Consider the following 144,179-nt stretch of genomic DNA (forward strand, 5'->3'; position numbering starts at 1 on the left):
CAACCAGAAAAGTGAATCTTCAAACTCTACCTTTACTATTTTATATATTTTCTTCCCATACACATCGTACCAGAGAAAACATATGGGCTATAGTTAGAGTTAAAGGCATTTAAGTACTTTAGGTACCTTGCCAAGAGGAGCCACGAAGAACCCAGGGAGACCTTGATGTTTATATACATTGAGGCTCTTGAAAATTCAGTTGATTAACTTATCAATAGATGCAATATGCAGTAGGGGTTTTCCTGCTACAAGTTTTAGTTAGAACTGCCAGATCCCAGCAAATACAGTTTTGGCTTAATTCCATTCATACTGCTGCAACATTGAAAATCTGTTAGGATACTGTATTAATCTCTGGGTTCAGTAATAGCTTCATTTCACAGTGAAGTTCTGCAGTGGTAGCACCAGAGTGAACATCAATTCACCTGGTGAACAATTTATTCTCTCAAAAATACTATTTTTGAAGGTGGTTAAAATTCCTAAATGAATTCTCCCCCAAAAGTTTCAACTATACACACACACACACATACAAAAGCTAAATAGGAGTTAGAAGTCTGATAATGAACGCCCCCCAACACATGCTCAATCAATCATTCTGAAGCAAACTTAAAGTCTAGCTGACCAAAATTCAGATATTCTTATTTTATTTCAATAGGTCAGAAAATGCAAACCAAAAAAAAAATTTGTTTCCGGCTAGTCTCTAAATATTTCTTTTAAGTTATTCTACTGTTTTGCCACTGAACCACAAAGTTATTTGCATGTCTTTAATGAAGTTAGATTCTTTGTTGTATGCAAAAAAATTATCTGAAATCATTGCTATTTATAAAAATGAAGTCAAATTTCTAAGCATAGCCCAGAGAACCTACAAAAACTCCTACTGATTTGAGTAGGAAAAAGGTTTCACCAGAGCAGATACAGACTTACTGAACTTAGCTGCTGGAGCACACTGTGAAATGCCTAGGTGTTAGTTCCCCATATACCTGGAAAAGAGACCTCTTGAAGCTGCTCTGCTTTGTGTTTGGCCCTTCCACCATGTATTTCTCCTCCTATGAACTTAGGTGGGGGCCATTGTGAACACCACTGAAAGACTGGCTTATAAGAGGTCCCCCCGAAGTGTGCAGAGAAACATGTATAACCTTGCCAGGCTGGGATGTAACCCAAATCCTGTTCTCTCTTATTGAAACTTTAACTGGACCTGGGAGGTGAGACTTCACTGCAATACTGAGGTATGACTCCTTCTAGCATATCTGTAACAAACGCATAGAACCCAAAACTAAACTTACTGCATGAAGTCAAACACTGAAGACATGAAGTGCATTTGTTAAAGATAGCTCAAATGGTGAGTGAAAGCTTCAGCTGGGGCTTGGGCAAAGAAATTAGATTTTCTGCACTTTAAAGTTCTTTTACAGGACCTAAGCCAGAGATGCACTGAATTTCTGCAAAATGCAATGACTTTTGTAAGAGTTATGAATTCTCAACATTCTTCCTGGTCAGCCTGTGCAGACTGAAGCAAAGCCAAGAATGGAGGGCAAAAATATAGAATGGAAAAATCAACATTGCCGCTATGCTTATTTGGTGTTTGGAGAAAGAATTTGAAAAGATAATCGTATTCCTCTTAACCATGTGAATGACTCACTTTTTGACAAAGAACAGCAGTTTTGTGCCATTTTCAACAGCTGATGTCAGCTTAATCTTGAAAAGTCAGGAAGCACAAAAATAAATAGTTTCAAGCTCTCCAGTGAGTGACACGTGGCAAAGAATGGCACCTGCTCCTCCCTACTCTGTCATATTATGCAATTATATGTGAATGTGGGCCAAAACAATGTTTGCCTATGAAGTGAGAGAGAGATTGTTGACTGCTTTAGGAAAAAAAACTTTCATTGCTGACTTCTGTTGATGTCACTATTAATGAGATTGCAGGGACTTGAGGAAGGGACTTGAACACTGTGAAGGCACTTAGCATGGGATTAATAGTGAATTGCAGTGGTGGCTTTCTAAGACACGTGACACTGTCATTTCTTTTCCTCTTTGTAATGATTCAGGGTTGCCCAATATTAGGTGTTGCATAGCTCAAATATGGTTGTCTGGCCTGGTAAGGCTGTTCAGAGCACGTAGTTCAAGCCTAGATTCATTCTGCCTTACTTTGGGTACTTAGCTGAGATGGCTAAATGGCCAAAGTTATTAACTTAGGCTATGCCTACTCTGCAGGACGGCGTGATCTTCAATAAACACTCTGTCCTTCAAGGCACCCTGATCCCATCCAAGATCGCAGGCAATGATTTCCCATGGAAAGAGGCCCCTGATGTTGAGTGCGGCAGCAGCCAGAGCGTGTGGGGGTCCAAAGCTGTGGGGTCACAGCTGAGCAACTACTTCAGCCCTATGGCAAAGTCAGCCTTCGACTCTTGCTGCAGCCACTGAAAAGGGACAGATCCCTTTTTAGGACAATGCAGCCTATGTGAAATGCAGCTCTGTGGCTCCTGCACTGCCAATGTAACAAGGTAGGTGCTTTATTTCAGCCTTCTTAATCAGTGTATATCCTGACTGCTTGTGTCCTAGTGTAGGCTCTCCAAATAATGCTAAACACTTAAATTGTATAGCTGCAGAGGGCAGCCTGCATCCAGCTCCCATTTCTCTTCATTGCATAGAGAAACCAGGTCTGGCAGCCTTGAATGGCAGGTGGTCTGAATTATTCATGTCCCTGAAATTCAGATGCATGCCACACGGCCACCTAAGCCCATCTTGAGTACCTCTGAGTAAAGCCCCTAATTTAATTCTTCTGTAAAGCCCTGGACTAACAGTGGATCCCACTGTGGATCACTGCTGCTAAGGTAGACTGGTATCTAGTTCATTTTGGCTTTGGTCTCTTTATTGCTAACAAAAGAATTAATTATAACACCAGAAATTCCTATGCTGAGACACTCTCCATTACAAAATAAATGGATACCATTTAACACTGCTCTCTGGACAGATATCTGGAAGATTTTTTTTTATCTAGAAGATTTTAAAAAAGTCTGATTGTGACCAATCTGGGTCAGATTTGATTCACTTACTTAAAAATGAAAGCATCAAAGTCCCAGTCACAAGGCTCAGACTACATGAAAAGCACATTTTACACCAGAGAGGTTGTGTGGAACCTTACAAAAGTGGCCATTGCAAAGGAGGAAGAAAGTCTTGAAGGTCAATATAAAACCAGAGTTCACGGATGTGCACTGACATACAACAGGGACAGTGGGTATAATTAAAAAAAAAACAGTATCGCCTTCAATAGTTTTTTGTGTTTTCTATATCTCTTATACTCCCATTTATTGATTAAAACCAAAAAGACATTGAAGAGATGTTCTTCCTTTATGAGGAGAGAAATGCTTGTGTTTCCCACATTAAGGAATGAACAACACGGGGGCTGGGACCCAGGGCTCTGGAAAATAGTGGAGTCATAGTAGTACAAGTGAGAGGGAGGGAAACACAGAAAGAAAAGAAATGAATAGGAATGCGGGAACAGAGAGAATAATGAATCTCCCCTCTATCCTCATCCTCAGGATCCCATCATCCAAAATATTGGATTTACCCTACTGAAGGATTTCTGTTCTCACCCATAAGAGAGGTTTCAAACTGTGCATATCGTTATAATATCAGAGTCAACAAGGGCAAGAGCTGATTATATTAACAAATTATCCTCCCAGCAGCTCATAGGCTAGGACTTAGAGCAAACAGGCTTTGCTCCCCAGGTCCAAGTGCAGAGTCCTCTCCTACTGTAAGCCTTGACTTCCCCTCTATCATATGGATTGAGTTGCACAGCAGTTTTGTGAGACAGACTTATTTATCCCATGGAGACCATGACCACTGGCCAGAATGGCTTCTTGTATTACACTACACTGCATATATAATGCCTCTCACATACCCTTCCCACATTATCTTATTCTGATGTTGGCTTTAACCTAAACCCTGGATATTATGCCATGCCTGCTGTTGGTCATTTTGTCACTGGAAATAGGGACCAGGGTGGGGAGACAAAATGCAAGCACATCAGTTTCTTGAACATGACCTTGAAAACTTTCTCAGTAGTGCAGCATGAAACTTTGTGCTAGAAGGTGAGATGGAAGTCAGCTATAGCTGTGAAGATTAAAAGGAAGGGACTTATCTTTTCTATCAGCTGTTGGACTCCCAAAATCTTATAGCTAGAAAGGGGTATAAATAACTGATTACCAGCTTGCCTACCTCTTTGTGCTGATTTATTTTCTGGATATAACAGTTATTTCACACAGGGTGAATACGTGCAGATTGTGGAAGGTTATAATATTTCATCGACAAATCCACGAATAAGTTGTTGCATTCCCCAGTGTATTGCCTCACCCTGCATCCCATCCTGATTGCATGTGCTTCAGGTTTACAACAAATCTGGGAACAAAAAAGTGGAGTTTAAACTTGTCTTGCTCCTTTTTCCCATAGTTACTACATTTAAACCAGTCATCACTGTCAGCTTGAGAGTCCTGCTGAAAAGAGGAGAGTGAGTGGGTAAGGAGTACAGATCTAATTACACTGATCAGATGCATAAATTCATGCTCTCTGCTTCTAGATACAAGTCTCATTTATTTAATCAACTCTTATTCTATTATCCCAAAGTGGGCTCTGTGTGCTTATGATTTATTGCATAATAATAGGCAATAAGTAATTAATTTAGAAAGTCATATATTTTTAGTGTATTCTTTATCATTTACATTCTACTGATTGTACATGAGATCCTAAACAAAACTCCCAGTGCAAATGTAGTTTCCAGCCACCTCAGACATGCTTTTCTTCCTTTGGTACTGCCTGTCCATGTTACACCTCGGTTTAGCTACCTCAGTGCCTGTATCCTGAACATTTGGGAGGAGGACTCTGTGGCAATACCACGCAAACTTTCTAAACCTTCAGACAGAGCTTTAGTATTCAGCAGACTGCAGTGTAAGAGGCCTAGATGAGGTCGTTTTGTTTCTTTAAATAAATATTTTCTTTAAATGAATCATAATATAATAGCTCGACAAACTCTCCTCTAGACAATGCTCCCAGAGAGTCATTGCTCGAATTTGCATCATGTTGAAATTGATGTTCACCCTTCTCTTCCGGAAGAACTTCATGCTACAGAGATTTCTCTTCTGTCTCGCTCCACTATACCATACCCCTCTTCCAGAAATGCATGGCTGCTTCTTTAGCAGGGTTCGTTCAGGAAATGAACACAGGGAAGTGGTCTTGCTGTGAGAGGAGAAGGGTCAACACAAGGGTCTGGCTATGTTTCCTAACACCTCACAATCAGTGTGAAGAAGCCCACTCCTGAAGAGGAGGGCAGCCCTGGCCACACACCTCAGTCCCTCGGACAGGCAGTGACCCAACCTAGGGGCTGATCAGACAGACCTGGTGGAAGATGAGGTAATGTGAAATGAAGAAGTTGTAGTGTAGCGTTGCCAGACGGCATTGCTCCTTCCTCCCCTTTCTGGTGTGCCTCTGCTCACTCCCTTTTGTGTCAGCCTTTGCCTTTTTCCCTCCACCCTTCCATTATGCTCAGTTTTACAGTCCCCTATGGCCCACCTGCACATGCCCTCTGGCCAGCTGAATTTAACACCCATAGTTATCCTCTACAAAACTCTTCCCAGGCATAAACTCAGCACTCTGACAACTTCCTCAAGCCAAACTACTATTTCTTTAGTAATAGGAATACAACTTCTTAAGCCAGGACCAGATGCACACGGTATTTAAAACTTTACTGTCCACCTTCTCATCATGCCTGAGGGAGACCTCAGTCTCCAGACAGCTCCATTTATACTCATGTTAAACATTTTTTCCAGCACTGAACAGCCTGTGGTCATACCATTGCACTTAGCTCCAAGACCAATTGTCTACTGGCAATAGTCCTTGCTTTCACTGACCCCCAAACTGCCTGGGAATTGTTTGGAAGAGCATCAGTTATCTTGGGCTAAAACCACACTGGGGACAGTTTTAACTGCTTAACATAACAGACAATCAAATTCTAGTCCACAGACACTCCCTGACACTGTTTGGCAGTATAGGCACCTTAGGGAGCTCTATTAGCAACCAGCTGATGGAAGAACTGAAGCCCATTCCTTACAGATCCATGGAGAAGATGAGTGGCCAGTGTGTGTCTCATTTCCATCTGTTGGGAATTCTTGAAGAGGGAATTCTTCCTTTTGGGGTGAAATTTTTCCTGCCTTCCTATCTCTCTCCTCCAAAAGACTGTCTGTGTGGACAGACTTTAATAAGCTGGGCTTTAATAAGCTGGATTTGAAAATTGATCCACCATGTCCGTTCATCTGAACAGTGGGAACAATTATCTTTTCCCTTGCATGCCTGCTACTTAGCAATTCTTTTCCATGTTCCCGTGAGGTGTTCATGCATGCATGAATGAAGAAAGAAGGGTGGCACTTGCAAGGAAGCTGGCTGCACGCTCACACAGTGAAAGTGTTTCCTGCTAGTGTTCCCATAGACAAATGCCATGTCAGAATTACGCAGTGAATATGAAAAGATGCATATTTACTAATACCATGACCTCACTGCCTTGCCAGAAGGTTGCTTAAAAAAACATACACTGCTCCCTCCCACCACACACTCGTGGGGGGCCTCATGGCTGTTACTGACCTGTAAAAAACTGTTTCTATTAACATGGCACGTAGATGACAGTTTGTCACACCATCCTACGGTCAGGCAGCAGTAAATTCTGCAGAGCTGAAGCTTCAGGACACTTGATTGTCCAAGGCATTGTTCATATTCTTAAGTGAATTTAATGCTCATAAAAAGTGTGGGGGAGGAGAACAGCATCTTGCATTTATCTTCTGAAAATCAGCATCAGGGTAAGCTCCCCATCTAGGCAGACCTGTCAATTCCCATCAGCCCTGATGTAGAAAGAACCACCTCTGAGCTAAGATGCTTGGTTACGACTCTGGGTCTTACTGAGGCTGTCATCTTCAGGGCCAGCTACTTCATGGAGTTTGTAATGTGGATCTCCATCCATGCGGAGCTGATCATTTCACAAAAGTCAGAAAACAAGCATCGTCTTCCACCAGTTTTGAATATTTCTTACAGAAACTGGCTTTGAACTGCTTATCCAGGGACAAAAGGTTTAGTCTATACATATCTATAGTTTTCAATGGGGAGAAAAATATGGTTGATTCTGCTTCAATCTGACCTCCACCTTCTCTTTTTCAAATAGCTCATGGTATGGAGATAGAAAAATACTGTCCTTGTCAAAGGCTGCGCTCGTGCAAAAACAGCCAGAATTTTCCAGTGTTGAATTTTCCAGAGGAGTACACTTGCTCCACACCGTCCTCTGTAACCAAATTGCTAATGGACCCGCTGCTTACCCAGTCACTGTTGTTACAGAGCTCAGCACTGAAAGCTGGGGAGGTGTTTATGGCTCCGAAGGCTCATAAAGGAGAACTGTAAAATTATTCCTGATGACTGTGCAGTAGGGAATTGAGAATGTAACTAGTTGTAATAGCACTGTCCAGACACTTTATACTTCCAAGTTAAAGAGCAAACTGTCTAATTGCAGCAATACTCATGTCCAAGATAAAGTATAATATCCCTTACAGAGGGTTTTCCAGTGTCTCGTGTATTCAGCAAGAAGCAATTTACATGTGCTAATAATTTGTTGTGTTGCCTTTTTTAAGCTGAATGGTATGGTTGTAGCAACTTTAGTTCTACATGATGATTATTTACTTCTTTACTGTCCCACTTCTGCTTTTTTTGGGGGGGGGGTGGTGGAAGCAGATCTTATGCTTGTTGAATTATGTATAACTTTTAACTTTTCTGAATGGGATAGACAATGAATTGAGCTTGAGACAAGCACTGCTGAATGCGACTTCCCTGACTGAGGGTTTTGAGGTCAGTTGAAATAATCATAGTGGTCATTTCTCTTTTAAAATGCAGAAGTCTAATTCTCTCCATTCAACAATGCTGCTGCCTTAGACTATGTATGTTTTCTGGAAGAAAGACAAATGCAGTGGTAGGGTGCAAGGGAAAACCATTCCCAGTGCATAACACTTCTAGAGATTGGAGACCATTAATTAAAAATCATGCAGAACTGATTAACACTTCACACCAGTGCAGCTGCTGCAATGTGTAAAATAATGATGGTATTTTTCAAACATTTCTGGAGAAAAAATCAATTACATTTCAGGAGTAAGGGCGTTTTGCTCATAAACAATTCCTTGTAATTAAGAAATCGTCCAATTGCTATGAGGAAGAGAAAAAAAAGTTGTTCTCTCCATATCATGTCCGTTAAATAGTCCTTCAAACTGATAGAAGAGGTGATTCTGTACAGTATATTGCACCTCTTTGGTCCATTAATAAACCAGACGGTCATTAGGAGTATGAGAGTACTTCTGTTAGGAAAGGTGTGAACAGGGCTGCTTATCATTTTCATCAAGTCTGTCCTTTTTTTTTCTTTTGTCTTATCCAGTGGTTTTGTGGTTGCCTCTGAGCTCTTCCACTTTGATGTTGCATTAATGCTGCCAAGGTCATGCTGACAATGAATTCAGTGGCTGGAGAAGATATGTATCAGCATGACACTTCCACTGAAGCAAAACTTTGTAGAATAACTAATGAACTGTAGTGTATTGTTTATGTATGCATTACATATATTACAGGCATTTATATCTAATGATTAAAAAAGTCGCTCCCACTGCATGCACATGATGTCTGGAACAGAGCTCAGGGTTTTCATCTTCAAAATTCAGTCAGTTGAAGGAGGAACTATTTGCCTAGAGCATGGAGGTGACACATGAAAAACTCCCGAAAAGGCCCATTCACACAGAGTTAGCCATCAAATGAGGAACTTTGAGGAAAGGAGTTTCGAAGTTTTCAGAGACATTTTAAGAGAGGTAAAGACTCTAGAGTAACTCCCTCAGATTTCCTAAGCAACTTAGTCAAAACCTCTGAGCCCCAAATTTCAGCCATATGACAATATCTCAAGAGCTCCCCTCAGCATGACTTGGTCTTGGATCAAAGTTTCTCATTCATCAACAGTATGCCTCAAAATTTTCAATGCAGGAGAGTCATGTATTTTCATGGCTTCTGGTTTTGAAAAAGTTTGTTTTTTTCTCGCATCACAGAAGGATGTTAGGATGTGGTAAATTAAACAACTTCTGTTTCTAGTCCTCTTTTCCCTGATAAAGCCTGAAATATTAAGATATAGACTGCTGCCACTGCTCATTGAATCAGGAATTATTGCTATATTTCCCCCATTCATTTGAAGTTGTATATAAAGGATCAGTCAAATCCAGCTGTTACTTAATCACTTGCAATTAAAAATAAAATCTGTGAGATGGTGATTGATACAATAGCTGATACAAAGGGTATGTGCACTAAAGCCTTCCTGCCTGCCTTTCTTATCTCACTCTTTGTGACGGTCCTCCTAATCCAGCAAAGAATAACATAAAGTAACACAGGGTGAAACAGATCTCTGGTAACTGAGCCCTTTCTCCTTCCATTTCAGGCACCATGCCACAAATACCATTTTATAACCTCATTGAAATCTGTGCCTGCGTTATGATACCTCAGTCAGATGTCAAGCGCTGTCTCATAGAACCACCACAGCTCCCTCCCTCTCTGGTAAACACCAAGTTTACAGTTCCTAAGGGTACAAAAACAGTTTCCCAATAGATTAAGAAATTACAGGAGTATCATGCATAAACTACTCAAGAGCTGATAAAAAAATGCAATGAATTTATTTCTCCTCAAAATAAAAATGGCAGATTTTTGTGTGAAAGCAAAGAGGAACTGCAGAAAGAAATAAATGCACTCATGAGGCCAGTGATGGCCAGATACCCAGGGCAGGAGAAAATGGGAGGGGCTGCGCTGGAGGAAGGAGTAACTTTGGAGGATAAGAAGGAGAAAGAAGGAGTACCTTTGCCTATCTGAATAAGAAGATGAAATCAATGTTCATCTGCTCCTCTGAGAAATGACAGGACTGCTGTGTTGGATCTGCTGCCTATCTGGGATAGCCTCAGCCAGCCTGGGCCTGAAAGGGCTCTTCCATGTGACTACTACCGAGCATCTGACACCAGGTTTGCAGTCAAAATGCATGCAAACCCCAATTATTGTAGGTAGATGATGGAAAATTTAGACTCTCTCCTTCATTCAAATTTCAGATTAAATAGATTTTATTTGTTTGTAGCTCTGATTAGCCAGATGTGTCAAAAGTCTTCTGAGGTTTCTGATAATTAAAGTCTACCTCTGCACTGAGAACAACCTTGACATGTTCACAAACACAGAGTTACAGTGGAGCCTTTCACACAGCTTCCACCTTGCAACCGTGAATAAATCTTTAGTGAATTTGGTTGATGAGTGGCTATTTGGCTGGTCTAATAACTTGATTTATGTGTTTAGCATCTCTGCAAGTTGCTGACAGTTCTGTATGCACCGATACAAGAACAACATCATGTCCTGAGCACTGCCTGATTCACCACCTAAAGCAGTTCTAGAGAGTTAACTGCAAATAATGATATCTGGGAGATTTTGACGGAGATGAATTTGTTTTGATGAAAGTACTTATTTACTCTGTTTTGTGTTGCTTTTTTCATTGGCTGAGGGAGACATCCCAACAGACAGGCCCTGGTCACCCAGAAATTTCCAAAACTCAGCCAGCCCTTCACACTGGCTTAAGCTCCAATGTATTACTGAACACTTCGATATTTGAAACGTTTAGAAAGGCTGCTTTTTAATTAGGCCTTACATTAGTACATTCAGTAAAAGATGGAGGAAGAAAACCTTCAAAAAGGCAAAATGCGAGATGTGTGGCCACGTGGCCTTTTCGTCCCTTCTGGCAGGGGAATGTGTTGCTGCACACAGCTCCTCCTGCAGAGACTTGCAGTTCCTTCGGCAATGTTTGGGAAGTTGCCATAAGAAGGCAGAGGCATTGCGGGCTCACCCTCCCCTTCCTCTACCCCCTAGAAACTTTCCAAGAGCCAGGCTTTGCTCAAGGGACTGAAGGACTTTGGTGAAGGCTTTGCTATGAGGGTTGGTGTGGCAAACACCCCAGTGGAGCGACACTCAGGCTGGGAACGCGTGATAGGAAATGCCACAGGAAATCCTTTGGAAGAGAGGACAGAGGGACAAAAGTGTTGCTCAGTGGGCTCTGAGAGAGTCCTGCCTCCTCAGGATCTTAATAAAGCTCAATTGCTACGGAGCAGCAGCTTGCAGCCAGATCAGGAAAGCTCCCTGAGGACCTGAGACAGGCAAGAGACCTTCAGAGAGCTGTTATTTGCAGAGCTAAGCTCTGCAAAAGGATAGGGTGAGAGGGATGTCTAAAGTGGTGTGATGTGAGACGCTCAGTAGTGAATAAGAAGGATGCTAAATGGCTTATTTACAACATCATTTCCTCTTGACTTGCAGATGCTATCAATATTTGTGCATGTATGATATGCTTCTCTAGTTCCCTTCAATTATGGCCACTTTCTATGCCTTAATAAACAGATTTCCTACAATTACAGGGTGCTCGCAGTGGGGACAGTCTGCCTGTGCAGGGTACTGTTCTGTGAGTGGGGGCTGGGACTTGCTTAGTCATTTGTGAAGAAAAGTCCTAGGTATACTGAACTTGGCCCTTTTTGCTGCTATTAATTACCTGGCAGAAAGGTTACAATTGTCCTGGCGTATCTACCCTAATCAGGTTTGTTCCTGGACTCCCTACTGAGTTCTGATAACGGAGCATTCAAAAAAGCATCAAGTCACTAATTCATTCTGCTGTGGAGCTGCTCCAATCCTGTCCCTCTGCTCTTAGACCAGCAGCAGTAAAACTCAAGATTTGTTACAGGGATAATAAGAACTTTAGCAAGCAATCTTATTAAGTCCTTTAAGGAAAGATAGGGTGGCAGAACAAGATTTTATGGCCCAATTAACCTCAGTGTAATAGTATCAGTTGACAAAATAGAAGGTAAATGCTCAAAGTTCCTCACATAAGGATATTGTTCAATCCTCTGGCATGAATACCCACATTTTAGAGATGACCAGAACTGTGATGTAGGCACCTATCTTACTATCTCTGCAGTTTAGATACCAATTTATGAAGCATTTTCTCGCAAACTAATAGTGGCAGAAAGGGTATAATTCTGAAACTAGCCCTTAGTCTAGGAAAAATTAAACTTTTGGCTATAAATAGCAACAACACTCACATAACCTAAATGCTCATTTTACTTTAAACTAGTTTAATTTAAGCAATAGAAGTTACACCTACTTTTAATGGGCAGCAGCTATTCATTAAATTTATAATGACATTTAGATACCCTGGTGATAGACATCTCAGAAATATCATATACATAGAGACAGCAATTCATTATTAGCGTTACTGAAATGGCTTAGAAGTGGAATTAACTTGAAAAGCGACACTTGTATCAGCGCCATCTGCAGATTGAAAACCCAGGCTGTTTTCTAAGGAATATAACTACACTGCAAAGTGATATTAGCCAGAGTCCATCTTACAGAAAGTCTGAAAAATTTTCCTTGCAAAGATGTACACAGTCTTAGGATTTTTCCACTAAACAATTCCCACTGAAAACTAAACTGATTTCCCTTAGAGTTAACATATACATGTATATTATTTCCATAAAGCAAGTAATGAGTGGATTTGAGTTTATGCATGCAACAGTACATGCACTTTAGAAGCGCTGTTCATTTCTAATGGGCCCCGTCTGTGTCCTTCTGATGCCAATGGGAATATTTTCATCAGCTTCAGCAAACAGAAGATTTGACCTGTACATTAGGGACTAATACAGAAAATAATTACAAAACTCTCATAACAGAATGAGAATAAGAAGCCTTATTCTTTTATTATTATGAATTCTTCATTCAGTCTCTTGGTTCATTAATTGCACAGTAGTAACATCTACTCCAGTCTCTTAGCTTGGACCTTTTCCTTATGTCTAGTGCATTCCTCCTCTCTAAAACCAGTACTGCTGGGACCTATCTGTACTGTCTGGATCATCTGTAAACATAAGGTACACCATTTACAGTCTGGGGAACTCAGCGTGGCATCAGAGATCAAAATGTTATTCCTGCTTGCATGTCACCAACATTAATAAGGTAGCCCAGGCCAATCAAGGTTGTTGTGTGAGAACCACAGCATTTCAGGTGACACCTTTACATATCTTTTGACTTTAGTGGGGCTGCCAGCTGTTATCCTTTACATTTCATTAAACAAGCCTGTTGATGATACACACAGAAAGACTAGAACATGGCTGGGTTACTAGGAGAGTACACTTCAAGCAACACACAGGGATGAACGACAGCTAGCTTGGTTCAAAGAAGATAAAAACAACTCATTCACTTCAGCAGATATAACTCTGATGACACAGCCTTTGTCTGCATTATCTAATAGCATGGGTCAGTAGGAAATCTGTAGGATGAGAGTCTGAGAACCTGACACCTGCACAGTACTTATCTCATGGTTTTACTTTACCTTTCATTTCTGACTAGCTCTAGTCCTGACCTGCAGGCTGAATACCTGCTTGTGGCTGGGATGCATTAGTATTGCTCCTAGAGAGCATTTTCTGGTTTAGTTTCATCTGAAAGGAGCCCAATTCATGTGTTCAAAAACTGTTTCATGATGGCAACCAATGCACAATAAGTGGGAATAGGGAGATTTGTTTGAAAAGCACACCCCTGCTCCAAAATAAAGCACTAATGTAGATAAAACCAAATGAAGCAGATCTGTTATGTATAGAAGAGCCAGCTTCACACTGGAGCTGCTCAGAGTAGTACTGTATTTGAATAGCTCTGATGAATTAGAAGCAATACACCCTCACACGGTTCCCCCTGTGCATCTCTCATTTTCCTCTGTTGAATAAGTTCCAGTGTGGCAGGAAACTCATTAGCAAATTCTTTGCTGAAAGCAATGCTTATGTAAGTTGAAGACAAGCACGTTGTCATAAGAATGTTTTGATTAATTTGCTGTTCATTAACTGTACACCTTAGTGATTGTATAGTAAATTTTCTTTTGAAGAGAACCACAACAATTATGCACAGCTGTATTTTTTGAGAATGCAGTGTTCTGAGAACATTTAATTACCGCTAACAAATGTTCAGTATTTGTTTACTTCAGGTCCCCATCTAAACTTTGCAGTGCACACTTGCAGGAGAACTGGCAATCTGAAGTCCCAGAGGGCTTCTTCCAAGAAAATTATCATTGTGGAGCCATAAAAAGGCCTCCTGCTTTTAAAAATGGCCGGGGATGTATGCTGTGTCACATGTGAATCAGAGCTAGAAAATATATTTCAATTCTTCCACAGAGAACTTATGAGAATTACTTTTTCCAGAAGACCAACTGGGATACTTACTGTGATGCACCTTAACCCAGATCACACTTGCCCAGTACCCAGTATCATTGCAAATCCAAAACTTTGACTCTATTTCCTGAAATGACATACACCTTTTGGTTACTTTTGTCAGAATTTCTAGCTGTTTTGGCAGCTAAACTATAGGCATCTGTGCTTTTTCCAGGCTAATGGATGGTTTTTAATGAGAGGAAAGAAACAGCAACTGAGTAGCTTTACATTTTTCACCAGAAAAAAAAGAGTTTAAATGAGGAATTTCTTTCTGTACTGCATCTATGCTCTCCTCCATTTTGAAGGTATCATGTGATGAAGATATCGTCAGTGTTTTGACTACATATACTAGCTACAGATCCTGTATCATTCATAGTAAAAATAGCTAACGTAATCTCCTACTAAATATTCACTGCAGTGTTGCCATGCACTGTCACAAGAGGACCACTTTCATTCACTTGCTGTTTCTAAGGGGAAAATGAAAGAGTCCCTGTGCATTGTGTGAATTTCTAGGTTTCTAAAGAGCTTTATGATACTTGGGACAAGAGCACTTCTATAGATATAAAATGGGCATGTTCTTATTTTCTCTACAATTTGCCACCTGCTTAATTTTTCAATAGACTTGCACAGAATATGATTTTCCTGTTGCCTGATTTCAGCTAAGCCCAGTCTGCTCAAAAAACAGTTCACCAGTTTCACTCAACTGCTGAGCAAAGATTGACCAGAGTGACTTATCGGTTAATAATTGATTAAAAGAAAATGGCTCTTCCACCCAGAGATCTCCTCATTCTGCCACTCTGTAGCATCAGATAAGTGGGAGGTGAAGTGGTCTGCTATCACTGCTTCTATATCCGTTGCTGCTTTAGCAAATAGGGCAGCGAGTACTGTCCAACAAAAAGGCATCTGAAACACAACACGCTATTAACAGCTCTTTCTCATTAGGGAGAACAAAAGAGCCATATTTCAGGGTAACAACACAACATCTGCCAAAAATCTGCATAGAGCAGTTATAAACACAATGAGTACTTTGTGTGCACGTGTAGGTAATGGCAAACTTGAACCAAATAACTTGAGTGATAGGTACCTTTCTGAACAACTTGCTGGTTTTCATCCCAAGGCACAATGGCGTGCACAAATCAGGCAGCCTGATAGCATTACCCTGTGGAAATGTGTCCCCAGAGTCCAATGTTCCCTCTTTCTTCTTTAGCACTACCAAAATGACTCCTGTAAAAACCACAGCTTGTTACAGAGATAACAGGATCTTGAGGAGTCCTGTCCTTAAATCTTCACCAATTATGGAGGAAGAAATTTAAAAGCATGATGCAAGGAGAAAGCCAAAAGGAAACTCTTGTTGTTGCCTTGCTGTTAAATTCCATATTAAATATTTGTTTCAGGTCTTTCTCTATAGAGAGATAGGACTTGAATACCTTCAGCTTTGAAAAATTGTTATTAATATTAGCATTAGGTTATACAGTTGGAGAGGCAAAGGAGCTTAGGCAGTTGCCCGCCAGCCCTCCGTTCCAGGGTCCTGGGGAGGGACTCGTGCTGCCTTACACGAGGCTGGAGATAGTGCAGCGTTTCCGAAAGAGATACATGAAAAGTAGTATTCTAGGGGAAAGCCACTAACGTCAGCAAAACAGAAAAGCCCTGAAAAAAGTGTCTTAAAATTCTCCCTGCTCCAGATTTTCAGGTCAAAATCTTTTCTCATGCAGGTAAGCACTGAGGCCCGCAGGGGGATGAAAGTTGCCTTTCAGGCGTCAGAGTGGTACCAGATAATCTTCTGATGCTCTGTGCTGCACTATACACTGATTAACGCTGTGCTGGTGCCACAATAACTCATTCCTAAACCTTGCTCCAAGTTTCTTTCATGAACTGAGCAGGAAATAGCTGTTTCATTCAAAACACAGATGGGGCAGCTGTTTCCCCTTTCAGCATCTGCAGCTATCTGAGATGTAGAGATCTGCATTTAATTCCTGTTTTTGCCATAATGGAGTTAAATTCAGAGCATGAGAAGGCCTTGCGTACTGGCTTCTAAGCTGTTTTGCGGGCTGCAAAAAAAGTTTCTCCTCTCTACTGTAAAAGCCATGCAGTTTTGCTTGGAAAAGTGGGACAGACTTTCTGTGACTAGTGGTTGGAGATGCTTATCTGAGAGAGGAGACACCTGAGTGCCAGTGACTGGGTGGGGGTTTATATCGAGTAATTTCCAATAAAAGATCATCATAGCTAATCTGAGACCTGTACATTTTCAAAACTGCTGAGGAATGCAGTCAGATTAGAAAAATTGCCAAAATGGTTTCATATTTACAGCAAGTGAAGCCACTTTTTCTCAGTGCAGTCATGTTCATGCTGCACTCCACATCAGCTAATGTGGCTTCTTTGGCTTCTGTGGTACCCGCTGGAGCAGCAGAAATAGCTCAGGTTTATCTATATGGCACTGAACTGCATGGCACTGACATGTCTGTTATTTCTGCATAAGCACAGCTTGCTCTGAAGAGATTGGTTTCCCACCTGAGCAATCTCACTGACACTAATAAAATCCTCCCTGCTGACTTCCCAGGCTCCTACAATCAAAAGCAGATGTGCTCTTATCTTCAGCAGGAGTGGGACCTGTATTTTTCTTCTGAGCAAATATGATAGGAATAGGCTGGAGTCATTTTATATTTGACTCTGCACTCTACAGTCATACAAGTAACTCCATCACCTTAAAAAGGTAAAATAATTTCCAGAAGATGGTACAGTTTTCCAGATCTCAAGGATGATTAGGAATTTCATAATTTTGAAAACAGCTTGATGAACTTTCAAATCAGGCTTTTCATGCCTTGTATATTAGAGCCAGAGCTAGTTTAGTATGTCATGGAAAAACAAGATGGACTTTAACAAAAAAGCCTGGGCAGCCCTTCTGGTTTTCCCATTACAATTCTTTATTCTATATAAAAGAGTCTGACCTCTTTTTTTCTTTTATATTGATCTTTTGTTCTCACTTTATTGCACAGCTGAAAGATCTGGCACTGCTTAGTTTCTAAGGTATTTATTTTCACCAAACTACTGTAAGAAAGCAAATTCATGAGTGGGAAATTGAAGTACTGGAGCTCTGTAGAGCTCCAAGGGTCATTCAGGGAGTCGGCTGAGAGAGAACTGAGCCCAGACCTCCTAAGTCTAACAGCAGGATCTCAGCTATTCAATCATCCTTCCTTTCAATAGTGCTACTGTACCTGTCTGGAGATCACTCTCACATGATAAATCTTTTTAATCATCAAAATAATTTTATTCAGTGTATGTTAATTCATAAAAAGAAAAATGGAATATTTTTACTGAATTATGTTCATCCTGTATCAAGTATGTAGGAATACCTGAACTGTACCTCCTTATTCAATAAAATAGCTATGTATTCATATGAATGAATGCAAATAAGAACCATTGATCCCTTTGACCCCTTTAATTCATTAGCCAGGCAGATTAGTTTTTTAGATAAAGTCGAAGGGAAAAAATATACCCAAGGTGAATTTTGAAACAACTGTGTCAAACTGAAACTGATCCTGGAGTGATCCTTATCTGCAAACTATGGGATATTTGTTCCATTGAACGTCAGAAGGATAAAATCAGTCTAAAGTCTCATGTTAGCGTTTGGCAGACACTTAAGAGTATTACACCTGAGAACAGGCTTTACTTTATTGACCATAAAAGTAAACAATGTGTCATTCTACTACTTAGGCAGCAAAATACTTTTAGATGTTAGATTTCAAAGTTTTCCAGTCTATAAGTATGCAATTTTTAATTGCCTCAAGAAAGGCTAGTACTTTACTTAAAACCTCTCCTCGTAAAACCACAGACCTCGTAAAACCCAGCCTTTGCATCAATAAATATTCTGGCCATGCAAGTGCATGTAATGTAAGATGCAACATTTGCAAAGTTCTGTTTTCAGAAATGACTCCAGCAGTTCTGGCTTTCCCTGAAAACTCATGGAGGTGCTCCAATTAGTTTTGGTGGCAACAATCTACCTTTGCTTCCAGAATCAGGAGCTGACCAAAAGCCAGGGACATTAGGTTCTTAAAATCCAAATAGAATTTTTCAAAGTGCTTTATCTGGTTGGGACCACCCAGGGCCCAAGGGCCTTACAACACCCCGCCTAAAGGCTGGATGTATAGTAGATGGTGGAGCACTTTAAAGCATTTCACTTCAGAATATATATAACTCCTTTTACAATGCAAAGGAGACTTAAGAAGAGGGAAATGACAGAATTTAATAAGCGAAGCAAAGAGCTTTTCAAGCGAGTCTGTAAAAATTGTCAAGGAGAGTTGCAACACAAGGTGAGCCAAGTACCTGATTCCAAGGCAAAGGGAAACTCCTTTTTCCACAAAGCTTTTACAACCCTCAGCATTTATCCTGTTTCAGAGGCCTGAAATAGGCCTCTTACACCAAGATTGGTGCTATAGTGCTTATTTTACAGCACAGCCAGGTGCTGGAAAACCCTTTTATTTGCAGGACCTGACCGGAGTACAATGCAAAAGAAAGAGATGTCCTCTCCATACCGAATAGCTTGTATGAACTATTCACTGGGATGTGGGTGCCTGGATTATGCCCATCTGCTCTTCCCATAAGGATGTGAATGTACAGTGCCTGCTGGGTGGGAGAGAGCTCTCACTTCCAGGTTATCACATATTCTCATGGGGTGGGGTTGGAAGAAGGGGTACTTGCAATTTTCCCTGATGCAGCTGCTCATTTTATACAGAATGTTTAAATATTAATTGGCCAGAAGGTGAGCATAACTCTTCAGCTACTAATCAAGATGCTCATTTGGGCAAGAGGACACCTATGTTTCAGTTCTGCCTTCCATTAATACCTGAACAGTAGCAGAGCTGAGACAGGAAAGCAGGTCTCTTTTCCCCTTTTCTTCCCTCTCACTCAGACTGTTTTCCAACCATTGGAGTTTATGGTCCTTCTCTCCAGTGTAAGGAACATGCAGCTACACAACATAGGGTCAAACAGCTGCAACAAAAGGACCCAAGAAGGCCTCAGCCTGTGTCACCCCACTGCCTGCATTCACCTGTACAACTGAATACATGGGCAGGAGAAAGTGTTAACCTGCTCTTACTACTTTTGGTGATCCAGGAAGAGTGCAGGGAGGAGTAAAAATCCTGATGTAAGATAAGTGCTTCACTAGAGTCTGGAGGATTGGAATTCTTCTAGGAATTGTTCTCACACCTGCTCTACTTGGCCCTCACTGATGAATGTAGGATGTGAGGGAGATACAAATAAGGAACAGGAGTCGTAATGCTGTGCTAACAGATTGCCTGAGCCCAAGATGAGCAGCACTGGGGTGAGCACTAAGCACGCAGCAGGGGTCTGAGGCTCTGCCATGCAGCAGGATGTCTGATGGCCTCTGGGTCAGTGAAGAAGCTCAGTGTGTCTTGGCTTGACAGTTGCCTTATGGTCCCCCCTAGACAGCAAGAAAGATACTTCTTTCCTTTCTTTGGGTATTTAGCCCTAAATTGCATGTGAAAATGGGAAGATACCCTCTGAAAATTTTACCCATGCTCTTTGTAACCTTATTTTCAAATGCAATTCATATTCATAGGTGCAAATGACTTCCAGGCCCTTTGATTCCTTGGTTACACAGAAGAGATGAAAGATAAGAGATTCCTGTAGATAATGAGAATTTCCAGCTATCTCATCTATAGCATAACTAGCTGTCATCCCGCGAGCCCTGGCAATGGGGCTATGAGCAGGCAGAACCAGTGTGGCGAGAGCTCTAGTGTCCTTCGCCGGATGTACAGCTCATGCAAGAAGATGGTCTACAAAACAGACAGTTTAATTCAGCCCTGTATTAAGCAACTGTACTGGAGCTGAATCTAACTCTTGTAAATTAGGCTGGTTAGGTCACTTCATTCAATTAGCCTGCCAATGGGGGATTATTTTGCATTCATATTTCCTACTGCTTTGTCTAGCCTGGTTTCAAAAGCAGAGAGCTATTTCTATCTATTATGTAAATAATGAACTTTATGTCATGTATCATAGAAGATTGATTAAGTCTTTCCTCCATTTCAAATTATCCAAGTGTACTAAGTGTGAAATAGTGGCTTAGAAGAGACATTTGGAAACACTGGGACAGATCTGCACACCATCACCCTCCATATGAATATGTGCTTCAGGATTTCAAAACTCCATGGAGAAAACAGGATTCATCCAAGTCAGACTCTTGCTCTGCAGGCAACATCTGCACTGATACATTTGAAATACATTTGTGTTTTTCTAAGCTTTGTCTGCATACAAGTGAGGAAACACAGAATTTGTGGTAAATGGGGTGCATGAACCTCTTTTGGAGGCATAGTTTATCACAGGTGCCAAAATCTTTAATATCCATCCTACAGGTCTTTAATGTGTAAATGCCAGGAAACTACAAACAATAGTGACTAACGTAGAAGCGATTCCCACTTATCTCTATTTATGAATTTCAGTGCTTTCATTAGATTAAAATGCTTTGTTCTGTAGGAGCAGGGCGCTCCTCACAGATTCACCCTTTTTTTAACACGCTTGGGAACAAGAAATCAGCCAGCCCATTTACAGATGGGGTAGTCACAAATCTGACAAGAAGTGCAGACTGCAATGCGTTGAATGCGGTTTCAAACCATTAGCACATCTGTATAGCAGTAGCTGTAAGTTACTAATAGGAGACGTCCTGGCACTACTCCTCATCATGAGCTTTGCTACGGTGCCATTCGTGCCTCCCTGACTGAGGTTCCCTGTTCTCCCAGCCTCCCCTACTTCTCCTAGCACACGTAAGAGCTGCTGAAGGGTTCCTCTAAAGACAGCTTGCTCACCTAACTTGGCCGCCCTGGTCCCTGCCACACAGAGGTGCCATGGAAGCTGCCAAGCCTGCTTTGCTCGACCCGTGGATCTCCCTGAGTTGGGGATCATCCAGCAGCCAGTTATGCTGGCATTTGGGCTGCTTCACATGGATGATGTCGGGCCAAGCTGGGGGAGTGCTAGCGCAACAGTGTTTGGGACTCCTTCCAGCCCTGAGAGATTTCTTGGGCATGGTGACCTGCTACTGGCAACAAGGTGCCTCACTGAGGCAAGGCTGTAGGAGCTGGTTAAACAAGGGCATTTTCAGGTAAAAACCTACCTCCTCCCCCACCCTCCACCTAATGAAAAGTTTTAGTGGAAAAACTAGGGAGTAATTGATTTTCTTTTCCATTTTTGTAACAAGCACCAAAACTGACACATTTTAAGTTTTTGTGTTGACTTTTTTGCCTTCGTAAAATAAAAATATTTGGAGTCTCCTTCCAAAACCAGAATATTCTGAGCCATGCACAAAAGTTTGCTTACAAAAAGGACTTGTCTCCAAAAGGAGATGAATAAAGAGAAGAGGAAAGCTGATAATGAAGACTGAAGCAGAGTTACATCTACCCTGACTTGCGCTCCCTGACAGCTGACAAAACTGCATGAGCAATGATTTAACGCATGTTCTTATAAATGCCACGCACTTAAAGGCATTAGAAAGATTTCAGCATTATCAAGAAAAATTACGAAAACAATTGTGTCAGATTCCCTATCACAGGTCCAAATACTTTTATTTGCCCGTGTAAACACTTACCAGTGACCACTTAACCACTTTGTCTCTTTTTTAAGACAACTGAATTTATGAAAAACTGGAATGCTACTAAGGGAAGGAATGAGAAATTTTACCTGTTAAGGATAACACCTGCTAACAAAAATAGAAACCTATATTTAGGTTCTGTTACTTCATGCCTGGTTAATCTGGAAAGCATGTCCGGGAGAGCAACTGGTGTTAACCAGTCTGATAGTGTGATGCCCACAGCAATACGAACTTGTTAATCTTAAGTTTAAAATAGATCTTGCACAGTAATTCAAGTTAACTATGTCTGATCCAACCAGTTTTATCTCAGACTGTTTATTTCATTTCGTCCCCTCTCTTTCAATGCTGGGAAGAGTTGACCCTAATTTGATATAATGTCTTGATGATTGTGTAGTCTGAATTACACTGTAGGGGCAGGGAACTTTTATAGTCTCTCCATACTAATACTTTGATCTCAGTGAGATTAAATGGGACATCCGACATCTAAAAAGTTGAAGACACTTTGTGCTCAGTTATATATATATGTTTTGATGGCCCTTGCATTTTAGATCATAAATTAGTTATGGCCCAGATCAAAAATTGGTTTATTCCACTTACAGGGGTTAGGAAAAAGTTCACACTCTCACAGCTTCCAGCTACAGTCCACACCACAAAAGACAACTGAACCTGATGATGATAATCTTTTCTGCCTGCAGGATAAAGCCTTCATGAAGTGATAGTGAATATCTGCAGCTTCCATTGCTTTAATGGGATTTGTGTGTACTTAAGGCTTTGGAAAGTCATACTGTGTGCATAGATGCCTAGATTTAGACTTAGGAGCCTGATATAAATCTCTAAATTTGAGTGTATATCTGCCAATCTGACAAAACAAATACCATTCTTTTGCCAGACTTCCTTGCTCTTAGGTGAAAGAAATTTTTCATTTGAAAAATGGAGCTGCAAAGTGCTATAGTTTAACTTGGTTTTAGCATTTGTTAACAACTTTGGTTCAAAGCACAGAAAATTACATTGGGCATTCATTTATCTTACATTATTAATAAACTTTCTGAACCTCAGAGACCTTCAAAGATTTTTTTATCATAACATCAGGACTCAGAAACCCAACTCTTTTCCTCTCTGAGAAGTTTCAAACACCAAAATAAATTGGGTTTTTAGCTTGTTGGAATTCATGCAGAAAATGTAGCTCATCTTGAAGCAGCCATAAGATATTTCCTTATTATATAAACATGTTTGGACCCCTTTCTTCTTTAAATAAACTTTTTTAAAATTAAGCTTCATAGACTTTAGAGGTTGTTGGGTTGTGTTTTTTTTTTTTTTTTTTTTTGGCGGGGGGGAGGGCGGCGGCATAAGATAGCCTCTCAGCAGAAACCCCACTTACCAGGATACCAGGATGGAAGGAAGTGTACATTGCTTGGTCCTTCCGGTCCCTGCCACCAGTAGCCAAGCCTACCCCTCCCCAGCACGGGATGCAGATTGCCATATTAATAGGTGGTGTGGCAGTATGGGCTGCCTCTTGTGCATAAGCAGCAACAAGCAGACCAGTCTGAATCTGTCTCCCAAAAGGATGTTTTTCATGGTCCACACAGACATAATATGCATACTTTGTGGCCATTTAACAGGGGAAAGACGAACAACTTCCCAGGAGCTATGGGCCTAGGTACATTACAACCGTATTAGTTAACAAGAAAAGCCTTTTCTTGAGATTTAAAGACCTCCATAAAACAACCAAGACTGTCTGCAACCCCCTGTCAGACTGAAGCAGCTCTTTTCTACCCTCTACACTCAGGGTAAGTGCAATCAGCCCGTTTGAACTCAGGTTTCCTGCTACCCTGGGAATCCCTTCTGGTGGGATCTATGGGGTCACACCTTCCACATACCGAGCCCAGGTGCCTTTTAATTGCCAGCCTGTAGGAGCATGCTGTTGCTGTGTGCTTGTGCTATATTGGCTTTTAAATATGTGGAGAGAGGAGATCATGAATCATCCTTACCGGTGATCTCCCCTTGAAGAAGTTATTAGCATTAAGAAAGCTTCCGCCAACTTTGTCACCCACAGAATCCAGCCTGCCCACTATGCCATCCTGTGAAATCAAAGCCTCCTCCCACTCCCTTGAATTGTATCTGCTTTGTACGTTAGCTTTAGGAGCAGATGATCTTGAAGATTTATGGATAGCAAAAGGGAAGAATGAGAGCCCTGGATAAGAAACTAGAAAAGTTTTTCGTGCTACTGTTTCTACATCAAAATGTCATTATAAACCAGACATACACAGGTACATTGTTGCTCTGAGTTAGCCATGCCCTGGCACTCAGGGAACAAATGCGATTTGTAATATTTAATAATGCTTCTTTGGGTAACTTGAAACACTAATTACAATGATTAATCCAGCTCTATAAACTTGTCTTCTCAATGGAAAATACATTATACAGTGAAAAAGATTGCTACAAGACTCTAGAAAAGTGTCTGGAAAGGTTGGCTGCAGTTCACATATTTTTCCCAAAGGTAAAGGCTCTAAGTATGCCAAAATCTTATCAGTGCCCATACAAAACATTCCTAATTTTTCCACTCATCTGTACCTTGGGATATGTCATAGAGAAGAGGGGAAGAGTCAGCCCCAAAGACTTGTACTCTTAAAATAAGCAGAATGGTACAATTTTGAATGGAAAAACAGAATGAGACTGCTCTAAAATGTGTGTGGCACCCCTAAGGGAAACATTAGGGTAGAGGAGCATCGGGGCCATAGGACAACTGCAGGACATGAATGGAGCTGTGCTAGTCTCAGTGGCAGCACTGTCCTGTCTGTCCTTCAGTCTGCAGAATGATTTTAGGAATAGTTACTGGAGCTCAAGCTATGCCAGATTGGGAGTAGCTAGTCTCCTCATATATGGTTGGAGGAAGTCACCCACATGCTGGTGGAGGAAGAACATTAATCTTCCCAGGCCTCCCTCAGGTCTATCATGGGCTCTGTCAGACTGCATAGTGTTGCTGGTGTTAAGTTCGTACATTTTGCCATTTCTCAGTTGTTTTCTACAATTCTTTGTAGCTTTGTGGGAGATTTTCATCTGCACGTTCCGGATGTGGGTTTGCATTTTGTGTTCCAGGCTGTTTTGAGGAAATAGCTTTTATGTGCCTGTTACATTTTCCATGCTCTTTTCATGGTAAAGCGCCACGTTCTTTCCTACCCCTTTCCACGTTGTGGGGAGAGTAGGCATGTGATGAGAAGTGGTGGGACAGTCATATCAAAATAGTTATCCTGAAAATGAGCACCTGATGCAGCCAGCAAGACATTACAGAAAAATTGTTCTGGCCTCTATTATTCTCATTCACAATGAATCTGGGATAGGTGCATTGCAGACAAGCTGGCATCAGGGAGCCAACACAGGCTTGTGAATATGTGGGACTTCCATGCTCCAGATGAAGAGCCCTGTTGCAGCTGATGGTGGATGTTAAAGAAAGCCTGTCCAAAAATCCTGCTTGTGGGACTGTGGGAGACAGCAGGCTTTCCTGGAGTATGCTTACATTTCTTTCACAAAGAGACAAGGGACTAGAAACATGGACCTAAGGTCTACCTTGTGTTGAGATTAGATGAGCTAGAAAAAAAAATATGGGTGAGTGAGTTCATGCACAGTCACTGCCATGACAGGACAGTGGTCATATTATGTATTCATCACACATTTTTCCTGTCTAGTTGAGTGCAAAACCTGATCAAATGGTATGCCCACAACATGTACTTTTACATTTCATTGCTTTGCTTAAGTTATACCAATTTAAATACAGGCTGAACTTACCCTGAATTATATTGCTTCCATTTGGTATCATTGCTTCGTCCTCATCAAACTTCTAGTCCTTAAATGAGGTATGGGGAGAAAGCAAACCCCATCAAAATCTTTTCATAGCAGATATTAAGTACTCTCACTCACTGATGAGAAATGATGCAGCTGGTTGGACTGTGCAGCCTTTGGATTTCTCCTGGCTCCTACAACACTGATATCACAAGAGGGCCTGTGAGAATAATCTTGCAGCCCAGGTATACCTCAATAAAGAAGTAACAAAGATCTCTCTGTGAGTTTGGAGCAAAGATCTCTCTGTGAGTTTGGAAAGAGGGTTCTGAGGCTAAAGTTGTAAACTGATAACAAGTTGGACACGCTGCACAGTTGTGCTGTGAAAGCCTAATGTTTAGCTTCTGTTTGCTTTAACTTGCTAACATTTTCCATTCTCTAGGTGTTGTAAATGTCACTTCTTTCCACAATCACATGAGGATAGGCCCTGATCTTTGCTCAGAAAAGGGTCCAGCTCTTATATCAAACCTCCTCATCGTATTTTTACTGCAAACCTTGGACAGTTTTGATAAGTGTTTATGTTATGAACTGTTGGAAGGAAGGCTTCTAATCTTGAACTCTGTAGTAGGCAGGTAGAATGGATCGAATTTTCAAATAAAACAAAAGAAATGCTTTTTAATGTATCACTTACAAGCTTCCAAGAAGCCACTATGCTTATCAGATGCTGAAATCATTTCCAGGAGACACTTAGGAGTAGCTGTCAGTTCTCTTCAAAAGTGATACGCCTTAGAGGATTAATAAAGAGATTCCTTACTAAATTTCTTTTTTCTGATCTTGAACTCATCTACAAAGTAAATTATTTACACTTTTAAAGAACATTAAACATTTTTTTTCTAGATCAGAGAGATGGAAAATACTGTTACCCAGCCTGTCTTCCCAAAGTAATATTCTATTTTCTTGATAAAATCACACATTTTTTTAATCTGTGGGAAAGAAGGGAAATATGAAAAGCGCAAAAAAAAAAAGCATAAGCAAAAAAATAAGAATACATCAATCTATGTAAAAAGGGCTTATATCATTTGGGAGATAAATAGCATATAGAAGAACTATTCTGCCTTTGATATGCAAGTTTACCAGCCATTGATCGTCTTTGAAAGCCGAGCATGGCATTACGGCTGAAATACACTTGCTGGGATTTTGCACAGAAAAAGTAAATAGAGTTAAATGCCTGATTCTGTAAACTTCTGATCATAATGATCACTGATCACAGATTTCTATCAATACCAAGAACTCACACTGCTCTGTAGCAGCATGAGGTGACTGAGATCTTTATTATAGATGCACTTACGTCGTTTTTGCTGAGCTAGTTTTGAGTTCAGCAGAGTTGAAAGATGAACCTGTTCACCTTATAATATTGTTTGCTTTAGTTATTGTTTTTCCATATTACAGTTTGAGACTCTCATCATGTAATTTTATTGCTTTGAAGTTGCATAGGTTGACCTATAACTGCAATAAAAGAATTTGGAACGAGATAACACAAGTTTTTCCATTATTTACAAAAGGTTGAGGCTACCTGTTATGCATTTCCATACTCCATAGCTTTGCTAGAATGAATTCTTTTTCAAGCAACAGGTATGTTTTGGTAAACCCTTAAGCACACAGACTGGACAGGATAGGACTGTGCTGTGAGTACAAACCAGAAAAACCTCCAGTTTAAAATTTTATCTGAATCTTTCTGAAAAACCTTGCACTTCTTATTTACAAATTAACAATATTTTTTTACTGTGAATAACTGTTCTAAGACAGAGTTCGTGTCTCTCTTGATTCATACTCTTCTTAAGGAGCATTAACTTTAGTAAAGGAGGTGTATCGAAAGGAGAGGGAAGCATTTTGCTCCCACTCAGTTCATGGGAAATTTGACCCCACATACCATTTAGTCTGGATACCACCACATCTAACGCACACCTAAACTGCACCCCAAGTTTTTAGGTACACAGTCACCTATTCCTCCCAGTAAAATAATGTCTGATGAATGAGTCTGGACGGCAAAGCAAGTGTGCTACAGTGTATGCCCCTCAGTCCTGGTCCCCCGCTCACCTGGACCGCGGTGCCTGTGGACATGCCCTGCAGTTTCGTTTCAGCTGTCAGCTCAAGTTTCTTTCCCCAGAAAATCAGTGCTTGGCAAGCGAGGACTGTGGGAACTGGGACCAGTGACACCCACACAGCTCTCTCTCCACTGCGGAGCTAATTCTCAACCAAAGCATGCATAAATGGCCTGTAAGCTAGAAACAGTCTGGTTCTCCAAGACAGAGAAAGTGTCCAAAATACTCAAAGAGAGCTTAAAATCCTCCAAAGAGACAGTCAATCCTCCTAAATCAGGCTCCTGGAGTTTCCTGGTAAGCCATCTCACAAGATGGATCCCTGAAAGTTTCAGTAACCAACCACCAAAACTATTACCAGCACTAACTTAGCAGTTATACTACTTCCTTGATTATTAAAATGAGTGTTGCATTTGCTTGGAATTACACACAAATACACACTATCTGAATAGTAAAAAAATAATAATAAAAACTCAATCTGGCATAGAGCAATGAAAGTCATTCTAGATCTTACTGAAACCCACTGGAAATCAAGAGAAGGACAAACACTGATAAACATTGGGTCAGATTCTCAGAGAAAGCACTCTTACCCAGTGAGCTACAACCCACCTCCACTACATCCACACAATGCAAAGAGAGTTTAAGGCAAGAGCTGTAGATTTCCTACTGACAGTGGTCGCTTTGGCCATAACTGTAAGTTTACAGGGCCTCACACCACGCCAAAGTGAAGGCATTATGCAATCGTGGCAGAGGGATGCTAGAAGCTGCTTTCTCCTGGCATGAGAGTGGTCATTCCTCAGACTCTGCTAAGTCCCATAATTAGGCAGATATTTGCCTACAAACTACAAGAAAAAACACAGTTAAACATTATCTTGAAAGGGATGAGGCTAGACACATGAATGTCATTTGCTGCATGGTTTCACTTTCATTTTGAAGGATTTTTTTTGTTGTTGTTCCTGAGTTGTTCTATAGTATTGTAGTGCCACCATTTTCTGGTGGCACTTATATGTCAGCCCTTTGTCCACTTGTAGCCCTAAAATGGTGCTGGATTCCTTCAAACTAGGAACCCATTCCCCCACATCGGGGGCTGCAGGCTCCTGCGCTCCCCTTTCCTTGGGAACGGCTGGGGGGGGCAGTGGTGCCAGGCCAGCTCCACACGGTCTGTGCTGGACGCTTCAGGCCGCCCTCAAAGGAGGGGAGCTACTGTCTTGAGTAAGGGATGCTCTGATGGCTCCAGGGATCTTACAGGACAGGAAGACATGGCAAATGATATATTATGCGTGCCTTGGGCCATCTAATTCTGAGGAACCTGTTACTGAGCATTGCCTTGTCATCAGCACACTGCTCCTTGGAAAGCTACAGCTGGAACTGTAGGAATATAAAATAAGTAAGAAAGGAAGGGATTGGGCTCTGGCTTCACCAGTCATAAGGTGGAGGCCTGGTATGTATTAATGTAATCTGAATTTATAAATGTCTCACCATTTTGCAGTTTATAGAAAATTGATTAAAATACATTTCTCATCCTTAAAATTATTTTGGACAATTCTGTCTAATGAATGAAACATATTTCTATGTAACACTGTCACTGAAAAACAGTGAAGGCTCATGTTAATCACTGTTTACATAACATATTTGCTGTGTAAATAGTGGTTTATCATAAAGACTGTAAGCCAAGGACAGTTTAAGATAGAGTGTGCACTTAATGTTGCATTTCCTTTTTCATTTTTGAAACAAAAGAATACTAAATGAAATGTAGATGAACAAAAGTAAGCAATAAATTATTCTGTAGTATTATCAAAACCTGCTATCTGGAACCTCTAAATATTTTTCAAACAGCTCAGGCACCTTCATCTGTGGCCAGCCATACTTGCTGGCAGTTTCACACATCCAGAGTCCAGTGCCGCTTGGCAACTTCTGCCAAAGCCCAAACCAGGGACTGTTTTGTTTTTTCTGTCTGGTTTATGTGTCAGGCATAAGTTTGGGCGTACCTGGGTCTGTGTACCTGGGTCAAGCAGCTGCTTGGAAAAGGGTCTTCCCAAGGTTTTGGTTTCCCAGGATCACTTTATAAGCCACCAGCTTTTACCCTGCCATCTGGTCTGCATATCTTTGTCACCATTAAGACTGACATTAGCAGGATCCCATATAAATACAGGTGTTCGTCCTTGTGCAGGGTTAGTATCATCAGTATCCTTTTTCTCTTATTAAAGATTGCAATATTAACTTTAAAACTTCTAATATTTATGTGGTGAGGCTCCAGATGAAGGATAAGTCTGTTTTTTATATTGACTCAAGAGATACTGAAGCCTACAAATTTCGATAAAGTCTTATCCACCCTTTAGTTATGATGTTTCTCAGATATGTGTTTTAGTGAAAAAGTATAAGAAAGATTCTCTCTATATCATAGAATCATGTAAAGATTATAATAAAAATCTAGGGATTTGTTTCAAGATGCTTATTATTTATGTAATGGTCTTCCATAGGGAGACAGGACTGTAGTGAGCAATAATAGACCAGGATTAGAATTTCGTTCTAGCTCTTTCGAGCATGATTGTGCTGTTAATCATCACCAAGTGTCAGATGGTAAAGAAGCTCTTGGTAGAGGAAGTCCAGCCACACCTCCAAGCCACACGTATTGGCCTTTCAGAAGAAAGGTGACACAAAGGTTCCTGCCTTTGACTTATCTTTTAATGGTGGACTGAGAAAAACTGAGTAAGCCACTACTGCTGTCACTGTAGAGTATCTGAGTTTCTCTCATAGAACTTTTTTTTTTGAAAGTTGTTACATTAGGATGTCTATTGTACACTCTGTTCATCAAAACTCAAGTTTGAGGTGCTTCACATCATGCAGAAAGCTTTTTTTCTTTTTTTCTTCAGGCATACTTTCTGGCTGAGCATCACTTATCTTGGTATTTCTTGCTTTTTTGACATATATTTAGATTGGATTGCTATTATAAATAGTATATTTGATTTTCTTGGGTCTTGAGAACTCTTGGGATATTACATCCAAATGCTGTTCAGACTGTGAAGACAGAAGCCTGGTAGTTAAAATTAGGAAGTTTCAGAAAACTCACATATATGAAATTATTGATGAAAAACATTTGAAGACCACTAATAAACAACAAGTGTATTCAAAGAAAATCATGATCACTTAAATTCTGGGTCAAGTTCCCAGCTGAGTTCAGTGTAGCTGTTCTGACTTCTGCCAGATATGGATCTGATTTGTTTTTTGTAAGAAGAACCAACTTGCCATAGCTAAAATGAATGATGAGGCTTATGCTCATTAATCACTGTGTATATATGCACATCAACATACATATAATTTCTAAAAAGACAAAGAATTTTGTCCTTGTATAAAGCCATTTAGAGTCAGTGGGAAAATCTGCATGGATTTCATTGGGTTATGGATCACATCCTGTATGTATCTGCATTTTTAGATCTTTTCCAGTGCTTTCTCTCTTTCAATGGAAATTAATAGCTTCTTGTAATTGAAATGACCAGTTTCCTATTTAGTTTTGCATAAGAAGCAGAGTCCAGTGGGATTAAATATGAATGGTGGCTTGGTAATTCATTAATCATGAAAAGATGGTGTGCAGTTAGTTATATAAGTGATTATTTTTGCATGGAAATGTCTGCTACTTTTATGTCAATATGCAAAGCCACTTAATGTGCAGCAGCAAGAACACATAAACCCATTCACCTCGACATACTGTTTCACAAGGAATGTATAAAGACACGTAAATGATCTGTAGACAATACTGACTTTGTAAATGTTATAACAAGAGGTCAGCACGTCCAAGTGTCATACTTGCACATAATTATACATGTTCTTAGTGGGGAAAAACAACATATTTTGAAAGTTCCTGTGAGATTTTTTTTTTCAAATCCTCCTGGCCACATATGACCTATGTGAAATATTTTATTCTGAGAACTTCTGAAAATGTAAACATTAAAGCTCCTTTTCATTTAAAAGTCTCAGCAGCGAGATGAGTCAGGTTGGGCTGGCCCCAGACCATACTGAATTCTGTCTCATTCAGAGAGAGACTTCTGGGTCAGGGATAAGTAAGAAGCACAAGATTCAATGCGCCATTTGAAAATGGTACACAGCAAGGAGCAAATCGACATAAGTTGCAAGTCAGAGGACTGTTGAAAGGGGTTCAGTACTCAATTTCCGTTTGCGCATGCTGCTGGAAGCTGAAATTCTGCACTGTGCTGAGAAATTCAATATCCTTGGCAAGTATAAGAAGTTGCCTCATTGGCAGACTTCTTCTATGTAAAAATGATGGAAATGCCAGTTCCATCTTTGTCTCCTTCCCATGTCCTTTCATCACTAGCACCCCAATGTCTTTTCCTGGTACAAAGGTTAATCCCCAGAACGTTTTATCGTATTTCTCCTTGTCAAGGCCAGGCCCTGCCATGTACTTGCTCCAGGTACAGAAAGCCTTGTGGATGCTCTGCGCTCTTATTGTTACTTTATAGAAATGCAATAGTTTTAGATTTTTATTTTCAAGACTAGGTGCTGGCAGACTACAGAAAGTTCAGGATATGGCTACCACTGAAATCTACTACTCTGAGCAAACCGTACCAGAAAAACAGTCCCTAGGTGGGAAATTGACCCAGCCATTCTTTTTTTTTTTTCACATGGAAAAATAAAAAGCCTGATTGCAAGGAAATATTTAAAATTACTTCAGTCAGTACTTCAAACAGTTTGAACTGAAGAAACTAATGATCAGATTCTCGTGTCTTTCATCCTAGGTGCTGTTTGGTTCATCAGCTCACAAAACACAGACCAACACAGTCTGTCTTTTGAAGAACTTACAGCCAAACAGCAGCAACATAACAAGTGAAAGCTGCATATAACAGGTGGAGAAACAGGAGAATGGAAAGATGGAGGGAATCAAGTATAAGGTCTCATGATTACTTAATCGCTATGCCCACATCTTGTTCCATAATGCATACAAGATTTCAGCCACCCAAGCTACTGAAATCCCTCTCAGGACATGTCAGTCTTTAACTAAGCATCCACCTCTCATCCTGCTGGGTTATCCATCCCCCTTGGCATTTTGCTCTCTCCTGTTCCACGTTATCCCATTGCTTTCTTTCCTCACACTATATGTCAGTCTTAGCATATTGTTGTCCTACTGTTGCTCACGTCAATCACTTACACATGGAGATTCCCAGGTTTGCCAGCTGTTCTCATCCCCATCCTTACTATACTGCCTACTGAATTTGGCAATGTCCTGTAAACTGATCACTCATCAGCTTTGCCATCAAACCATGCTAGCTCAGTGTAACATGTGAGGAATATGTTGCAGGAAGGAGCAAGGCAGATTCGGTGCTTCAGAGTACCCAGGTAACCCTAATGACTAAAACGAATCATCCCAAGGGAGGGTCTAATCAGCATTGCTGGTATAATACCATGTTCTCATGTGACAGAAGGAGGACCTTTGGAGGGCTGCTCCATCCCAGCCACCAGTCCACTGCTATAGGAGGTCTAGTCTCCAAAGCTCGTCCTACAAAAAAAAACTCTTGTCCGGTCAAAAGTGACTGTGGCAGTATCCTTCACAGCTCAGCACTGGGAAAAAAGAGCTTGCTAGTGCGGTCTTCCATAACCACCTCTTGGGATGGAAGTACCTGCCACCAGGGCCATATCTTTAAATTCACCACGCCAGGTCCCATGATATCGCAATGAGTCTTTTAAAGGGTTGTAGCACTTCAAAGATTAATTCTTTGTGGGGCTATCCGCAGGCTGTGCTTGGAAGCAGAGCAGTCAGCAGTGGTGTACCAAGGCTGAGTCCTTGCACCCACCGCCCACGGTGTGTCTTGTCACTTTTCTGCCCGGGAACATCCCTCAGCGCTGTTAGCTGGGCTCTGACGCCCAGGCCCCTTTCCCAGACGGAAATCCACGGGCTAAGCCGGGGACCGTGCTCGTCCCGACCCCTCCCCGCGCCCCACGGGCACAGACGGCGGTGGGGCCCCGCAGCCGCCCCGGGGCCCCGCTCTGCCGCCGGGTGGGCGTCCGGCGGGGCTGGGCCCCGGGGCGGACGGGGCGGCGGTGCCGGGGCGGCCGCGCGGGAGGGCAGCGCCGGGGGAGGGGCCGCCGCGGCCGGGCCCATAAATAGCCCTCGGCGGGCGGCGGCGGGAGGAGCCGCAGCTGCCGCCGCCGCCGCCGGAGCCGCCGGAGTCGCGGGCAGAGCCAGCACCGCGGACAGCGCCCGCCGCGCCCCTCCGCGCCCCTCCGCGCCCCTCCGCGCCGCGCCGCTCCGCGCCCCACCATGACGGCGGAGACCCACCTGCAGGGCGTGGAGATCTCGGCCGCCCAGTTTTTCGAGATCTGGCACCACTACGACTCCGACGGTGACTACCTGTGGCCCGGGCGGGGGCGGGGGGCAGGCGCGGGGGCGCTCGGGGGGCTCCCGCCGCCCCCCGCAGCCCCGGCGCCGCGGCCGCGCCGCCGTGTCCCGCTCCGCGCCCCGCGGGGCCCGGGCGCAGCCCTGCGGCCGGGGGAGGCAGGGGCTGGGGCCGAGCGGGCTGAGAAGAAGCCGGGAGCACACGGGCGAGATGTCGCTTCCAGCGGCGGGAAGAGCGGAGAAAGTTGGAGGGATCGGTGACAGCAACCGTAACTCTTTCTGTTGTAGGCAATGGGTACATGGATGGGAAGGAGCTACAGAACTTCATCCAGGAGCTGCAGCAGGCGCGGAAGAAGGCAGGCTTGGTAGGTTAATGTTTCACCCTGCTTTTCTGTCTTCACCGGGAAAGAAGAGTTTTCTTGAGCAAACTCCAGTGCCCCGGGTCCTTCTGTTCCCTCTGGCCGTCACACTGTCAATGCACTAACTGATCCAGCAAAGGGAAGTGGGATGATTAGAAACGAGCAGATTTCAAATGAAATAAATCAGCCACTTTGGAAATGCGAGGCCAGGGTCCACCTCCTGGAGAGCAGGTCCCTTTTACATCTCACCAGGCTGCAAGCTGGTGCTTTTGTAGTGCTTAAAAGGAATAGTCAAGAAATGCATACACCTTTTCATTTTGCCATGGATGGGACCTTGTCCTATTGCAATTAACTTCACCTGATCCAGATATGTACTAATATTAAACAAAAAAGAAAAAGAAAAAAAAACTCTCCAAGTTAGTTGGACTCTATTTTAACTCCGTGGTTAATGGGCAGTGCAGGAGGAAATGCATTTCTGCCCCTTGGTGGTCAATAAATAGATCTGCACATGACTGCTAACCACTTTTTGCCCTTCACCAGTTACACATCAGGAATATCAGTACCCAATTCTGGTAGTTAAAATTGTTCAGAGGGACAGCAAAGTTTTTGAAAATGTTGTCAAAGCAAATTTGTGCATGAGTTATTAAAGCATTAATTATAACTTTGCTACAAACTACACCCACTTGGGAAAGAAACAGAGAGAGAGAGAGAGAAATGAATGATTCTCTGTAAAGATTTGAATTATAACAGAAGCAATACATTTTTAATAAATAAAATATGTTTAAAATGACTAGCTTATAAAATAGGCCACAGCATCAAGCTAAAATACATTGCATAATGAATCTATTTAAACAATCTATGCTAAAATGCTTACTCCTGAAGTAACAGAAAATAAAATTATACTAACTAGATGACATGTGTGGGTGGGTGAAATGAATTATTACTTTGTATAAGAATACCTCCAAATTGAGCAAAAGCTTTTCAATAATTAACTTTGCTTTTAAAGTTGCTGTATATCTGAAAAGTAAATACCAGAAAATGTGCATCTTCATTTACTTTGTGGAAAATGATACCTTGCTATTGGTTGTACAAATTAGCCTTGCAGCTGAAACAGCTGTCTGTCTCCCAGCAGTGCTTCTAATGTTACTGAAGTCTTGGTACCAGTTAATTCTTCATATAGCCATCAGGGTGGGCATACATTTGCATAAGTATAAGTTGGAACTAAAATTTCAGAAGGCCTCAAAAACAGAAAATTATGCAAGGATTGCAGTTTCTAAATGAAAATAAAGTCTACTTTCTCTTTGCATAGGAAAGAGTAAACATAATTTCAAATGCTTTACCTTTTAAGTATTTTAACAGAACAAATCTCTCTCCTATATTAGAGTGCAGGGATCTTAAGCACATCCATTAGAAAGAAGATATTAAAGCTCGTGCATATTTAGTATGAATGGCATTCTTGGTAACAATGTTGATATAATATTTGGAAGATAAAAAATGAGTTAGAAGCTCTAGATCAGGAAAAAGCATTCACCATCTTAAAATCAGATTCTTTTCTCTTTCAAAGCAAGTGTGCTTTGAAAATCTCCTCTTAAAAAAGAGACACATAAAAGCCTTGCAGAATTATTCATATCTGCCACCTGCTTCATCATTTATGCTTTTTCTATGACCTCTGCCTGCAATCACACTATATTTTGAAAATGCTCAGGTGTCTAATTGAGTTTTTCCTTTGCCATTTCTCTGATTCAAGCCTATTTTTGGAAGGTTCAGCTGAAAAGACCAATCTACGGTAGCAGCACCAAAATCAGTACTTCATCTATCGGCTCTGCCTTTGGTTGATGATACCTTGATCCCTGAAGTCTTTTTCTAGATTATAGATATATGCCATCTTAGGTTTCAAATCTAAGCTGATTTTTGGATTTGAAGGCTCACTTGCCAAACAAGCATCTCATTAGATCGTGTCTCATCTCACAGGATACTAATTCAGTAGCTTTAAATTTCTTTTCTTTTGCCAGAAGGGACACAATGAGAAACTAGTGTATGCTATATGCAATTTCCTTGGCTGTCCTTCTTTTAACACCCCAAAGCTTCTTTGTCGTCATTAACTTCTGCGTTTCAGGTCACTCTCCTGCTCACTATTTTTGAAATATTCAATTATGCATTTTTCGCAGCTGGATTTTACATCAGTCATGCCATATGCATTAAAGAATCACATTGATTCTGTCATTGAATAGGATGATTTAGCATTTCCCAATATTCTTCCCAATTACAGAACTGTTCTAATTATGTTCTAATTCTAATCCTTTTATTAATCCACTTAGAAAGTCTCTACTTTTACAGTTGCTTTTTGTCAGAAGGAGCAGTAGCATGCAACCTGATTCATGCCCGCACCATGACGGGAACTGTCTTCATTCCAGAGGGCAGATTTATACCTGGAGGTTTTAGGGCTTGAACTTTTCTTCGGTAACACTGTGTTTTTACTTTACACATTATGTGAAATACTAAATTGTTCTGCTATATTTTCAGGCATATTGAAAGAAATACCACTTTGTAAAGATGAAAACTGTATAAATATATAATCTTAGCTTCTATTTATTGTGCCCCGTCTTTCACGCAGTATGTTCTCTATTTAGGCCTGCCAATTGCTAAGAGAAACTGTGAGGTATAGTGGCTAACACAGGGGTTCATAGAAACTCAGTGGGTGGATCTTGGATGAGCTATTCCACATCTGTTTCTTACTTTCTCTGCGTGTAGATAATGACAATATTTTTCCATCTCACAGAAATATGGGATTTAATAGGTATTTATGAATGCAATCATGTAAGTGTTTCTGTACTGCCATCTATCCTTAGATTTTCAAATCATTCCAAAAAAGCTACTTTTTCCACAGTTCCACTCAGTTGGATGAATATCTCTTAATTTTTAAGAGGGGAGACTGAGGTGTGAAGGGTTAGTTTCTTAGTTTAATTCATGGAGCACTGCATCTATAACAAGATTAGCACTATGCTTGGTTAAATTTAGGCAGAATTACTGACTGAATTCATTTATTTGAATAATATGACTTAAATAACTCATCAATCAGCTCAAGAACAGCTGAAGTGAACATCAGAAAAAAAAATTCTTTCTAAAGGATGTATTAGAGGATTAGAGGAGTTCTGTTTTGTTTAGCCCGTAGGAAGCTGTGCTGCCTTTAATGTTTGGGCACAGTCTGGCATTCTGGAGGTGCTACTTGAAAGATCAGTAAAATATTTAACCAGGACTAATTAAAACCCATGCATCCAAATTCTTCATTTTAACTACTAAGCACACTTGTCCCCACTTTGGCATCATTAGATGAAAGGTGACATTGAAGTGTATTTTATTAATAATCACATCTTAATTAAAGCCATCACAAATTACTAACCTGCCATGTATGACTTTGGCAGAAATAGGATACTAGGCCATGATTGTATCAGCTACAAGGAACTGACATTTTAGTAAGTTTTGGTAGATCGAATTTGGGACAAACTGCAATAGACTTCATACGGCTGAAATTCCTTATGTCTCCAGTGAGAGAATCACTTAGGGCCTATATAACCAGATCTATTATAGCAACTAAAATTTCCAAAGACTGTTGTATCTTCATGTATAACCATGGAATTATTAATTATTTTAATATAGCTGTAGCCCTGCTTCTTGCTGCATGGCTAGCAAGGGCCAAGCACTAGCTCAGACCTATAAGGAATACAAAGAACAACAGAAAGGATTCAGCAGTATTGAAGGTTGATGGCAGCTTATATCAAAGCAAAGCACATCAAGTCAAAGTGTCAGATCAAATATTCAAATATTCACCCTAGGAGTGACATCTTTGCCATAGCCTAAAGTGAAGGCAGCCTTTGAGAACAAACGTAGAGTTGGAGTCATAATTTATACAAAGAACAATTATGCTGACATTACTTTGTCGGATATAAGGTACTGCTCCGAGTCTTCTCCTTCCCAAGCCTGCCTCTTTCTCTGTTACAACAGTGAGATCCTGACTCTCTTTTTATGATCACTAAATATTGAAAAATATGATATCCTCATGGGTTCTTTTAGGGTTAAAATAGCACCCATTGTTCAGGTAAAATCAGTTCAAAGATGTGGAAAGCCTATTTTGGTGTTCAGATGTGTTATACTAAAATGTACCTTATTTTGAAGGATTTTGCACTGCCTTCAAGTTATTCATTTACAAAAAAAAAAAAAAAGGAGAGAGAAAATTGACTAATAATTACCTATGAACTTCACTGTCATTCTTAAACAAAAGAGCTGCTATACGCATCTTCCAGCACATCTGTCTATAATTTTCTCATTCTGTAAACTAAAATAGGAGTTGAAAGTGTTTAGATGCCAATCATTCACATGATTCCTTGGGAAGTAAAATTTATGACAATGAGATTATTCATCATAAAAAATTACTCAATTTCATTTAAACTGGAGGAATCTAGCTGCAGTAAGTGTAAGTAAGTACTAAGTTAACTGTAGTATATGTTATTATTTGGAAATAAATAGAATAGAATAATAATAATTAATAGAATGTTCAAGTACTTTGCATGTGTTTCTCTACATCTTAAAAATAATGATGCTCTTGTTGTAACTTCATAGGATTTAACACCTGAAATGAAAGCTTTTGTGGACCAATATGGGAAGACTACTGATGGAAAAATAGGAATAGTTGAGGTAAGACAGTCACTTTATAACAAAGTACTGACATGTTTACTTGTAGAAAATACATTTAGTGCAGAACAATATGAGCATAACATGTAAATACTTTTGATTTTCAGTAATATGGAAAATTTCTTCTTCTGTCCCAGGATCTTTAGTATTTTTCCACTAATGAAACATTTTCATTAGCAAAAAGAACAGTATTCTTTAGCACTTTTCAGACATTTCACTGCAATTCATTTAACTTTGCAGGCTTTATTCAGTGCAAATAAACAACAGCAATTTAGTTTTCCTGCAAAGTAGCTAACAGCTAAATTTCAGAAATTTAAAGTGTGAAGGGTATATGTGAATTATATCTACATATGTTTTTAAACTAGTGCTTTGTTACAACTCCTGTAGTGACAGTAACACAAAGGAATGCAATGGGGCAGTCCTTGTGCATAGTCTATTCTAAAAAAATTCATACTTAGTAAAATAGCATGGAGCATAGTGATCATGTTAAGTTTAAACAAAGCTTTAACAGTAGTTGTGATGCACTTTGTGAAAGCTCTGGATTTCTTATGAATTCCTTTCCTGAACTTTAGGCAGAAAAATCCGCTGTTCCTTTCTTGGCTTTCCAAAAACGGCAAAGATGCAGCCAGCCAACCTCTTTCACACTTGCCGGGCTCTCAACAATTTTACAACGCAGGAAGCGGGCAACCACTGTCTTTTCTGTTGCTTTCACTTTTTGGTGCTGCATATCAAAAAGGAGAGTTCTTAGGTTACAGTTTGAGAAACCACTATTTCAAGCATAAATCTACAAGTCATTTATGTCACATTGAGTGCAGTGAGACTGCGCTCATTTATCATTAAATGCTATTATGTATTTTTTCTGGAAATAAGAAATTTGACCTAGAGAGCTAATTAAGAAACAGCTGAAAGCAAGCCAGGTCTTCAAAATTTCTACAGTGACCAACTTTGTGTAGGTAGCTATTTTTAAAGCAGAGGAATGAACAGAATCTATAAAAGTTAGTAGGAAGCATCAGTGCTGATGTAATAGATCATTCCAGGGTATCTTTTCTCCCCTTTCCTGTGTCTGAATACTACATACTTGTTTAAATGCATCTCAGATTAAGACTGAACTCCCACGAAAGTATGAACAGCTTGTTTCACTTGCAGTTTCTTGCAACAATTGATTAAAAAATGCATCTTTTGACAATACTTAGCATCCATCAAATAATTCTGCATGTAAAAATAAATAGTGTTTACTTGGACTAACATGTTTATTTGTGCACTAACAAATGTTTATTCATTTGGTATTGAATAATCCTATTTAATTTAATATTTTTGAATGTGTGTAATAGCAGGCATTGTATGCCAGAAGAATGTGCAGCCAGTGCCTGAAAAAGTGATTGTTTGCTTAGAAAAGATAACTGAGAGTTTTACCTTTCAAATTCTATTTCTGTTTCTGCTATTGACTTAATAGGTAAAGGTGAGCAAATCCATCAGGGTCCAATACTGTAAGGTGATTACCACGTCCAGTGAATTGCTAAACATGCTAAACATCCAGGGAAGCCATTGACTGTTGAGAATGCTCAGTTCACTGACTGAAGGGTTCTTCTCTCTTAATATAGCAGTTTTCTAAACCAATAGCTATATTTTATTTCACTCACATCAGCATGAAGCTTGATTTGGAAAGTGCTGATGGGACTCAGACAAAATAGGTTGTACATGCAGTGAAGTATGACATTAAAGTTGATATCTGGACTTGATTCTCTTCCCTTATAAATAAAATGTTCAGTAGTTCCAGATTGCTCCTGTCCCATTTACATTGTACATCAACAAGTTTTTCTGAAAAAGTGTATGAATGTGGTTTGAAAAACTTGTGTAAAGACATCCAGAGTCCCAGCCATTGTAATGAATACCACAGCACCTGAAGGAAAATGTCCTGGTGAATAATAAGCTTCCAGGAAAGGTCTATTGACTGAGAGGAGGAGGAGGCCTGGGTGGCTTCACAGAGGAAGAAGTAGATTTTCAACTTGGTGCGCAGATAAAGAGTATAGTCTGTCTTAGGGAACACACTGCAGATAATACACTAGCTTTTATCCAGTGCCCTCCAGCTATATGTAGCGTCTGACCTGTTCATTCACTTTTTCTTTTGTAAGAGACCTTTCCTGCCCCTTTTGCACTCATTCAGATCAATGCTTTCACTAAAATGTAGGTGTGGAAGCCCAAGGTTTTGAAACCCCCGGGGGTGGTATTTCCACATTCAAATCATTTGAAAGCTTACTATTAAAAGTAACTACTTACTCGCCTACAAATATTCTTTTTACTTCCATTCTCTATTCTGAGATTTTTAAGAAGTGTTATATTATAATTCATATAATGAAAGATATTTTAAATAGTATTAAGTATCAGTAAAATTTACTTAGAGAATGATTTCTAGAAAATCGTTCTGATCTTGTTTTAAGTATTGAAAGCATTTTTCCTGTTAGGTAGCCTATAAAAATTTATCTCCTGCCTCTCACAAGCTTGCAGCTGAGTGGAGAGAAGTGAAGCCAGTCTCAGTCTTTGGGATTATTCTCTGTTACTCATGACGCAGAAATGGGCGACATGCTCTCCATAAAAGTAGCAGAGCTCAGAGAAATCTTCACTAAACTGCTATCGCTCCTTGAGAGTCTGCTGCTGCAAATGAGAACTTGGAGCAATTCACACTTACGCAAACGCAGTCTTGGATTCCCCTTACATTTATCCTCAAAAAGAAGTCTTTTTTAGAAATAGCAACAGGTTTCTACCTTTACTCTTAGTAGTGGTTTACCTAGGACCTGGAAGTCAAGCTGGTTTCCCTGTGTTTTCCCCATCCCTCAGTAATACAGTCTTTCAATGAAAAAGCAATCTAATACTATTTGATGCAAGAGCTAGAACTGAACTTCTGTTTGGTTATATTGTCTCTATTATCCTAAAGCACGTGAAAGAAAACAGGAAAGATTTATTTTTGTCAGAAGTCTGAGCTAATACCTTGGATATTGAGCTACAACATCTTTGAAAAGTAAATGCCTGTGCATTTCTCTGTGTGAGAGTTGCAAAGGGCAGGAGAGACAGTTTAAAATAAGGTAATTTTCTTCCAGAGGTAATGCATTCTGCACCTCAGGTCTAGTTTGGTACTGCTAGTGAGTTGTTACTGGTTCTTGGAATCAGTTTTCCCATTTATCAGCCTTGCAAAACTCACCAAAGTTAGCTATAGCTAACAGTACACCACAACAGAAATTTTGCAGTAGTTGTGTGTTTCTAAGGAGTGCTTCAAGTGACGGTGAAGCTGGGATTCATTCACGAGGGTCTCATTCTGATTCCATTGTAATCATAGGAAGATTCCTGCCAATTTGGGCATCAAGTATGTGTTGAAAGTTGTGGACTTGCATCAGACTTATCCTACATTTAGGCAGGGATTTTCTAAAACCAAACCATAGTTTTATTATTTCCTTTTATTCAAAATATCCTTCCCCAAAGCAAATGGGTATTTCCTATGTCAGATATGTTCCCGCATATAGGAACAAAATGTTGTAAGATGTTGTAAGGAGCCCAGAGAAGACCAAGGGAGTCCAAAATCCCAAACAGAGTGATCTAAGGAGCCTTTTCACATGGTCCTCAGGGCTTTCTAGGTTTTCTGACCAATGGTATAAACGCATGGGCCTGTAACCTGATATTAAAGCAGCCATAGTCTCAGACTTGTACTGAGAAGGTACTGGCCCAGTGTGCAATTCACACAGAAAAGTATCTAGAAAAAAAGATTAGCCTGAAAAAAGTAATCTGTGGCTCGCAAGGGGACATTACTACAGCATTGTATAAATTTACTTCTGGCAAGAAGAAACAGGATTACTTTTCCTATTTTCTGGTTGGGGCAAGTACTGGCCTACCTGGTATTCTTTCCCACTGATTATGACTTTTTTAATGATTCCCATAAACTCTTTCTTACTGTTGTAATCAGTCCCCCCTGCCAACCCCTGATTATTATAAATCTGTCCTCCATTCAATTTCTGTTCTTGAGTAGGAAGAACTGATTTACCCCTAAAACCAAAGCCCCTGTCACAGCAGAGAAAAAGGCAATTTTTCCATAAATCAGTGCTAAACTACACACATTTAGCTACTACATACATATGGACAGGTACTTATCCACACGTGTATACTCTGTTTCTATCTATAATGAAGCAGAATTTGGAAAGCTGCTGACAAAAACGTTTTGTTTAAGTTGATTAGATTTGATATTCAGCCATTTAGCAAAAGCACTCCAAATGCGTTCTGATGTGCTTGATAGTCAATAATCAACTGCTCCATTTCTGTAGGAAGAGTGTCTGATATGTGTTTTCAATTGCACTAAGAGTTAGTGAATATAACTGATTTCTTGCACAGATAATTCAGAATTTCAGAAATTAGAGATCTGTTTCCATCTCCTTGCTGTGCCTGCAGACCAAGAGCGAGCTGAAGGCACTGCTGGAATCCAATAAAAAAGCCCAAGCAATTAGGGCAATTGCGCTGAAATAGGCAGATAGAGGGATTTTAGGGTGTGAATTGAATGCACAGAATCAGAAATTTGAATCAAAATTTTAAGATGAGGCTCCAAGAAGCCTGCAGATGTAATTTTTCATAAAATAATGCTGCTCAGAAATCCTTGTTTCTCCATTCTCTCCTCCTAGTAAGCACAGCTGGTCTATTCTTCAAGTAAAAAGTTTTCTTCAATCAAAACACATTTCATACACTTTGAGCACAAAAAAGATATTGGGCTTCTGTTAAAAACAAATGATGATTTTACATTAAATTATATGGCATACCCTCCATCTTGTACTTTTTTCAGTGGCTGAAATTGAGTTATAGTAAATGAACATTTTCAATAACCAGTACAATAATGTCTGATTTTTAAAAAAGGCTTTTGTATGAGCACAGACATTGGAAGAACCACCCCCGACTTTGCAGGGCTAAAATCCCTTTTGATTTCTTTCTGGTATTTATATAGCTCATCTTGAACACATCTCTGAGCCTGACAAATGATCACCAGTTGCCATCCCCTTATCCTCCCTGCTTTCATTTTCTCCTCGCTTTTTTTTTTAACATTTGTTTTTCTGCTTTCCTTATATGTGTGTGTTCTTCACATCAGTGTTCCCTTTTCCTTTTACTCAGTAAAAGGAAGTGTTCTCTTCTTAGTTTTACTCAGTACCTGTCAGTAGTCTTTTTTTCCTTGCTTTCTTAATTCATGGTCCTTCTCACTCACTCTCTAAACATCCCTCTTTTTTTGCTTTTCTCTTCACAGTCATAACAAAGTTTTCACCACAGATCCTAACTCTGCACGAGTGAATTTTTCCCCCTCTCTTTCCCTAGTTACCCCTTTGCTGAACAGCTTTTTCCTTTCTTTCTCCCTGACCTTCAGTTCTGTTTGACCTTGATGAATATGGCAAAGCTTCAAGCCAGTAGCTTTTCAAAGGCATCTTCCAAACATTTCAACCTAAGAGATGAAGTTTCTTATAGGGCCTTCTTATAGGTTGGAGTGAAAAATACTGGCAGCTAGGAAAGCAAAGGAGAGATGGCCCGAGACATGGAGTGCTCAACACGCTCACCTCAAGCTGGGGAACACAGATGTCTGCTAAGTGTAGGAAGCATACCTCCACTTCTGCATGGGTCACACCACCAACCAAAGCGACAGTGCTCAGCACATGGGGAAAGAGAGCTGTTGGCAAGGTCCTGGCTTTGTAGAAATCCTCTACTAGCAGCACATATGAAACTGAGACTGAAGTGACAGCTCTAGGGACAGCTTAATTGCATGGGAGCTTCCCAATACCTTCAGTGGGATTAAAGGAGTCCAAATTATTGGTGTTATGAAACTGAGAGTAAGAGCATGCAGTTATTCTTACTTATACACATACTTACTCATACAATCTCTCTTACCTGGAGAGCAATGTAACATCATTCTCATTTGCGGGCTCCACATATCCACCAAAGATATAGTTACACAAATGGGTAACAAAACTTGAATTTTAATTCTTCTTAGCTCAATAAGGCAGTCTGATCACAAAGAATTTCATATGCTTTTAAAGGCTCAGCCGGCCTAATGAGGAATCAAATTTTAATCTTTCTTAAAATCTATTACAGCTTGCTCAGATATTACCGACAGAAGAAAATTTCCTGTTGTTCTTTAGGTGCCAGCAGCTAAAGTCAAGTGAAGATTTCATGCAGGTACAGTATGAGAATTTTCCCTTTGTAAAGTCATTCAAGACTAGCTTTACATGAATATATAATTACATCTTTCATGTTCTGATTGCAGACATGGAGAAAATATGACAGTGACCACAGTGGTTTCATTGATTCTGAGGAACTAAAGGTAAACTGATATCTGCGGGTATGCATGAAGTGTGAATAAGCATTGGATTACAGCCTGTGCTGCTGTTTCTTCAGATACCCGCCATTGCATGTTTTTGCATTTCAAACATTACTGGAATGCAATATGATTAGCTGATTTTTTTATCACTGGTAAATTACTTTAAGTGAAACTCAACTCTGATTAATGTTTCTAAAAAGGTTGTTTAATTCAGATCAGTGTTTGCCTCAAGTGCCTCAAGGCAGCAGATACTTGAGCTTAGAAGTAAGATGATTTCAACCCTGGGAACATAGATAGGTCTCATAGATAGGTCTGGGCTGTTCTTTTGGTATTTTGGGGAGAGGGCTGTTTTTGTTTTTTTCCAAGGGCATTGCTATCATTAATCACTATGCTGCAGGACAAATTATACTCTCTCAAATAGCTTGTAACACTGCTGTTTCTACTGTAATACTGTTAGGTCAACACAACTGGAATTGCGTTGCCTGTGCTTGGTTAGCTTAGTGGGAATTTGGTATCAACTTCATTATTCACAAAGAAGAGCACAATCAAGATTATTCCGTTAACCATCTTACCCTTACAGACTTAACAAAGCTTTAAAACTAGACTGAATTCCTTCCATAATCATAAAACTAACAAAGTTGTAGAAGCTGACTATACCTGGGGAAGCAGACTTTTTTCCCACAGTTTAATTACACATGGTTAGTTAATGTAGCTTTAAACTTGGAGGATCCAAAACAACTCATAGCAAGAGAAAGACCTCGCAGGGTTCATCCATCTAATTTGGACTATATTGCTCATATGTGGTGTTCTAAAGAAGGGCTACTTAAGCATTAACCAAAGCACCTGGAGGTCAAGCTGTTTGAAATCCTTGCAGCTATTTCTTTTTTTTGGAAAGGGGAATTCACATCATAAAATTCTCAAATTTTTTCCTTTTTCCCTTCCTTTTTGAGTACGGTATCTGTATGATGTTTGGTGAGGATCCTGCCTCAAGGTAATCCTCAGACAGAATTGGTGGATTAAAAGTTTGTATGATCAGGGAGAAGTTATGGGTCATGCACGTAATACTGAGAACTTCCCAGTTGTTAGACAGGCTCTTAAGGACTGTTGCCAGCTATTGTAATTTGAAGTAGACACTGAAAGGCAGGGCTGATGGAGGATCAGCTGGAGAATTAAGAAATTTTACTTAGATCCCTGATGATCTCATATATCCTGGGCTGAGAGAGCTTGTCTGTAGCAGAGAAATAGTGTCATTTTAAAACTCTGAAAATAATCAGTTTTATTTTTAAGACTGATCAATATTTCTTGAAAAGTCCAAACATTTTAAGTACATGCTCTGTAAGGAGTACACTCACTTATAACTTTCTAAGAGAAATTTAGTTAGATATTGGGAAAACTTTAATAATAATAATAATACCAGTGGAGGAGGAGGAGATAGACTCTCCATCACTGTCTATATTTAGGAGTGGTCAGAAAATATCTCAGATTAGACTATAACTCAGGAAGCTTAGATATAGACAGTCTTGGCCTGAGACATGGTGTACTGGACAGCTTTTCAAAGTCCTTTCCACTCCTATTTTCTACCAAAAGCACAAAAGATTAAACACCTCTCTGTGACATCTATTTGTAATCCTTCTATGATGCTCTTTGTATACAAACTAATAAGAAGGCCTTTCAGTACAGAAGGGGTCAGACCGGGAGAACTATCCTGGCTGTCACTAATATGAGCATTAACACAGTAGCATTCAAGTTAAGGATGTCATCTGTATAGAAATAGATTTTCTTAGGAGCTACCACCTGTTCTATCTTGAAATGAGGCCCAAATTTCCAAAGAGACAATGATGCTAATGAAACGAATGAGAGGAGTTATTAGGTACTTCACTGAGCTTTGATAAACCTACAGAAATTTCAGGTCTTGTAGTGCCTTGGTTAAATAAGTAGATATTTTATTTTTTATTGTCACAAAACTAGGACAGCAATTTAAACCAGTGAATGGGAGAAACAGTCTTATTCTTAAAGGAGAAATGGCTGGTGATGAAAGTCATGGGATACCATGTCAAATTCTCGTTAAAAAAATTTAATGATTGGCTGCACGTATCTGAACTATAAGGCGAGAAGGAGCAACATAGGTTCACATTTTCACTACTAGCATCAGGTACTGCCATAGGCAAGGAGAAAACTTGATTAATCATTGATCTTTTCTGTAAAATTGTTCCTAAGTTGCACGAAGAGATTAGGCATCCAAGTTTTCCAAGTAGCTTCAAGGTTAATTAATGTAATTTACTGATAGAGCTGATTAGGAAACAGTATACTTGGAGGACAATCTATTTTTCCAAACCCACATACAGCAAATGGCATATAATGCATAAAGTTTTACGAGTCACTTTTTCCGAATTAGACTGTGCAGTATACTTGAATTGGTCAAAAGAAACTGTTGTATTCTTACCTGTAAATTACTACTCACTTTCATATTTATTTTGTACTTCATTAGTCGTATTAAAGTGGGAGTAAAACAGTATTTCCCATCACTTTAAAGTTAGCAAGTCAAGCATTTTATGCTGTAGGCAAAAAATTCACCTGTTACTCATCTATTTATTTTAACAGAGCTTCTTGAAAGATTTATTACAGAAAGCAAATAAGCAGATTGAAGACTCAAAGCTAACAGAATACACAGAAATAATGGTAAGATTATTTACAGGCATTTCATTTTGGATTAATCCAAACTGTGTTTCTCCCTAGCCCCTTATAGGCTCCGAACGACATAAAGACCCCCACCAGGCCCTAATCATGCACAGGCACATCGCAAGCACTTCTGCAGCTGCAGAACTTTGATCTGAGAATGAAAGTTTGCAGTGCTGCTAAAAAAATTTTGCTAAAAAAATTTTGAATCTTCTCGGGTTTTATGTAGTATTAGACCATACCATAGTACTGTGCAAAGAATTTCCCCCGATACGCTTACTTGTGCTGTTAGACGTAAAAGTGAGGTCTTTGCAGTTCATAGAAGAAAAATTGTACCTGTCATAAGATTAATTACATTATTATGTTTCGATCTAATTAATCTGGGGTTATTTTTTATGTTTTGTCTTCCTAGAGTGCTGTAGGGTCTCTCTCTTGTCTCAAATGCCACAGTGTTTTCTTACTGCATTTACAACATCTCCCTCTTTCCTGTTTCCCCCTTGTAAGGAGGAGAAATGAGTATTTTAGGTAAACACCAGAACAAAACTGTCACTGCCCAGGAGTTATATCCGCCCCTCCTTAGGGCACTCCTCTCGGCCCAGCACTGCTGGACTCCGCCATGGAGACCAGGCTTGCCTTCTGCGTGGACGTTTCAAGGAGAAAAAGATTCCGAATTCTCGTCCTCAGGAAATATATCCAGTGTATAACACTGGATCTTTGTTTTAGCAACTAAGTTTTGCCCTGAAATACTTTGAATTATCAAAACCAAGTTAGGTAAACACAGCAGACCCCAAACTGGCCCAAAAGTTGATGAGAAAGGTTAATCAAAACATTTCCTGACTGCTAATTTGTTGCACCAATATAAACCATTTAACTAGAACTGTCCTTGCTTATTGACTGGTGAAAATATTACAATCCTTTTTATTTAGGAAGCTTTCTGACCTTCATCTTAAAGTGCGCTCTGAGTACTGCATCTGCAGGAAGACATAATGACAAAGAATTAAGAGCAATAAGAAACTTATAAAGCCAACTCTGCTGTAATCACCTCAGAAATTAGAAAAGAAATCTAATAGAAAACACAAGGTAGTGGCCAGCTGCAAGCTGGCACAGCCAGCCAGTAACAACCCACCAAAAAATGTTAATATTAGAGCTGCCTTTGCTTACCTCCTCCCAATGTAAATCTCTTTTCACCTGAAAAGCACACAAGGGAGATACAAAGAAAGAAAGAAAGGGTTAAAAGGAAGCAGAGTCTTATACAAAAATGAATGTTCATAGAATTTTTTTTCTAGTCTTCCTTGCCGTCTATTGTGTATTAGCAAAGTGAAATTGGGTCTTTTTCACAGCTTTAATTCCATATTTAAAAAGATACGTGCTTATCTCAGTACAGGAGTCTGGTTTTCCTCCTATCTAAAAATTACATCTAAAATTAGTATGATTAAAAGTGATGGGATAGTGTGTGGGTGTTTTCAGTACAATATCTAGCAATGTTTTGTACAGTTTGCTGTGCTGTGATTATTTTATACAGCAAAGGCAAAATAATATATGAAACTAAAAAAATGGAGCTATACAGACATAAAAGTGGGAGAAGTGCCAGGCAGGTGTAATATCTCCAGTGACTTCTAATAATGCGTATTAGCTGTTTATGCCTCTTAAGCAGCAGGAGCTCATCCTTGCAACTGTTTAATACAATAGGATGATTACAAATTATTAGAACTAGTATTCAGTCATTTTGTCAAATTATATTATTGTATTTATTCCTGTCATTTAATTATAATTATCTGAAGGCATTTACTTTCTCATTTTTATACTATCAACAAAATTTACTGATTTTCTACAGTATCTGTTCACTCTTTTCTTGAAATATATCACAGAAACAGAATCTGATCTTTCCTTATACATTTAGACCTGGCAGCTAACTGAATAAAAATGTTTTTATTATTTTCCGTCTAAAGAAGTGAATGCCTTAAATTCTATTGAGCTTTACCTGGATGCTGTTTTATCTCTAAGGATAAAGAACAATGATGCTATTATCAGATCATGAAATCAAGAGTAAAATGGTATCATGTCAACACTCCTCCCACCTATAAAAAATAACAGGCATGTTTCGGGTAGGGGATATTCATCACTGTAGACAGTTTAGAACCTCACAATAGGGTAATCAGAATTGCTCGTCTAGTTTCTGATGAGGCTTTTGCAGTAGAATTAATTACTATAAATTACTTCAGTATTTTACATAAATGCATGGCATATCACATGGCAAATGCGACAGATTAAAAACTGGGGGCCATCATTTCAGAATTATGTAAAGGCAAAATTTCACTGAATTTAAGTTTCCCAAAGAAGTGTTTTCTTTGTTAATGTGGATTAATTGTGATTAGTAATGTAAAAATATATATTCTTTCAGCTCAGAATGTTCGATGCAAACAATGACGGAAAGCTGGAGCTTACTGAACTGGCCAGGTATGTCTTCTGTCTCTTTTTACAATAAATATCATTTACCAATTGCTGTTACAGAAACCGTTAAATATTTTGACCTTTGTTTTTTCTCTCCAAAGGCTACTCCCAGTACAGGAAAATTTTCTTATTAAATTTCAGGTATGAAGCTTCACATTCTTAAGATTAAACTGCTAGCATCATGCACAATTGATGTCATTAATGGATTTTTTTTTCCTTTTGCTATTTAGGGTGTCAAAATGTGTGCAAAAGAATTCAATAAAGCCTTTGAGATGTATGATCAAGTAAGTCATCAGAAAACCTTTGCATTAATTTAGCAGTTTGATGGCACTCATTTTCTGAACTTGTGGAAAATTAGCCATAAGCTCTGGAATGAAAAGCAAATGTTTAAAAGTCTTATTAACACTTTTTTTCAGGATGGCAATGGTTATATAGATGAAAATGAACTTGATGCTCTCCTGAAGGATCTGTGTGAAAAGAACAAAAAGGTAAGCCTAGAGGGATTTTTTTCCCCTTAGAGATTAGATTTAATTTGGATTTTAAGGGCACTTTAATCCACCCAATTAAGATAAATATAGAGCTTCTAAGTCATTATTCCTGAAGTCCAGTGCAAATAAAAATCTTGGCAAAAGTCATAGCAGCGTAAATCCTTACCTAAAGGAGCTGTGATTACATAGTAACGCTGTCAAAAGCTTGCGTCTGAGACATTAGCTATCAACAACCTAACATATGCCTATAAAATAGATAATGTTCAAATATACAAACAGTGATTTCAACGTGTTACTGTTGGACAGGCTGGGAATGCCCTTTTTCTACCTGTCTTCTGCCATTGCCAGCAAACTTGCTCACGCTGGTAACTAAACTGGATTATAAAGCATTATCTGTTCTTTAAATAGGAATTAGACATTAACAACCTTGCGACATACAAGAAAAGCATCATGGCCTTGTCTGATGGAGGAAAGCTTTACCGAGCAGAATTGGCTCTTATTCTCTGTGCTGAGGAAAATTAGACCTCTTCTATCATGTCCACTTAACTAGTGATGTACTCTATCTACACAATAACTGTGCACTATAAGGGAGTAGGCTGTATTTTTAAATTGCATATAGAAAATTAGCCAGGATGTGTGGCACATTCCTTTCAGTTTGTTTCTATACTGTTTGTAATGTACAGTTTTTGTAACTATAAGATTGATAAAGAGAATGTCTGTATTTGGGCCAGTCTGTATATTCAATAAGAAACTAAAACATGTTGGAGTTGGGTTTTTTTTCTTTTTTTTTTGCTTTCATGAAAACAGCTGGAAAAAAACTAAACCTGCCAACACTGTTGTGGTCATCATATCCTTTGACACCTGCAACGTTTTTTCTTCTTGATCTCTATAATGAGAAAATCTAAAGATCTCTCTACAAGTTACAACTAAATACAGGTTTTTAAATGCAGAAATGTGAGGAAGAAAAGAACTAGTTTTGCAGTAGGACAGAAGAGTTGGAATGACTATTCTCCAAAATTTACCAAGGCACCGAGAAATATTTTCAGTTGTCAAATCACCCACTTACAGGTCTGTGCTCTCTGCAGTTTTCAATCACTCTTCCCATTACAAACTCATCACATATAGACAAAATATTTATAAGCATTGGAAATCCGGGATAGACTCTCCATACAGTAGTTGACAAAAATATAGTGTTTTCAATCTAGCTGTTTAACTTTACTGAATTTAAACACAGGCATTTCAGAAACAAAAGCCTTTAATCTGTCTTGGAATCCTGGCTAAATGGCAGGTAGTATAGTTAATACACAGATTAGCACATGATATTGTAAGTGTACCTTTCATGACTATTGCTGTGTCAGAGAATATGACAATCCATTTTCTAAACTATTTTCACATTTTGCAGGTGATAATTATTCTAGTAAATTGCTGTTTTTACATCATATTCTGTGTAATCTATGATTAAATTTAATATCCTAAGACTGTTGGTGTCTAGTTTGTCTATCTCCCACATTCTTTTTCTGTACCATGTAGATGACAAAACAACTGTTTGAAAAAAATGTGCCTCCTTGGATCTTACATTGAATGTCCAATCTATAATAGTGTAACAATTTAATAGCAAAGGAGAAAAAAGATCTACTACAGATTTTGTATCATATTTAGTTTACATGGTGGGCTTTGCCTTTTATTATGCTAGAGAGGTATTTTTTAAATGGGAATTACAGTATGGAAACAGCTGTTTTCTTCCATCTATATTTTTTTGGCCTGGCTCTGTTTTTATTTTACGCCAGCTTTATGCCAGCACAATTCTATAAATGTCCAGGTACGCTGGTGTAAGAAGGAAATCAAGCTGTGTCTTGGAGTTGATAAACCTAAGCTGCCTCCATAGAAAACTGTATTTCAGAAGCAGTTCCTGGTTGGTAGATTAGCTACATACAACTTCTTGAATGCGTCACCCTATCTAATTTAACAAGCAGAAAGAAGCAAGTGCATTTTATTTGAAACAAAAGGTCTCACACAGTGAGACTCAGATCCTCCAAGGTCATTCTGTCACTTAACTCCCACTGACGTTAATCCTCTAACTCAGGCCACGCTCCGGCAACTAAACGCCCTTTGAGCAGTGGGGCCTGGTGGGAAAGTTAAGGAGTGGATGGTGGCAGGATGGGGGCATTGACGGCGGGAAAAGCCACAAAAAATTGAAGAAAGATTAAGCTAGGTCATTTTCACTGCTTTACTCCCACTCCATGCACAGTGATTTAACTTCTCACCTGCTTGTTCTCCTCTTTTCTCTATGCAATGTGAAATATAATTGTGTATGTCAAGTGAAGGAACGGTGAATAGATTATCTGCCTATCAGTACAATAAATGATTGATATTGTTCATACTGTGCACTTGAAACCCTGGATTTTTGCCTTATTTTAACATTTAAAAAGTGTAAAGGTAAAAAAAAATGTTCTGTAATAGATATGTAAAGTGACTGTTTGCTAAAATCATTACAGTGAAAGATGAAGTGTTTAAAGTGTTTTGACAAAGAGTCATCACAAAAACTGGAATCTGTCTTCCTGAACACACTTTTGTTCACACTTCTACTATTGCCGTTACTGCTCAGCTGTCCCCTGGTCCTGAACAGAATACATAAAGCAGTTGTCAATCATGTCCATGTGGAATGTTTCATATAGTCGTTTCTCCTAAGTATAATTTGGATTAAAAGACAGCAATTTAACAAGACAGTTCTAGCAAAGCTGTGTGTTACATCAGTGCAATGCAAAGTAGAGCAAATACGGTTAAGTCAAAACTGTTGTAGAAACATCAGGATTTACAATCCCTAAAACACTCCTGGACAGAGCTCTTCATGCCAGGGTCACACTAGAATGAGGTTTAGGGCAATGATACAGCTGATGGTAGGGAAGACTGCAAGCTCCTTTCTTGTGGTAGACATTTCGTTACCAAAAAAAAAAAAAAATTAAAGAAAAGTAGCAGCATGCAAAAACCTTTATTATGTGCAGTAATGCAGCTATGCTGTACTCCTGCTAAACAGAGAAGCTGACTTACAGGTAGTTACATGGGATCTACTTTACTCAAGTTGTTAACTATCTTATTGTCTAAAAATATGTATTTTACTAAAACATAACAGGCATCGTGACTGCCTGCTTCAAGCTTTGCCTATAACACAGACCATTAGCGTAGCTCAGGGGTCCCACCACACCCGAGGCCACTAACAACGCACAACTGATATCTGTGATGTGAACCACTGGCCGCAGTGGAGAATACCTGATTTCTGATACTGATTTTTTCACTGATGATTTAATTGGGATTGAGCACAGGGCTTGAAGCAAATGCTTTGGCATTGTGGCACTGAGGCCCTCACTGTTCTAGTCTGAACATTTCATGCACAGCATCAGGGTGCTATTTACAAATCCATCAGTGATGCACCTTTAAAAGGATTTCTAGATAGCATATTCCATACTGGGCAAATATCAGATACAAATCAGTTGGCTGAAAGCTAGCACTGCTTCTTCAGAAGATGAACTTCATCTCACAAAATATGCATACACTGCTGCTGAAATTGCATTTAAACTATGATTGTTTATGTCATTAGGCAACGTTAGCTTTTTCTGATTAATTTCTATTTAGCATCACGTGCATTTACACTAAGCCCTCATCATAATAATTTCATTACTGACGCATACTGAAATCCACACCTACCTGCTACAAGGAGGCTCAGAATCTGTGTTTAGGCACCTAAATATACACGGCCTGATTTTCTGAAGTGCTGAGCACCTCCAGATCCCTCTGAAATCCACCGAAGTTCTTCTGCATCAATTAAAAGCAGGCCAATGCATTAAAATCCCCTTTGATGGTTCACAGAAGAGCTTCAGTCCCTGAAAGGTCTATTGTGAATTAACGTAAGTTCCCCTTAAGTTGGCCTGTATCTCTCTGGTGAGTACGGCAATGAAGGAAAAACAAAGATCCTACCTTTGTTTTTTTTTTTGTTTGTTTGTTTGTTTGGTTTTTTTTTTTTAATGTTTAGGTAAAGAAGCAGTATTTATTTTAAAAAGCTCTCAGAATTCTTAAAGTATTTTTGCATAGGAACTCATTGCAATTTGCCATGGAAGGGATACATTTCTGAATTGAGATCCTAAAAGTTTACTTTCAAAACAGAGGTCATGTACGGGCAGGGTGATATTAGAGTGGTGGTTGAGCCAAAGAAATTGTGGGTCCATATATTTAAAGTCAGGTAATGGATTTTTGACATTTACTATGTCTGCAGATATGGCATCTAAACACCATGGTGCCTACTACAGAGATAACTGGTAAAACTAATTTTAGCAGTGCTAGGCCTATCTCCCTTCTCTCCCGTCCTTTCTCCTCCATCTCATCCTTCCCCTAGCAAAAATATCTCTGCTTTCAGTATCTCAAAAATACATTAGACAACATGTAGGATAAAAAAAAGCATGTCGGATAAAGGAAAAAAGTATTGTTACCATCATTTTACACTTAGGGAACAGGGATATTCCCATAAGACTATGTGGCACCTGGCAGTACATCCTAGCCCCCAGACCCAAAGCCAGGTATATACCTGATCCTAACTTAATGCTGAAACTAGGCCTGGAAATGTGCCTCTTTTCTTGAACTTCTCCATCCCTGCCCCACCCAGGACCTATTTTTTGTGAGCTAAAAGAGAGCCATGATGTGCTCCAGCCAGTTTCCCCAGTTCAGATGGCCAAGTCCAGAGGGAGTGCTGCAAAGCTTACCTGCCCTGCAGTGCAGGTGCAATAGAAATAACTTGCTTCAGGTCACAGAAAGTTTAAGGCAACGTTGGAGACTGAACCCAGGTCTCCTTAATGTCAGTCCTGTCCTTCAACTACATGAAGAGGCTTCCTATAGTAAAAGCTGCACATACCTATGGATGCACGAAGACAGTGGAAAACTACTTATTTTTACTGGTATCCCAACTCCAGACAATTCCCTAACGAACAAAGCAGAGAAGTACTTGGTCATACCATGACTCACGAGAATATCTTTAAAGTGTTTGTTTGTTGTTTTGAAACACTTTTTAAAGTGACAAAAGCTTATACACAAGTGTGTCCCATACGGAGAGAAAAATTAAGTATCTATGGAGGATGATGAACAAATTACTTTTCAGGGGAAGACATGGATTTGATCTCCACAGTAGACCAACCAAAACCAGGATGCTTTAAAAAGAGTTTTATAGCATGTTTAAGAGACACTTTAAAGGCTGCTATGATCAACTGATTTGCTTTATTATCTGGCATGGAGGATATTCAACCACCTATGGGACCCACACACTCAGGAGACAGAGAGCATATCTATACATTCAGATGTACACAAATTACATTGGTGCTTGGCAAGAAAAAGCTGGCACATGGAAGCGATGTTATTATTCCACCAAACCTATGCTAATACAGTCCATCCTTTCAGCAGAACATTTGCCTTAACACAATGCTGAAGTAAGCTATCAAGTGATTTCAAAGTCAGATGCTGGCATATGTTAGTACGGCTTGAAGTGCAAGTAGAAGGACTAGACAACTGCCATCACTTGAAGGAAGACACCCTTGAACCGCTTTTATATTCCAATTCTTAAATCGCTGTGTATCAGCCTGAAAGCACATACAAGCATAGACATAGGGCTGCATGCATGGATGGAAGAGGTTTGCAATAAAACAGAATTTTAAAAAATGGCATGGATTTCAGGCTGTAAAGGCCAGATTTCTTTGGAGAATTCCATGCATTGTTTGAAGAGGGGAACAACAGGCAATCCCCACAAATCTGGAAAATCTAATAATTCCAAAAGAGGGACAACAATAAACATGCCTTTTTTAAATGGCCTGCTTGTAACTAAGTTGACACATTTTATTTGGGATGAATGAACTTACTACTTTCAGAAGTAATGTGATCTTAGAGCTTCTTTAGTACCAATCTGTGAATGCTAGTGGAACCTAGGTTTCTACAGACCTCTGCCAATGAACTTTCAATGCTTTCAGTCCCAAATTACAAGTGTCCTTTACTAGTTTAAGTAAGCCTTTTTTATGCAGACACTGCCCTAGTCACACACACATTAACAGTAAATGATGTTTTAGTTTCTCATTTTCAAGAACATTAACTTAATCTATGATAAAGAAAGAGCTACTCAAGAAGGCAAGATTCATCCCTAGATACCATTTTTAAAGTTCAGTAAAAGATAATTAACAGACTGAAAATGTCAACAAAAGCTGAGACTGAGATGGTTATATATCTCAAAACTTTGTATGTGAAAAATATTACATTAGAACTTACATTCTATCTCACTATATACTATTGACAACTTGAAAGTCATTTGCAAATTTAAGGCTTCCTGAAATATCAGGAATGCAAATATCAGGACTTACTTTCTTAGTTTTTTTTAGATTAACAATTATGTTCAGGTACAACGTTCTTGAAATGTTACTGAGATTACAATATTAATAATTACTTGCATATACTTGAACGACGGAAAAAAAATCTCTGAAATATTAAAAAGGAAACTAACCATAGATGACAGCATGGCTACGTAAGACATTATCCAAAGAAGAGTAAAATTTTAATAAACCTGTCATTCACTTTTGGTAACAGATATTTTAGAAAAAAATACACATGCTATATTCAAAATATTACAATTTCAGAATACTTTACTGAAATCAGCATCTAAAACATTTTGAAGGCTATTCCTTAATAGGTTATTTCTAAACATTCATGAATTCATTAGATCGTTTCCGAAAAACATCACCAGGAATACAGTGAGATAGGTACTTTATGAGCCCTTTGTTTTCCTGATCATTGCTTCCATCACCTCCCACTGCTCTTTGGTAACCTAGTAAAAGACAAGAGCATTTGATTGGAATCCCATATAATAATTACATATCCAAGTATTTGTCTGAATGCCAAAGAGTAGGCAAGAAATTTACTACCTTCCTCAAGTCATTGAATTCTCCTGCCATAGAAACAAATTCTCCACCATCCATTCTAATAACCTAGAGAAAACATAAGCAGTGTATTCAACAGCAGTTTTTCTTAGACATCTGTTTAATTCAGCCATTATTTTAAGAAGTTGTTTTTTAAAGCTACTACCTACTATAAAATACAGTGTTACTTATGATTGTAAAGAATTTCAAATTGATAGTTTGTTTTGTTTAATTTCTTAAATGCCTTATTATAACTAAGACTTTAAAGAATGGTAGCAAAACTCAGACCCTCATAAAGGCTGATTGTATAAACAAGGACAATTAAAACTTACTGCTCCATTAACCCAGCTTGCATAGTCACTGCAGAAATAGGCAGCAAGATTTGCAATTTCTTCTACAGTTCCCAGACGGCCACAGGGAATCCTCTCTATTAACTGCTTCTCAAATGTGCCTGTTGGGTCAATACGGCTAAAAGCACCCTGAAAATTAAGAGAAATATTTGAAAAAAAATTGTTGTATCAGAAATTAAAATCAGACAAAGACTAGATTCCTTAGTATGGAATACCCGATAGGGAAGCTAGTATTTGGGGATAAACTGTATTACATCATCTTTGTTAGCAGAAGGAAGAAAGAAGAAAGCAGGAGACAGAAACGCAATTTATCTATGTTACACTGCTATGTGTTCACTGAGGTTGATAAACTGGAACATTTGCTTGCACCATCTATGAAAAGAAATGGGATTCTAATAATCTTTGTTTCCCAAATACCTGACAAATGCTTGATGAGCATTTGAGGAAATAAGCAAGGCTCAAAATTGCTGCACAGACAGGAGAGAGGAATGGGGAAAGCGACAGGAATAAATTATACATGACAGAATAAGGAAAACTGAAAAGCAAAAAACCTCAAGTTTCAGCTAAATTGCAACAATGACTAGAACTACACTAAGATAGTGAATTTTAGCTTAGAATGTCATGGAAAATAGAAGAGGTTTTTGTTGTTCCTCCTGGCTCTTCCACAAAGAAACAACTTGATTTGGCAAAATCAAAAATGTGTTAGGAATATTTATGTTAAGTTACTGCAGTTACGACAGCTAAGCACACTAATTTATGGCTCTACACATGCCATTTAAGTATTCTATAACAATATTTTTTAACATGCCAGTTTACAAGCTTAACAGCACTGCACTGGTACGCTTCTTTCTTTTCCTATCATGCCTTACGACAGTGCTTTCCAAAGACAGGGGTACACACCTTACAGCAGAATGCCTCCTATTTGTGGTATCCTGCTTTAAATAATGCAGGTCTTGAGCTGTACAGTTTCAGAGAAACTTTAACTCAGATCAGTATAGCAAAAGTAGTAACACCTGCTTGCTTTACTGAGCATACACATTATCTCAAATGTGATATACTCCATTAATTTACATCTGAAACAATTATGGGAGACAGCAATACTGACATTTAAAGCAGATTAACTGTCCAAAAATTATGAGAATTTGTAATTCAAAGTGACCTTGCCACATGACACAGTGGAAGCTAAAAGTCTGCACAGATTCAAACAAGAATAGGACAAAAAATGGCAGGGAAATCCACTGAGATAACTGTATTACAAAAAAATACCAATTGTATCAAACTCTCTATGCCATAGATTGTTGAGGCCGGAAAAATAAAGAGGAAGTATCATTACCTGTTTTTTCTTAATTATACTCTTGTCTAACAATTCCCTGGATATAAGGCCTGCAGGACTTTTGGTCTGATCTTGGAAGGTTGTTTTAATGCTCTTACAACCATGCTGATAGTCACTTATCTTTCCTTTCAGTTAAAAAAAAAAAACAACAAAAAAAAAAAACAAAAAAAAGAAGCCTCAGTTGTCCAATGCAGCATCTAAGACTGATGAAAGAACAAATAAAAATAGTAAAAAAAAAGTAGCACCCCCAGAAACAACTACAGCAAAACTAAGTAACTGTGAAACCTTTTCAGAGGTAATATCATCATTAGCTGTCACTGCTCCTAATATGTTCAATATTTGAACTCAGAGTGAAACAGTTCCTCCTCTCTCTTCTTGCAGCACTGCTTACTTTTTTCTTCCTATACCAACTGGTCTGGATGACCTCCTTCAAATCCTTTAGTCCTTTTCATTCATACCAAAGCTTCACATTTCTTCACTGCCTTATTTTTTCCTCTTTCTAGTTTTGTGATTTTCAACAAAACTCATGAGGCTCTGTCCTCCTATACCTCTAAGGGGCTCTGAAATTTTGGAGTTGATGAAATGTTTATAAACTAGGAGCTCAGACAGAAATAGGCAGTTGTACTCCACCAAGTGTAAGAACTCACTTCACAAACTATAATAGCTGGGTGTTTTTAAGCAACAGTATGATAAAGACAGACATGAGTTTCATTTGTATTAGTGCGGCAGAAGGGACAGTGGCAGGTTTCAAAAGTTTGAGAAATTCTACTTTATAGCATTTTACAAATAAAGTATTGAGAAGTTAAGTAATGTGTTCAATATGACAGCATAGTTTTGGACTTCCAAGGAAACCATATTTGAATTTAAAGGTTATAGAAAAGGTTAGATCATCTTAAAAGCAACTCTGTACTACACAAAGGATATCCAAGGTTGTGTTTCACTCCATACTATGTACCTTTGTTTTTATTGGACCTGGTTGAATCACATTGAATCTCATGCCATATTTACCCCATTCAGCAGCAAGAGACCTAAAAATTCATTAATAAAATGCATCAACATTATAAACACAGTATTTTATAATGCTATTCAGCAAAGAATTATAATCAAAACTGAATCAAATACTAAAATTTGAGCCCTAAGCCACATATTTTCACTTAAGATTTTTTCGGTATTCTTGACAAAAATGTTTCAGAAAAAAAAAGTCATATTCACAAACAGAGGAATTCTGATTTAATATGTGTATCATAGATAAAGCAAATTGAAGGAGTGATTCTTTCCCCCCACAAAGCACAGAGATAATTTCGGCATCCAAACTCCTTGCAAACAACTGTTAGGCCCACATCGTTCTTTTGTACTTTAAATCACCTCACAAGTATGACATTTTCAGCACAGTTCCCAAAAACGCTCTACACTTTGGGACAAGTGGACAGTTTTGCTTCATGGCAACATTTTCTTTGAACAAGCACTACTTAGATACATCGTCTGTCACAGAGAATTAATACGCTGGGTCATAAAGTCCTTGAAAAGTACACACTTAAGTCACACTCAGCTCTATAAAGCAGAAATCATGACTCACTTTTTCCTTTATTTTTTTCTAGATAAGGAATTCTAGTTACTAAAAGGCTGCAGAACCATTCAATTGCTTCTGCTGAAGTGCAGAGGGGGGCCAATTTGTTATCACGGACTGCAACATAGTTAATAATGATAGAAGTCTTTCCATTTGCTGACTAACATGGATATCTGTTACATGCTATTGTTATGAATTAAGAACAACTGCAGACCTTAATTTAAGACAGTGAAAGGAAACGCTTCTTTATGAAACTAGCTAGGTGAACCAATAATAGACTCTACTGAAATACAAACACACCTTTTCCTAAGACAAAAGCAAGTGGAAGGCACTATGAACCTTGAATAGTTCTCCTGATTACTGTTTGCAAGTGCTGGTTTGCGCCTATGAGAGCCAGCAGAGAAGAAGGGGGAAAAAAAAAAGGCAAAAAACAATTACTCTGTAATTGAAATTCTATAGCTTGCTACTGCCAAAAGAAATAGTTCCACTGATTTGTCCTTATTCTTCCCCACAACAACTTTGCAGTTTAACTTCCTCTCTTGCACTGGCTCTCTGACAGTCATCTGACTTTTTGACAATTTCTCTAACTCATTAACCAGAAGGAAAAATTTCATTTTTTTCATAGTGTTTGTTTTCAGTGAATTAGCAAGTTTAATAGGCTCACTGCAGTCTGATAAGTGCCATGGCCCATGCAAGGGAAGTGGCAGAAGCAGGCAACTGGGAACAAGCTGTTCCCCAACTGATTGTTGCCCCGGAAGATACAAGTTACATAATTGAACAATTAGCAGAGAGTTGGCTAAAGGGGATGGGAGTGGGAAACACCACACTCACCCCCCCAAATAACAATTTATTTTCCAACTTCTGTTGCACTTAGGAATTCAAAACTTTCCACAGTCTTTGTAAATGAAAAGACTTGTATCAAAGAAACGCTACTCTGTCATTACTTTCCTCTTCTTAGGATAGCAAATGGTCAGACCCAACATTTTTGGCTAATTTTTCCATTCAAAAGCACTAGCAGTGTTAAAAAGTAACTGAAGATGGCCCAGATGAAACACCTAAGTAACAGAATTCCTAATAATTATATGTGTGTCTACCCAAACATACACTCACAGATTCACTCTTTTGCCCTGAAAAAAATCATCACAATAATGATATTTAATACTCCCTTCTTCAAGGAGCTGTCAGCATACTACCTTCTTGTCAGGATACTGAAGGCAGGAAGGTTCTCTTATGATATAATGGAACTAGAACTATACTAGCTTACCAGTTACCAGATCTGAAGGATGTGAAGAACAGACTGTGTCCTTGCTGTTACTCACTTGCTCATTGCTTCTACACCAGCTTTGGCAGAGGCACTTGGCATCACAAATCCGGAACCACACTCTGCATAAATTGTTGTGATAGCCAGGAATGCTGCTCCTGGAAGTGGCAAAAACATTACAAGAAGAAAAAAACAAAATACAAAAAACCCCCACAAAGTTCAAACTGAATTCATAGTGAAAAAACAACTTCAGTAGTACAGAAGTTTGCAGCTCAAGTGTCAGGGATACCACTCTGGGTTTCAAAAAGACTTTTTAAACATCTACTCTTGGAAGCTTGTCTCTTAAGCATTTTCCTTCCTGTTCCTCCTTTTCCATGAATGAAAACAGGTTTTGGTTAGGCTCCAAAGTACAACCTGAACCCACAGATTTCACTGACAATGAACACACATGGGCAAATTTCAGTCTACATAGAAGGAAGGCCTAAGACCTTACAGTGTCTTTTTAGAAGCTGCCCCAGGCAACTAGTTACTAACCGGTTATATTTTGTCGCCAATTCCATCAACTCCTGGCTAAAAAGACAAAAAAATAGCAGTATGAAAAGTTAAGTTTGGCATAATCTTAAAATTACACAGCTTTGGTTTGAAGTTAAATCTTGAAGTTTACTACACTGCAGAAAAAATATGTCCTGGAAATTCTCAGCTTTTTCTGCAGTAGAACATATGACAACGTTAATTTGCATAATGTTTCATAGATTTTTCTTATTTTTTTCCCACTATTATCATAACAAAGTCCTCTATAAAGACACCATTTTTTCTAATAAATTATATTTTACCATAGATTTAACTAAAACAGAATGAATGAACAGAACAGAATGAAAAATGTAACTCTTTCTTCTTTTATAGAAGCTTGCAAATTCTGATCAATTATTAGCATGAACTTACTGTAACTAGGAAATTGGGAAGAAGAGAGGACAGTTCACTACTTACTTGCGCCACAGAAACTAAAATAACTGTTCCATTTACTGTATTTTAAAAATAATTTAATTGGAATAATTACCTAAGGGACATCACTAAAACTATATGCTTTACCAATAGTACACATGTGACAATGAAGTCACATGAGACTCAGTTAAAGATTTATAGTTAAGTTACACGGGAGAACCTAAAGAGGATCATAAACAAGCGCTAACAGATATCCCCGCAGACATCATGAAACAATGGACACTATTTAAAGAAAAGGAGCCTCCAGCAGGAGACTTTGAAAGGAAAAAAATAACTTACAAAAACCACAAACTAAATTTGAAGTTATCTAGATTTGATTGTTAACTACAAATATTTTGCAGATTAGAAGGGATAATTTTTAAAATGCTGATTATTTAAAGAGAAGTGAACCCAATATAGAAACCAGAATGACCAGCACATTTACAGTTTTAAGACACATTTCAGGTCATGTACAATTTTGATTTCTAAAGTCTATATTCATTCAAAGGACACTAACTGATTAACTTCTCTCACTTTCAAAAACTTTAATGCATAAAGAAATAACATAAAGCACTAGCAGATTACAGTTCATAACTGGTGATACAACCCCCTTTAAGTATCTCAGTATAAACTGGGACCATGCTGTAGCTAGGTATATGCAGTAAGACAAGTTCTTGCCACTAAGATTCTAGTCTGAAAGCAGAGGATTTATGCTACTTACTAAAACAGGTTTAATGTAGGTCACACTGCGGACATAAGTATGTGCCAGTGCTTTAGTGACTGTCAAATGTATAGCATCCTGATAGATTATTTTAAAATATTTGTATTGGGTAGCATCTATAAGAAGAGTGACACTTTCCATCATTTCTGAAACTAAGGTCCTTCTGCCCAAGGGAAAAGCACAAGCAAGAGAAAATGAAGGTGGAGAATGAGAGGACAAACAGGTAACATCTGATTTACTTGCAAAACAAGTCTTAGAGAAAGCCTTAAATACAAAGCCTTGCATACAGAATCTCCTAGAAAGAAGACATATAGGTAACAGCAAGAGAAATTCATGTGTTTTGGAAGCTTAGAAGAGAAAGGAAGACAGGTAATATGAAGGTAAATGACTCGGACAGGATTTTGCAGAATTTGAAGCTAGAAGCAAGAATAGTTTTCATTCAGCAGAGAAAGACATCTTAAAGCTGGATTTGAACTTACTATAGGAGACAACACATGCATCTGGAAGGCCATAAAGCAAACTATTGCAATAGTTTGCTATAATGATACACTGAGATAGAGTTGAGGATGAGAATTTTAACATGGGGATACTAGCACTAGAATGTTGAAAATGATATTTTTACATGCTGCTAATGTATTTAAGAAATACCCTGTCAATTGATCAAAACTGTTACAGACTTAGACACCTATATACAACATTATATTGTTCTCATTAATATTGTACAAACCCAAGTATGAAACATGGAGTATTTTGGGGGGGGGAATTTTGGAGACATTCAACTAGTTCAGCAGTTAACAAAATACAATGCAAATACAAAAGGATTATTTTAACACAGTGGCTGGACCTAGAAAACAAGCATCAGAAGTGGGGAAGAATTCAGTTGTTAAGAGAAATACAAAAGGGTAAATTTCCACACTGTGCTGGACCTAGAAAACAAGCATGAAAAATGGGGCCATGTGGAAAACCAGAATGTATCTCACTGGTTTAAATGACAGAGAGAGCAGTCAGGTCAAAAAATGAGAAAGCTCAATATTTTTCAATTTATAATTAGAAGACAAAGCAGAATAAAAGTAGTTCTTTGTATGTAATCTGTGACATAACATAACAAGGCATACGCTATCCCTCCCCTAAAGAGAATAACCTGGGTATGTGGTAAGTATACGTGTGTGTGCATGCATGTGATGTCCCTTAGGTAACTATTCCAATTAAATTATTTTTAAATACATATACATATTGTGGTGTGTGGGTGGGTGGGTATATGATCCTTTAGTCAGACAGAACATCAAAGAACTACCATATTTTTTAAGGCAAAGCCAAAATATTGGATCAAACTCTTAGATAGTCCAAAATTAAAATTTATATTCAGGAAGAGTGCTCAAAATATAAATAAAACCTAATACTGATTTCAATTTCAAATTTCTTCTTCAATTTACTTCAAAGATAATATTCTACAGTGCTTTTAGTCAAAACCACAGCTGTGTTTTTGGGGGGTTTTGGGTTTTTTTAAAGTTTAGTATGGAAATTCAAAGTGATTTCCTGAGTTAGTGTTCATTTAAATCAATGCTAGATGTTCAGTTGCTTAATGAAAGCAACACAGACATAGAACAGAAAACAGAACAGAAATAATAGCATACGCTTTAAACAAACTCTTATTCTTTAAATTTTACAGCTGTTTTACAAGTAGTACAAACTCTGCAATCAAATTCTCACATTTGACCTCATGGCCTCTGGGTCCAATTTTAAGGGCAGAATCTACAATAAAATAATTGCCAACCAGTATTACTGCACTACAGGCAAGTATGATTTCATTCAAAAAGAAGTTTCTTTCTAGAAAAGATTAAGTGTTAAAAACTGTTTCTTTTCAGAGTCTCAAAACTATCATACACAACAGTAAGGAAAACTAGTAATAAGATAATGTTACAATGCTTAGCTACTGTTTATCTTAAATTTAAGATACCTTTTTGTACTTTAATGAGTTCCTTTCCAATTTCCAGAGTTACGAAGGCAGTACCGTTAAGCACAATATCAACTATTGTTTTCCATGCATTAGCAGAAAGTCGTTCAGAAGGGGAAACAAAGTTTCCAGCTGCATTGTTTATCACAACCTGAAATACATGAATAAAAATTTAAAAGTTACACTAAAATTAATTCTTTAGCCTAGTATTCAGTATTAGTACTTACTAACACTAATACTTACTAATTACTCTAGTACTTAAGAACTCTAGTACCTAAGTATTTTCCACACCATCTCACTAGCATCCTAACAGGAAAGTTACTCCCAAGTTCTGAGGTTACATACCATATTTCAGCCAACAGATGCACAAGAATAAAAGTGTAAAGATGTTCAGCTAACTCAATGACAAAAGTCTGTTTAGCAGATTACTGCCTGACAAGAAGTCTAATCAGTAATCACAAAGAGAATATTGTGATTTAATGAACTGTATGCAATTAGTACAAAACTCTTCTGAATATATGTATACCTGCCATTGCTGCCTTTCCACAAACAGTAGTTAGAGAAGGTACTTTCAATACATCCCCTGCTTAGCCCTCCAGGTGAGCAAGTTATATGTACTCCTTTAGGGGGACTAAGTATCACAAAATCAGTTTTTGACCAAAAATAATGCGGCCAGATCTTGTGTATTTATTAATAATATGAGGTGCTGAAGCAATAAAATGGTGTATTACTACTTATGAAATGCCACTTAGATTCATGCACCTTTACACACAAATCAAAACCTTTGTCCTGAGGAACTTCTGGGCTAAATTAGGATATTTCAACTTTCAATAACAAAAGGGAGCACCAAACATATTGCAGGAATACAATCACAAATAAGATACAATGGGCATAAATTCTACATACAGGTAGTAAATACAATTTAATGACCTCCCTATATTTTGAAGGACACTAGATATTTCAAAGAAAGAAAACCCATGAACTTCAACATACCGAAGTGGTTACTTAAATCACTACATAAATAAATACAGCAGTTATAAAGATACAATAATAAACCTAGTGAATTAAGGATGGCATGAAATAATCTTTTAGGGATGTAGATAAATATGACTACGAAAGAAACCATATGAAAAAAGAATCACTGCTTTCCAACTAGGAATCTTAAGGATGGAAGAACAAAGACAGAAGGAATATGACAAAGGCATTAACTTCAAATTCTGAGATCTCACCGTAGAGGCCCACTGGCAGTGATACCCAGGCTTGCAATATTCATAAGCATGTCATGTGTGTCACTAAAGAGAAACTAGATAGAAAAACTGAATATTCATTCACTCCGCAGTCTCTCAAATACACAAAACATGTGAAATTAAAGAGACAGGAAGTGCCTGTAAAGAACAAGACATGGGCAGCATTTATTAAAAAAACTGCTAGTGTACTGAAAATGTAACAGAGAGAGAGAATTCTCTTCCCACTCTCTGCACACTTAAAACCTAGGGATGACAACGTGCTTTGGCAAAAAAAACACGATAACTCACAGTCAACGTAATATCCAGAATAACCGTCTATATACCAAGACAGTGAGCAAGTTTTACAGCACTGCTATAGTACATAGCTATGAGAGATACTTTCTCCACTTCAGACTCACCACATGTAAAATTTCAGAAAGTTCTCCTTCATGTCTATAGGAAGTTACATGGTGAATGCAAATCATCTACAGTATACAGTTACCAAACTGTTTTAAATATCATTGCATATATTTTACATCAATGTTAATATCTTCATAATACTTTTTAATCAGCTAGCAGAACCTAAATTGCTCCTATCACTACCAAATCAGGATTCAGTTCCTATCATTGCTTAGATTCCAATATACCACCCTTCTTGAGGCACAGGCTGTTAAGAGCTCTATATTTTGTGCCAAACTATTAAAAGATGTTTAGCTCTTGACTGAAGATTTTTTTTCTTGATTTTAAGGGGACTCAGTTTTCAAACTGGAACCTTCTTTTTATTTTTTTCATAAACTAAGGACAAAAGATGATGCTTATGATTACTTCTGTTTCTAGTTTGAGAGACATTCTGTTAATAAGCAACAGGTGTAATTAGGCACCAACACAGGTAAGTCACCTTTTTAGGAAGATTTTAGGGCAATATTCTGTTCATTTAATTTGAAGAATCCCATCATAACTGTTCCAGTTGTGACCATTCACTCGAATCCTGCTCAGGCTTTGGGCCTAACACACAACTCATACTGTATGTTGGCATACATGCCAGCACGCCTGATGCATGCTGGGAACAGTGCCATTAGGCTAAAGCAAGAGAAACACGTATACCAGATACTCAAGGGCAAAGAAGAATGAGGTCTGCTATCCTTGCAGTTTTATAAGTAACTGCTTGTTAACACCTGATAAGACCAAAACTCTTTGGAATTAAGTAAATTCTTGCCTAGTAAACAAAATGACCAATAGGGACAGTATAGATCAAACTTCGGAGCTGGAAGGTACAAATACACCAGCTCACCCAAAAAGCCTTTGAAGTGGATCCACTAGCAGCTGGATTGCTAAGGCTCTCATGTTTCCCAGTGCAATTCAGAGGACGTGCACATCATGATGGAGAAGGGAGGAACACTTTCACCACCAGTTAGGTAACTATTTTGCTCATAAGCATGCAAATTAGCAATTCTTGAAATAGCAAAATAGTGAATTAGTGAACTAGAGAACTAAGTAACTAGAAAACTAACAATTCAGGCTAGTCTGCAGAGAAAGGATTAATGCCTTGTTTGCTTTTTTACCTAATGAGCTTGTAAAAATAAAGTTTGTTTCACACAGTACAATGTCCTGTAAACTTGAGAGATCACAACAAAATGTGACACCCATTGCTTACAGAAAAACTGTTAGTCCTTAAAATAGGCACAACAATGTTCTGCCTATTTGGCCACTATGTATTTTACTAACTACAGGAACAGAGTAGACAGTACAACTGCCAAAGTCAGCTTTATCTTGAAGTATTGCCACTTTTTGTCTAGTGTGTCTTTAGATACCATTGCTTTTTTACCATATTAATTTTCTCCACACCTAGCATGCAGAGTATTTTCAATAATGAAGACCGAAGTTCCTCCCTTTAACTAGAACACTTACGTCAGGATGTCCTGCCACTTGGATTAATTCGGCAACGGCATTCTTAACAGAAACTGGATCTCTCACATCGCACTGGATTGCATAAACCTATATAATAATGGAAAGACAGCTGTAAGACTTCAAAGACACATTCATAAGTTAAACAAGTCACAGAATCATATACATGCATAAAGCTTGTACAACCTTTTAATTACAATAACTAACATATCCACAATTCTGCAAAGTTTACCTTATTCCCTGTTTTAGAAGAAATTTCTTCTGCTGCTCCTTTCAAAACATCAAGCTTCCTAGAAACAAGTACGTAATATGTCACTGGATTTCAATTAAATAAATTTACAGTTCTAATCAATAAAATCTGAAATATGACTTTCTGAACAAATATGAGCTAAAACTTCACGTCTTATGTGTATGTGCATGCACATATTACTGAGGTTAGTGAAATCTTACTTTTAAAATAAAATTTATACATAATTACTAATTTTCTGAAAGAAAATTATTTAAATCTGAGTCTTCTCTCTTGGTTACTACTACTGAAAAGCAACTCAAAAGTGACAAGAGTATTTTATGCTAGTCAAATGCAGTAAGCTAGCAAAAATATTTATATCTAAATATGTATTCATAACAAACTTAATTTTAGCTACTCCTCTACCAGTATTTTAGAAAGGAGATATATATTGAGACTTAAGACTAAATATCTAAATCACTAATTGGAAAAATAGCATCATGTTTTTATTTCAATTAAAAGTTAGACTGTTTTTCTTTAGTGTGATGTTACTTAACAGAATTTTAGAAAGATCATCTTAATTTAGGGAAAACTATAGCTGTCTTTAACGTCTTAAGAGTTAAAAGGAATGGCTTCAATTATTTCTTGCAGTTAAAATCTACTATATAGGGATCACCTGCAAAAATAAATTCAAAATGATTAATAACATTCATTTCAATTTTGTGTCCTCTCTTACACTTTTGTGGAATTTACATCTTAACTTTTTGGGTTGTTTGTTTTACTGCCCCTTTTCACAGAAGATTTTTCTGAGTTTGTTTCTTCCTACTGCTGGCTATATAGCAGGCCTAACAGCAATAAGGATTTTAGAGTTAGATATTTGTAGATATATCAGCAATTTTTGGTATTTATAATATAACATTGTAATTTAAAGTTTACTAAAATACATAGAAGAAATTATTTTTTATTCTTCTTCATAAGCTTTAATTTTCTTCTTCAAGGCTGGACAGATAGATCAGTTCAGCATTTGGTGCTAAATTAAAGCTCTAAAATGTGTTCATTAGTATTTACCGGCTTGCTATAACACACTTGGCACCTAAACTGGAGAGAGCTGTTGTCATCCCTTTGCCAAGCCCAGTACCTCCACCAGTTATAAAAGCCACTTTCCCTTGAAAGGTATTCGGTGGCAACATCACTTTTTGAAGAGGTGAAAAGAACGTAGCTTGTGGTGCACTGCTGTCTTGATAAACCACATTTGGTCCGCAGATGAAAAACTGAAAGAACAAAAGGAGGAAAGTTTTCATTTGTACATACAAATTCTCATTTCTACATACAAGACACTATACCTCCACTGTCATAAGAAAATCTAATTGTGAGTAACAACTATAACTATTTTTATCTGTACAAGGTTAGGCATTAGCATTACATTGTCCCAGTAAAAATATTATTTACAGAAAAATAGCTCTTAGTGGACTAGTCCCAGCAAAAAAAGAAACATGATTAGTGCTTTAAGAAAAAAAAAGGGAAAGAAAAAAATGAAGAATTTCAATATTATAACTAGTGATCTATGTAATAAGAAAATACTCCAACGATGCAAAGAGTCTGTGATATCATCAAGAAAGTCTGCTGCAAAAGTAGTCAAGAGAGTATTACTGGTATCCTAAAACAGTAGACTAACTCAACTCCGAAACTAACTACTGAATTAATCGCTTTGGGGTAGCAGCATTGTAGTAATAACTCAGAAATTCCAAAATTATTCAGAGTACAGCAGTTACATCAACCTGAAGCTGTGAAAACACTTATAAGGATGAAAAAAAATACTGCTTTTATTTGTGAAGTACACAAAATTATAAGAATACAGGCTATAAATACATTTATTTTCTTAATATTCATTTATACTTGATTCTCAATATGTCTCCTCAAAAATACAAATTCTAGTATATTTTACAAAAGACTGCTTGGCTACTTTTGTATAGCATTGCTAATAACCGCATACAAGTACTCAGTGCTGTTTCCTGTTGATATCAAGAAGAAAAGTTATTTCAAAGCAGCACAAATATCACAAGTTTTTGCTGTTTACTAAATCCTGTTTTCAACACTGAAATTGACAGATTGGTTTTAGTAGTAGCTGAATAATTACAAATGCTGCACTTTACAATGTATATGGATGTAGGTTTTGTATTGCTGAAAGCCAACCTGAGAAACCACATGCAAATCTCTGCATGTGATAATACACATGCATGTGAGTAACACAGGCAAAAAATGACCAAGCAGTTGTGGAGTTACACTTCCCATGCAACAATTTATGTTTCAATGAAATGATGAAACAAAAACTAAGAATAAAGAAGAGTTGCGGGAACTCTCTAGAATAAAATTAAGACACTGAAGCTTAAACTAAAGCTAAATTTACCAAGAAAACAAGGCAATCCAGCCAGAACTGCAGCACTTATAGTAAACAAGTGTTTCAGGCATTCTTGCTGGAACTCGAACTCTCAGCTATTTGCAATGACTTCTCATTAAAAAAATAAAAAGAAAGAAAGAAAGAAAGAAAAAAGCACAGAAAACATAAGTGGCTTTAAGACACACAAGCAGCTCAGACGCAGAGTCCAAAGAACACCACGTTTTTCTGACATGACAAAATCCTACTGATCAGACCTGCCACCACACGCCTGTCCCGCTCCGGGGCCGCAGCCCGCAGCAACGCCGGGACCGAGCCATGGCGCAACCCTGCCGCTAGGGTCAGGGGCGGCACCGCACTGCGGCCACCGGGCCGGCGCCGTGATACGCGCGCAGGCCCCCGGCCGCCCCCCGGCACGGCTCGACGGCGGGACCCCGGCTCTCGGCGCGGCCCGCAACGACAGCGGGCAGTCGCGGTGCCCTCCGAAGGTACAACAGCGCCGGGCGGCCCCGGCGGGAGGAGGGCCCGAAGCAGCGCCGAGGCGCCAGCCCGCCCCCGGCTCCGCGACGGGCAGGAGCGCCTTACCCGCCGGCAGCCAGAGAAGCAGGCCGCGGCGCCGGCTCGCGCGCCTGCCTGCCCCAGCCTCGCCACCGCCGCCGCCATGTTCCCCTGCCCAGGGGCCCCCGCGCCGCGGAGCGCCCGGCGGGGCTGGGGCGGGGCGGGGCGGGGCGGTGGGGGTGCGCGCTGTCCTTAACGGCCGACTCCCGCCGCTGCTGCCTGAAGAGCTGACGCAAGGCAGGTCAGACCCGGGCCGCCTCACCGGGCTTCTTGCCCCCGGGACCGCTGCCCGCAGGCAGCAGCGAGACGCTGGCGAAAATAAATAAAAACAGGCGGGTTTTGTCAAGAAAGTCGATTGCCTTTGGGCTATACTAAAATAAACTGGCGCGCCCCCTGTATGGCTGCTGTGCACGGGGTAGGCTGATTCTTTTCGCATCTCAGTAAGAAATACTGCCTGCCCCTATCTCCAAGTACAATAGGATGTTTAATTGGAATAGTCAAGGACAGGAACGGAGCAAAAGATTGGCAGTTAAATCCTACATCCCTTGCGAGGCTGGGAGCCCTGAGGGGGTGCGGCATGGGGCAGGCTGCTCAGGGCACCACTCTGCACGCATCTGGCCTTGGTGAGGCTCCCCAGCACTTCCACCTTCAGTGCTCTTACAGGGTTTTCTTAGAAGAAGACAATTCTGTTCATCGCTCCTACTGCCAAGCAAAAGGATGTTCAGGTGAGAACGTGATGCTTCAGTTTTAAAGACAAGGGTGTGCAGGTGGCATCGCGGCCGGTGCCAAGTGGGAGCTGCCTACGGGCTCCTCTGTCGTCGTAATCCTGCTAACTCCATCCTGCAGCCATAGGGCATGTGCACAGGCTGAGGCCGACGCAGTGTTACCTGGTCAGCAGCTCCTCCACGTACAATAGTCAGATCCTGTTAAGATCACTGCAACTAGCAAGGCTTCTCTCACTTCTTGGCGAGTGTTTTAGGGGATAAGGGTGTTTATTTAAGAAAAGCTGTGGCAAAACAACCTGACAGTTGGGAGTCTCAGATCTGATTGATAACACCCTTCCTGACTTGGGGGGAGATTAAGTTAAGCATATGCACAAATCACTCCCTGACAGTAGCAGAAAACAGGATCTTTGACTTTGCTGTGAAACAAGGTTTAGTGGAAAGATCTATATTCCCCTTTGTCTCATTTCTAGTTAAACACCGTCAATGGAATTCAGAAAAGACCTGAGCAGTTTATGAACATTAAACCATGGTACAGGGCATTGTTTTGAGATAACAAGACAGTTATCTCTGTTGAGAATGTAAACTGGCCAATTGCAAAGGTAATGAATGAATGATTTCCACCCTTTTGTGAAGCTTAGTTAAGTTAGACAAAAAGCATCTATAGATTCTAGAAAGCTGCAAATTTTGAGTAGAAAGGACCACATAGCCAAATCTACGCAGTATGAGAGACGATACAAAACTCAATATGAGAGACGATAAACCTATCAGTGCATCTACACTATCAACTTTTGAATTAAAGGGAAATTGAATACATAATGCTATGGAGGCTCAGAAGCATCAGAATTAAAATCATAAGGCTTAGTCATCAGCATGCTATATATAAAATGATCAAACTCAACATTCAGCATATAGAGAAAAAATGTTGATATTGTTTGTTGGTAAATTCTACAGCACTTAACAAAATAATTATTAGTCTTACATGCCATAGAGCAGCCAATGCAGCAATAGTACCAAAATACTAAGTAGTAGTTGCCACAATATCATTACAGTAATTTTTCGAATGTCTGGTAGGTGTTAAATAGTCATTATAAGTTTTAGATAGGAATATTTCAACAAAATCAGTTCAAAACACACTGAGTCTCAGGAGATATGTAATCACTGAACAAGAGGGGGAGAATAAAGGAAGGGAGTGAATGTTGTTCAAGAGATGTTGTTAAATAAATCCTACACAATTTATAAAGCTTCACTGTAATGAAGCTATCAAGTAAGGGGAAACCAGTTACAAAAGCAAATATTTTATGTGTAGAAACACAAAAACATGCCTAACATCTACCTCTGAAAGAATCATTGTATTGTCATGGTAAAAGTGAACAAGAAAATATGACCAAAAAAATTTCAGAAAGCACTTTTCAGTAACTTTCACTGCTGAGGTGCAATTCCTATATCAGACCTGTTATTTTCTGATAATGAGGAGAAAATTGTCTCAAAGACTACGAAGCAAACAAATTTTAAAAAAATGCAATATAACCTTGATGTCTCAAATAACAGTAGTAATGTTGGCCTAGCTGTCATGATAAAAAAAGTAAGTGAAGGAAGATTGCCTGCATTTTAAAAGGAAATGAAATTTGTCTGAATAAGCTATTGCTCTGCTTTACCAGTCTTACTTCAGTTTAGATGATACTCATCTGTGAATTTAGGAAGAGTTTAAGAATGGATTAACTGAACTATTAAAGCATCAAATCTCTGGCTTAAAGTAGGTCAGGAGGTTTAGAGAGGAGAAGAGGTCTGCATTTAAAAACATCTTGTAGGATAACCTGAGAAATTATAAGCCTGTAAACCTAACATCTGTAGGGGATAACAGTAATTAAACCTAGTAACACCTAGAGAAGCATGATCTGAAAATGTCTAACTAGCAGTAGTCTTCTCTAAAGGTAATAATGTCTCAATAATCTCTTACAGAAACGTCTAAGAGCTAATGAACATATGAGAATTCACAGACATAATTTTGACTTCTGAGGCTTTGACCAAGTGTCATAACAGGGCTCAGCAGACACCTGAGTCTTCACTGTAAACTTGCATCCCTACACTGCATCTGTCGCTCAAACTACATAAAGAAATACATAGCACTTGATTATAAAATTTTAAAACAGTTCAAGAGACCTTTGACACAAAAGGCTACTAAGAAAAAATCTGGTCAAGTACAGAATATCACAAACAAGGAGAAAGCAGGCATCTATAGGATACGAAGATAAGGCAGATATACATTTCTGTTATGGGCAAAATATTAATGACAGGTTACCTCAATATTCTGTTTAGATACTGTTTTGTAGCATTTACAAAGCTGTGGTACTATTCCACTGGTTGTATGCAAGTTAACCCTATAAGCCCTATGAATATCTGAAATGCCTCATTCTGCAATGGTAGTTTCTGAGCAAACAAAGTTTGGGACTCTGCTGAATTGTTTATTTATGATCTGAAAAAAGAGAACCTACAAATATTAGAGGACACAGTTACTTAGGTCCATCAGGATAAGAGAGACTGCAAGAAACTCAAAAAGCCTAGAAGGTAAACAAATGGGAAAACACAATAGCAGAAAGTAAAATAAAAATTGATAAATGCAGGGAAATGGAAATCATAAACATTATCATACAGTTTACAGGATTCATACACTTTCTTATGATCTGTCAATATGAAGTTGTGACCAGAAAAGTCAAGTGCACAGAATAAATAAGACACAGAATAATGATAATGAATAATAATATAGAGAATATGTAAGTACAGTTATCTAAAGCTGAGAAATAGCCGCATTTAGGATACACTATACATTTCTGGTCACCCTAGCTCAAAACAGAAATTGCAGAATTATGAGGGACTAAAAAACCAAGCAAAGAAGAAAACTCACATGAAATAGATTAAGGAGACTGGGACCATTTATCTTAGGTGAAGCGTGGGAGGGAAAATATAAAAAGGTACATAAGTGAGCATTTAATGACAAAGAGTACTTCAAGTCATTACACATGGAGATTAAACATTAAAATTCTACAGAAATAACATTCTTGACTGACATTTATATTTCCATGTGTTTTAAGGAAAACTTTTCCTATTAGAAATAATTTATCTTGAATTCCCCTATTCCATTTCAACTTATTTTCTGAGTTATGAATTGGCTGTGAACATACCCCGAAAGTGTCTGTTGTTTTGCAAGGATAAAGGGCAGTTACCGACATTCGTTGGTTCAGATGCAAACTGATCACCTAAAAGGAAGAAATTTCCTCTTCAACTTCCACCTAAACACAGCTGTGGACATTTGGGAATTTGGCACTCTGTTCCTTCTGAGCTGCACAACAGCAGGCGGAAACTGCCCAACCAAAACTTATGTTTGCAACCACCGATCGCACGTGTGTGACTGTTTCTGCACACATGCTCGCTCTCTCTGTGCAGGAACACTACCGGCCAACAGAAGCAGCAGATTTTCTGCACAAGTAACGTGCTGAATGGAGTTCAAAACTCTGTGAGCCTTTTCTCTTTTAATTCCAGTAAGTTTAATAAGTAAGCTTGTTCCTTTTACTTATGTAAAAGTTGCCGAGATTTTAGTTAAGAGCTAAATTTCTGTAACACTTCCTCTTCCATACCTAATGCATTTTGTCAGGAAATATTCATGGTTTGAAGCATTAGGGACTACAAGTAAGACAAAGGGAGACAACTGCCAGGGTCCGAGGGCACTAATAGACTTTAATGGCCCTAATCGGCTTCACCTGTCTCCCCCGCCCAAGGCCCAGGACCGCGTTGCGGCTCGGCCCGGGGCGTCAGGCCCTGCCGGGCAACGGTGAGGGCCGGCGGCTCCTGGTGGGGCTGGGCCGGGCCTCGCCGTCCCACAGCCCCGCGAGGGAGCAGGTCAGCCAGGGGCCGGGCCGGGCCGGCGGCCGGGCAGCCGCCAGCCGGCGGCGGCGCTGCAGAGGTAGAAGTCGGCCCCGCGCTCAGCACGGACCGCGCACGCGCGCCGGGACGCGGCTACCGCAGCCCCTCGCGCCGCGCAACGGGCGGGCCGACGCAGGGCGGGCCGACGCAGGGCGGGCCGGCGCAGGCCAGGCTCGCGGGGAGGCGGCGCGTCCCAGCGGCATCGGCGGCGCCAAGCCAGGGCCCTTCTCCTCCCTGCCCTGCTGCTGGGGCGCGGCGCGAGCTCCCGCCGCAGCGCGCGCCCCCCTCCCCCCGCCGCCGCAGCGCGCCCCCCAGCGCCGCTCTCCAGGATGTGGAAGCTGGTGCCCGCCGCAGGAGCAGGTGAGAGGGCCGATGGCGCCGCGGGCCCCCGGCCTTTCCCGCGCCCAGCCTGCGCATGAGCGGAGCCCCGTGCCCGGGCCCCGCCCTCTCCTCGCCGGGGGCTGGGGGGATCGGCGTGCACCCCGCCCGGGCGGCGGCCGGCGCTTAGGAGCCGCATGTTGGCCCGGGGCCATGTTGCGTGCTGATGTTCCGGAGCCGCAGAGGTTCATCGGGGGGTACCTGCCCTCTGAACCGCGTTAGCGAGTTGTGCGCCCCTAGACCTTGTGTTCTGGAGTAGTTATGTCATCGTCTTTTTTTCTGCATGTAAAAATTAACCTTGAAGGAGTAATAAAAAGTTAAGAAATAAAGTTCTGGACATACTGCAAACTTCTGAATGGTCCCTAAGACCTTTCGGATGTTTTGCAGGGGGTGTGTGTGTGAACTGATTATTTTTCTGTCCTTTTGCTTACTTTCAGGAGAGCCATATCGACTTTTAGTTGGTACAGAATATGTTGTCGGGCGCAAAAACTGTGCAATTTTAATTCAGGATGATCAGTCAATCAGTCGAAGCCATGCGGTTCTGACAGTGAGTCATCCTGAAACAAGCCTTGTAAGTAGCCAGCATCTTACTGCGTTATCAATGCACTGTGTGTGTGGATGACTCCGTCTACGTGACTATACAGTTTGCTTTTCATTTCAGTTTCACTGACGTTTTACGGCTGGAAGAGAACCACTGATCACCTGTTCTTTCTTAATCTTGAATTCTTCTCTAACTTGCTTGTCTGTGTTGAGAAATTTAGTGCCATCATTCCACTAATTCAGGTTCCCATTTGGGCACTCCTTCTATCCCAGAGTGAAGATCCATTAGGAATTTGTATTAAAATAATCATAGCAGAAAAATTACACAATTAAATTTCCCTGTGTAGACAAGCTTTAGGTTTCGGTTCTGGAAAATGTTTCAGTTGTCTTCTTCCAGGCATGGCTCTTGAGGTCATGTTTCACTCCCCATCGTTAATTCCATATTTGCTTACAGGATTGTGGAAATACATATGTCCCAAGCAGATGTAGCAAGCAGCACCTTACTATCACTTACATGTTGTAATTTCTGCTGACATTTTGAAGCCAGTCAGTGGGAGTTTCATTTTTGTAAATGTACATAAAATTTGAAGGAAAAATATATAAAATGTATTTGTCCTTGTTAATACAGGCAGTGGATAACTACATAGCAAAATTTCCAAAGAGCAAGCTGACCATTCTCACTGGCTTATGAACTGTTTGGAAAACATGACAGTGTCTAACCTGTTCTCAAAGCGTGCTGGTATTGCCATACTCTGCAGCTTGCAGAAAACTAGCATAATAAATAATAGCAAAATAAGGGGAACCCCTCAGTAGGCCCCATAGTTACCAAGTGACTTGGGCACATATGCCAGGGCTGAACAGTAGGTAAAAGCATCAAAAATAGGTCTCAGAGCCTTGCTAAATCATGGTAGCAAAGGCTCTGGGCTAGCCTTGCACAGCCTCCAAATATACTGCATGTAAGAAGTGCTAAAGCTCTGAAGCTAGAAATGTATGCATTTTTCTCCTCCCTTTGCAGTGGAGAAAAAAAAGATGTATAGCCAGCATCATTGTCCAAAATCTTTATTTACGGTAATATCTAGTGGGCTTTTTCTTAAGTATCGAGTGCTTTATTCTGTCATAACAGAAACCTGTTTCCGATTAACTAACAAGGCTTATTTATGCTTATTTTCAGAGCCAGTCTCTCTCAGTCCCTCTATTAACAATAAAGGATACCTCCAAGTATGGTACCTTTGTTAATGGATCAAAACTGAATGGCACTTCAAGGACTTTAGAGTCTGGTGACAGAGTCAATTTTGGAGTCTTTGAAAGCAAGTTTAGGTAAGAACTAGTTACATTGATACTAAAACACCAGTGTGAAAATTACAGCTTTCAATAGGAGTATTTTAGCACATCATGTAAATTTACGAGAAGATAATAAAAAATTCGAATTATGTGTTTTTAGAAAGCAAAGGAGATAGAGAAGTATTATTTATTTATGTTCTGCACCTGCTTCTGACATTAAAATTGTTTTATAGTAAAACAGTGGCTTTTGGGAAGATGTTGAACTGTGTACGTTGAGTGCCTTCAGACTATCTTAAGCAAAGAACAAAGTTTTAGTTAAGGAAAAATAATCCTAAAACAAACTGTTCTGAAGAAGAGAGGGAAGTGTAGGGGAGGGAGGGAGTCTTGCTGAGCTCTTGTCATCTGTTGATAATGTAACTAGATAAGAACTGAGATAGTTAGAGAATGCTTTATACAGCACTAGCCATTGAATGCTGTTACTATAACATATGCCTGCCTCCTCTTTAGTGAACACAATTTACTATTAGTTTTCAAACTTAATGTGCTAGCCAGTGCTATCCCTGCAAATATATAGCAACACTCCTTGAAGTAAAGTGGCAGGTAAGTAGCACATTTACTAAAGACCGCTAAAATCAGTATTAAAGCAACCAGAAGTTGGATTTTTTTCTGAAAATTTGACTATTATGTTACTTCTACTGCTATTATTTAATGGTAAGGCAGCATTCTTCACCACTTCTTACAATAACTTACTTTGGACATTTAGATAAACATACCTGAAATGTACACATGTCACAAAATCAAATGCATTGCGACTTTTGTACCTGAAAGATGATTTAAATCTTTTTCTGCTTTGCCAACTAAGGCAAATCAAGTCATGGGACTTGGTATGCTGTAATTCCATGTGGAAGATCTGCAAATGTAAATAGGCATATGGTCAAGAGTAAGGGCCATCAAAAGTTGCTTGAATTCACACTCTATGAAACTTCTGGTTTTTAGGTATTAATTCATTTACTTTACAAACTCTTCTGTTAAGTGTACTTTTTGCCCTTGGAAGCACACCCTTAGAAAAAATCCTCAGAAGTAGGGTTTCTTCCAATATTCCCTTCATCTCAAACCCTGCAGCTTTAATTCCAAGAAATGTCTGTCCTCTTTCTTGGGACCAAAGAATTTGGGTAGCCTCAGAAACATTTCAGACATCAAATCAAAATGCAGTTTAATTTTTCTGAATAAAAAACAGTATTTCCTTTCCTCAGGTAACTTTAAATCACAGTCCTTGATCTACGTAAGACGTATGGGGTTGTTGTGGGACAAACATAGTTAACAGTCAGCTCTGTTCACTGCAATGCTTCACTAAAACTAGGAAGACAATTCTCTTATACTTGTTCTTTGCAGAGTAGAATATGAATCTTTAGTTGTCTGCTCCTCATGTTTAGACATCGCTGGAAAAACTGCTTTGAATGAAGCCATCCAGCAGCTTGGAGGCCTTGTAATGAATGAATGGACCACTGAGTGTACTCACCTTGTAATGGTGTCAGTAAAAGTTACTGTGAAGGTATGTTGAGCTTTTGAATATTGACTGAGTTGGTTTGCAGTTTTCCCACAGATGAGAACGATTAAATTCTAGACCTGCTCAAGAATGTGTCAAAGATTCATTTGACTTTAGTTAGACAAAATTTTCCTTTAAAAAGCAATAAAGACTACTCTTTATTTTCCAAGTTTAGAAAGAGATGTATGTTGATGAGAGGTTGGAGGGAAGAGAAAATGAATAAAGCTGTTTAAATAACGGAGAGAGTAGGAAGAGGATGGAGAAAGATAAACATACATCTCTATGTTTCAAAGCGAAAATGTCATTTTTTAAATGAACTAAAAACTGAAAAGGAGTTTTGTTTGAAGACTTAGTAAGAGAAATAAGAGAAACTTACATTCTCAAAACCTTGCCTTTTTCCCCCCAATGTTGCTGTATTATTTGTAGAAAAGCCAGTCTATCAATAAAAAAAAATGTTGTTTCCTCCTCTTTTTCTTTTTTTTAATTGGCCAGTCTCGCCAATTCTATTATATTCTGCTAAGTTTCTCCACAGTTCAGTTCCAGAGCCTCTAAGTATGAAAACTGAGGGCTTTGTCAGAAGGGGTGAATCTTTTCCCACTGTGCTTCTGCTGCCTCTCCTGTGCTAGCCATACCTTTCATGCATCTACATAGTAATTGGGATGAGAGAACTCATCTAGACGAAGAAGTAACCTTGCAATGTAAAAGAACACATTTCTTGATCAAGTTGTATGCACGTTAGTGCCAGCCCAATGAGGGGACTGAGAATAAGCCCTGGGGTGGTAAAAGAATGAAATCACCTTTTTTTGGTGAGAACCCACGTGACTCTGCTTATTTGACTATGGAGCTTCACTTCACACCCAAATTAATAGAATCACTCCAAATAGCATTGTTGTACGTCTCTAAAAGAAAATCGCCTAATTAGGTAGTATTTACTTAATTTTTAGTCTGTATTTTCATAACCATTCTAATTATTTTCTGAGTGTAAGGTTTGATGCTCACTGGGTTGTCATTTCTACCAGTGTTTTTTTGTTTTTCAACAAAGGACAGATTTCTTACTAGTCTTCTCATTTCTCCATGTCTTCCTTTTCTCTTTGTTTTTTATGTTATGTTACAAACAGGTTAAAGGAGGCACACTTTATTTTGGGAGGAAAGTCTAGCCTTTCAAATTTCCAGTTCACTTGCTATACTCAGTATAATTACGTGCAAATTGGATATTAATGCTTATTTAGCCACTGTTTGATTTCTAAATACTCTTTCTCATAAGCTGTTATGTAGAACTTTTCTGTGCCCTCCCTGCCAAAGAACATATTGGCATTGTTTTGTGGTTTGGAGCTTTAGCTCTCTTTTTGAAGACTGTTGATTTTAATCAGTTGGCTTATTCATTTTCATAACTTTGGTCAACGCAGCAATTAAAAAATAGATTGTTAAAAGCAAAATTACCATGTTTCTTGACAGCAAAGTCAAAGTTGTATTCATTTGTGCAACATTTTCCACATTTGAGAACTTATAAAGCTAATGTCAGTTGAAGCATATTCTAGATGAGTCTTTCAGTGCATTAAATATATTTTTCGTCTTTTCAGACTATATGTGCTTTGATTTGTTGTCGACCAATTATAAAACCAGAGTTTTTTGTTGAATTAATCAAAGCTATTCAGTCCAGACAACAGTTGCCAGCTCCTGAAAAGTAAGTATTAAATTTTCAGTGTCACAGAATTAAATTTATGGGAATTAAATTATCAAATAATTATATGTTTATCTGTTCAAATTTGACAAAGTATATGAACTGCAATAATTTTAGTTGCAGAAGAATGCTTAATATGAAACACATTTTAATATTCTGGCAATCTTGCTTTCATCTCTAGAATTTGTTTATAAATGTGTGTGTGTGTAAATATATATATATATATATATATAAAAGTAGGCGCTTGGTACTTATTATATGTGTAGACATGTTACTAGCTCTGCATAGGAATTTGTTTTCAGAGGTTGCTACAGCAATCTATGTGGTAGTATCTTTGAAACAACCTTTAAACTCTTTTGAGTGTTGATACATTGAAAACAAGAAAATTAGATTTTTATAAAACAAATACTTATTTAAAACTTATTTCAATATGAAAACGTATTTTCCCAGTACGCTGTTAGTTTCTAATTTCTGAGTTTATTGTAAGCTTTGGTCAAGACAGAGTTAGCCTGACCATTAAATTCCTTGAAACAGCGAATTTTTTATTTTCTAGCAAGAGCTGAAGTGAGACTAATGTGCGTTGGACTTCATTATGTGAATATAAAATACTGTTTTCAGGGTTAAATTAAGTTGAAAAGGTAATTCTTGCATTGGAATAAATAAATATTGCAAAATAGCCCTTCTGGTCACTTTCTTCATGTAGACAAGTGTAAAATAATCCCATTGTTTTATGAGAGAATTTCACCTGAGCCTGTAATGCAGCCATTTTTACCATGAAGAGGGAGACTGTCTACTTTTTTTCTTCCTTTTGTTATTTTTTTGTATGAACACATGATTTATGCGGGTAAGAAATTCTCATCGTGTGTTCTTTTAAAAAAGTAAATTCCATAGGTACTTGTTCTTTAATCATTTCTATTCCTTTCAAGCTTTTAAAAACATTAAAAAAATAGACAATTAGAAAGTAGAAAGCGTACTTGGCATTTGGAAAATAACAAGTGTTGAGCCCTTATGTTAGTTAGTGGGAAGAATAATTTGTGAAGTAAAATTATTTTAAATGCATTAAAGCCATTAGGATTTTTCTGGACGAATTGTTTTAATATGGTGGATACTGGATACCAGACCTTTGAGGTGGCTGAAATGAGTGGTGAGGAAGATCAGAAATAACTTTGTTGCTTTTTTATTTATATATATATGTGTATATGTATGCACATACATACGCTCTTGTATACTTACAAATCTATGTATATGCATATGCATGTCGTGACATAGAGATTTAATTAATTTTACATAATGGGTCTGATAGTAGCCATTGGTAGAATAGCTTAAAGGAGGGAGAAAAAAAGGGCAGCTAAACAAACTTCAGTGATGCACATGTGGTAATGGGAGCAGTGCTGCAGAGGATTCATATTAACCTGTAATTGTTAGATGGTAAATATATTTCACAGAACATAACAGTGCCTTGTGAGAACAATACAGATGCCAGTCTGGAGTGATTGGTAGCAAATGTTCTTTAGTTTCTAGATTCTGTTTTACAATTGCAGAGGTTTATGTAGTATATCAAACTGGTCACCTCAAGAGTTTCTCATCTTTAAAGCTCATTTGGTTTTCCACTTCAGAAAAAAGGGAGAAATTTAGTAAACTATTATTTTTCCTGCTACTTAAACTTCTGCATTGTTTTTGAAAGCATGTGAGAAGACTAACCAGAAGCTACTTAGAATCCTGTCTGGAACGCTGGACATCAGCTATAATGGCAGGTTATTTATTTATTTTAATACAGATACTACAAGCCAATGAAAGCCAGCCATTGGTTGTGTCATCTGAGATTAGCTTGTTTTAGTGATACCTACCTGTAAGGCTGCTGTTACTGTGTGGTAACACTGCTTAGGCTCTTAAAACCAGGATGGACATTGTCCATTCCTTCAGTATTAAATTCTTAAGAGCAGACAGTATAATTCAGCTGTTAAGTGCTCCCTAAAATAGAATTTGATGGATATGTTTCCCTTTTTTTAACATTTTTGTTAACTGTTAAGACCCTCAGAGGAATTGAGCTCACTAAATGTGATTGACACTAGTAGTATATCCAATATTTAGCTTTCAAAGAGATGATAGTTATGCATCTGGCAAAATGAGACAGCTGGTGTAATAAACAGATCTATATTTAAAATAATTACAGTATTTCAAATGGATGATCTTTTAAGATGTAATTTGTGGGAAGATACTTAAAATTTACTTAGCAGCTGTTTGCATTTGATTTCCAAAAATGCTTTTCAGTTTCACAGGGAATCTCTACACTGAAGCTAGAGCTGACCCAAGCTGGTACATCCACATGACACTACACAACTTGTGCCAGTACTGTTGTGGGTCTGAACTAAGAAAGACATATTGGTGTGGTAATGCCAAGTGATACTGTCAATTAAACCCTGATTAGCACTATGGAACTGAGCCCAAATTATCTTAGTGTTAAGATAATCCTAAAGTGCCAAAACATTAAAGCTTTTCGGCCTATACCAAGACTTCACAGGATTGTAAATCTGCAATTAATATAGTGAATGTGGCTTCTTATTTGAGACTTTTTATTGTGAAATACTTCACCCCAATCCTCCAGCACTTGCTGGAACCTAAAAGTTCACTAATGGCTAAGTGCAGCCCTATATGTAATGACAGGTTTTATTGCAGCAGTTCAGTGTATATGGTGCCGGGCTTTGAAAAGGTAGGAGGGTGACTTGAGCCCTTAACAGAAACTCATCATGAATCAAGATCTTTTAAATGAAAGATTGTAGACTGTAGAGGGGCTTTTCTGGATAGTGGTGTTGCTGTATTCAAAGCTTTTGGGAGAAAGTAGAAGGAGAGTTTCAGAATCACAGGATGGAAAGGGAGTATGTTCCCTTTGAGCTTAAATCAGGACTGGATGAGCATTTCAAAGGAGAATAAGGAACGGTTTTGTTGAGGGGGAGAAGGAAAAAACAAAGGCAAGATGATCATTTGAAAGTTGCTGCCAAAATTCAGAAGGATAGGTTTGAAATGTATTTCTAGGGAAAAGATAGTTGAGTTTTGAAGTAATGCAAACTACTATTTGTCCGTTTGTACTCATCCTTTTGGTTTTTAAAAATGACCCTGTCCCCCATATTTACTATAGGTTAATAACTGCCTCTGCAGGGCTCAGTATCTGTAGTCTTGTGCCCTAGTAGTGGCAGTACAGAGCAGAAACAGAGTTTGTAATCAAAGGCTGAATCTGAATACTGTTTATCTGTTTTCTATTTGACTGATCTTTACCTCTATCATGATTGTGATGATAATACTGCCAGAAATAACGTTGAGAAGTGGAAGAAGTCTTAGTGGAAGAAGTCAAATCACACTGATCAGTAACAGTTCTTGCTGGGAGATTCTCCCTAGGTTGTCTTTAACATTTTTGTTTACTGATAGAGGACCACCTCTATGTAAGACAGCATAAAAACGGAACCAGTAATACAAATCACTATGGCATAGCTTCTAGGATCAAAATTCTTGAATTTCTGTTGTTGCTAAGCAACATGAAAAAACCCAAAATCATAGACTGGCTTTTGTAAAAATGACAAAAGTATATTACCTTCATATAGATCCATTCATATGGCTTACTTGACTATGATGGCAAACTAAATAGTATTTTTTTCCAAGGTTCATCTATAGCAAAATTCATACTTCAGGACAAAGGAGTCCTATGTTATGGGCAGTATCTTAGCTTCCCTTTTTTCTTAAGGAAGCAATTAAGAGACTTACCTAAAAAGACCATATTTTCTTTCTGGCCTCTGATGCTTCAAGCAATGGATTAAAGACTTCTAGTTAATACAGTAAGATATGTTGTCAGTAGTGTATGAGATGCTCTTGAAGCTGTGTAACAAAAATTTTCAGTTACTTTTTTGTTACTAGCAGAAACTTTTCAATTGTAAGAGAGATTTTTCTTGTCTGCAAATATTTTGCAGTGCCAAGGCAATAGGAAAGTTATCTCTGTTCTCCTATTAAGACTTTTTAAAAACCTTCTATTTGTTAAAAGTTACTTGTAGATTAGATAGGGGTTTGCCAGTTGCAATTTCTAAGTTCTTTAACAATGACAGATAGAGACTTCTAATGACTAAATATTCCTTATTGCATTGTGTGTTTTAGAAAACAAACACCACCCCCTAAAAAAAATTCTTTTCTTTTCTGTCTAATGAAACTTATTCCCTTCTATATAATTACTTGGTTGGCTTGCAAAGAGGAAGGATCAATTGAAGACTGTTTCAATTGTAAATAGAATGCTTTCTTTTTTTCAGTTTGGGGGGTATTAGGCAATTCATTTGGTGAATATGCTGGCTTTTAATAGGCTGTCACATTTTGACTTGGGAAACAAACTTACTTTAATTTACTTTCTTCTGTCTGTCTGAGGGGGATGAAGAGGTATTCTTTGGAAATTATTGTTTATGTGTTATGTTTATATAAATTTATTTATATATGTATTTAAATAAATTTATATAAACATAACACAATTATTATATATAATATATATTATATATATTTATTATATAAATTTATATATTATGTTAAATGTTTATATAAGGAGTATCGTATACTCAAATTTGGTAACATAGTTATGTGGGCTTCAGGAATGTTGACTTTGGAGTGCACTGATATTCCTTACTAAAATCTGAGTTGCTTTATTCCTTAAAATTAGTGTAGTTTATAATATCTGTTTCAGTATCAGATGAAGTAATGGAAAAATATTTTTGTAACTGGACTTGAGCAGGTTGCTGAATCTCACCAAATACTCATTTTTCAAATCCTGAAGTTCATGAGGGTTACCAATTTCAGTTGTATATGTAAAGCTTTAGGAGTCGATTGAGAAAAACACAAAATAACAAAGATTATTTAAAGCTAACTCTAATATTTTAGTGCATTTTAGCCAATTATAATTGAATTGAGTATTTGAATGCAGTATAAGATTTATGTGCCTGTGCATGTGTTCAGCTTTAAGAATGCGTAATCTCTGTTTCTGAGGGGCATATTGGTGTGCTTATGGATGGTGGAACTACCTATATAATAAATCCATTTTTTTTCCAGAAACTTAAATATTTCAGCATTTCAGGGATTATGTTGCATGTTTAGAAACAGATAATCTTTGGATGATTGATTAAAAAAATTAAAAACATTTGTGCATGTATGAATATAACTTTCTGCGTTGTTGACCCCTAAATCTGGTTTGTGTGTTCAGCATCTCTTCTTTCTGCATGATAGTGTGAGAAGGACATAAAATGAGCAGTCAGAATAAAGATATGTAGATCTGCATTCATTCAGAGTACATGCATGAGCTGCTGTTTAGGCACAGAAGAGGTGTGGCTCAGTTAAAAATCTACCCACGCTCTCGCTCCTTTTTAGGATATGCCTTTACCTTGTCCCGTCCAAACTGCTGTGGTAGTGAATATGTGGCTCAAGGATCCTGTAAATAGTATCCTGAGCGAGCAGTAAAATGTCTGTCATACTCCACAGGTGTTTTTTGAGGTCAATATGCTGTCATTAACTGGAGTTGAGATCACCGTATCATTTTGCAGATAACCAGAGTTAGTCCAAAGTTATCACAGGAGAGTGTGTGAGATGTTCATTTCTGGTTTCGTGTGAATTACATGGCCAAAACTAAAGATTCAGGGTACAGTTTCACTCTTGCCTAATCTTTTCCCTAGCTGTACTCCTGGCCATTTTCTTTGTAATTGGATAAAAACAATTATGAAGCTGCAGAGTGAATCAGTTCAGTTCTCTGCTCTACCAGAAAAAGTGAATTTGTTTTCTGCCAGAGTAACAGGCTGTCATCTAGTTTGGTGGTGCACAGGGTTTTTTTGTTTTGTTTTGTTTTTGATCTGAAGGAGGGATGGCAGTCTCCGCCTGAAGGACAGAGGAAGCAAGATGACTGTTTTTGTTTGGCGTTTAGTATTAGCCAGAGTAAGTGCAGAATGAGACTGCAGTCTCATTTATCAATATCGTTAGTTGATAATGTACCGTGGTTGCTTAAAGTAGATAAGCTGGATACATTCCTGAAAGTGTTGTGCTTTTTAGCTACTGAAGTAGAAAATCTTGGTCTTAACTTAGATACTGAGAAATGAGAGGCTCTATTTCCTTTTCCAGTCTCTTAAAAAATATTTGTATAAATAGTTTTAATGGAAACAAAGAAATTATTTTACCTTTAACGCTTTCCTCTGAAATAGAAAGGAGTATTAGTCAGTATTGATGTGTAAATCTGAATTTCATAACTAATTTTCTGTTCCTGCAGCTTTTATCCCCCGGTTGATGAGCCTTCCATTGGCACTGAAAAACTGGATCTATCTGAGCATCATGAAAGGAAAAAGATATTCAGTGGAAAAACTTTCCTGTTTCTAACTGCCAAGCAGGTAATTGGGCTTTGCATTCCAGAAATATTGCAGGGGCAGTTTAGCACAGTTTCTGTTCTCTGTGGATTCATACTCATTCAGGGCTCATCAGGATATAAAGGTTTCCATATATTCACCTTTTTAGAAGAAAGTGACCCCAGTAAGACGAAGTATAGTGGGAGAAACTGAACAAACTTTTGTTAGTGCATCAGTGATGAGCATTATGCTGATAGTGTAGCATACTTCTGAGCTCACTACATTTTAATATGTTTTGTTTGTTGGTTTGTTTTTTTTTAATTGCATTCTCTTTAGCACAAGAAACTGAGTCCAGCAGTTATTCTTGGAGGAGGAGAAGCAAAATTGATGACAGAGGGAAGAAAAGAAACTTCTTTACTGGTTGCTCCTGAAGTTTGTGTTGTTGATGTTGGGCTGACAAACTCTCAGATCCCAGGATCTGAGTCTATGAGAAACTGGACTGATTCCATTCTGACTGTTCTGCAGAGGTGAAGCATTGCTCTGTCTTACTGTGATAGGGTAATTGCAGAATTTTTGTCGTGATTTAGTCATGATGTTTGCATTCTTAAAGTGTAGGATACTTAGAAAGAAGGCATGTTATTTGTTGCTTTAAGTACTTAAATAATGTAGTAACTATAATTTCTTGCAACAGGAAAGAAAGGATTTGACTGCTCTATGAGGGTTTTTCTTTTTTAAAGAGGATCCAATTCTACAAAAACTAATTGTAATGAATCTTTGTTAAAACAACAATTTTTGAAATTAGCAAGTTCTTTTTTAATTCTACTATTTAAAAGAAGTTAAAAATGAATATATTCTAAAAATTGCAGTTAGATCATGTGTGTTGACTTTGAATAAACATACATATTTATTTCACAGAAAACATGCGAAATGTCACCTTGCAGTCATGTCACTCATTTCCCTTTAAGTATATGCATATAATGTTTTTGAAAGGCAGCTTCTATTTAATAAAAATTGGATTTTTTTTAAGAGAACAGGCTATATATTCATGGCATCATAAAAATGCTACCGTCTATAATAATAAATAGTGAAAGAAAAAAAAACCCAGCTCTGTAAACCTAGTAAGTAGACGCTGTCTAGTTCCTCTGAATTTCCTATAACATATGGGGAAAAAACCACTGTGCTTATGCTGTTCTCATGGTGGTAGTGCAGAGGCATGTCTGTACTGAAATCTGTCTTGTCAGAAGTACTTGAATCTTTCACGTCACTTTTCTATTCACATATATTTTTGAATTAATGGAACACCACAGATGGTTGAATGCCCAGTTCTAAGATCAAGCAGAGAAAGATGCATCTGCCAGATTACTGAGACTAGGCAGTAGCCGTAGCAGCAAGAAACATGGTAGTTCATACTTGTGGGACATGGGTATGTCAGTGGATAAATATGCTGTCTTACTGTATTGTGGAAAATTGTAGTGTAGACTGATGTTTTTGCATAGAGAGAGAGTGGAACGTTTTGTACCGTATCATATTTGTGCCCATTTGTTACTTCATCTTTTAATCTGTACTGAGAAGCATTTGTTCTAGTGGTTTGTCTTAATATTATTTGTGTGTTAATAGCAAGGATCTAAGGGCTATTCCTGAGGCAGAAATTGGATTGGCAGTTATCTTCATGTCTACAGAAAGATACTGCAACCCTCGAAAGCAGCCTGGTGACAAAGGTAATTGGAGGAAGAATACTAAAAACTTAACAACATTGAAGAGGCAAGATTTCTGTGACTGTGCAATCCTCTTTTTCTTGTTTTGGGGGGGGAGGTTTTTTTACAAGACCACTAAAATAGAATGACACTGTATGAAAAATGTGTGCAAGTCTGAAATATAACTGAAAAGGTAACTCTTCTTTAATGGTCTTGAAATAAACTACATTGAAAACTATTTGACCTGTAGATGTAAACAAAACAGTAGAAGATCTAAAATTATCTTAAAAAGCAGACATATAGTACAACAAGGAAAGGATTATTTTGTGTGTGTGTTTTGTGAATTTTCTGAAGTTCACATTTTTAGTGGCCACAGGATCAATATCTGTGTAGTAGTACGTGAATCCTGTGCTATTCTAACTTCTATGAAATGACTGGGGTCATAAGGAAGTAAAAGATGAATGCTGGAAACTAAGAGAATAAGAAATGAATGAATTTGTAAAGGTGTGCCTTATTTGCATTAGGAGAATTCCTCTCCTGCCTCCACCCCCCTGCAAAAACAAACATAACCTTAAAATAACAATTCAGACCACTGAAACAGCATTTCCACATTTGCCGAAGTCATAGGTCGGGGGCAGACATTTCAAGCTTTGTTTTGAAGCGTATCTTGTATTTGCTAATTAATATAATAGGAATAAAAATGTGTGAGAGACAAAGTTTTTGTTTCGCTGTTCCCCTTGTCATGTTTCTTCCAAAATTGTTAGTATGTGTTCTGTTTCTATAAAATTGTGAACAGAAAATAATTTAAGATTATATACATAACTGTTGACAAAGTGTTGCATCAGGTACCAAGTCCTTAAAAAGCTTTAAAAAACTTAAATCAAATTAAGAACTTAAACTTGGAAACTTTAAGAAAAAAACAAAATAGCAAAATTTTTGCTTTTCTTATAAGAACATTATTTATTCAAAAATGTATTTCGAAGAGAGAAAGACGTACATGCAGAACTGGTAAAGCCCACAGAAATGTGTTGGTTGACTAGAATTTTTGTTTGAATACCTTTGATCTGGGCCACTGTCCATCCAGTTAATTTGAAGAACAATATAAAAGAAATTGATTCTCAAAGTAAACTTAAAGATATTGACCTGGCAGACATCCGAATAAATTAGAAATGCTGATTGTTGTTTCCTGTTAGATGATTCAATTGGATAAAAATTAAATTGATTGTTTCAATTGCATAAAAAGGTCGTATAGCAGGCTTCTAAGTTAAGTATGCTTACAGTTTATTTTCTAAAAGAAAACAAATTATAGAGTTTGGAGGTTATCAAGAACCTCTGTGTATGTGTGTTAAAAATCAAAGGGGCTGTAAACAAGACCTCTTCCTTTGATCTTGTCTCACAACAATGAATAGCAAAATGTGCAAGATGTAGTAGCTCAAGAAGGAGACCTGAGAGGGTCTATAGTTTATTCAGTGTACAGTGTTAACAAACAAGAATGAATTTTAGAATGTATAAATAATGGATTATAAAAATAATGAAATCGTCATAGAAACCCTCAGAATTGGGTATAGGAAAAATGTATGTGGCTGAAATGGGTGGCAATTAAAAATACATATCTAGAAGCATGGTGAGACATGTGAAAATAGTGAAGGATAGTGTCCTTTGACTTAAAGAAGCCATAATTACATGAAGGCAAGGAGGAGTGCAAACACGGTATAAAAGAAGCTGTATAGGCTCTTCTTCCTGTTCTACAGAGCAATAATGCGACTGACCAAACAGCAGCAAACAATGTTTTAAGGCAGTCTCTCACTATGGTGATTATAAGCAACTTGGCTGTAGAGGACATCTTATTCTAAATCAGATTTTTTTTCTTTAAGTATGAAATAGTGATACTATACTATTAGGAATAATCCCAGTTATAACTGCCACATGTTAGAGGTCATCATGAGACACTAAATGCAAACTGATAATGGATCTTGTGCTCTGTTTTGCATAAAGTATGTATTTTTCTTTTTCTTTCTCTTTTTTTTTTGTAATTAAGTCTATACTAATAAATTCCACTTTAAATTCCACTGATCCTTCATTTTTAGATCAGTAAAATGCCATAGTTAATTTAGTGCAATTTTTAACTAAAAATGAATCCCAGAATCCTGTCATTTAGAACTGTTTCTTTTTGTTTGTTTGTTTTTTTTTAATGACTGAATCTGGATGATTTCATGATTAAAACAGAGAAATAAATTGCCTGAAGACCATTTTACTAAAATTTCACCTGGTCAGTTACCAATGATGGTAATGTGATCATGCATGCAAAGAAAAACAGAATGGATAATAACCTTTTAATTTTTTGTTGTGTTGATCTTGCAGCTGCAACTAAAACTACTCCTGCATCAGCTGTTCTAGGCCCAGCCATTTCTCAGAGTTTGGCCGTGGCTGAAACCATAATGCCAGCTACTATGGATAATAGCACAGTATATGTAGCTGATACAGAGCTAGAAGAGCACACGTGGTAAGCATGAATGGAAATAGTTTCTAAGCTAATGCTTGCAAATAAAGTGAACTTGTGTGGCAGAGGAACTGTATGATTGCCATGGACAATGATGTACAGTGTCTGAAGTGACAGTTACTAAATTGCTGTCACTTGTCTGCAATGAGCTAGTTTCTGCTTTCAAGTAGAATAGATAGATTTCAAGTAGGTAACAGAAAATATCGGACAGGTCTTTTGATTCTTTCGACTACAAAAGCAGATACTGCATATCTGACTCTCAAACCTGTATTCAAAATTTTAAAGCCATTTAATGATTATTACAGTATTTTATCATAGCGTATTTTACAGTTTATGTTGTTAGCACACTTACATTGTTTATAAATATGTTCAAAGTACAGGTACAGCTTTAAGAAAATGATATTCTGCTGTATAAATCTCTGGTAGCTTCTCGTGTGCTCACTTAAATTTTTTTTTCTCTCTCTCTAATACAGTATGGAGATAGTGAAAACTCCTCAGATGGACAGAAAAAGGAAAATGGCTTTCGAGGATATAACCACTGTAAAGGAAAACCCTAGTACAAGTGGCAATGTAAATACAGGAACATTGATGTCTAGAATGAACAGAACATCTGGCTTTAGCCAAAAAAGTCATCCTCTCTCACCATGTAAATTTTCAGAAGTGGGTAAACCTAAAGAGAGTGCTTCACGTCAGCAGTGTAACTCGATTACAAATTACTTCCAGGTAGCTAGAGGGAAAAGGTATGTGGAGATGCTCTTGCTGTTACTTCTCTCACTATTGTGTTGGTGCTGTTTCTGGAAACTCATTTCAGCTCAAGAGTGTACATTTTATTCAAAACATAGACTTTTGTAAAAATATAACTATTGTAGAAATAAAAGCTTGTGCTGTACTTTATTTACTTTTTGAAAGATAATTTTTAGGTCAGTATCCTAAAATGGAGAGCTTTGTCTCAAGGTTATTTATGTTTGAATTTCACAATACAATCAGTAAAACCTTAGGAAGCTATTATGTTGCTGATAAACTTAATCATATTTAAAGATGCTTTTTTAATTCCTTTCTTTTGTAATTCCTTTCTGGCTAAGGGAAAGAACTGAAGAAGAAGGAGAAACATCTGTACCTAAATTAGCAAAATTGGAGGAAAGGTTGTCACCTCTTTCTAAGCATACTCAACCCACAGCTTCATCAGCAGAGAGCAGCGAAGCAGAACAGTGTCAAAAGGAAAACAACATGCTGGACCAAAAACCAAATTTTGCATTAGAAGACACAGGTATAAAGCTTTTGAGGGAAAGTGGCAAACCAGCAAGTGATAAAATTGACAATAATGAAAAGCATGCACCAAAGAAGAGAAAGGAGTTGGATGATTTATCTGAAGATACAGAGGCACTAGAAATTGTGTTTGGAAGCAGAGACCTAGACTGGGAAGATGAAATGGGAGGTCATGGCCAGAAATCCCAAGGCAATATACTAAAAAAAAGATGTTTGGAAGCCAAAGGAAGTAGAATTGAAGAAGTAAATGTAATGCAAAGAGAGGAGAGTAAATTACTGGTAAGTCATTTGCTCAGGCATGCCTGACCTTGGAAGTTACAACTTCATTGGAAGGATGCAAATGGATTTTTATGAAGACAAGGCTTTCTGCATACAGAAAGCTACTTTATAAAGCTTTTTTTTTTTTTTTTTTGCTTAAACCTCTCAAATCATTCTAATGTAGAAATGGATGTAACATAGATATTACCTGTGAACACTGCAGTGTTGCACCTATCTAAGTATGTTTTTTTCATTCTTCAGGACATGGTTTCTTTGTGAACTGAAAGCTGCTTGTATTCTTTTTTTTTTTTTTTTTATTTTCCTATCTTTTTGCTGAAAATAGTATAAGAGAACAGCAGAATATCTCCCTGGTCCAACAATTTAAAATATTTTTTCACCATTATATTTTTACTTACATAACCTTTCCTACATTTACTTGAGGATTCTTCTGTTGGATGCTATAGGAGTGTCCGACATCTTTCCAGTCAGAGCACCTCTGGAGGCGTCACATTAATGATTTGAATCCCTTAGGCAAGAATTTTAACAATCTTTTATGTCCGTAAAAATGAGTACCACTAAACTGTGTATACGAACAGTCTGGTAAGCTTTTGTGAAAGAATGTGTTTTTAATATTAAGCAAACAAACTAAAAAGATGGAAGGCTTCCTGTCAGGTCAGTATAGGTGCAAATCATCGGAGTATGAAACACAGTTGTACTTACTACTTGAGAAGAAGGTTTTCTTTTCTTGGACTGTTTGTATTTATTTCAGTGTCTAGAAATCGCTTATAGTAGTGAAGAACTACTGTTTTTGAAATAACTGTAGCCTTTATTTGAGTATGGCAGTTCATCTTAGCAAAACTAATAAAGTGGAGTTAAACTGATACTTTATATGTCTTGATCCAGTATACATGTATCTTACGAGTTTTGGTTTTCTCCTTTAGAAATAGGTTTCACTGACAAAGGAATTCTGTCTTAGTAAAACACTATTCTGAGAGTGTTTTTTAAATTATTTTTTACTTTAACATTCTTTCACATGCTCTCTCTGTATATTAGGCTTTGGGCTGATGCTCTAGATGGACTACACTTCTATGCACAACAGTAAATTGACTGACTGACTTTGCTAACTAACGAAGTATCTGTTTGAGAGAGTTGTTCTGAAGTTTTGTAAACATATTACTTGAAAAAGCCAAGAGCCTGGCAGCAAGATTTGACTCATATTAGCATGCTGTGCACTGAATACAGAAGTTCCAAGATTTTACGCTTTTGATTTGCACAGCTTTAACATAGCTTCAATATTATGATTTCACATTCATTCATCAGTATGCAAATAGTAAAATTTAATTTAAAGAGCTTAAAACAAATCAGAGAAAGAGAGACTAAAGAGGAAAAGAACTGTTGCATATTTTTTTCCAGTCATGGAGAGCTTTCTTGGTATTTTTAGCTTTCTTGAAATTTTTTTTTGCTTGCGTGAGTGTTTGTTCTTAAGAATAAGGTGGGGTTCTAGGAGAAACCAAGAAAACAAGGGATGCTGAATTAACAAGTAGCCACATTATTTAAAAAAACAAAAAAAGCCCCCAAACAGTTTGCAGAAGGCAGCAATGTTGAGAGCCCTAGCAAAGCAGCCTATTAAGAACAAAGAGGAGAATAAGAAAGGAGCAGCTTTAATTTCTGTTTATTTAAAACAAACAAACAAACGCTTACTGCCCAGACAGATTATTGCATAGTGTAGGCAGTGTTTACATGCTGCAGTATTTACGTGCTGTTTAATAAAGGAGTATTTTTTTTCTTTGATTTGCTTTGGATAACTTGCCATACATACAGTAAGGACTCTGTTAAAGTTGCCATATTGTTTCATGTAAACATTTGAAATTTCTAAAAGTTTGAATGTATGATTGAGTCACTGGAGTTTGCTCACCGGGGAGCAGGTGAGCATCAGCAACTGTCTGGGTGGCCTTCGCTCAGACCAGCTTAGTGCTCTTGTGTCGATACTTTAGTGGGGTTTGCTTCTGGCTACGTGTGAATTTTGAACGGTTAGTTGCATCAGTTGAGCTATAAAGGGAGCTTGCTGACCTGCAGTTGTGTTGTGTGCCTGAGCACAGAGGCAATTGGTTGTGTGGGCACTGGATACTGTGGTGTAGGTCTTTGGAACAGTCTTCAGAAATGAACACTAACGAACTTTATAACAATGTTAGTTTTTAATGTTGGTCACAGGTTAAGTTTTATCTTATAATTGTAGAGAATCTCTTTGATTCTTCCTCTTTACAGTATCAGAGAGGAAATACTATCTAAAGGACCTGACCATACTGAGGGTCTGAAATGGCTGCCAGGATCGTGTCATGGGTTTTGTTAGGGTCTAAGAAAGTTTTCTTGGTGTAACTTATTGTCAGGATTATAAAGGAAAACAAATCTGTACATTTAACTAATTTTTTTTTGAGATTAACTATGCATACTTAAAGATTTTTTTTCTTTTTGAGAAAGTCTTCTAATAGCATTGTTGATCCTGTAGCATATTTAAACCAGTTAGGTTAATAACCAGTTCAGACCTATTTTGTCAGATAAATTATATTTCCAGTGGCATAGGCAAGGAGATTTCTTGACAAAGCTCCATAGGAATAATTATATAACCCATTTTCTTCAAGTATAGGTGTACCTTGCTTAGCTAGCATGACAGAGAATGTGGGTAGATGATTCAAAATCTACGGAGTGCGTAAAGCTGATCTGATTGTTTCAGCCAGTGAAAGTAATGTAGGAAATGTAAACTTGGTTTTAAACTGTGGGAGGAAAGGCACTTGCAGAATGCTTTCCTGTCCTAGTAAAGAAATGTCCTTTTGGGCATATGTGCATTTAACATATGAAACTGAAAATGCTACTATTTATATTTGGAAGCTTTTATAGCACTTTCGGAACAGGAAAGGACTTCAAAAGTTGTAGACATGGACAAAGCTTTTGCTGCCTGTGTAAGGTAAAAACATGTGAGCAAATAACTGTGTCTTTTAGTAGGAAAAAAAAAAGCTAAGATGTGCCTAAACCCATATAATTTTAAAAATACAGTGCGGTCAGTTTTGTTACTGTCTAAATATTTATATTTATTTGAAAATGCCTAATCCATTGGAAGGAGTAGGAAGCAGTCTTATGTAATTATGACAATTGTACTTAATTCCATATATATATTTTTTTCTTTTTAACAATATTTTGTCATACAGAAAGAAGATGAACTTGGATCAGTTCCAATTTCAGAAAAGAAAACTGAGTTCAAGCAAGAGTTGCCAGTCTTGGTAAGAAACTGATCAGTTGTAACTTTAAACAGCTTTGAGAAGTGTTAACAAAACACATTAAATTTTGCTTTTAAAAGCATAATATTTGGGGATGCTATTTCAGGGTAAAGGAGGATCTAAAGATCACATTCCTTGAAATAAACCTTTGTAAATTTGAATAGTACAGTCTAACTTCTTAGCTGTCTAAGACGCAGAGAACTGTAGTTCATCTACACATCCATGTGATGATATTCATTATGGAGAGTTAAGATGACTGAAACTCCAGAAACCTAATGTAATCTTATTATCCGTTCAGTGTAGTTAATACTGGTACTGGTATTTTTGTTAGGTAACTACTTAAAGACCAGACAAGAATGGGATCTTCTTGTCTGCTCTATAGAGATCACAACTAGAATGGAAGAGATGGACCGCTGGGAAAATGTATATAACATACACTCATTAACAGTAAATAGCTGGCTAACTGTATGTTACAGGTGAGATGACTAAGAGAGGATGGAGGAGGAAAGGAGGGAAGCATAGCTGGGAATGACAGGTGAGGTGAAACAAAACTGAAATGGAAAGGTTTTGAAAGGAGAAGAGACTGGCCAGTCAACAAGGGGCAGGATAAACTCTGTTCGTGTGTGTAAAGAGAACAACCCAGGAAGGGGAAATGCTGTGCAGGTATTCCGAAGTGCAGTCAGCTCGGATTAAGGGACCATTAGTTTGCACTTTACTGTTACCTAGCTGTACTGCTTCTGTGCTGGAACTGTTTTAAGTAAAAGATAGTTTAACTGCAGTTGTGTTGCAGTACTTGTCCTCTACCACCCCACATAGATCTAGCCTCAGACAGCAAAATGGTTGTACATACTGGCTGACCTGCAAGCATTCCCATGCCACATGCAACTGCTCCATTGATCAGATCCAGCTTAATAGGCAAAAAGTTGTTTAGATGGTACTAAATTTTACATATATTACAAGGCTATACTTCAGTATACTGTTGTATATTATAACACTATACTATAATTTATAGTCTAAATGATAAATCTTTAGTCTAGATGATAAATCTCTAGTCTAGAATTGAGCTGAAGATGTTCAACCTTGTCTTCCTTAGAGTCAAATGGAGTTTCCAGTTAAGTAAGCAATCCTGATGTAACTAGTCCAAAGTAGGAGGCAGAGTGAGGGGAAAGAAGAGAGAAGTAACTCTTGGATAACAGCTTAATTGCATATAAAGGTGTGGCTTTTTTACATGGAGTTTTATGTTGATGCAAAATCCTACTTAAATGAGGAACCTTGACAGTGTGATTATTACTGTGGTTTTTAATAATCTAGTTTTTTCAACCAGTGTATAGAGGAGAGAAATAAATTCACTGAGCTCCCAGCACTAATGGTAGTATAAAAGGAGGCCTAGAAGTACATCCATCTTCTGCACTTCTAGCATTGTTGCTGCTTCCCCATGCCCTTCTGTAATTCTCATTTTTTACCTCAGCTATGCTCACTGTCATTTCTCTCTTCTAAAGTTTATACTGTTAGAATTTAAACTTTTTTTTTCTTCCCACACAAGAACCATAACAAACTTCAAGATGACTCCAGTAACCTTCCTAGCAGGCTTCTCTTGACTGAGTTTAGATCACTGGTTGTCAGCCATCCAAGACCAAACAGTCAGCTGTTTGCAAATACAGGTTACGGGGGACAGAAAAATTTCAAGGTGTTCAAAAAGGTTCGTGCATATTTGAAATGGTCACAAGGTGGCACTGTTTTAAATATTTTAAAGTACTATCTTAATATTGTAGAAATTAATTATGAAAAGTTTTAAAACTTTGATAGTAAGTATAGAAAAAAGCAATTTAAATAGCATGTTATATTATGAGCCAATATTTTGCTAACTGAGTAGAAGAGTACTGGGCTGACAAAAGCTTACCTCATGTTAGATTATTCGGATGCTTGTGCTCTCTTATTCCAAGTTTGTCATTTGAGATAAGTCCTTAAGTGGTGCATGCCATAATCTAAGCTAGAATCATAGCTTCAGGTTGTGCCCCCAAAAGCTCACTGTTTTATTTTGCAGAAGACCTACATGGAGCATATGATGAATCAGTGTCTTGCATTTTATCTGATGCAGGACTATCTAATTTATCTAATTTTATCTAACACTATATTTTTAAATATTACTAAAAATGGCACCTGATGAAAGCAAGATTATTGCTTGCTTGGCTCTTGGAGCTAACTTTAAGAAAATCCTTTGGTGGTCAGTGTAAAAAATATCACTTAAGCTCATATTAAAAAAATAATATAGTATGGTATAAGATTACTAAAAATGTATTTCAATAAAAAAATTCAGAGAATGTTAGTCAAATAGTGCAACTTTCTAGCAGTATGCTGTCACTTTCCAGTGACACTTTAAACTTCTGAATAAACCTTAATAATAATTTCTTTCCCACCTTTTTGTTACTTATGAGGTTACTCTTCCATCTGGAGGTAAAATAGAATCTATTAGTAAATATCAATTTCTAATGTTTTTGAACTTCATTTAATATACTACTGTATTTATTTAGCAAATGTAATTTGTCAGGTTTTTTTTTTAAGGAGGCAGTTAATAGCTTTCTGTAGATACTTTTTTTTTTTTTTTTTACTTCAGTCTTATTTAAATACCATGTCTGATGAATTTTATTCAAAGAAAGAAATACTTCCTTTCATGATATCTTAGTAGACTTTCTGAATTTATTAAAACAGACCTTTTACTTGCAATGTGCTTGCCTTGCATTGTAATTGTAAGCATTTATTGCCAAACAGGTAGCTTATCCAGGGGCAGGACAACTTCCATACATTATTGGAGGATCAGATTTGATTGCTCACCATGCTAAAAAGAATTCAGAGTTGGAAGACTGGTTAAAGCAAGAAATGGAGGTAAGGAATTCTTTCTGAAAGATGAACAAAACAAAACTTGACTCCTGTCAAGTGGTTGCACCAACCTGTGGTCATTTCTGAAATATGCTTGAAAAAACAAAAAACATACTTCTGGTGAAAACTCACAGCTTTTCAACTAATAGATTAGTTTGTATAACAGTGGCCAAATTTGAGTAGTGAAATATATTATGCATCATGAATATGCAGTAAATGGAGTAGATGGAAATAAGTTATTTCTAGAGGAAAAACTGTGTTAGTACTGGACTATATTGCTGTTCGGTATTGTTCATTAGCCTCATCATTAATGTCAAATATTGAATATTCTTATTTTGTCAGGAACAGAATCGACATGCAAGAGAAGAATCACTTGCTGATGATCTCTTCAGGTAAGAGTTTTGTTTGTAGTTAGAAGAAGTGCATGTTTTACATCACTTCTTTGAACAAATTCTAGTTTTGTAATAGAATACTGTGACTGTTATTTTCAAAATTCCTTGTATTCCCATGTCTTGAATATACTCCACCTGACTTTTATTTTCTGTTTTTTATGCCTTAAATTTCCAGTTTCATTCAGGCTTGTTACAGTTTCTAAAGAGAATGTTCTCAAACAAAATGTTGCTATGTCCTGTCTCATATGCACGAGCTTGATTGTTCACATAAGCTGGACAAGACTCCAGGGCCAGGTTTTCTGCCATCAGTATTTGCCAGAGCTTGATGAAGTGGTTTGATGTTACAGCTAAGTTAGTTTCCTGAACTTCTAATCTGAACTCCCGGCAAAAAGTTTTGGGGCCTGACACTTCCTTCATGCTGGCCATGGCACTTGTCTGTCCCTCTACTGAGTCACTTGAGGGAGCTAAAGCAACAGCAAAATAGTTCTATGAAAACATTATTGGCAAGACTGCTTTCTTTTCTGTTAAGGTCTCTGACTGAGCTAATGACTCCCATTTCTAGAATTTAAAACAAAGCTTTAAAAAATCTTAAATCCCTCAATATAGCCCCTATGTGACCCTGATCTTAGAGTCCTTCCTAAACTGCTTTCAAAGCCATTCACAATAAAAGAGATCCTGTCTGTTTTCTGTGTTCCCGGAATGCCTTATTATCTTTCCAGTCTTCAGACTTAGGAAAGGTGGCGTTTTTACATTCATCATGCTATGTTTAGCAGTTTGGTTTTCTCCTGACAGAGTATTAGAGTAAGTCATCAATCCTGTCGTAGTCAGTACTTATGTCACAGGAGTGAGAATGTGGTGGGTTTTTTTTTGTTTTTTTTGGTTTTTTCTGGTAGATCCAAGTTCCCCTTGAGATACTGCTGTTTGCCATAATTCTTTACATTATTCATCTCTAAAATATAGTCTGTTTCACCAGTTTTCTTTCAGTGATCCACACTTCAGTTGTATACCACTTTCCCTAATCTCTCTTTCACCCTGAATAATCTTACTCAGTTGATTTCTTGTCCAGTTACTTTGAACTGTAATCCTGTTTTAATGATTTACCACCACTCTCTAATTAAGAGAATATTCTAAGCTAAGTTTGCCCCTTTATCAAGCTTTTACCTCTGAAGTACAGCATTTAAATATATGACAGTTAGAAAACATTTATAAAAACATTGTGCAGCTTGATTGTAGTGCAAGGCTAGGATTTTAACTAGTTCAAAATATTTTGATTAGTTCTAGTCTTTCAAAACACAGCAGTGGAAACTCAAGTAAATCACACACATTCATGCTTAGAAAAGCTTTTTACCTCAACTCCAATTTGTTCAGGATGGTTATACATACAGAAGTTTCCACAGCCAAAAACATTAAAACACGCAGATAATATTCAGCAGATTGTAACCAAATTTTGTCCTTAATCCTGAGTGATGTCACTTGGCATAATGCTAGCTTAACGGTCACAATTTCCCATGAAAACTGCATTTGAAGATGAACCCAAAAACACTTGTGCAGCACTCAGAGGTAAAGATGAGCTGGGAAGAAAAGCTGTACCCTCAGTTGCTGCCTCAGTACATGCTAGGATAGAGGAGGATGGGAAGGCATATCATGCTTTCTTTTAAGACTATAGAGCAAATGGGTTCTGCTCAGTAATGGCCCTTTGTATTCATCATTCCCTGTTCATAGCAAGCTTTTTTGTTTCTCTGTGCATTCGGTCACAGTAATGGAATCTTTGTGCTCCTCTTCCCCTTTCAGGCCATAGACAACGTACAGTTTCCTTTCTCACATAATGTTGTTTGATTTCTTTCTGTCTGGAACACATCATCCAGGATTCATTTCACAAGGAGAATGGTTGATGGGGGTGTGATGGGGGCTTACAGAGAATGATGTTCAGGACTGCCAGTGTCTGCTTCTCCAGAGACAGTTGCAGACCAGGTTGAAGCCGTGGGTGCACTGATGGCAGGGTTCCATGTACCATGCCCTTCTCCCTTCTGTTTATCTGATTTTATTATTACTATTATTTCCTCTCCTCTCTCCACAGAAGTACAATTTGGTGTCTAGGACATTTTTTTAAATGTTAGAACTGACTTGTTAGAAAGCTTTAGCAATAAAGTCAAATAAATGCTATCAGACTGAGTATAAGGATGTTGTTTTGGTTAGGAAGAGATTTAACTTTCCTTAGTTCTTATATGCGAAGAAACAAGCCACCAGTGTGTGACTTTCCAGCATGTTAGTCAAACACATAGGAATTCCAAAATGCATATTTCAGTAGAAAAATGTGTATGGTGAAGAAGGATGCATTTGTCAAAATCACTATCAAAGAGACATGATACAATATATATCAACGTCTGTAAGAACCAGTCAGAAAATTGTAGTGCACTAATAGCTTGTAGTTAATGATAGAGCATTGCTTTCAAAGGATACATATTTCAGTTCTACCAGAAGCGTAAGAGTTGCATAGCAACAGCAGTGACTTCTAATACCTTTCTACTTAAGTAGTGATGGTGATTTGGCTCACAAGTTACAACATTTTCCCATCTAAGCAGAAAAAGGTTTGATGAATGAGATCAGAATTTGTGGAAGTAAAACTACCTGATCATTCAGTTGTGTGTGTAACGTATTCATGTGTGAATACAAAGCACATCAGCTTCTCAAAGAAGTGACACAGGATTTGGAGGAAGGGGGCAGGGGAGAGTGGAGTGATGCACAAATATATAGAGAGAAGGCCAAGGGATAGCAGTGTAGATTCAGATTCTAAACGTGCTGCAGTAAATCAGATAAACATGCAGTATCCAGAAAGTATATATAAATAACTAAAAAGCAATTGGAAACTATGTTAAAGGAGAAAGAAGGGCAAGGAAATGCTTTATAGTAAAAGGAGTAGAAGGCAGCAGAAGCATTTTCTGCATGAGTCATGGCCAAATGTTGTACACCACTGTGAGTAATTCCTTTGCTGCCCCCCCACCCCCTCTTTTTTTTCCTCTCGTTTCTTAAATGAGGAACTTGTATTGAGACATTGCAAGCTTTGAGAAGTTTGTTCATGCATCAAGTAGATTTTAAGTAACTAGGAAGTTGATGGCACAGGTTCTAGCTTCTGCATTCTTCAGTCAAAGGGCAGCTACTGCAGTTAATCAAAGGCATGCAATCCAGGAAAGAATTGAACACCATCCAATCCTTTTTTGTGAATACATAATAAAACTACTTATATCACATTCTTAACTTTGAATATCATGGGAGGTTTGCTTATTTATGACAAATTTTCTTTTTCTTACAGATACGATCCTAATGTGAAAAGGAGAAGATAATTTGTGACCTGAATTTACAGTACTTCTCTAGCAAAATGTGCTTTCTGCTCCTTATAAATGTTTGCTGATTGCAGTGTGTGACATATGCATATACATGACCATTTGAACTACATATTATTGTAAGACTTGTTTTTAAGTCTTCCTTTTATTAAAGGAAAAAAAACCAGTTTCTTTCACTGTTTGGTACTATGGATTAGGCATGTTTTCAAGACTTTAAAATTTTTGCTTCAAAGTAATGAAAACTTCAGTAAAATACCATAGGTATTTAAGATGTTGTTTCAGACGGTTTCTTTCTAGTATTTACTTTAATTCTGTTATTTTGGGGGGGAGGAGAAACTAGCATCAGGCTTTTTTTTCTTAATTTTTAATTAATTTTTTTTTAAGTTCTTGTTAAATAGATTTTTCTTCTTTTTTTCATATTGTCACTGTATTGTTCCGACATGGGGATTTTTGAAGACTTACACAAAACTTTAATAAACTTGTGTCTGAGTAGACAGAAAACATTTAATGAGCTTAAACTTCTTCCCATTTTTGAAGTTGGTGACATTAAGTTACTAGCTAGCCACCAATTTTGTGTGATTACAGATATTGAAACAAATGCTTTAATTTTAAAAACTCGGTCACTTTTGTCCCATTATCACTCTTTAAATTTCCAGTATTTGTTTCAACAGTCTACAGTTAAATCAAACATTCTTGTAAACTTAGAAAAAAGATACTGTGCCTCTTTAAAATTTTGCAGCAGTAACAAACAGCTTAATTTTAGTTTCCTGGGAAGAGAGAGGTAAGTGCAGTTTCTTTGAACGTTTTCTTTCATGTGCAAGTAGAAAAGAGCACTGTTTGAAAATAATTGTTTAAGAATAAAAGATATACAAGGGAAGCCCAGAAGCTACAAGATGACAACCATAAGATTTTTGTATTATTTACCTACTTGATACCTGTAGTATTGAGTGAGAAACAGATACCCTTATACATTCCTCAGAAGTGAGAGTTCTGATATGGCAGTGTCTTATATACTGTCACTAGTTTTCATTTGTAATGGGCCTCAAATTAGAAGGGAGGAAGTTTGATGGAAGGATTTGATAGTTTCCAGGAGCCAAATTAAAAGAGCAGAATAAAACAGTAGTTAAGGGACTCTGACATTTGTCTACCGCTAACTCATAAGCATAAAGTGTCTTTCTTTCCACCTGAGGGGCATGCCCACCACTGCCAGGTGACAACTCCTGGCTTTACAGACAAAACTGCAGACTCTTGTACTGTTCTGCCTTCCTCACTAATCAAAAAACCTTTATTTGCAGTTCAGTGAGTCTTAAACTGAAAATAAGCATGTGTCAGGTTAAGAGCCATGAACCAATCCCCTCTTTGACTGATACTGGCAACAATTATTATTTATTTTCGATAAGGAAGTAGAGAATTTAGCTTTCTTAAAATTAACCCTCTGTTCCTCTGTCAGTAGGAAATGGCTATGCAAATACTCTTGCTAGAGACTTGTCCCTGTTTTGGGTTTTTTTGTTTGTTTGTTTTGTTTAGGTTTTTTTAGGCTTAGAAGAGGTCCCTCCCTTCTCCCTTTAAACTGGCTCTTTGAGGTAAGCAAGAAAAGTTTCCCGTGAAAAGGAAGTAAGGATTCACTCTACCTAACTTAAACTCTAGGACGGGGAATGGCAGGGAAGCCAAATGATTCTGTTCACCATTGGAAATAATGTCTGTTATCCAGTGTTGAAGACTTAGGCAAAGAAAGGCTCACAGAAGCCTACTTCTGAAAAGGAGAAAAGGAAGTTAAGTGAGCTTCTTTAGCATGATTTCAGAAGGATTGTCTTTAAGAATAGGGAGCCCATGGAGAAACACTTAAATGCAGCTGACCTGTGATCATGGCAGCATTCTCTGTGGTTCCTAATGTAGAGCAAATACTATTGTTTCTGCAAAAGCCGATCTTGGAGTTGAAGGCGGGGGGAGGTGTCTCTTGTTTAAGCTCAGCTTAAATCAATTTGTTTAAATATTTGCAGCTTTAAATCAATTTGTTTAAATAGCCATTTGTTTAAAACTACTTCCAGGCCAGAGTCTTAATGAGCTGTTGCACTCTGATTTGGAATTTTGAATGTTTTGATCCTCTTTCTCTCATATACCTGTATTTTTTGCAATCACCATATAAAGATCTGTCCCTCAAACCAGTGCCATCATTTCTATCAATAGTGAAAGCTGCCCCTTTTTTGGTTAGGAGAGGTTCATTCTAATGACCCGAGAGCTTGAAATTTGAAGGGTTCACCTGAAGTGCAGTGAAAAGAGCATTCCAGGCTTTCTGCTCCCTGTACGAAGCCATCACATACAGACAAAGATGGACAGCAGCTCCGTCACATCGTGTCTCAAGATGCAGGATGGTAGGATTGCCTTCCCTATGTGCAGCAGTAACCTTGTTGATGTGAGGGAGTTTGAGTACTTATTACCAAAGCCATGGCTACCATCTCTGGCCAGGGCTCACAACATGCAAGCAAGATGAGCTGAGCTCTTTCAAGCCATCAGGTCATGGATCAGAACTGAAGAACAACATTCTCAGATCCATATATGCCTGGACAGCAGATAGCCTGATGTCAGCCTTGCTGTCATGTCTCAAACACAAAATAGTCCTCTTAGCCAGTCTTGGCCTCAGGTCTTTCTTAGCATATCCTTGATCACTTGTCCAGAATGATCCACAAAGCATGAGATGGTACCTCTGAGTTCACCAATAGCCACAAAGGTGTTTTGGTATTCACTTCTAACTTTTAGCACAGATTCTTGGAATCCTGTCTCTAATTTTGGACCTTCTCATATTTGGTATAGGTTAAGTGATTCACTCTACCTTCAGTTCACAGGAGTTCTCAGCTTCAGCTGAGCATCAGCATAGATGGGTCTCAGGGCAAGGGTACTTGTTCAAGATTTGACCCTTTGAGCTTGTTTTCTTGAGCTGTTGATGAATTTGCTGGAGGAGATGTACAGACTGCTGTTTATTGCACCCTCAGGTGAGTTTTTCTACTGTCACAGGAGAATCTGTTTTCCTACTGAAGAACCACTGTTTTAACTGGACAGCCTTTTGTAGACTGCTGATGATGGTCTTTTTGAGGGTATCATTAAACTCAAGCAAATAGCTTGGATAGCAGACTATCAATGGCCAAGATCCTTCATGAAGGTCACATTTACAGTTGTGAAAAGCAAAGAGAACTTGCCATTTCACCTTAGAAACTCCCAACAGATATCTTAGAGTGTATGGTCCTAGTGCAAGGAAGTAGTTCTTTCTTTGCTATGCTGTGTGCATTCTGTTAGAGTTTCAGCAGCCTTGGTGGTATCTCTGAGACTGCTCATGTCACACCATTTCTGACTCTTCAAATCCAGGTCCCCCGTCTATGGAGCTTGCAGCTTTAATAATTTTTCTTTTTAGTTATTTAGTGTTTTAGTACTGATGGAATCACCTATCATGTGACTGGGTGAGCAGCCACAGACAAGCACTTGGAGGTTTCCTCAAAACTCTTGAGATGCATTCTCTGTATCAGCAGTTTTACCATAATCTTCAGCTTCCTTTGAAGTTGTTCATAGGCACCTATGTGAGCTGAAGGGGGAGGGCCTGTGGGCATTTTTACAGTACTGCTAAGAAAAAAAAAAAAAACTTCATTTAGATGAAGGTACATCCAGTATATGTTCTTGCTTTAGATCCAACCTGAGGCTGCCTCCCAGATAGTGATTTGGTTTGTAATGCAGTTGTCTGTTGTCTGGCTGATGAGAAGCCTGCAGACTTGGTGACCCTGAGCCTTTTTTGCACACTTGCTATTTCAACATGACTTGCATCAAAAGACAAGCTTAAACATCTAAACCTACCCCTTACTATGACTTGAATTATTCCTTCTGTTCCACATTATAATCCACAATTCAAATAATATCCTATTCATAATACTGAAACTTTGTTCTTCAATTTAGCATTGTTTTATGATTTTCAGCTCCAGACATTAGAAGAAAGATGCTTATGAGCTTACTTGTTTGCACCTTCTGTTTGTTGATGTTTCCTGTTTGCAGAATCCCAGCACAGTCTAGCTTTTCAAATGTATTAAAATTAGTATTTTAATTTTCTCTTATATGGAGTCATTTTGTGGATTTCTTAGTGATTAAGATTTTTAGTAAGCATAGGTAGTTTAAAGCTTTCAGTATTAATGCTGCTTATAACATTTTATAGAGATTTTTGTAATGATCTACCTTTGCATTTCTCAGTTATGTGGAGATAAATGCCTTTATCATTTAAGATAAACATGAGAGAGGACAGCATTATTGTGGTGCAGACAAAACTTTCCTCTGGAGCCAGCAGAACAGTTTACTTGTGCTATCAGTTTTGACTACTAGGTCATTTGGGGAAGTACTCCTTTTCTTGTTTTTATACTGTAATGAGAAAAAAAAAAAAAAAAAAACCAAAACACTTCCATTGTGGTGGCTGTTGTGTCCTTGGAGAGATTTTTCACTAGCATGCTTTGCATTTCCTCTCTTTTGTTTCACTGCATGACAGTGCATATGCAGAGTAGCTTATTTTGATAATTATTCCTGAATGCTAGAAATTAATTTTGCATGTTGGACTTTAAACTTTTGCTGTGTGCTTCATTTTCATGTGTGTGGCTTGTGCCCTATGATTTCAACATTCATTTTTTTTGGAGAATTTGCATGGAGTTGATTTTCTTTAGAAGATGTATTTAAAAAAAAAATAGTAACAGACATAATATCTAAGTTTTTTCCTCATCTACTTCAAACCATGATCTGCAGGCCTCCACACCTGCTCATTACCTAAAAATACAGTGGAACAGAAACTTATCTTTAGATCTTATTTCTTGCATTTGTTTGCATAACAAAAAGATCGAGGGTTGGGGGTGCGGGGAGGAACTGCCTTTTTATAGCATGTGTTGTCTTTGCTCACAGTGCTCACAGGAAGGAGATGTACACAATACATAAACTAAATATACTTTTTATTAGCAAGGCTTTTAAAATACAGTCTTGCATTCAGCAGCTTAGCTGAACACAGACAAAGCAGCATAATTGGAATTACTTCATGCACCACTTAGAGGAGGGGTGCAGCATCTGCGCAGGAACAACACACTTTCAGTTTAACTTGCAACAGTTTCAGCTGACTTCCCTTCTTTCCCACATCACTTCCAGAAGCCACTACCTCTTTTTGGAAAGACTAACAAGATACTTTCCTTCTCATTGTTGAAGTTTTTCTGCTTCTGTCCACTCGGAGTTGTATCCTTACTCCCCATCTTCTCTCAGAATGAACTGTCGAGGGTCGGGCTGGCCTCTCCTGTGTCATCGTGCTAATTCCCATACTCTGAAAATGAGCTGCTTATCAGCCTCAGCTTCCTCTTTTTCATCGACCTCCTCCAACACTCTAAACCCATTTCACTAACCTCCGCTCCGGAGTCTGCCCCAGAGGCTCTATTCCATATTTACCATCAGCCCATAACTGACACGTTAGCTGAAGTGCTAATTACAGGCTTAACCCCAAACCTCCACCCCCTGCTCCAGCTCTACTATGATCCATCCATTTTTTTCAGATGATTTCTCAGTCCTCATGATTACCATGTCTTTTTCTTAGTATTTTCCCTCCCCCACACAACTAGCCCTTCTCTTGGTCTATTCTATTTCATGAATCTATCCCGTGTCACCTGTAGCCACATCTCTGTGTTGGAGTCACACATTTACTAATTCTCACTGCATTGTAGTTGCTCTCCTTGGAACCTAAGGCAAAGATGGCAAAACCTGAACTCTGTCTTCCCTGCCACTGCTCGTCTTTTACACTTTTTTATGACCACCATCACTGCAGGGCAGTGCAGTAAGTCTGATTTGTGTAGCATTTTCATATTCCCCCCCAACTAACAACTTTGGCACCTGCTTTAGTAATTCACATATATCATTCTGCTCCTGCTTTGGCTATCAAAATCCATCTCCAGCATTAGCTACAGCACTAGATCCATTCAAACACTTAGCAAGTTTTTCATTTTCCTTCACTATAGCTCTCCGATTCCCTCTTTGTCACCATCCTCAGTCTCCCCCACCCCTCTGCCTTAGAGTGTTTCTCCAAATTGTAATAATTGACTTCTAAGTGAAACTGCTTTAGTTTTATTCCTGTTGCCTTTCGTCTCAGTAGTCAGTTTTCACACAAGAAAATAAAACAAGCTTAGCATGCAAGCCTTGGTCAAGTTTATCATCTAATCAAAGCTGAGGTTTTGCTCACAAGTTGCTTGTAGCTCAGAAGGAAGATACAGTTCAGCTGATAGTAGCTGTTCTCTAAAAGTTATGTTTACATCGCTCTCATCTATAGAAGGGTATATGACCCATAAAAACTTCCGCAGAAGCAGAAATACTGAGGCAAGAAACATGAAAGTTGTGTTTACACAGTATCTCAGAATATCTTGCATCCCTACGTATAAGCCTGTAGCTCCTTTAAAACTGGAATTCCACAACCTGAATACTAGATCTGCAGAAAAATGGACAAAAACCAGTGCTGACTTTCCAAATTTTCCAGGTAGGTAGAAGATAGCAGGATCAGTTCTTGAACAGTAATACCTCAGTGTTCACACAGAAGCTAGTCCTGGATCCGAACTCACAAAAAATAAACTATTCCCCTCTCTTCAATGTACTCAATGTATCCTCCAGAACTATAACAGTTCTATTCAATATCCTTGTCTCTAGCTTTAGATTTATGTACAATTATTTTTCTTTATATACCTAGTTAAAAAAAGAATCTAAAGATACCAATATTACCAACTATTTTGGGAATAGATAAAAAAAACTTTTATTTAATTTTTTTAGGCTGGCATATAAATCTGTAAAGGATGTCTAGGAACATGAAGCTGAATTTTAGCTTCCTGAAAGCAGTGTAGGTTGATACCTACCCATCATCAGTGATCTCAGAATATAGAGATGGAGGGGAAAAATGCAAATTATATGAACTTAGTCTCCAGAACTAGTTGTTTCAAAAGGATAGGAGAGCTAAGAATATGAAGTATATATTTTCCTTGTTTTGCTGATTACTAATGATCTTTGGGTTATAAGAGTTGGACTTAGTATGGCCTGTATTAAGTACAAAATTATCATTGCTAGAAAATCATCTAGCATGTGAACAAGCTTAATATAAAGGTTAATACACTGAAAAGCCCCAGAGCAGAAATGTTGCATAATGCCTGCACACACAAAGCCATTGTTAAGAAAGTGCTTGGCCTTGCTACATTTATGAAATTATACCAAAACACTTGCTTTTTGCCACAGTCCTTAATTTTGTGCCTTACACCAAATTCATCCTTGGCCTACTTCCTGGAGTAATTCAGTCTTCAAAAATTAGCTAGACTCAAACCCCTTAAATGTACCATATTCCCCAAAAGACAGTGTTGTCTTATTCAGAAAAAGATCTGTTTATAATTCAATATCCTAACTTCAACTTTGTATCCCTAGTATCACCAAAGCCTTCCTTTCTCTGTCAAAGGACATTTCAGTACGAAGTGTTTCTGCTAAATAATATCAGGTATTATAGCTATTTAAAGCAAAACATATGCTTTCTTCCAGGTTGTGGGAGGGGGGAAAAAAAAGAAAACCCTCATACCAGTTGAAGTACTGTGCTGCAATCTTGCTCTCACCTTAAAAAATAATCCAAAATGATAACAGAACATCTTACTTGTAAGGCTCTAAGGTATTATTTAAAATGTAAGAGTATAAATCTTTTAGCATTTTTGTTCCATAACTTTTTCAAAATAATGTTATTACTGTATAGAAGATAATAATATAATCCAATAATCAGCAGCCTTTAAGGCATACCTGTGCTTCCTCTTGCACAGTGCAGCAATCGTTCTGAGCTAGCACTGTTACAACGCAGATTCCACTGTCACGTGAATAAACCAATCTGGTTTCTCAAAAGTGGAAAATACGTATTGTACCAAACCAACAAAGTCTCATCTCTCAGCACGCCACCTTACTAAGCCAGTTATACTGCTTCTGTAGCAAATGCAATTACTAGTAATTCATGGGCCCGTGTTGCACTTCAATGTAACTTCATTCAATACCTTATAAAAAAAATGGCAACACATTAGACTGACAAATCCAGGAAAGAGAAAGAATCTAAAGTTACAGTACGTGGATCTTGACAAAGAGAAGACACCAAACTCAGCCTAGAAACACTGTCTGGATTCATTTCAGCACTTACAGGTCTGCGGGCAGTATTTTTCAGACTCTTCTCTGCTTTCCTCCCAGCACTCTTCACTGGTCATCACCTGTTTGAGATCAGTGAGGACTGACAAGAAGTTGGTAAATCCTGCACCTTTTGTCTCTCAAAAGCAGTTTACCCAAAAGCAAGCTTTCATGAAGTATATTCCTTTTCTTTCCTTCAACTGGCTTAACAGCCCTTCATGCAAACCAAGCCTGCCTAAAAGTTTGATTCTTAACTTAATTTCCTCCAGCTTTGGACAAACACTCCAGGTTTCTGAGTCTAGCCTTCTTTGAGCTGCTAGAGAAAGAAGCTACAGGCTACAAGATTAGTGTTTTTAATTATGCAGCCATCACCCTGTAAAATTCATTGTTAAATTAAAAAAAAAAACCCCTAAGCAGGTCAGAAGTAAAATATAGTATGCTCCATCAACTCCCTAAGTGTTGAAGACTAGGGACCTAAGACTGCAGGGTGCACTTCAGCATCCCTTACTCAAAGTACAGGCACCATTTTGGTGCTAACTTTTTCCATATATTCTCTAGTAAGCCCAGGTTTCCAGCTCAGGACAATGCATTTCCTAAGAGACAAAACAAGTTATTGTTCTCAACTTGTTATTGTCACAAATTTCTTTGTAGATTTAGCCTATGATGCATTACCTGCAGAAAGGATTTCTGCATTTACTCAACAGGGTAAAATCTTAGCCACTGTTTTGTTCAAGATGTTTTAAGGAGAAGTCAATCATCTACTGGAAACCAAAATAAGCTCCGCACTGTTTATCATGCACAGTTAGGTGCCTTCTTTAAAAAGCGCCTATTGTTAAGTAATCCCACACTGGACAGATTGTTAGGGAGATCTATTGACAACAAAGCACAGTCACAATCCAACACAGCTGGAGACTAATTAAAATAATCTTAGCAATAATTTAGTTAGGAGAGAGATTCAACATTAAGAACAAGAACCAAAACCAACTATAAAAGACATTTTTCCACTACTCTATTATAAAATACACACTATGGTTAACATACTATTACAGCTTCTAGAAATCCAAATGAAATTCCTTTAAAATTATATTCTTCCTGCCTGTGTATCAGTAATACAGCTTAAGTAGCAAGCATTATTTTTGAATGTAAAATACTTTACAACTGATTTATAGCGAGATCTTTCTCGCTGAAAGATGGGCTGAAGGAAGCAGTTTCCCTTCTAAGAACGAATATAACCTAAAGGAAATTCAAAATGGTATTTTTTTGAAACCTGAGAAATAAACTATTTCCAAAAACAATTCAATGACAGCATCTAATACATAATAAATGCAATAACTATTATATAATGCTTTAGGTAAAGCTATCCTAAAGAAACTGAATTACAATATTAATTTATAAAAATTTTTTGCTCTCAACATACCTAAGATGACAGAAAAAGAAAAAAACCCTCAGAAAGTAAAGAAGGTGAGAAACCCACAAGTCAGAAAATCCAGCTGCAATTTTAGAGCTAGCAATTCCTGGAATAAAAAGGACAATTTTTCAGTACAATTTCACTTAAAAAAATTATTTTTTGTACTAGCAGCTTAACAAACACTGGGAAAATTGCTCTGTCCAATTAACTGATCTCTTAACTGATCTCACATCAGAATTTTATCCCACAAACATACTGGCAAGAATGGTAAAAGGAAAAAAAAAAAAAAACGAAAACAGTTAAACCTCAAGGTGCAGTAATGTCGCAGTAAAAGAACCACTATAACAAACAGGACAAAAAAATCTCTGCTACAAATTTGTCATCACAATGAATATATGGTGTGTAAGTAGTTGCAGCAGCTGGGGATGGAGGTTTGGTTGTTTTCAGCTTTTTTTTTTAATTTTTTTGAAAGTAAGTGTTTAAGTAAATTTCTTCCTTTGTTTTGCTGGCTTTTAAAAGTCTGATGTGACATATGAAAATGCTGTAACACTGCAATGGCATGTTGTGTTCAGACATTTATACTGACACAAAAATGAAGCAGTTTAATCTCAGTGCAGATGTATTCCCAATATAGGAACTGCAATGACATTTTATGATCATATGTGACACCAATTCTCAGTTAAAATAATTATGTATCACAGGTTTAAGTTAGATTTATGTCTACACTGTTTCTGCTAAAAAAGACAAATTATTTTCTTCATAACTGAATTAAGATGGTATAAGTCTAGAGTTCAGCATAATTAAGACCACCTCAAATACAACTATAAAAAAAATTAAGATCTTAACTATTATTGACAATGCATGGTTGAATTCAAACAATGTAGGCAATGCAGAAATTAATACAGAAATTGCCTTATTTATGTTTATCTTTATTCAATTAAGTTGGCTCTAAGCTAAAATTTGTTAGAAGTAACTGTATCATTTCATACTTGACAAAGAAATGGAGGCTTTGGACTTCCACTGAAAATTATGTCATTTTACCCCTTAGCTTTTTGCCTCACTTCTATGTCCTAAGTCTGAGTAACTTACTGATATGCATAAAGGCCTGTAAGTAGGCACAGATAAAAGACATTTATAGCATAAAGCTATCTCTACAAATTATGAAAGTTAGACAGCTGGGATACCAGCATGCACTAGCAGTTTCACAAAGTCTAAGCCTAATTTCCTTTTTATAATCTGCTCAAGTTCTAATACGGAGATTTTAATCATGCAGATACAATACCTTAATCTAACATGACATTCTTCAACACACACACACACACACACACAAAAAGCCAAACAAAGAATTTAATTGGATAACATCTATTCCATCACACTGCACTTGAATTAAAATGTCTGGTAATGAATTAGTGAAAAACAAGCACTTTTCCAGAAAGAGTTCTAAAAGATAATCTAACCATTTTCTAACTAGCTGTGTACCTCACTCCAGGGAATAATCCTAGAGTGTGTTTAGATAAATAAACTATGCTCAAATCCAGCAGACGAATTCCAGATCTTACCTTATGGAGCAGAAATGTGAAACTTAATCTCAAATTCAGAGGTAGGTACAAGTTAAGTTTTGGTCTTATTACAAGCCATAAAAGATTTCAGAGGAACTATGTTTTTTTTAAGCTAGTTGTGAAATTCAATCCTCTTTCATAATGTTTCAAAAACCACAGACTAAACTAGTTTTAATGTTATATGCTGCTCTAGAAAAAAAAGGAGAAATAACCAATGCTTGGTTAAATGGAGGATGAGAATATCTATCATTCATCAGTCAAGTGATCTCCTTCAGTATTCCTGAACTACAAGCTGAGAAAACTGCATCTATGTTTTTTCTGTACTTGTCCTTCCAACATTTTTTTCAGTAGAACATTAGATATTCAGTATATTGACACTGTAATAAGAGCACTTACACCAGCACTTTATTGTTTATGTTAATCGGTATTCTCAGAATGTACATGTCACTGTAGGGGAACATATAGTCTCTCTGCACTTACCCAACTCTAGGCTTACCAGTGAAAAAAAACATTAACGGATTGTCCAATCATGCATTAAAGGCGAATGCTCATTCTTTTATTCCAGTTCTCAAGTAGGATAATATATAAGTGTTGAGCAATCTGCCTCTGCTTACAGAAATCTTCCTTATAGTAAAGACCATTTTACTAAGGGCTCAAAGTATTACTGTATTACTATGGCAAATAAATAAAATTCTTGTTTCAAACAGAAGGTTCCAAACTTGCTTTGGGACCAAGAATCATTTTATACTAAGAGAGCTTTCTGTTTTTACAAGTTAGCTGAATTTCAGAATATTTTGTGGAATTTGACACTAAAATGTAAAGCCACTCTGGCAGGCTTGTTTTTCCCAGAGGAATTCTGCTCTTTTAGCTGAGCAAGAGATGACAGGCAGGTCAACAGAAGTTAGTCTCATTTTCTGTTTATCTGGAAGCTATTCCAGTTGAGCAGAGATCAGTTGTAATAGCAGACCAATTGTTGTATTCTGAGAAGATGAAGCATTGTAGTAACAGCATCCTTTACCAAGCAATACAAGTGCAGGTTACTTGTATACAACAAAAATGTGACTGCTAATGACTTTCGTTGTGCGGTTTGTTAGACTACTTCTGTAATTCCATACGTGACAACTTCTAATGTCTCCTTTATGGTACCCCATCACCTCCTCCATCCCTGCTTTCAATCAATTCATGTTTCTTCTTTTGTCTTATTGCCAAACATCGTGTAATGCCCAATGCGCCTCCTTTTAAAAATCGTACAAAATTGTCTCCAACCAGAGGACCTAAAGCAAAGAGGTTAGCTTCTTTAGTGCACTCATAAGTATATGGATCAATCTCAATGGGATTCCCCTTGCATGAGATTGGCTGATTTGAGTGATGCCCTATGCCATGTCCTTGGTCCTTCAGAAAGAAAAGATTTGGGTGAGAACCTATCAGAACTAAGGCTACAGAAAACTTCAAAATTTTCTTCAGTCCAGAGGCACTCTGAAGAACACATTTCATTTCAGGCTTGAAGGAAAGTACATTGTGTTCAGGGAAACTAGTGTAAGCAGAGTGTAGATTAGAATCTACAGTATGCGACTGAGTACACATCATGTGATAGACTTTGTGGTATTCAGGATAAAGTGTTTTAGGTAACTGTTTGAAAATTAGACTTGTATCAGTAACTCTTCTACGAAACACATGGATTACTGGGATGTTGTTGTTGTAGGCACACAGTACTGCATCAGCTGCTGTAAGTCCAGCACCCACGATTAATACAGGGTCTGCTTTCCCACGTAATTTGCCTTTGCTTATAGCAGCTCCAAAGTCAGACATGGAATGAAGCACAAAAGGAAAGTCTTCTCCCTCAACTTGCAGTCGGCCAGGAGAATCAAAGGTTCCAGTTGCAAGAGCCACATTCTCAGCAAAGAGGCAGAATGGCACGTGAGAACCATCTGTTGCTCTCTGATAACCTCTGACTTCCCAGTTTCTCTTAATCAGTGATTTCTGTCCACCTTCCATTCCCATTTGTAAATGCTGTGTTGAAATATTTTCATTTAGTTGACCTTCATCTTCATCATCTGTTCCTCGATAAAGCCTGGACACGGATGTTATGTAAACATGGTCTCTGAAATTCTTTTGGAGGCCCATGACTTTAACGTAGTGTTTATAATAACAAGCTATTTCCTCTGGCATTACTCGGTCACTCTTTATATTTCTAAAACAAAATTGAAAGGTTCCAGTTAATATTTAGACTGTACTGCTAGTTGGAACATCGTACTTGACAAACTGTATGACCATCAAATTTCAGAGGGTTGATTCTGCTCACTGTAACTAACATGGAGTTCAGCATCTTCAAACCCATTCAAGTTGTTTTATTTGCTCTCCTGATTCCTGAGATACAAGACAAGATTTACAATGCTACGACAGAAAAACTTTGAAGTGCTAAAGTAACAAGCAAAAGAAGCATAAAAATATTCTACGGTTCCACAACAGGATAACAGTCCTTTGTGGAAGGGTTTTACAAAGCCAGTTTAACCTCATTACAGTCAACGATACAATACTAGCAAAAACTCTACTCAGTGAGAATACCCTTACTTAGGATCAAGTAAGAGCTACTATGCTGTTTAATTAAGTGCCGACTTTGAAACTCTACGTGTGCTATAATACTTGCCAAGTACAATAAAGAATACGTTACTCAGACATCCTTCGTGTACAGCTAAATTCAGTAGGTATCAAATTAAGTAGTTCCCTATCACAGAACTAAGTCCCACAGGAATTAAAAAAGTAAATATTATACAGGATCTTAAACTGAATATAGAAATAGGCTTTTGATGCTTGAATAGCTAATTTAAAAAAATATTCTTTCACTGGGATCCTGATATTACATCTATGTCTTTCTCATTATGCTTGTTGCTTTATCATTTATTTAAAAAAATAAAGCTGAAAACAAAGTTATTTTCAGCAATTGCATTAATTTTGCTACTGCTTCTTTTAAAGCGAGTCCTAGGAGGAAGCCAAAAGAAACATTAGTACTGAACATCAGGGTAGCCACTGAGTTATGTTTGAAAGCGTATTTACAAGAGGTCGGGCTACTCATAGATTAACAAGATAATAGTATATGTAATTGTAAGTGTTCAAGTTCTTACTCTGAAAGCCCTGTGAGACATGTATTGAGGAAGAGGATCATGACCTCTTATAAGGAAACTTATGAAACTGTATTTTACATGACTACAAGTTTTCAAGTACAAGCAGTACTTTTAAATATGCTTCTTTAACTGTAGTAACACAGGTCAGCATTTTTGTCTTTAGTATTGTTGAAATTTAAAATATAAACAAATTAGCTTCAGATAAGAAGAAGCTTGTAGGATTGAAGTTAACAAGGAGGCAAGATTACTGTGCTTACCTAAGAAAGCGATTAAAGAACAAAGGTACAGTTTCTTTACTGCAAGTGTTGTCCTAAAACAAGCAACAGTCTGCTCTTAAAGATATACCCCCAAATTTAATTCTATTCCTTCAATCCTTACGACAGATAGCAGCAGCAGACTTTCCTTTAATTTTGCTAGACCAAAGTTAGGAATATTCAGATTTTAGAAGAAGCTTACCTAGAGTGCCCAAGTTTGTACGCTATCACATAGGCCTTTGTAAACTAACTGTATACCTGAAGTTTGAGCGAGTTCGTACAAGAGAGTAATTTTATGATTTCTAATTTTACAGTCTCTGAGTTTGTGCAAGATAGTAATTTTTCTCCTCCAAAATCTGTTCCGGGAACTTACTACTAGAAAATAACCTTGGGAAACACTGAATTATTCTCTTAAAATTAAAATCCTTATATAAAATCATTTTTAGATGCTGCAGCATTTGTCTATAAAGCAAATGCTGAAATATACTGACCTCCTGAATTATATTTAAAAAAAAAAGCTAGCATGCATAGCAACTTAAGTAAATGCCCAAGTTGAAAGAGGAACTTACTGTAGTTCTGCAGATTTTAAACTCCTCCCTCAATCTTTCCTCAACTCTGATCAAAATTGTTTATAGCAATAGCACTTCTTTGTGCTCTTCTTTGTGCTCTTCAACACAGTTCTTTGTGCAACTTCGACAGCTGCCTGGAAGCATGGTATAGCTTTGCATATGCTTTTGATGCATTCAAAACACATTATTCTGGCTAACCATTGCCCATTTTTTTACACCAGAGAACACGGGGGAGACACATTTCCAGTGTCATCAGGCAATTTATTAAACAAAGCAAGAGGCATTCCTGTAAACAGTGAGGCTGTTTTCCAGTTCTTAAAATAATGATATCTGGACTCTCATAGTAACTTCATCTTTTTCAAATATGCTAAGTGATAGTTTTACCTGCGCTTGTTGGCTGCCCACTCTTTAAAGGCGAGTCCAGGCAATTCCATCCAGTCTCCAAAACTGATTGTTAACATAGAGCCTTCCATAGACTGTGGTGAAAAACAAGATGTGTAACCAGATAAACTTCAAATGGATATATTTATGTAAAACATGGAGAAGTTGTTCTCATTGTACTCATTTAGAGCAATAAAATACTAGGATATAACAATATGTGAACGTTATATGAAGTGCTGAGGAAATAAGCTTTCATCTTATAGTTAGATACTACTTTAATAACTACATGAGCTAATAAAGTTATTGGAGAAAAGCAGAACGTGAAGAGAGAACAAGAGAAAAGGAAAATAAAAGCAAGTTCCTGAAAACTCCAAACAGATGTAAGAAAAGGGTGAAACCAATGGGATATGAACACTATGATTCAGGACAGCTGAACAGCACCTGGAAATAATGCAAAGATAGAAGAAAAAGTCACATAAAATACACTTCACTATAACTCGTTAAATTTAAACTAACGGAGAAAAAAAACCACACAAGACAGCAGTTATGTTCACAAATCCCAATATTAAGGGCAATTTTTCCCCTTCCTTTTTTGTACCTCTAACCTATTTGTGCTTTGCTAAGCTGAACAGTTGGAACTGCAACAGCCATTAGGATCTAAACAACCAACCTTAGATAGCAAGAAACCCCCAAAACTACAAAATTATAAAGCTATCCTGTAAGTGACATGAAGAATTTACTCACATGCCAAGCCCCACCAGGCGGTCCTTTACCAAGCACTATATGGGGAATATAATGATGTTGTTCTAGCTTCCAGTGCAAAATCGGTGGGTAGTCATATCCAAAGTCAGCATCAGGATGAAGTAATGTATCAAAAAGCACTGCAACTGGATTTGAAGAGCGTCCTTCAAGGCCTTCAGACAAGTACTCTAGATCCTAAAGCATGAAAGAAAGTTCTTCATGTTCATGCAGCTTTTACTACATGGTATCATTCTGATGTATAGAAGTTGAACTTCAACAGAAAGCAGAGAACTAGTTTAAGCTGAAATTTAAATACAGATAAATATTTAACACAGAGATGTACTCAAAACGTTTTTTTAGAAGTAACTCATGATTCAGTATTTCTACAACAATGCAATGACAAGTACTTGAACAGAACATAAAAGCCATGAGGCCAAGTTTTGCTGACAAAAGATAGTTTAGCCTCCCAAATTGGGAAAAAAGCTCAGGGGGCACAGGAGAGAGGAAGAACATGAAGTGTCTGTAACCAAAAACTAAGGCAACTAACTCTCCTGCCAAAAAAAAAGCCTTAAGGTCAACATCCTATGCAAACAGCATGCTATTAAAACAAACAAACAAAAACACACAGCCAAATGACTCTTACTTTTCCACTACAAATACACATGCATGCTTCCAGTTCTACTTATAGTTCACACAGACAATACAGTTAACAGTAGTAGCATTATCAGTAATCAATCAGGAGCAGAGTGGGGCGAGTAGAAAATAGCGACATGGCAAACCAATGGAGAAGTGGGGAGAAAAAAAACGCAGGGGAGAAAAAGTGGAGGAGATTTAACTGTTCAAATAGGACAGAAAAATCAGACATACACAGGGATAATGAACAGCACGAGAGCCACTGTGACCACAACACTAATAGCGAAGGATGTATACCGTTCAGAAAAGAAAAATGGGTTCATCTCTAATGTTACTGAAAATGGAGTCCTAGGAAGAACTGTATTATTTAGGAATATTTTCAACTTCAAGTATGCGTACTTCAAGTATGTTAGTAGCATGTGTTCCTCGGTCCTTAATGATAGCGCCCAGGCATTCCAGCATGTGAAAGTCAAAATCCCTTTATCAGCTACTCACTGGAAGACCAAGTGCTGCTTTAGACAGTTTTAGCAAGTAATAGGGACATGACAAAGGGCAGACTGTAAAAAAAAGCCTTTGTCAAGTGATGGTGAGTCGATTCCATTCAAATTAACAGAAGAACAAAAATTACTTGTTAATGCATTAGAAATATGACTAGATAAGTGCACTAGTTCTCCATGATGCAACACGCATAATTTGGGGGATAAATAGTCCCTAAAATGCATTGCTTTTCACCTGAAATATATAAATTTGTTAACAGCTATTGAGGAAGGTATAAACTGGCCTTTATTTTACAGGTAAGAAAAATGAAGTCAAGTGATAAAGCCCACTGCTTGAGGCCACGCAGTTACTGAGTATTATTGTGGTCTTAATTCTTCGTGGGTTAAGAAAGCTAAGCCCTTTTTTGTGCGTGGCACTACTTTTATGTAAATTGCAAACGCATTTTAAACAAGATCATAAAAGAAAGCCTACTGTTTTATAACCTATTGTGTTGAAGGAAGAGATCTGGATAAGAGGGCAACAAAAGCTTACTTGATCAACAATAGAAAGATGTCGAGCTTCTTCTAATTTAGCATGCAAAATGGGGTTCGGATGCATAGCTTCAGGAGACAAATATGGCCTGTATCCAGACAGCAGGTAAGACAGACAAATTCCTGAAGGTCCATTTCCTGTTAAAGAAGGGAGTCAATAAAAATGTAAGTAAGCTAAAGTTTATATGTCACCAAATAAGCAGCAACAAAATTATACATTAGTAGTATAGTGTGGTACTGTCCTCATTCAAAGAAGCTTACAGTCTTTGCAGTAAAATAAAGTCTACCACTAGGAAGTTCCTCCAAACAAACTCAGTAGAATCTTTTTCAGGTAACAAGAAATTAGTTAAAAAGTACAGCTACAAGCACAATATTTAAACCACCCTTTTAAATCGTTATTTTTTGTTTACACTACCAGTGAAATGCAACACATGGAAACAAAGTCATATGTATGACTGTTCATGACATTTATGCCTGTTTACATCACGGAACAAAATTCGTATTAAAAAAAAATCATAGTTTAGTATGCCAAATTCACTCCTGTTGTATCAGAAGGACCAGGTGATAAATATCAATCACCGATATCTGAATAATTTTATCACCTTACAACTTTGTGTTCTCACTTGCACTGCGTACTGTAAAACACAGAATAGAAACACAACCAGCAGTATATGCTATTAGGTCTGACCACAGGACAAGAGGAAGAAATAAACAGACAAAGAGAAACAAAGCTGAAGGCAGTGCAAGTCAGAATGAGAAGCTATAGACCCAGCACAATAGACACGTAAAAGCTGAGTGAGGACAAATACATAGAGTAGATAAGTGCTAAAGTACAAGAAACTCATTTAAGAACATGTTCATCACTAAGCCTAACAGCAACAACACCAAACATCTTTCTACATCCTTACTTTATACCATTTTATAATTTATTTATATGAATTATTGCAATTTTAATGTACTATTTTTCAAATGTCTCAAATAGATGGGACAAAAATATTACCATAAGGTAACACAAATATCAGGTAAATATTTCTATTCCTTTGACTAGTACTCAACAAAGTAGGGGATCGTACTTATAACATGCAAATTCTCAAGGTATTCAAGCAATGTTCATATTGCAAAGTCAAGTAGCAAAAGTTAGGGAAAGCTAAGTCAAAAAAAGTAGGTGCTAGGATACAGAATGTAAACATGGGACTATGTACTGTTGTTTCTATAGCTCCCCTTCCTCATTAACTGAATGAAAAGCACAGTGGTCTCCTAATGAGACACTATTCAATGTTTTGTCTTTGTTTTCCATTTTAAGTGGCACACATGGTATTTACTACATGGTATTCAAATTCTGAGCTAAAAATGAAATCACTCGTTTCCTCATGGCTTTTAATCGTCCTCATTGTTAGGATGCTGGTTCTCACTTCCTGCCCTTTCAACTCTCCTTTCGGTCTCAGCATTCACCCTTCGTGCACTCTCCCCCCTAATCTTCCCACACACTATTTCTGTCACTAGTTTCCAATCCTACTTCTCCAATGCCTGCGTCCTCCTCTCCCTTTACCGTTTTCCCAGTCCCTGCATTCCCCATCAGTTTGCCTAGTCCCTATTTCTTACTCTGGTCCTCCTGTCCATTCCCACTCTCTCACACACTGACCTCTTTTCCCCCCTCCACCGAGTTACGCTCGCTCTGGTCCCAAGCAGCAGTATACATCATACAACGGTGCATGCAGAGACCGGCCGCAGACATGCGCTCCAGAAAGTCACGTATGCTTACTACAGACGACCTGAGACTGCCAAGTTGGAAGAAGTCTTCAATAAGCGCATGTTCCCCAAGGCCCAGGACCTGAACAACTCCATGAGGCTGCACAACGAGTCCCTTAAAGACTCTCTTATCAAATACCTAACTTTTGCACCAATACATGGAGGAAAAGGCAAAAGCATTAAAGTGCTTGACAGGAAACTGTATACTGTAAGGACCATTAAGTACCAGGAAAAGACTGCCTAGGGAAACTGTGGATTTCCAACATTGGGATCTTGAAGTTAGAACAAAAACCTGAACGGAATGGTTTAAATACTTGTGACCCTGCCTATATATCTCCCAGTCACTTCCATCCCTGTTTTTCCATTTACAAAGAAAAAGACCATAAAGAGTCTTTCAGACAGTGAAAACTCTGCCTTATTCTCAAACTCTCAAACCTTCCCACAAACAGAGGTCAGCATGAGATAGCAGGTAACACTTCAGCTTAAAGCTCCGGGTGGATACAAGCCCCTCTTAACATCTACTTGCCACGTCAGAGAGATGGATGCGAGAGAGAGCCTTAGCAATACGTTGAAGCCACCTAGAATAAAATCAGATGAAATTGTGAAAACACTGATTGTATCTATAGTTCCCATGATTGAGTTAAGTATTTAACTACTTTTGGGAGAATTACATCTTGTGCATAGTAAAAAAAATTTTTTTTTTACAAACATGTAACTAGATTTTTTTTTCCATACTGTGGTATAATGGAGTCTGCAAGGAAGTCTGCAAAGGAGGGAAAAAACCATACACCAGCATACAAGAACCCTGTGCTAAGGATTATTCCCACTGCTAAGGATTATTCCCACTGGATAAGCCTAAAAAGAACCAACTGGAAAACAAAAGCTGCCAACACAAAGGCTAGCAAGGGCCACGATGGTGTTAAGGTGAACAAATTCCCTCTTAGAAATGCTCTCAAGAACATGTAGGATGAAAGCTCTGCTGCAATAAGTTTTACCATGATTCTCTCACAAAATCCTTGGGGGGGGGGGGGCTGGGGAGGGGAATTAAATGAAAAATTTAAACCTGAAGAGTTTGCTCTTTATTCACATACAATACTTCCCATAACGTTTCTCATCATGACTACAAGATTAGATACTACTATTATATAAATTTTAGACTTGTAATCAATTAATTGCCAAACTCCGGAGCCCTATTTAAAAAGCAGCTAGCATTTTGTCCAAGTAGTGAAAGAGGCTTCTGATCAACAGTGACCTACAGCAGAACTACCTTTCCATTATGTGCCTAAATTTAAAGCAAATAACCAAAGACTTGTAATTTGGATGACAATTTAAGACCATATTGTGTTTACCCAGTAACGATCAAAACTAGCGCAGGAGATGAAAATGTTTAGCACAGAGCATCCTCTAGATTTAGGACTCCTGCATGAAATTTTCCATTTCCAACTCGTCCAAACGGAATTTGTTTCTTCACAATTTCTTGGGGGAAAACAGATGCAGCAGCACAGTACAGAAGTTACTTAAGATTATCGCAAGTAACACAGTACGCTATGCAGAACAATCTGAGTAAGAATCAAATCATAAATTAGACATCATACAGGAAAAAGTGGAATGGTGAAGCTAAAAGAAGGGCACTATAAATTCATGTTCAACCATGAAGTCAACTGCTTACACATATGTGCCATCTTTCTCCAATTTTTAAAATGGTGCTACAAGAAGGTAGCTCTGGGAAACTGAAAGAAGAATGTTTTAACATAATGAACTACAGGAAACTGCAGATCACTGAGATACTCAGAATAGCACGGAGATCAGAACAGTAGTACAGGGGGAAAGGTGGGGAGAGAACCTACTTTTGTGTTCTTCTATGGTATTATATCATTTCAGGTCCTTTCTAAGGCTTCTTCAGACAGCCATGAATTAGAGATAACAGGCTGTCAACTGAGAAAATCAACCTGAAAATTTTTTCTAATATATCTGAGAAAAAACATTCGGACAATTTGGATAACATATTTGTTTTCCACTGGAGACAGTCAAGGCAGCTGTGGTTGGTGTGAGCACATAAAAAGGAGTTCCAGACAAAGTAAGTATTGAGCACAGGTATTTGCATGATGCATCTTTACAAAATTAAACAGAGAAAAATGAATCATTAGCCATATGGCAAACCTATGCCGAGGTTGACAAAATGCCAGGAAACTGTTGCTGTTTAACTACGATGCAGAATTCACCAAGTGATTCATGTCTGTCACATCCACATCAATGTATTACGTGAGCACTATTTTAAGCTATCACTGAACAGAGCTTTTGAGAACAGGCACTGCACAAACACCACTATTTCAAAGTAGCGTAGGCTTACTGCAAACACATTACACAAAAACATCATTTGCTGGAATCTCTCTCTGCTTGCTTGCTGTTGGTTTGCTGTAGCCCCAAGAGCTTTGGACCAGACTACTGAAAGCCTCCTTTACTCAAGGTCTTTCCTTTACCCTTTCATCAAGTCACTAAGGAGTTGGCAACCTGCTGTTGCCGAAAAACCTTGGCCAAATACAAATGATCCTGGCACTCTCAACAAATGCTATCCACCTCAGGAGCCTGTTCCTTCTGCTATCCTCTCATTTGGCAAGGTTTTACAACCACGAGCCTTTAACTATTTAATCGAGACTACAATTTATTGATTTGAACTGGCTGATTTGACATGGATTCATTCTGGTACAGACGAACAATATTCAGATGTCAGCGGTGGATGCAACAGAAAGTAAAAGGCAATTCATGAGCAAATTTAGCATCTAGCCAGTATACGACACACATTTTGCTGTGTTTTCAACTGTTCCAGTTGACCACACAAATTTTGACCAGCGCAGCATCAACAACTTCTGTGCAACCTGATGTAGACATAACAGCATCATGCGAATCAAGTCCTGTACGATCAACGCTACAATCAAAACGGTTCTTCTGTTAGGACGCAGTATTTGCTGCCAAATGCAGCGCAACTTCATCAAGCCACGAATTGATGAATTCAAATACACTTCAACAGCAAGTCTTTTACATGATTTAATGGCACTACTGTTAGCCATAAGAACTGTATCAATCTAATAAAGTTATTTGCTATGCAGATGCTTATTTAATTAAAAATGGCTTTGTACAGCAGGTCTGTAAAGGCAATGACAGTGCTAGACAATTAAAAAATAATAATAATAAAAAAACACAATAGAAAAAAACCTCACCTATTATTACTACAGGCAGAGTGAGAAGAGGGTCCCCAGGCAGAACCGTTTCTTCTATTAAAGGCATTCTTTTAATCTTGCTCCCAAGGCTGTCACCAAAATACTGGACAAAGGAATTCAAAAGCTGTCCTTCAGTTTCAGGGCCACTGTAGTTTCTGGTGAAGAAGGAAAGAGGGATTAAAATCAAAATGAAACAGTTGCCTTATGACCAGAACAGCCCTTTCAAAAATAAACTCGCTTTTGACGCTTCAGTTTAAAAGCCACGGAATTTGCAAAAACAAGAGTAAAACAGATTTTCCTCATGCAACATACAGAATTGTACTCCTCGGTACAGCTTTTCTAACAGCAGTTGAAAGAAAAAAACAAAAACCTATTTCCTCCTCCAGAAAGCCTGCAGAAGCATAACAAACGGACAGATGGCTCCACAGAGATGCAGGTCTCTCTAATTTCGGCGTACACAAAGCTAACAAAGTATAAGCAGCAACAAACATTATTTTGATCAACAACACACAACGGAATTTGCTTCTCACTGTCCTTATCACAACAGCAGAGACACACTGCCTGCACAATTAGTAATACTAAGACCAGCCAAGGCTGACTGAGCAGCTACGGTACAACAGCAGCCACTACACACCTTCCTACCTGCCGAGCAGCGCAGGGACTTCACAGTCAGGAACTTCTGCTCGGGTAGAAGGGAGGCAGCCTAAGCTGGCAGTGGTGGGAAGATGGAGAAAAGTCTGATCCCTACAAAAGCTAGACATAACCTATTTTATCACTGCTGAGCGGCTACAAAAGGAACTGCCATCCATCGGTCAGGTCAGCTACTGCACAACAGAGCATTTTCACAACCAGCAGACTGCGTAGATTTGTTAGCCTTCTCGGAAGCCTTTCCAGGTCATTAAAGAAGGACACGCTCTCTCTCTATAGCTAAAAAGGCAATGATGAATTAAAAAAAAAAAATTGTCATTGGCACTTATTTTTGGTAAGTCTTTGAAATAAAGACTTAATAACTTTCTAAATAAAAATCCCCCAATCACCTGATGTAAACGTTTTCTGCTTTAAAAACAGACCACACTTATTTATTTCCTAAGAATCTGCATACCTTAAAGCTATTCTAGTACTTCAAAAATTGTTTTCTACGTGGGACCAAAAAGCACAAGATGCGCCCAGCTCCCATGTCCCTCAAGCAGCACTGCACGCTGCCCGACCTCCCGCAGCACTCACGGCTTCACTACAGACTTCAAAAGCCAAAACAAACAAAACCCCTTTCCTCAGTGGCAAGTTGAAAGTACAATTAGAGACACGGCTGCACGGTAACACCACCACTGACACACACGGTAACCCAACCCCACCGGGATCGCTGTTCTGGTGCTAAAAGAGCTGGGAAGCTCTCCTTAGGTTTTATTTATTTCAGAAAGCACGTACTTCGTTTTTATTGTAGTGCAGGAAATACAGAAATAAAATTTGCAAATTACGCCCTCACTGACTGAATTACAGCTGCACGTGAGCTCTCCACGATAATGGAAATGCATAAAACACGAACAGCAAGAGTTGGATGCAGGTGAGCAGACAGCAGATAGGATATCGCATTAGCACGCTGCTTTTCTTCCACCTCTTTTTGCAGGTTTGCACAGGTAGACTGTATTATCTTCCAGCCTCTGCTCAAAGTTAACTACAGTAATGTTATTCTACGCCTTGCTAAAGAGAGGTTCAAAGAGAGCGCACAGGCTTTAGTGCAGCTTTAATACACTGTTCTCTGCTAGATGGAAGTAAAAAAAGAAAAAAAAAAAGAAAAAGCTTTTTTATGGGGTGTATGTACAGGTTACAACAGAACCTCGAACATTAAAAACGCTGCTGTGCCTCAGCTTTACTAGCGCACGAGCAGCTACAGAAGTGGCACAGACAGAACCGAGTTTTGCAGAGCAGCATCTACCTACAACGCGCGGTTTCCCGGCGGCTGCACGCGGAGCAGGTGAAACGCTGCTGTCTGCAGCAGCTCCGTGTTTTGTAAGAACATCACACCAAAACCCAGAGAGATCTTAAATGAGGGGCCGCTACTGCCACCACCTTTCTAACCTTAGAACAAACACTGAATTGAAAGTCAGTAAGTAGCAGACCCTTCTATATTAAGGCACACAAAAATACCTCCCCCCAAACCCCACACGCTCGGCAGACAGCTCTGCGGTGGTAAAATTTGGTGAAATACATACGGCTCTAGTCCCACAGGGGTGCAAGTGCGCACAGAGCTGAGCCAGCTCCAAAGCCGGTCCTCAGGCTACCTCATGCGGGTCCTACCAAACGCACCCCAGAATGACAAATATTTTAAACCACATCGCCTTTTTTGCTTTAATGCTTTTCAATTAATTATTTTTAACTGGCGTGGAAAAAAAAAGCAGTAAGGGAAAGAAGTACAGCACATACATAAATGATCCCTTTGAAAGCACAGAATAATTCTTTCATCACACCTCTGAATTTGCGTATTTAGATAAAAGAGAATAGCTTTTTTTCCAGTCAGTCGCTCTGAAACACCCTGGGAGAATTTTCTGCATACTGTTTTTCCAAAAAAAAACCCAAAAAACCCACAAAATTAAGCTGACACTCGACTGGGTGGTTAACAGAAAACTCTTTATATAATATAAAGGAAGGCCACTCACTTCAGTTTGGTCTGAAGTCTGCGCTTCAGAGAGCGTGAACTGAACATCGCCAGATTTTTTATTTTTATTTTTTCGGAGGAGAACTGAGCCGCAAACGCCTCCCCCCCAGCACGGGGAGCCCCCCCGCCGCAGCATTACCCGCCAGGCAAGCGCGGCAGCAGGGAGAAGCAGGGAGAAGCAGCGCGGGCAGCAGCGCGGCACCCGCCGCCGCTCGGAGCCGCCCGCCGCGCAGCCGCCCCCCTCACCTGCCGCCCCGCGCGGCCCTACGCGCGCCTCGCCGCCGGCGCGGCCGGGCGGGGGCGCGGCGGAGCCGGCGTGCGGCCGCGGGCGCCCCCGCCGCAGCCCCGGGCCGCCGCGGCCGGGCTCCGCGCTCCGCCGCCGCTCGCGGCCAACGGCCGCCCCGCGCCGCGGAGGCCGCAGCGCCCCGCTCGCAGCCGCCGCCGCCGCCGGGCGCCTGGCCGCACGCGGAGCCGCTGCCCGGCGCCCCCGCGCCGCCTCACCTGAGCTGCCCGGCCGGGGAGCAGCGGCAGCACCACACGGGCATCGGCGGGCTGGCGGCGCCGGCGGGGCCCTGCGAAGCGGCTGCAGGGGGCCGTCGCGCCGCGGCTCCCGCGCCTCCTCCCGCCGCCGCCGCCACACTGGGGCCCGCGCGGCGCCGTCCCTCCTCCCCGCTCACATGCGGCAGCGGGTCACACGCGGGAGGAGGAGGGGGAGGAGGAGGCGCCGCCGCCAGCCCCGGCAGCGCGGGCGCCGCTGCCCCCGCCCAGCCCCGCTGCGTCGCGCCGCGGCGGCAGCAGCAGCAGCGCCGAGCCCGCGCGCCTCAGGCGGGCGGCGGCGCCTCCTCCCGGCGGGGAGGGACGGCGGCGGCGGCGACGGTCCCGGCGCCCGGGCCTGGCGCAGGGAGGGAGGCGCCGCCACCCCGCGCCCCGGCGGCGCAGCGCAGCGCAGCGCGACCCTCCTCCCGCCGGGGCGAGGGGCCGGGGCCGGCGCCTCCCCCGCGGCGGCCTCCCCCGCGGCGGCCTCCCCCGCCCCCCGCAGGCCGCGCCGCCCCGCTGCCGCCGCCGGGCGCGGGCAGGAGCTCACCTGCGCGCCGCTGCGGCAGAGCCGCCCGCCCCGCCGGGCCCTGCCCGCCGCCGCGGCCTGCGGCAGAGCCGCCGCCCCCCGGCCCGTGTGCGGGGCTGCGGCGGGGCCGCGGCGGGGCCGGGGTTGGTCCTGGAGCCGCTGCGGGGCTGGGGAGGAAGCCGGCGGCGCAGGGAGCGAAGGAAACGGGAACGGCTCGTGAACTTTCTTAATTTTGTCTTTTTTGGAAAGCAGGATCCCGTGATGTCCTCAGACCTAATTTCTAACCCCCCTGGGCCTTTTACTATTTGCAGCATAGTATCGTGTGAGGTCCTGACATGGCTCCGTTTTGGAAACTGTGGGGAAAAAAGCAAGAAAAGGTCGTGAAGAGATTGTGAGTGAAGACCAGAGACAGGCAGATGTTGAGTGAAGGAAGCTCTTCATCGGTACAGATGTGAATTACAACAGAGTAATCTTCCAACCTTTCCTGCACAAGTGTATTTCTTACCGGGGCACAATCATGTTTCGTATGTAAGATCCGCTTACCTGGAAATCCGTGGGACAGAAGGCCAGCTAGACTAAAAGGTTTCTAGGTACCATTTGACTCATACCTACTTATTTAGGAATTATAATTTATGTATTTTGTTAGCTGCTTCAGATGGTATTTTGATTATAAATATTTTGCAGGTGTGCGTATTTCAGAGAAGTCATTTCCTAACCTTTTGTTGGCCGCAGAAGAGCCATCGCTCAGGGCCGTGTCCAGCTGGGTGCTGGAGATCTCCAAGGATGCAGATGCCACCACCTCGCTGGACAACCTGTTCCAGTGTTCAACCACCATCACAGTACAAGTGTTTTTTCTTCTGTTTAAGCAGACGTGACTGTGTTTTAATTTGTGCGCATTGACTCTTGTGCTGTCCCTGGATAGCACTGACAGTCTGCCTCAGTCGTGTTTACTGCCTCCCTTCAGGTGTTCAATTCAATTGAATGTAAAAGATTGCTCTTCCTAAAATATTCAATAAATCTAAATCGATAAATCTCAGCCAATAATGTATGATGCTGGAAAATATGTGAAAATCAGAAAAGAAACTTTGGCCACCAAAATTTGTAACGTAATCTTTCTCTTGATCAACCAATTGATAACTAAGTATCTTCAGTAGCAGCTTGACATGGTAGAATTCCTGAGAATCCTGTAGACAAATGGGATAGATAGAGAGAAACATCAGAGTAGGGGACTGTTGTCTCAAGCCATGACACAAAGCGTGGAAAAGGGGTCCTTGGCTTCATCCTGTTTAATAGAGCCAGCACGGTCAGTGAGTAACTGAAGAAAAATAACCAATGTGTGCTGAATACAACCTGCACGTTTTACTGCAGCATGGAAAACAGTATGACTGCAACATTTTGGGAAGATTCCTGGGCCCTCCCACTATATATGAGATTAAAGCACAAACTGAGTAGGAGTTTGACCTGCAAAGCTTAAAATGTCGCAACAGAAGTACGATCAACTCTGTCCTGATGAACAATGCAGCATCTCAGAACTGGAGCTTGCCCAGGACAGATTTCTCAGCAATAACAAACTTGTTCCCTGTAGCATTAAACAGCTCTGAAAGAGGCATGAACTGCAAGGCCTGGTAAGCTACAGTGTATTGAAACTTCTGAGGTGAGAAACCAGAAAGTCTGCCACGAGCCTGTGGGACTCAGCGCAAAGCACCGAGTGCTGAAGAAAGGCTGAAGGAGATTAGTAAGGCTTGAGGTCATTCGTTCATACTGTTAAGCAAGAGGGCAACTAGGAAATCTAGTTGTAAAACAACTTTCTGCCAGACCAAGGAAAAAGAATGATAAAAAAGGGGAAATTTAATCAAGAATTTCTGCTGCAGGTGTAACGGATCCTGCAGAAAGGTCAAGATACCAGCCAAGAGGAACAAAGACAGGACACCTAGAGAACAGGCTTAGAGGAGCAGGTCTGTCATGTTGAGAAGTTCCTGGGATCTTCTCATTATCTGTTGAATAAAAGTCTTTTAAATGTTTTTTGAGAACAGGCAGACAGGGGCAGGTCTGTCATGTTCATAAGCTCCTGGGATCTTTTCATTACCTGTTGAAGTCTTTTAAATGGTTCTCTTCAGAAGTTTCAAAGTGGTAAGAAGAGTACTTGCTGAGAAAATAAAGATGCAGCAATTTCTGTACCTAAAGAATGAACTTAACAATATAGAAGGATTGACAGGAGGGTCTTTAGTGACTTTTTCCACTTCAGAGAGATTTATCTGAATATCTCAAAAGGGGTCTATGTAGCGTTTTGGGACTGTAGGATATGAGAAGAATTCTGATGATGCAAGGTCAAAACTCCCAGCCAGTAGTAAACTATATAGATGTTACAACATCACGAGCACATGGAAGGAACTGATATTTCTCAACGCTACACCGGACTGCTTTTGACAGATGGATAAAATCAGATTGAGAAAGACTGAGGGATTATGACATGACCAAGGGTAGAAGTATAAATGATCTCTGGAAAAGGGTGCACACGGAAAAGATTAACCACCTGGAGTCTGCTGATGGTGTCAGTCTTCTAGACATTTAGGACAAGAGCTTGCACACCCAACCATATATGAAAGCAGTTAGTTTTTCACTCTGTGCATTAGTGCAACAAGTCAATAATTGTCTTTTGCAAAGCAAGGGAAGAGAATTTGGAGTAAACTGCTGGTTGCAAGGTAATGCGGAAGGGGGAATTCATGCTACCAAAATTTGGGAGGAGCAGCAGGATGATTCTGACCTTCTCTGTGCTGCTTGGTGGTATAGGGAGGTTCAGAACACCGGTTTTCTAAGGCATTTAAAGGTATGAATACTGGCATGAAAATCTAGTACAGATACCCGTAAAAACCTGTTAAATTAGAAGAACGTTCAGATTACACCTAGCTAGAGAGCAGAACGAACAAAAACGCAGAGAAAGCACTTAAAGGTGAAGATAACTCCAGGTTTTCTGATTACAGACAGTACAACTGTGTCAGTCTCCATTCGTGCGAAACCAAAAGGTGGCTGCAGCCTGGTTCTCATGGCCCCAAGGCCTGAGAGGAGCTGGTGGCCGGTCTTGGCATGGTCTGAGGAGGAGCAAGGCCCCTCCTGACTGGCATCTGGACACTGCATTAATCATTAATGACCACAGAAGGATGGATATTCTTTATCACCTTTGAATTTCCAAAGCTTTCTGCTTTTTTTTTTTTTTTTTTTTTTTTAACAACAGTGGGAAGAAATGCACCTCAGGTGTGCTAGGAAGGTAGTATTTTAGGGAGAGCGAATAGCTAGTTGGGATCTAGTTACCATTAAGTGAGCCTGGAAAGGGGCTGTGTGCCGGAAAGGAGTATGTAAAATAGCAAGTAGCTTACAGACTCGGGGAACTGTGGAATTCAACAGTTCAAACAAATGTGTGGAAGTAAACATGTTTCAAGGCATAAAACAAACTTGATGACATGCCCCTGAATGAGGCAAAAGGCACATATTCGAAATTCCCATAGGTTTGCTTGCAAGAATGAGTACGCCTGTGTAGGAGGATTTGGACGAAGACATATCTTATAGCACATACTAGACCTTCCTGTTGTGTGAAATTAAATTAATTAAACAGTTGCCTGAGGCAGCTGTTTTGTCAGTAGAACTAGTGAACCTTTTGGACAGTTTGCATTTCACTTTGGATTTGTGAACTGCTCTATGTCTAAATTTATAAGCATATGAAATTATCCACAGTAAAGGTAATACAAGTAAGAATAAGTACCCAAAAAGTGAAGATTATGTTCTGCTGTGTCTTTAATAGATGCATACATTTAACTAGCTACAAGCTGTTGTGAATATGAAGTTTTATATAGAGAATTTTCTGTTTCTGAGCAAAAATCGTTACCTCCTCCTTAATTATAATATGTATGAGGTAGATAAAATATGCAAATGCTATTTCAGAAATATAATTATTCTGGAAGTTCTGTTTTGTTTTGCAGCTGCATTTCTCTAGTGTGACTTTTGAAGGATCCTTCAACACTATCTGCATGGGTAAAAATAACATAAGCATTCAACATTTATGAAAAATATACTTGGAAAGTATGTGAGCGTTATAATGAATTGCTCTACAAAAAACATTGTCAGTTTATAATATTGCATGTCTACTTTATTTATTTGACCAGGACAACTGCATATTCTAAATCTAAGATATAATAAATTATCAGTTCACACAAATCTCTCTGCTCTTACAAGCATCGCCTTTGTTTTGTCTTCTATATTTATGTAATTTGTTATGCCTAGATATATTTAATTTATGTTTTTAATAATTCTACCATCAAACTAGGCCTAGTTGACTACAAAAGAAGAAATATCACAGAAATATTATAGCAAATATTAAACATATAGCTCATTCTACTAATGCAAGTACGGTATTGCTGTCCAGGCACCCAGCCAGCTTCCTGGATGTGGTTGTAACTTTCACCACCTTTGGTAATAAGCAGAAGATACTTACTGCTTGCTTTCTATTTGTGAGAAAAAATTAGGCTTGTGTTAGTGCTTACATAGTTACAGGTGAACATCCATCCTTCCAGTTCCAGGTTATTTTTGTATTATGATAAGGAAAAAATAACAATGACAAAACGTTCTGCATAAAGACGTGAATTATTCAAAAACATTCTGTATCTGATCTGAAATACCAAATGCTGCAGTGCAAGAGCAGGTCCTGAAACAACAGAGCAGAGTGATTGTGACTGTTACTTAAAACTTGGACCAGTGACTTGCTTTTAATCCATTTGCTATCAAAAGATTTGTAAAATGTTTATAAATGCTAGAATTGTGAAGCTTGTCGATCACTGAAGCGCAGTGAAGCTGGCCTCTTATTGTATGATTCCCCCCAATACATTTGCAGAGGAGTTTTTGAAATAGGTCTTATGTAGAACATATATTTACTTCTCATTTGATAGTCTTCATCTCTTTATTTTTGCACAGCGTGTGCTACATTCTTCTAAAAGCAACATGATACCGAATGGCCATTCTGTAAAAACTAGATGCCCCATCAGAAAACAAAATATTTAATGAACTTGACCCCCTGTACTGTAAACTGGCCTAACTGAACCAGCTGTAGTGCCATTCTGTAGTAATGTCTTTATGTCAGCAGTGGAGCCCTGCAGACCTCAAGAGAGCTCTGTGTAGGCACAGGGATGGATGGAGCTCAGCACCTGATTTAGACAAAAGGAAAGCATACTTACCACGTGTGGCGAAATTCCAGTAAGGTAAAGATAACTAAATCTTGTCCACATACCACTAATATTCTTAGCTTGTTTATTTTAAAAAGCCTTATTCTGTAAATAATCCCACCCAAGCTTAGTAATAATATTAGTTTTAACAACCACCAATGCTGCTTTAGATCATATATAACTATCCAGATGTACATTCATTTTGGGGGGAGCAATTCTGCAATTCTTCATTAGAAAAAGCTTCCTATTACCAGCTTTACTAGTATAAAGACTGTTGGGCACCTCTTCTTCTTTATAAATAAGTGTTTTTTAAAGAGTAGAATCCCTGCCCACCAGTACTGCCAAGTCTTCCTGCTTCTTGTTTTCCCAAAGATTATACTGGCTTTCATTTAAAATGTAGGTTGCATCTAATCCTCTTTCCTGAAAAATCTGGAAAATGTGACTTGATAATACTCCTGATGCACAAAAACTTGGTCAAAAGTAACTCCTTAAATACAATGAGCTCCAACTCCATATATTTTGTAGGTCCAACTCACAATTTCTGAAATATTTGAGGATTGATATACTGTGTTGCTTTAGTTTCCTTTAAATGTAACGCTGTGATACAAACTGTGTTTTTACGTTAATACGACAATACACTGCTTGTTCCTGAGCTTCATGCTGCCTTCTTAGGGTCACTAACACACACTATTTTTAGAGGATTGAGGCTTAGGATAGAAAGAGTTGGTAAAAGAATAGCACACACGTAAAGACATCAAAATCGTAATTGAATTCATCACAAACTTAATGTTTCACCACTCTTCCTTTATAAAGCAGACATTATTCCTAGCCCTAGTTATATTATTCCTGAACCTGACTGCTCTAAAAGTCAGGTTGCACCTCTTAGGAACAGGGACAAATATATGGGGTCGCTCCATGTACCAACGTTGATGTTCTAAAGGCAGACAGCGGCGTATGAGAAGCCAACCCGTCAAGGCTGGCATATATGATGGCACAGAGGATATGGAGAATAATATAAAGAAAGATGTCAATGGTTTTCAAAACAAGTACAAAAATCCAGGATTTGATACAGCTGAAATTCTGCAGTTACAGTAGGTTGCAGTATAATGTAATATGGGTTGCAGCCTGCTTTTCTCTAATGACTCCTGGATTCCTCCCTCCTTTAATCCATTCCAAATACAGCTCTCATAATCATCCTAATGCTTTTGCCGTTTCACACATTTCTTTGAATCACACTTTTTGTGTTACCCAAATGGGAAGTGAAGGAGGGAGTGGGAGGGAAGCATCGAAGCAATGGTGTTTAGTAGTTAAAGATCTAACATGCAGGAATAGCCCTTACAAGGTATTAAATTAAAAAGGAAAATAAAAGCTTTCAGTCATTGAACTGGATAATGTAATTACTCAGTGGGTCTTATTAGAAAAACACTTGTTCTTCTTTGCTGTTTTTCCTACTGTCTGCCATAGTTGTTTGTAGCATTTCATTTCAGGTTACATTCTGCCGTGCCAGTCGGTGAGCGTGTGTGGTAGAAACCATCCTGGAGCCTGGATTCTGGTTGGATTAGATTACCTGTGCTGTAAACCAAAGTCAGTAAATGAAAATGGAAAAAAAGCTTATCTGATCAAAATATGTGGGGGGAAAGTGCAGTTACTGCCAATTTGGCATTTTACTAATCCTTGTAACCACTTAAATAGCATCAAATCTCACTTTTAGTGTAGCTGAGAACTTGTTTTCTTTGATTCTGTTGCAAGATGATCTCAATCTCTTTTTTCTTTTTCTTTAATCTAGCACTCTAATTCCTTAAAGCTGACCAATAATAACTGAAAGTGACAAAAGGAGGTTTTTTTATCCTGTTGCTAGTGACTTAGAGCTATGTCACAGAAGGGGAGACACAACTGATCAAAGTTAGGGGGAAGTTATTTCATAGTACCCAAAACCCATTGCATATTTATTTCAAACCTCCTGTCTTTTCCTCAGTTAGGCATCAAAGGAAACCAAAAGAAAAGCTGCACTAAAGGTTTTATCCCTTTAAATACTAGTACCCTCTGACAGACTGGTTATAGCTACACCTCCTTAGCAACAGTCATATAACTTTGTCCAAATTTTGCAATTATGTATGAGCATGCGTATTATTATTTTAATGGTCAAAAATATCAACCGCTTCATATCTGTAAAAGACAAAAGACTACAAGGATCATGAAATTTAAATAATGAAACAAGAATTATGACCAATAAATCACAGAATAAGAGGGGGGAATGCAGAGGCTGCAGGTTATGGTAGTAGGAACAAAAAGGGAATCCAGGTCATTTATGTGCCCACGGTTGTGGTTTAACAACACACAAGTGTTCTCAAAAATGACAAAAGCCGTCCTGAACAGCAAACCAGCCAATGAACAGGTATTGCAGAAAGCTTCAGAAAAGACCATAGGAGTTTCTATCACGTACAAAATATATTATCTGACCCCTTACAGGTCTGCCTAAACATAACCCTTCTCAATCTTTGAGATTGAGTTTTGTCTCCTATCTTGTTTTTTTCTGACCACAGGTTAATTAACCTTTTAAATGGTATACAGCTTGCTTTTTGTTTTACACGCATTTGAGGGAAGAATGGGATTTGAATTAGGTGGTGACTTGGCAAAATATTTGAAAGGATTTGCCAATAATACCTGTACCTGTAGCTTGCTTGGTTTTTTCCTAAAGAAAGTATTTAGTGCATTAGATGGGCATTTTTAAGGACTAGTTTGAGAACACATGTAGCTAAAAGCACATAAACAAGTACTGGCTATATGTTTTCCTGCCTAAGAATAAACGGATTACTCCACAATCCACTGAGGTACAGTTTATCTTTTTTTTTTTTTTTTTCATCTGTGTGTGTTTGATTTGCTCATACATGGGGTAGAGGATTATTTGTTTGAATGTGTGATTATTCCTTGCTCGCTGTCGTAAATAGAATTGCAGTTTGTGTAGGATGGGCTGTATTTAATGGATTCCAGTGCAGTCGTTCCTCCTTACTTCACCCTAGAGACTGAATGTGGTGTCATAGGACTTCAAGGACAAATTTTGAGAATAAATTCAGACCTTTCACTGTGAAATGCTAGGGGCCTCCTTTTTGCATTAAAGCTTTTATATTTTGAAGAAGCATCATGTGGTCTGTTAAAACAGACTGTCAAACTACCTGATCCAATATGGATAGCATACAACCAAAATCATTTTCATTTTGCCAGAATCATTTAATATCAAACCTGAGGAGTGGTGAATGCAGCTAAACTAGTGAATCCGCAAGACAAAAGAAATTCGGTGGCAAATATTCACTAAGCTCACACATGTTGTTTGGAAACAAGACAGAATGTGAAACCAGAGCACCTGCAATGCTTGTGATAGATGCCAGGAAGAGAGCGTGGAAAAGCCTCATCTTTAGAAACCTTAAGGTCAGTGTTGCATAAGGACATTCATTTCATGATGCGCATTCCAATCTACCTTACTTATCATGTTGTTTCAGCACTGAAAATTTTGATTTTTTTCAGCAGACTGTAGAGCAAAATTAAACATTTGGCCACCTCCTACTCATGTTTTGTGACTGCAACCTGTGATTTCAGTGATGTAGCTTTTCGAGCTTTAGGGAGTCTTCAATTGTGGAAGTACAAAAAACTTCAGGAGAAGTGGAAGAGACATAGGAACCTCTCCCCTTCTGAACCGGCTCTATGATTTTTGCATTACATCTGCATGAGCAACAGTGATGGTGAAACTACCTAAGAAAATCAAAATTGGCAAGCTGAACTATGAAGCATTACCTCCCCCCAACATTAAGGCTTGCTTCCCTTTAACAGCTGATGTCCAAAGAAAAACAATAGCAATTAGACTGTTGGGAAGAGCAGGGAATTCGAACGTAATGGATATTTAATTAATAACAACACTTTAAAAATGCTTATGACAAATGTTTTGTGTTTTTCCAGTGCACACAAGATTATTGGCATCGCTCTGTCCTCCTTCCGTCCTGTCACTGGAGTACTGAACTCTGCAGCCTTTGAAGGAGGATCCATGCTTGCTTCTTTGCTTGTGCAGCATCTAGTACCACTAGACCTTAGTCTTGCTTGTAATCCTGGGGAATACAAGGATATATTTACAACGATACTTTAAATGAATAAGCAGCTTTCAGTACCAGATAAAATCAGCTACTGTTATATCCCCTAGACTGTACTGATCTCCATAGTCAGATACAGTTTGCTAGCGATCAAATGTACTGGTTTGCATCTTCAAAGAGTATTTTGGGGTAAGTGCATGATGCAAATATAGTCATCTAGCTCCTCAGGGGGAACTGCACCAAAATGTGTTGGGCCATATTAATTTGAACATTTGGCTCACAAGCAGACATGGCCCTTAATTTTGTATGTTCTTATGTGGCTTAGTTTTCCCAGTACAACTTTGTTTCGGGCTCGGTAATGTGTATAGGTCTCTGCACTTGGTAAAGAAACCTCATGTTTTACTGCTGAAACAACAGGCAAAAAACTTGTCCCTGATAATGGCTTTATTCGACCTTGCTGAAAACGTTAAGTCCAGCAACAATAAAGGCTTAACTGTTCTTCTGCCAGCCAGCTGCAGTCTGCATGTTCCCGAAAACAATTGGAAGCATTTAGCATTTCCATACATGGAAGACAGAGCTACTCAGGAATGCGGGCACAAAGCTCGCAGGGATCTGAATACATACCCCGCTACTTCCACCCCGCTTGTGGAAGGCCAGAAATACCCATCCTTTTAACGAGTATCAGCCAGCCCGTATTTGGAACACTACATACTAGATAAATTTCAATTTTGCTTCCATGCAGTCAGGTGAAACTGATAAGACGGTTTCAAGTTTTCTGAAACTCCAGGGACACTGAGGCATAATTGAGGCTCCCTCATTTTGCACTGACCTGGGGAGGTGAGGCAGGTACAAGGGCCTCCTCCCTCCGGCTGGCGGTGCCTGTCTCCCGGAGGAGTGAAGGAGCTCCAGCTGCTGCCTGCAAGCCCAGGGCAGTGCAGCCTGCATCCTTGGAGAGGGAGCCAGTCCAGTTGGCTTACCCAACTGTATCACACATTATCTTTCCTAACAAGCATTGCCTTACACAACTATTCTGTGGAGCAAAGGCATTGGTGAGTGATCAAAAGCCTTGTAGCAAATTGTCCTTTAAAGAGCCCAGGGCTGCTTGTTTGCACCTGAAGTTGTTTTGGGTTCCTGAACTGCTCATGCTTGTAAATGTTACATTTAAAAGCTGGGGTAGAATAAATGCTAGACTAGAAAAGAAGAAAAGCAATACTCCGTCTGTTCAAAATCTCCTTTTGGGTTTTTTTTTGCTGAGCTTAAATCACTAGTTACAGTTAAGACTATTCCTCTTGCTAATTCTGAATAGGAAAAGCAGTTTTTTGCAACATTTAATTGGTAGAATACAGGTGCTTGTAATTTTAATTTTTATCCCATCTGGTCTAATTTATTGCTGTTCTTAAGCTATATTCTTTGTAAAAATAGTTTCCATACAGCCTCAGCTGTTCATGACTTTGGTTTAAATACTCAAAGATACACCGTTTTAGGTATCAGATATAGCCTCCTCCTCCTCCTCCTCTCTGCCTTTAAAACTTGTATTATGTGTTCAGTCCCTTTCTCTAACCTTTTCACCCTCAACTCCCCAGTATATGAACATCTGTATTCAGGTTACTTCTATTAAATTTTTACGTTTCCTATAGGATTTCTGTTTCTTTCTCTCATTAGTGCTAATACCTTTCCTGTATTTGTTATTATTCATCATAATTCATGCAACATGTATAGTTTAGAAATGCTTCAGCTGAAAACAACAAAACTTTATCAAGTTAGCAAATTATCTATTCATCTTAGCAAAATGTAACTGTGAGCATCATTTCAGCAGCAATCAAAATCTACCAGATTCTTCTCATTTATTCTTAGACTGTTCCTTGAAAGTTTAAAAATAATCCTTTCAGCTCCACCAGCCAAAATTTTGTCTATTCTGCTGTGTCACCAACTGCAGCAATGGGTTTTCAGGCTGAACGTGAAACAACATTAGGAAGGTCTTCTCACAGATATTGGCAGGCAATGAGAGCGCTTTTGAGTAAGAGATCACCTTAGGTTTTAATACAGAAAGAGCAGTGTATTTCCATAATGTTTTTCTCAGAAGTTGCTGAGCTATTGTTTACCTACGCTGTTCTGATATTCACTTGTACGATCTTCATAAATCGCTTTTTAATCTTTTGGGATCACTTGCAGAATAAGGACCTTAGGATCTGGCCTACTCTTATTTCCACAGTGCTCGATAGCAGCCCCCTGGGAGTCAATGAGTGCTGCTCTTGGCGCTTCTGAGGCATTCAGACCAGCAATTCTGAAAGTTTTAAAATAAGCTTTCTGTTGTGGTACTGGGGTGTTTTACGCCAGCAAGTAGTTTGTGTGCTTGCCTTTAGAATAAGTTTTGAACATCTGGTCACAATCCCCTTTTGGAACATGTAGCTCTTTTTTCTTTGAGTTATACAAATTTGCTGCTGCATATTTGGGGAATTAGGCTAGGGGCTTTGGAGTTTTTTTGTTTGGTTTGATTTCTCTGTTTTGGATGGAAGAAAACCAATAGGGCTCCTGTTACAACTTGTGTTGCATTCTAATTAAAAGTTTTCCATTCCATCAGAGAAAAAAGTACTGCGAATGCCCAGGCTAGATTCATCTAATCTCCTAGGAAAAATCACTCCATAGCTGTATCCGGAAGAGAAAAAATGCTTTGCTGAGGCCAATATCACATACTCGGTACTGCCGGTGTCCTACTCCAAGGCAAACTGGAATGTTTCATAGCATCCTGAAGACACCAAAATGCTCGGGCAACGAGGCATTGAGGCAACGCTAGAATCACTTTTTGTGTTAGAACAACAGCATATCCCTTTTAGAGGGCTATGGCAATAATATTTTCAAAGATGTTCTCATTGGTCATTTGATTAAAAAAAATAGCTGTAGACCAAAAAATACATGCACAAACAGTATTCCCTTAAAAGCCTTAGTGTTTGGGACACATTCCTGAACTGCTCTTGTCACATCAAGTGTCTGGAAGGCATTTTGACATCATTTAGCCGCTGACCTTGAAATTTCACTCTCAATAATCAGAAAAACCAAACATACCGCACAAAACACTGAGAACAGAGAGACTGTGACTGTGTCATTTCAAAATGAATCCCTAGCGCTGCTGCTGAGATGGTTCCCCGCTTTTGAACAATAGATGCTTTTATTTATTACTCTCAAGAACAGAGCTGAAAGGAACAATTGCTCTTTGTTTAGAGATACTTCTTTGAATTTGTTAGCGGATTGATCCTTTCAAAATTGCTTATTAGCTGAGTTGTGATTAATATGACTCAAATAACTGAAAAAAAATCTCTTAGTCTTACGATCACAGGGCTTTTCAGCTGACTGGTCCACCAGGACCACTCACTCAGCTGGTAAGTAAAGAGGGGCTTGGCCCAGAAAGAAAGAAAAAAGAAAAAGGAAGTGCACGTTGTTCGGATTGATAATGCGTGTTCTCAACATAACATTTTAATATCTCCTGTACTTTTAAACACTCTATTAGTAGTTTCTTTAGAAAAAATACACCCATCAAAAAATTAATAGATTATTTTAAAGCAGAAGAGACTCTTCAGTTCAAAGGCACTCAGCACATTCTCAAGTCTATTACTTGCAATAAAGGTCCTAGTGCAGAACATACATGCTCGTCTGCATTTTGTATATCTTTTATTACACAAGTAAGTCCTACCATTACCTGGTGTCAGTCAGCATACCTCTGTTTTCAGTATGTTATCACAATGTTACATATTGTTCATGATCATTCACAAGTAAATAGTAGCATACTCTGCTC

General features: G+C 38.7%; 4 protein-coding genes and 2 long non-coding RNA genes across 11 annotated transcripts; 3 read left to right on the plus strand and 3 right to left on the minus strand.

Annotated features, from left to right (window-relative positions):
• The first annotated feature begins 33,939 nt into the window (after positions 1-33,939).
• CALB1 (calbindin 1) lies at positions 33,940-53,507 on the plus strand. Its single transcript, XM_026099831.2, has 11 exons — positions 33,940-34,126; positions 34,408-34,484; positions 39,096-39,170; positions 45,273-45,356; positions 45,445-45,501; positions 48,100-48,177; positions 50,576-50,631; positions 50,727-50,766; positions 50,856-50,909; positions 51,042-51,113; positions 51,522-53,507. Exons 1-11 carry the CDS (start codon positions 34,045-34,047, stop codon positions 51,633-51,635), a joined length of 789 nt encoding a protein of 262 aa, XP_025955616.1. The 5' UTR covers positions 33,940-34,044; the 3' UTR covers positions 51,636-53,507.
• Positions 48,068-50,579, minus strand: LOC135327629 (uncharacterized). The gene is made up of 2 exons (XR_010388032.1): positions 49,336-50,579; positions 48,068-49,145 (listed from the first exon to the last, which is right to left on the minus strand). It is a non-coding gene; the product is annotated as an uncharacterized LOC135327629 (long non-coding RNA).
• Positions 53,508-56,353: 2,846 nt separating the features above from the next.
• DECR1 (2,4-dienoyl-CoA reductase 1) lies at positions 56,354-72,709 on the minus strand. The gene is made up of 10 exons (XM_026099830.2): positions 72,556-72,709; positions 70,644-70,846; positions 69,582-69,639; positions 69,353-69,439; positions 66,222-66,369; positions 62,621-62,720; positions 60,690-60,762; positions 58,384-58,530; positions 58,058-58,120; positions 56,354-57,960 (listed from the first exon to the last, which is right to left on the minus strand). The coding sequence occupies exons 1-10, from the start codon at positions 72,631-72,633 to the stop codon at positions 57,901-57,903; spliced, it is 1,017 nt and encodes a 338-aa protein (XP_025955615.1). The 5' UTR covers positions 72,634-72,709; the 3' UTR covers positions 56,354-57,900.
• Positions 72,710-73,090: 381 nt separating this feature from the next.
• NBN (nibrin) lies at positions 73,091-105,047 on the plus strand. 3 transcript variants are annotated; one of them, XM_026099734.2, is made up of 16 exons: positions 73,091-73,253; positions 77,987-78,120; positions 79,261-79,406; positions 80,763-80,922; positions 82,497-82,600; positions 88,872-88,989; positions 89,281-89,471; positions 90,562-90,662; positions 93,000-93,141; positions 93,612-93,878; positions 94,221-94,683; positions 97,866-97,937; positions 99,478-99,633; positions 100,704-100,817; positions 101,154-101,203; positions 104,514-105,047. In XM_026099734.2, exons 1-16 carry the CDS (start codon positions 73,106-73,108, stop codon positions 104,542-104,544), a joined length of 2,397 nt encoding a protein of 798 aa, XP_025955519.2. In that variant the 5' UTR covers positions 73,091-73,105; the 3' UTR covers positions 104,545-105,047. The 3 variants fall into 3 exon arrangements, with proteins under 3 accessions (XP_025955519.2, XP_064363837.1, XP_064363835.1); XM_064507765.1 differs by lacking the exon at positions 73,091-73,253 and adding an exon at positions 77,250-77,531; XM_064507767.1 differs by lacking the exon at positions 99,478-99,633.
• An 11,025-nt stretch (positions 105,048-116,072) lies between these two features.
• OSGIN2 (oxidative stress induced growth inhibitor family member 2) lies at positions 116,073-131,141 on the minus strand. Of its 4 annotated transcripts, none has more exons than XM_064507769.1 (6): positions 131,122-131,141; positions 127,385-127,539; positions 122,419-122,555; positions 120,760-120,951; positions 120,019-120,110; positions 116,073-117,880 (listed from the first exon to the last, which is right to left on the minus strand). In XM_064507769.1, exons 2-6 carry the CDS (start codon positions 127,449-127,451, stop codon positions 116,827-116,829), a joined length of 1,542 nt encoding a protein of 513 aa, XP_064363839.1. In that variant the 5' UTR covers positions 127,452-127,539; positions 131,122-131,141; the 3' UTR covers positions 116,073-116,826. The 4 variants fall into 4 exon arrangements, with proteins under 4 accessions (XP_064363839.1, XP_064363838.1, XP_064363841.1 ...); XM_064507768.1 differs by lacking the exon at positions 131,122-131,141 and adding an exon at positions 130,539-130,870; XM_064507771.1 differs by lacking the exon at positions 131,122-131,141 and adding an exon at positions 124,693-124,744 and having other exon boundaries at positions 127,385-127,518.
• Positions 130,809-132,136, plus strand: LOC112983023 (uncharacterized). The gene is made up of 2 exons (XR_003259127.2): positions 130,809-131,690; positions 131,785-132,136. It is a non-coding gene; the product is annotated as an uncharacterized LOC112983023 (long non-coding RNA).
• Positions 132,137-144,179: the final 12,043 nt, after the last annotated feature.

Source organism: Dromaius novaehollandiae, chromosome 2 (genome assembly GCF_036370855.1).
Source record: "Dromaius novaehollandiae isolate bDroNov1 chromosome 2, bDroNov1.hap1, whole genome shotgun sequence".
Classification (NCBI taxonomy): domain Eukaryota; kingdom Metazoa; phylum Chordata; class Aves; order Casuariiformes; family Dromaiidae; genus Dromaius; species Dromaius novaehollandiae.

Bases quoted from the DNA above. Each gene is read 5' to 3' on its own strand.
- CALB1 (XM_026099831.2), top strand. From the start codon at position 34,045: ATGACGGCGGAGACCCACCTGCAGGGCGTGGAGATCTCGGCCGCCCAG. The intron at 48,178-50,575 runs GTAAGATTATTT...ATATTCTTTCAG, and splicing joins CAGAATACACAGAAATAATG to CTCAGAATGTTCGATGCAAA. The intron at 50,910-51,041 runs GTAAGTCATCAG...ACTTTTTTTCAG, and splicing joins CCTTTGAGATGTATGATCAA to GATGGCAATGGTTATATAGA.
- DECR1 (XM_026099830.2), bottom strand. From the start codon at position 72,633: ATGGCGGCGGCGGTGGCGAGGCTGGGGCAGGCAGGCGCGCGAGCCGGC. The intron at 70,847-72,555 runs GTAAGGCGCTCC...TTGTTCTTTCAG, and splicing joins GCTTCTCTGGCTGCCGGCGG to TTTTTCATCTGCGGACCAAA. The intron at 57,961-58,057 runs GTAGTAAATTTC...GTCTTTTACTAG, and splicing joins AATTCAATGACTTGAGGAAG to GTTACCAAAGAGCAGTGGGA.
- NBN (XM_026099734.2), top strand. From the start codon at position 73,106: ATGGGGCAGGCTGCTCAGGGCACCACTCTGCACGCATCTGGCCTTGGT. The intron at 80,923-82,496 runs GTATGTTGAGCT...TCGTCTTTTCAG, and splicing joins CAGTAAAAGTTACTGTGAAG to ACTATATGTGCTTTGATTTG. The intron at 88,990-89,280 runs GTAATTGGGCTT...CATTCTCTTTAG, and splicing joins TGTTTCTAACTGCCAAGCAG to CACAAGAAACTGAGTCCAGC.
- OSGIN2 (XM_064507768.1), bottom strand. From the start codon at position 130,582: ATGCCCGTGTGGTGCTGCCGCTGCTCCCCGGCCGGGCAGCTCAG. The intron at 127,540-130,538 runs GTGAGGCGGCGC...CTTCTTCACCAG, and splicing joins TCCCCGGCCGGGCAGCTCAG to AAACTACAGTGGCCCTGAAA. The intron at 117,881-120,018 runs GTAAAACTATCA...ATTTTGTTTTAG, and splicing joins TGGGCAGCCAACAAGCGCAG to AAATATAAAGAGTGACCGAG.